The sequence below is a fragment of the Panthera tigris genome, chromosome B2, assembly GCF_018350195.1.
Source record: "Panthera tigris isolate Pti1 chromosome B2, P.tigris_Pti1_mat1.1, whole genome shotgun sequence".
Taxonomy (NCBI): Eukaryota; Metazoa; Chordata; class Mammalia; order Carnivora; family Felidae; genus Panthera; species Panthera tigris.
In genome coordinates this window covers 32322822-32460253 of record NC_056664.1, presented here as the reverse complement: position 1 = coordinate 32460253, position 137432 = coordinate 32322822, and the positions used below count along the sequence as shown (strand labels likewise).

At 54.9% G+C, this 137432-nt stretch overlaps 3 protein-coding genes and 2 long non-coding RNA genes across 7 annotated transcripts; 2 read left to right on the top strand and 3 right to left on the bottom strand.

Annotated features, from left to right (window-relative positions):
- Window positions 1–28750: 28750 nt before the first annotated feature.
- Window positions 28751–40532, top strand: IP6K3 (inositol hexakisphosphate kinase 3). Its single transcript, XM_007093204.3, has 5 exons — window positions 28751–28949; window positions 35275–35488; window positions 36630–36805; window positions 37820–37995; window positions 39920–40532. The coding sequence occupies exons 1-5, from the start codon at window positions 28751–28753 to the stop codon at window positions 40385–40387; spliced, it is 1233 nt and encodes a 410-aa protein (XP_007093266.2). The 3' UTR covers window positions 40388–40532.
- A 617-nt stretch (window positions 40533–41149) lies between these two features.
- LOC122238600 lies at window positions 41150–44597 on the bottom strand. The gene is made up of 2 exons (XR_006217590.1): window positions 44154–44597; window positions 41150–41738 (listed from the first exon to the last, which is right to left on the bottom strand). It is a non-coding gene; the product is annotated as an uncharacterized LOC122238600 (long non-coding RNA).
- An 834-nt stretch (window positions 44598–45431) lies between these two features.
- LOC122238599 lies at window positions 45432–49554 on the bottom strand. The gene is made up of 3 exons (XR_006217589.1): window positions 49105–49554; window positions 46081–46132; window positions 45432–45799 (listed from the first exon to the last, which is right to left on the bottom strand). It is a non-coding gene; the product is annotated as an uncharacterized LOC122238599 (long non-coding RNA).
- On the top strand, window positions 48968–62882 carry LOC102967355 (ubiquinol-cytochrome-c reductase complex assembly factor 2). Its single transcript, XM_007093284.2, has 4 exons — window positions 48968–49152; window positions 58941–59015; window positions 59922–59991; window positions 62703–62882. Exons 1-4 carry the CDS (start codon window positions 49015–49017, stop codon window positions 62828–62830), a joined length of 411 nt encoding a protein of 136 aa, XP_007093346.2. The 5' UTR covers window positions 48968–49014; the 3' UTR covers window positions 62831–62882.
- A 955-nt stretch (window positions 62883–63837) lies between these two features.
- Window positions 63838–130894, bottom strand: ITPR3 (inositol 1,4,5-trisphosphate receptor type 3). Of its 3 annotated transcripts, none has more exons than XM_042986136.1 (58): window positions 130598–130894; window positions 114843–114913; window positions 103526–103647; window positions 101544–101630; window positions 100787–100945; window positions 100497–100595; window positions 100072–100155; window positions 97610–97756; window positions 97305–97400; window positions 96611–96661; window positions 96295–96437; window positions 95187–95286; window positions 94945–95105; window positions 94181–94322; window positions 92528–92689; window positions 91795–91967; window positions 91085–91204; window positions 90548–90730; window positions 89375–89626; window positions 89139–89283; window positions 88448–88589; window positions 87795–87994; window positions 86460–86589; window positions 85865–85922; window positions 84597–84762; window positions 83462–83626; window positions 83304–83378; window positions 82753–82878; window positions 81977–82099; window positions 81700–81900; window positions 80497–80748; window positions 80119–80244; window positions 79857–79982; window positions 78516–78636; window positions 77780–77970; window positions 77028–77176; window positions 76710–76818; window positions 76489–76579; window positions 76204–76373; window positions 74839–75013; window positions 74486–74670; window positions 74105–74305; window positions 73847–73957; window positions 73285–73380; window positions 73067–73168; window positions 72882–72968; window positions 72223–72333; window positions 71930–72122; window positions 71586–71711; window positions 70950–71122; window positions 70092–70256; window positions 69222–69414; window positions 68657–68761; window positions 68443–68570; window positions 67388–67553; window positions 66788–66948; window positions 65412–65573; window positions 63838–64715 (listed from the first exon to the last, which is right to left on the bottom strand). In XM_042986136.1, exons 1-58 carry the CDS (start codon window positions 130684–130686, stop codon window positions 64647–64649), a joined length of 8016 nt encoding a protein of 2671 aa, XP_042842070.1. In that variant the 5' UTR covers window positions 130687–130894; the 3' UTR covers window positions 63838–64646. The 3 variants fall into 3 exon arrangements, with proteins under 3 accessions (XP_042842070.1, XP_042842071.1, XP_042842072.1); XM_042986137.1 differs by having other exon boundaries at window positions 96295–96428; XM_042986138.1 differs by lacking the exons at window positions 84597–84762; window positions 85865–85922; window positions 86460–86589.
- Between the last annotated feature and the right edge of the window lie 6538 nt (window positions 130895–137432).

The window sequence follows — 137432 nt, the reverse complement described above, 5'->3', positions numbered from 1 at the left end:
CCTCTGCTGTGTTTTGTCTTAAGCTGTGAAGGGAGCTAATGCAGGGCTCTATTTCTGTGAGACTGTTTGGAGAGCGGGAGCAAGATCAAAATAAGCCAAATAACAAAAGGCCCCCGCCAGCCGGCCCCTGCCTTTATGGAGCACGGAGCGCCCGAGCGGCACAAAGGCCCGGAGATGCGTCCTCTGCCGCACAGCCTCAGATCCGGCCCTGCAGCCCTCCTCCGCTTTGAAGGGCCACGTCTTTCTTTCAAGCAGCTCTCACTGCACAAGGACAGGGCAGGGTGGTGGGATTTGCCTGAGGAGGGGGTCTGAGGGCATCTTTTTTGGGTGGGAGCCATTACAGAGAAGTTTCCATTGCTCTGCCCACTCCCTTCAAGGCTCCCTGGGCCGCGGACCTGTCTTTCTTCAGTGACAAATAGCCCTCTTGGGCTTGGGTGGCGCCAATAAAGAAGCTTGGGGAGTACAAGAGGGAGAGGCTGTACCCCACAAATCTCGGCCGTGGACGTCCACCCAGGAGCTCCAGGCCATCTTCCGGAGCCTCTGCTCAGGAGAAAGGTAAACACGGCCATTTGTCACTGACTTATCATAAGAACTGCGGTAGCAGCTGTTCCCCTTAATTAATACACCATTGACTTTGAGCCTCACACACACAAAAAAAAAAATCCCTTTGTTGAGGCAGGTGTGCGGACTTCAAATCCATTATCCTGTCGGCCTCCACCAAAGGGAAGGGGCCGGGGAGTGGTTAGGCAGCAACTGGACCCAACTCTTCCAGCAGCCCTCCTCAGGCAGCCAGGCCAGCTTCTCCACCCCTGTCCCCAGAGAAAGCTCTAGACACAAGGAGAGAATCTGGACAGAGGGGCCCATGGTGCACCAGGGAAGAGAGGCAGAGGGGATGAGTGGGGGCAGGGGGGTGGGGGAACGTGCCACCAATGAGCAGTGGGGTGGAGGCAGGCACTCAGCATCTTCAGGACCGGCTCTGTCCTTTATTGGCTGGGACCTTGCTCTCATCAGTCACTTTGTCCCTGTAGCGGGGGAAGTTATTAAGAAAAGGTAAAATCAGCCAATACATGACAGCATTATGACACGCTCATAGGGAGCTTTAGCCCGCTGAATGGCCACAGCACCCCCACGCTGTGGTTATCCCCTTTATATGGGATGGGGGAAACTGAGGCACAGGTTGGTCAGGCAAGTAGTGGAGCTGCGGTTTGAACACCCAGACAGACCAGCTCCAGAGCCTGCGTTGTCAGCCCTGCTCTCTTCCCTTCTCCGAAGAAAGTAAGGGGGGGGGGGGCCACTCAAGATTTGTCGGGCTGCCCTGGGTTCACCAGAACAGTAAAGCCGCCTCGTCCCAGAGAAGAGCCAGGACCTCACACAGGCTCTAGGAGGCTCCTGTGACCTGCCATCGTGCTTGCCCCGCCTCTGCTCAGGCCACACGCCTTGCTGCCCCCACCCTGACCAGACCCGCCGCTGCCTCCGAGCCTCTGAGACCCCACGTGCTCCCCACACCCTCCTCCAGACCACTGTCCCGTTGGGAGTCATAGCTGCGCCCCTCACCCGCACATCTAGGGCCCGCCCACCTTTTTGTCTCTCCTAATGGAGGTGCTTACTCATACACCCGCCCCTGCAACTTACCAGCCTGCTACCTGCTTCCCTGAAGTGTCCATATCCCCCTCCCCAGGGGGACCCTGGCCACAGAGCCAATCAGGCTGGACTGTCCCAGCCGGGGCAGGGCTATCACACAGAGAGGGCTACAGCTCCCTATGAGCATGTCATAAGCTAACATGCCACAGAGCCCCCAGGACCTGCCAGCCCACCGCACCATGTGACAGAAGGCCCCAGGGTGAAGGTGGTCTAGGGGCCAGGCGCCAAAGCAGACCAGCCCAGGATTTGTGTAAGACGCGGCTGGGCCAGGCCCTGCGTCCTAATTGTGACCTCTCCGCGGCCCTGGCGAGTGAGGAGGGCTTGGAGCAGATTCGGTGAGATTTCTCAAAGGAAGACAGATGTTTCCTCCTGCCAAGAGCCGGGGCCGATGCAGGGCTAAGGCCCCCGTGACCTCGAGGACAAACCCCTCAACGTGGTGGCGTGTGGTGAGACTGCAGGCCACCGTGGAGGGGCCACCTCCCGAAGGCTGTGAGCAGGGACGGTCCGGAGCAGGGACTCGGGAGCAGAGGAACAGAACAAACTCTGAGAAGAAAGGAGAGAAGAGGTATCACTGGTGATTACAGCCCAATTTCTGAGCCGTTTCTGTTTAGTAAGGAGACAGGGGAAAGTACAGTAATTTTCTTCAATGAAAACAGGCAACAGAATTCCCTTTGCCTCCTTCCCCTTGCAATTAAGCCCTTCTCTGCAAATGAAATGATTTGGTTTTCATGGGGACTAATTTAAGCACACTTGGAAGGGCCGCTGAACTTTTTGATTGCAAACACCAGCACATGCAAAACAGAACCCCCAGCATCGATGCCAGGCTGGTGAGGGGGGCCCTGCCACGGAGCCCGGGGCTTCGAAGGGGCGAGGCGGGCTGAGCCCTGGGGTGGGAGTCCAGCTCTGGCCCTAAATCTGTGACGCTCTCCCTTCTCCAGCCTCCATCCCTACATCACAGGTGAGGGAGCAGAACTGGAGCCCGGGAGGGGGGGGGGGGGCAAATGGTCTGACACACCTGGGGATGACAATGAGCTGAGGATGTCACACGCTCTCCGCCACCCCTCCCATCAAGCCCTTTGAATCTGGGCTGGCTCTGTGACTGCTTTGACCAGAGAAAGATGGTCAGAGGGACACTGGCCAGCTGCAGCCCGAGGCCACCCCTGCGGCCCAGAGCCACCACGTAAAGTGGCCCAGCTGCCCTGCCGGAGAGACCTTGTGGGGAACAGATGCCCACCTGCCCCCAGCTGGCACACCAGATGCCTCAGTGAAGCTGCTTTTACCAGTTCCCACCCAGCCTGCCCAAATGGCAGGGTCATGAGTAAGTGCACGGTTGTTGTCCGTATTATTATTATTACCACCTTTTAATTTGAAACAGTTTGAGATCCACAAGAAGATGCAAAAGTAGTACAGAGATTTCTCATGTACCCTTCACCCAGCTCCCCCCAGTGACAATATCCCACAAAACTGTGGCACAGTGTCAAAACCAGGAAATTGACCTCGATACAATACTAACTCAGGCATGACTTTATTTAGATTTTACCAGCTCTTTTTTTCAACTTTATTTATTTTGAGAGAGAGAACATGAGCAGGGGAGGGGCATGAGGGGGTGGTGCAGAGAATCCCAAGCAGACTCTACACTGCCAGGGTGGAGTCCAATGCATGGCTCGAACTCATGAACTGAACTGTGAGATCGTGACCTGAGCTGAAACCAAGGGTTGGATGCCACCCAGGCGCCCCAAGATTTTACCAGCTTTACATGCACTTCTTCTGTGTGTGTGTGTGTGTGTGTGTGTGTGTGTGTGTATGTAGTTCTATGGAATTTTGTCACATGAAACCACTAAGTTTTGGGATGGTCTATGACTCATAATGAACAGCTGATCCAGGTATGGACAAAATCCCCCAGAAGTGTGTATCATCACACAGACCCTTGCGTGGAAGTAGAAGAACATTCTACACTAGACTCAGAGAATGAGCGTCCGAGTGGTCTGACGGGAACCCAGGACGGCCCTGAGGGACAGGAGCAGCTAGTCTGCAGAGTAGTCACTAAGACCACTTGCCAGAATTCCTGGCACTAGGAAAGATGAGGCTGCCTTACTCCCTTTGAAATTAGGCACAGCCACGTGACTGGCCTCAACCAATGAAATGCTGAATGGAAGTGACAAGGGGCAAGCGGAGGCAGAAACGTTAAGACCAGCACGCGATCTGTGATCTCTTTTCTTCTGCCCCGGTGTGATGCTGCAGCTGGGGCTGCCGCCTCAGCCTGGGTCCCGGAGCAAGGGTGGCTGGAACCAGAATCCCCAGCTGACCCCCAGTGCAGTAGCGTGAGCAAGACCTCAGTGTAGGTGGGTAGAAGCCGCTGCCAAGAATCGGGGGTGGTTTGTTACTCACATCAGCTACCTGATGCAAGTAACTAGCTTCTGCCACCTTCCCTGAGGGAAGAACAAACAGTTGCATGAGGGGAGCTATAGGAATAGCCTCTGTGTTCCAACATCCAGTGCCTGGAGGCTGGGGAATGGACTAGAAGATTCTGGAAGGTCTGTCTGGGCCCTGGGATCTTGTTCATTCCATTGAGGCAATGTCTGGCAGGCTCTGTAGTGAAGATCTGGATCTTTCCGAGCTGGCTAGCCCTGCTATGCAATTACCGTAAAGAGAAGGCCTGGGGTCCCCTGAAGAGAAGGATCAGAGGAATATCACTCAGTGGGCGCACGGGCAAGAAGGAGATCTCACCCCATGCAGTGGTGCTGACTCCACCATCGGCAGCCACAGCCAAGAGGAGAAAGAGCTGTGCCTTCAGGCAACACGCCTTGTGTGTTTAGCAGCAGAGGGAGGGCCACACAGCTGTCCAGGAGAGCCACGGCCCATGCTGGCTGGACCAGCCTGGCCCCAAGCTCGGTGGAAGAGGCCAGTGGGCATGGCCAGGTCAGAGGCTCTTTAAACAGAGGCCAACGGGAGTGAGGACACGTGGGTGTAGCCAGAGCGTCCCATCCCCCACAGGGACACGTGCACAGCAAGCGGCTGCTGAGTGCTAAACCCCCTGTGGGACACAGGTGCCCAGGATCCCCACCAGGATCCAAGTGACTGAGAAGGGCTGACAAATCTCAGCCGGAGGAAAGTGTGTGTGTGCGTGTGTGTGTGTGTGTGTGTGTGTGCGTGTGTGTGTGCGTACACACACATGCCTGTGCACGCTTGTGCTCCAGCCACCCAACGAGGGGAGGGGGCTTCCTCTGAGATAAACACGCTCCATGTACTTTATCAAATTTGCAGATGCCACACAGCTGGGGGGGATGATGGCAAATACACCAGATGACAGAGCTGGGATCTAAAGAGAAGTTGACAGGCCGGAGCGATGGGGTGGATCTAACGAGATGAAACTTAACAGGGACGAACGTGTTTATTTCGTTTTATTTATCTATTTGTGCCCTGCCTCCATGCGCAGAGGAACGGGGAAGGAACAGTGGCTCACAGGCAGAGGTGAAATTACACTGCACGCAGGACCTCAGACCTGACTGCACAGACCCGGGGTTGGGGAGGGGGTCGGGGGCTGAGCTCCAGGGTGGGCTTGGGGGTCTAGGGATGATGGTCGGTTCTACAGGCAGCAATGTGGGGTTGGTCTGAGGCTGCATCAGTAAAGGTATAGCATCTAGGCTGAGGACGGTAGTGGGGACTGGGGAGCCAGGGCACCTGAATCTGAAGTCCAGGGTGGTCAGGCTGTCCTGCTGGGCAGCAAAGGCCGGCCTCCCTCCATGCCACCCACCTGTAATCCATCTCTCCTTTCCTCCTCGGGCCAGGGAACCGTTAGGGCAGCCTCACCTTTCAAACATGTGCCACCAAGAGTCAGGCCTGGGCCTCTGAGACATTTGCAGGGGACACATGTGGGTTCTGCCCAGAACCCTCTTCACTCTCCACTCAAAGCTGGCAGGACTGGGCTGGGAGTGTCAGCAGCTTGGCTGAGGCTTGGGAATGAGATGCCTCTCCCCTTGATAGGTACCTCCCAGTTTCTCAGAGGGGTCTCTTACTGGCCTATTCTCTTGACTTTGGCTGGGGACAAGATTCAGCAATAAGATGGTCACTTGCTGCAAACATCATAAGGGTGTGGGGGGTTCTGAGGCCTTGTGAGTATAAGCCTCAGGGAGACAAACCGTAGCTCTGTAGGAGAAAGAAGGTCCTCACTATTTTGAGTCTTGGGCTGCCTCGAAAGGTAATGAGTCCCATGTCCCTGGAGGTATGTAAGCAGAAAAACTGAATAGGCACTCAGCAGAGATGCTGGCGCGTAATGGATGGATGGGACTAGATGAGTTTGAAAGTCTTGCCCTACACTGAGATGCTTTTCGTTAAAGCTTGACCGAGTTTTTCATCCATGGGAATCCTTCTAAATGCTGCTCCGTGGGGTTTCAATAGTAAGACTGAAAAATAGAAGGAGCTTAAGGTGGCAGCCAGGGATGAGGGTGTCTGAGTACGAATGAGGGCACTGTGGCCACAGAAGGTGGCCAGAGGTCATCAAAGGAAGGGAAAAGACTCCAAACCCCAGGTAATCAGAGTGTCCCGTGTCCCCACCATGCAACTTCTCACCGTGCAGGGCTGGCCAGAACCCAGGAAGCCTCTCCGTGCCCCCTCTCTGCTCCTTGTCCTTTGAGGGGTAATGAAGTCTGCACCCCCACCCCTGCCCTCAAGCACCGCTAACACCCCACCAGAACCTGGTGGGCCAGGCAGGGCAGGGCCACGGGCCTGCAGAAGGATGCCACCCCCACCGCCACAGGCCCTGCCATCCTGCCGAGGGTCAGTAAGAGACCAGGCCTGGACTGGCCTCCCAAGTGCTGACTACTGGGGTCCTGCCAGCCACCAAGGAGGAGCATCAGGTCCTTGAGCAAAATCTGGTCTGGAGGGAAGAGGAGCAGTAGGAATAGACCCTCCCGTCCGCTGTGTCACCGCAGACTCACCCATATTGCAGACACGGGCCCCCTATCCCCTCCCCTCCTCTCCTCTCTTTGTGAGAAGATACCTGGGGGAGAAGGCTCTTTCCTTACCCCTTAGCTGTCCAGGAGGATTTCCTGGAGGAGGAGTGAATCCACTGCAGGTTCTGGGGAGAAGGTGTAAGCTTATGTGGGGCAGCAGGGCTTCAGGGAAAGGGAAGAACAAGCTGGAGGGGGGAGCCAAGCAGAACGCAGGGATGAGATGGGGATATCCCTAGCTGGCAAGGGCATGGACTCTGGCTTTGAAACCCAGGTTTTGTGAGTACTTAGGCGACACACTTCCTTGGAGCCCGGGCTTCCCATCTATATAACGGGGATGACCCAGGTACCAACCTCACAGGCGTTGAAAGGATTAAATGTCATGTTATACAGCACCTGGTACATAGAACATGGTGATGATAATGATGATGAAACTGTGTGACTCTAGGGGCCCCTGGTGGCTCCGTCGGTTAAGCATTCAACTCTTGATTTGGGCTCAGGTCATGATCTCCGAGTTCATGGACTTGAGCCCCACGTCGTGCTCCTCGCTGACAGTGCAGAGCCTGCTTGGGATTCTCTCTCTCTCTCTCTCTCTCTCTCTCCCCCCCCCCCGCCCCTCCCCTGCTTGTATATGTGCTCGCTCTCTCCCTCAAAAATAAATAAATGGGCATTTTTTTTTTAAATGTGTGACTCTAGGGGCGCCTGGGTGGCTCAGTTGGTTAGGCGACCGACCTTGGCTCAGGTCATGATCTCACAGTTCGTGAGTTCAAGCGCCACGTCGGGCTCTGTGTTGACAGCTCAGAGCCTGGAGCTTGCTTCGGATTCTGTGTCTCCCCTCTCACTACCCCTCCCCTGCTCATGCTCTGTGTCTGTCTCTCAATAATAAATAAACGTTAAAAAAAATTTTTTTAATAAAATGTGTGACTCTAGAGGGTGTGACTATAAACAGTCACCAGTATTCAGACTTCAGCTACTACAAAGAACTTTCCTAAGAAGCAGAGCATCTCTGCCTAGAACAGGCTACTGCATGAGGTGGTGAGCCCCCCGTCCCTGGAAGTATTCAAGCACTGGTGTTCTGGGGAGGGATGCCTGTGCAGGGATGGGTGTGTGTGAAGATGGCCGGCAGGGGTCAGCAATACAGCAGGATGGAAGGGAGGGGTGGTCAGAGCCAACCCCTGCCCCCCCCCCTCCCTGGGCCCAGCTCTGGGGACAGCAGTGACAACTGGATCAGGCTGCCTTGCTTCCAGGCAGACAGGATCCACAGGATCTCGCCCAGGCTGTGGCGTGTCCTGCAAAGTCAGGTCAGAGTCCTGACACCCAGCAGGCTGGGCAGGGGTGATGGGAAAGGAGAACTCTGAGGCTTCCAATGAGGATCCCTGAGGCCGAAAGGCACAGTGCACCTGAGGGGACTCTGGGCAGACTGGAGAGGCCAGAACAGGGTGCTGGCAGCCCAGGATCTGAAGCTCGAGGTACAGGCCTTCAGAAGGGTCATTCGGGTGACCAGAGCTGGGGCCTGCTCGCCAAGCCATCTGTACCCAAGCCTCCTTAGTACTCTGTCTGAGGGCTGAGGCCTTCTTCCCTTCTCTTTTCCACAGTGGGGCTGACAGTGCCTATCACACCCCACCCCCAGTGCTGAGCCCTCCCTCAGCTCCACCGGGGGCCTCCCAGGGCTAGGAGACTGAGGATGAGTAGACAGGGCTGGGGAGGGCCAGGGACTCAGCCATGTCCCCAGACCCTGTCCCAGCTGGTACAACCAGAGATCCCTAAAGACGGTGCTTCTCCCTCTTCCCCCTCCAGGACCAAAGAGTGGGGCCTGTGATTGGGCTGCTCTGGGAGAAAGGCAGTGGAGTGGGGCAAGGAGTGGGCAGGAAGGGGAGAGCCTAATATGTCCCCTGTCCTGGTGCGTAAAGCCCCCAGTTGGCTGTTGGGGGCACCCACCTGGGGCTGAGGGAGGGTGAGGGGTTCATTCCTTCACTTGCCCACTGAGGCCTCCCACTCAGGGAAAGCGGCTGCAGCCTCCACTGAGGCAAGGGGAGCTAGGTCCAGGCAAGAGCTGACATTGCATAACAGTGGTCAACAACACTCGGATGTGGCTGATGTCCTCTGCCCAGCCCCAGATCCACGGAGGAGGTGCAGGTCCCTCCTGGCTCCCAGAGTGCCCCCCACCTCCCTCTGGGGAGGGTATACCAGGACAGAGCAGGACAGGAGGGAGCCTGGGGCTTCAGGATGGCTCCAGGGACACAGGGAAGCTTCCCTGACAAAACCAAACCAAAGCCAAAATAAATAAAACCTCTCCTAAGAGAAAAAGGTCTGAAATTCCACCATTAAAGATTCATTCCTTTAGCTTAACACTTTGTCCTTTTTAAAAATGCAAACCTATCAGAGCCTCACCTACAAGTAGGTTTGTCAAAGGAAAGAGAGAATGCCTAGCATCCGTGAGGAGGCCAATGGAGAGCAGCAGTGGGGGTGGGTTTCCCAGGATTTACTTTACTACAAAGCTACAGAGCTTTGGCCCAGGGCCAGCTCTAAAGACACCTACAGGGGAAGGAAGCTGAGTGTCCCGGTGCTGTTCCTGTGTCCAGGGAGTGAGACTGGACAGAAGAGACTCATACCCCTCCAACCAAAGACACCTTTCACATAGGCACACGCCCCCACGAGTGTGTAAACATGTGTACCTGCGCACATGGGCAATCATGCCCCCCACCCCCCATCACCACACCTACCCTCCAGGTTCAGGAAAACTCTGGGCCCAGACACCTGTTGGGGAGGGTAGGGTGGGGTCTCTGCTATCCCTCCCAACACCTCTCCAGGGCAGTCGCCTTGAGCTACATCCCGCCAAGCAGTTGCTTTCTGGTTTAGGGTCAAAGCTTGCAGCCAGTGAGTATTTATGGAGGTTTTGCAAGAAGGTGCTGACATCTGAGAAGCGGAGAGATTAACCCATTAGATTAACCCATTATCAAGGGTGAATTTTTCACATTAACAGGTGCCTCAGAGCTCCTAGGGCATCCCTCCCGCCCTCCCTGAGTGTTCAGCCCGTTCCACCTGGATGACCCTCCTGCACCAGTTATTTCTTTATAGGCTTCAGCAGGGCAAGGGGAGGGGGGGCCACTTTGGCACATTGGGCCAATATACCTGGTGCCTCTTCCTTCCCTTCTTTTTTCTTTTTTTTAATGTTTATTTATTTTTGAGACAGAGAGAGACAGAGCATGAACGGGGAGGGTCAGAGAGAGGGAGACACAGAATCTGAAACAGGCTCCAGGCTCTGAGCTGTCAGCACAGAGCCCGACGCGGGGCTCGAACTCACGGACCGCGAGATCATGACCTGAGCTGAAGTCGGCCGCTTAACCGACTGAGCCACCCAGGCGCCCCTTCTTTTTTCTTTTTTAATTGTGGGAAAATATCCTCTCCTTTGAAAGTAAGTTTAATTCTTTTTTAAAATTTATTTATTTTGAGAGAGAGCTAGTGCACACGTGCGTGCGTAAGTGGGAGAGGGGCAGAGAGAGAGAGAGAGAGAGAGAGAGAGAGAGAGATCATGACCTGAGCCGAAATTAAGTCGGACCCTTAACCGACTGAGGCACCCAGGTGCCCCTAAGTAAGTTTAATTTTTATAAAAATAACACATGGGCATTATTTTTAAAATCAAATGGTGTTTCATGGTTGGTACATAGCAGGTGTCCCATGAATGAATGAATGAATGAATGAATGAATGAATGAATGAATGAACAAATGAACAAACAAAAGAGGAACCCCTCTTGATGTTTCTCCAGTTCTTCACAACAGGGGCACCTAGTGAGAGAGGCAAGGAGCATTCACATCTTGCCTAACAGGTAAGGAAACTGAGGCCCAGAGCCGTGGTTAGGGGTGTTAGACAAAATACAGGCAGCCCAGGGACTTGACTGAGGTCACCTGCAGTTTGGGTCTAGACCCAAGCCCACCCCTGCTCTGGACTCTCCAGTCAGCTTGGGGCTGCCCTTCCCGGCAGAGCCCTAGGGCCACCGTGTTACCCCAGCCTGGGAAGGTGAACTGGCTTCTCACATAGCAGGCCTAATTTTATCTGCTTCTTCAGAAGGGCTGGAAAGGGTGCCAGAGGAGGCAAGGTCAGAGGGTCAGAGCTTTGGGGGCAAAGCTGGTCCAGGGCTGCAAGGGACTCCTCCAGTCCCAGAACCTAGGGTCCGGGCCTCCAACCTGGTCTTTCCTAGAAGGGCAGGCACCAGGTAGCCAGCTGGGCCAAAGTAAGACCAGAGGTGAGAGGGGAAGTTTGCAGGGCCTTGTGGGATCCATATGGCCAGCTCCTCACTGCATCTCACCTGGATCACTGCTGTACCCCCAGAATCTCAGTGCCTCCCAGGGGCTTCTCAAGGAGAAGTACACTGAGTTGGGAGCCAGTGCCTCAGTCCTCCCATCCATGAAATGGAAATAATAATGGCACTTCCGTTACTCCATTACTCTGGGTGACTGGAGGGTTAACTAAATTGAGAGAATTAGGGTCTGTCTACAACAGTGCCTGGCACATAACAAGGGCTTCATTTGTATCTGCTGATGTTGCTATTCCAAATATGATTTGAGCCCCTACTCTCACCCCCAGGCCACACAAGCCTCCCCCCTCCCCGCACCCCCTGGGGCTCCCAGGTCCTCCCAGCCCCTCCCCTCGCTGTCTGCAGCCTTCTCCTGGGGCAGGGGAGGGGGAAGGGGGAAGCAGCCTGCAGAGAACAAACTCCCTGACCACCAACACCCCCAGGCCCTGCCTGCGTAGGGATGGCTGCCAGGGGACAGGGTGGGGGCAGACCAAGGACGGATGGCCACTCCAGCCCTGCTTGCCCGACTCAGCAGAAACCAGGGCCGGCAGTAATGGGCTGGCGGCCCCCAGCTGCAACCAACTTCATTTTCTGTCACAATTAAATGATCGCTCGAGTTTGCTCACGCTCACTTATTCAATTACCTTCTTGGCCCTGAAGGACTCACAGAGAAACAGCCATAAATAACCCACATCAGCCAACCCCCCAGGCTGTCATCCCTGCACATCACTCACTGGCCCAGGCCGGACTTGTCTGCGAGCCCAGGACCATCGCCACGGGCGTCCCTGTCCCCCAAGTCAATCCTCCCCGGCTCCCATGGCCCACATCCGAAAGTCAATCCCTAGCCCGAGAGCTGGCAGATCTGGGCCCCTCCTGGCAATGCATGCCCACCCATGTATCTCTGGGGGGCCGCTTCCTCCTGCAGGCCTCTCGTTCTAGGCCTCCGTCATTTCTGAAATGACAGAAAATTCTATGTGAGTTGTGAAGTATTACCCTCGTAGGAAGCTGTGGTCCTGGCTTCACAGTCAAAATGTGGGCACGATCAAAGGTGAGACAAGGTGTCCTCTCTACCTGCCTGCACCCCCACCTCCTCTCCAGGCCCCTCCACTCCAGGCTTCCACACATGCCCTGCTCTTCTAGCCGCCATGCCTTTGTGGGTGCTTTTCCCCTTGCTGTTCCCTGCATTCACTTCTCTTCCCTGCATTCGCTTCTCCACCCTTTACGGTCCAGCTTGGATTCCATCGCCCCTGGGAGGCCTGAAGTCTGCCCCCACGGCATGCATATTGACCTCTCCCTCCTTATGCTCCCACAACATCCTTTTTTTTTTTTTTTTAATGTTTTCTTGTTTTTGAAAGAGAGAGCGTGAGCAGGGAAGGGGCAGAGAAAGAGGGAGACACAGAATCTGAAACAGGCTCCAGGCTCTGAGCTGTCAACACAGAGCCCGATGTGGGGCTCGAACCCACGAACTGTGTGATCGTGACCCGAGCCGAAGTCGGACACTTAACACTGAGCCACCCAGGCACCCCACTCCCACAGTATCCTAGGCGCTTGTGTGGTACCTACAGGTTCTGCACAGGGGGGACTATCCCAGGATCAAATATTCTGGGCCGCTGTGCCCATAACCATGTCAGGATACGAATCTCACTTCAGGGTTGGGAAGTGTAGTCACTGTGGTTCCCCTCCCTGAGTCCCATCTGCACAAGGTCTAACCATTTATAATCATAACAGTAGCCAATATCTTGGAGGCCTTGTGTCACACACAGTGCTAATCGGTTTTTACTTGCATTATCTCATTTAAACACTACAATAACCCTAAGAAAATTATCCCGGCTTTGCAGATGGGGAAACGGAGGTTCAGTAAGGTTGAGATGCTTGTCCAAGGTCCCATCACCAGGAAAAGGCTGGGCTGGGACTCAAACCCAGGTGTGTCCACACCCACAGTCCACGGTCTTTGCCTGCCCTCTGCCCGTTCGGCAAGAAGAACTAGCCGTCTCCGGACTTGGGTTCAAGTGTGGCGTGCGACTCTGGGCACCTCTCTGCTGTAGCCTCTCTTTGTCTCTCACCTTCTGTAAAATGAGAAGATTGTAACAGGTGGCCTCTGGGGGACCCTCCAGCACAGATGCTCTGGCATTCCACTTCTTTCTGTGAAGCACGGCTCTGACCAGCCCAGTGGAACCAACAAAGCCGGAATGGGCTGGGGGTTGGGGGGGGTGAGGCGAGCTCATCCTCCAGGAATGTTCTGGGGAGGGGCCCGGGCACGTTCCCGGAAGCAGGTGGCAGGCCGCCTGTTGTCTGGAGGAGGGCAGTTCTTGAGCCTAGCAATGGTGGCAAAGTTCTGTGGGCACTCACACGCCGGTCAGGGTCCTTCCTCTTATGGCCTTTGATGCCCACCCCCAGGGAGGGCTGCTCAGCTCAACTGTGACTACAGTCGTTTAGGAGCAGAGGAGACACGCACCTCAGTGCTGACAGCACTGGGTTCTCCGTGCCACACGTCAGCTCCTTCTCCCGAGAGCTGTCTTGGGAAGGCGTCCTCTCTGAGCCTTGGCCAGATGTGAGCTGGGGAACGCGGCCAGTAACGCCGCGCTGTGGGGAGAGCCAGCCCCAAGCCGGGTTCCCAGCAACACCTCCTCCTTGTCACCTCCCCAGCCCATACCTGGCCCGTGGGCTTGACGGGGAAAGTGGAGGGATCACCCTGTGCTTTCCCCCCTTGGCGTGGGGATGCGGCCTCGCATCGGTGTGTGTCTGTGGGGCTGTCTGGTGAGTCAAAGAGTCGTTAGGAATGGGGGCCCTGAGTTCAAATCCCAGCTCTGCCACTTAATAGCTGTGTGACATGAGGCCTTTCTGAGCCTCTGTTTCTCAGCTGTGAAACAGGAGTAATAGAGGCCCCTCTCTCACAGGGCTGCTGTGAGAATCAAATGAGGTAGAGAGAGAGAGAGAGAGAGAGAGAGTGTGTGTGTGTGTGTGTGTGTGTGTAGAACAGGGAGCCACCATATACCTGAATGTTTGCTGTCCCTGCGGGTGGTTCTGGTGGCTCCCTCAGCACCCCCCACTGCCCTGAGCCAGCGCCCTGACCCCCCGCCCCAGCACCTGGCTGGCATCTTGGGCGTTCCTGATGCCACTCCCAGTCCTGGTTGATGACACCCCGCAGCTTCCTAGTCCAGGAGTCCATCTGACTTACAGAGGGTGTCATGCCTGCTCCACCGTGTCCATCTCCTCAGATTCCAGGCTTCCAGGAGGCAGGTGGAGGTCAGTAAGGGGGAAGTGCTGCCATGGCCTGGTCCCTCCTCTCTGAGGGGTCTTAGCTCATCAGCCTTTTGGGAGCCCAACACGAGCCCAGGCAGGCTCTGGAACGGGATCCCAATGCCCAGGCTAGAAGTTGCCAGGTGGGGCCAGGAGCTGAGCGCCGGGTCGGGCCGGGTCGCACTCGATCCTCTGCGAGCGGCTGGCCACTAGCCGTGAGCCCTCCTCCAACAGCAAGGGGCTGGACAGGGGTCTTACTGTGTGTGCTCTATCCTGGGCTTTCCAGGGAATGGGGTGGCAGCTGATGCAGGAGGCAGCTGACCCCCAGAGGGCCCAGGTCGGTGCCATCCAGGGAGGCTCTGGACGACTGGGGGCAGGGGAGAGCAATGTGTCCATCGTGAAGGAAGCCAAGGCGCTCCATCCCTGAGACCTTGTTCCGGGATTCCCTTCGAGGCACCTGTGACAGGTCCCTCAGTGCCCAAGTCTCTGGGCAGAATCCCGTGCCCCTGTCCGCCCCAGAGCACCCATTGCCAAAGGCCCACTAATGAGGACATACTTGTGCAGCCCAATGCGCTCTGCCATATCAAGGCACTCACACACCCACACATGGCCTGAACACAGCACAGTGAGAACAAGAAGTACCAGTAGAAACAGAAAAGGTGATGAGAGAATGTGAGAGAAAAAAGAAAAACCAGAGACAGAAAAAGCCAGGACAGCGTAGGAAATAACCAACAGGCAGGAAAAGGAGGAGGAAGAAAAGAGTTTGTTGAGAGAATCACAAAACTGAGATGCCTTCCCTCTCTGAGCCTCAACATCCGGTCCCGGAAAATGGGTCTCCTCACAGAGCGGAAGTGGGGGAGGGTTGGGGAGGGGCCAGGGAGCGGAAGAGGAGAAGGAAGGAGAGGGCGGTATGCCAACCTGGGGTGTGGCAAGATGGGCCCGGCACAGGGGAGTAGGGGCTCTTGCTGGAACCCGGGCGGGTCAGCAACAACCCCAGCAGCCACGATGTTGATGCCATGAGAAGGGGGTGATGATATGTCCTGGAACATGTTGGCTCTAGAGCGGGAAAACTGGGTCATGGGGGCAGTAGAGGGAGAGGGGGAGGGTGACTGGGCCAGGGAGAGCAGGCAGGGCCTCCATGCCCAAGGCCAGGAAGAGGAAAGGCACCCCTGATACCAGCTGTGGTGGCTCATGAGCCCACACATCCCCAGTTGTGAAAGCCAGGGCATCGGGAGGCTTGAGAGGGAAGTCGTAGACCCAGAATGAGTTCATTCATTCATTCATTCATTCACCAAACGGGTACTAGGAAGCTGGCACTGTGCTACATGCTGGGGACACAGTGTGAAGCAACACGATTCCCGTCACTGCCCTCGTGGGAGGGAAACATGCGGGGAGCAAATAATCACATAAGTAAGAGTGCAACTGTATCTGGGACGAGCGCTTTGAAAGGAAGGTCTTGGGTAGCAGACCATGTCAGAGGGGTCAGGGAGGGCTGCTTGGAGGAGGTGACACTTGAGCTGGCATTTGAAGGGGGAAGAGGAGTTAACCAGGCAGAGAGGTGAAGAAAGGGCATCCTAGGCAGAAGGGACAGCAGGTACAAAGGCCCCGCACAAGGTGTGGCTAGACCACAGAAGGCGAGGGGGCACCCTGCGAGATGGGGCTGGGGAGGTGGACAGGGCTGTGTCCCCCAGGGGTAGGGGCAGGGCTTTGGACTTTAATCTAAGGACAGGGAGTCACTGAAGTGACAGGACCTGAACTGCCTCAAAGCATCACTCTGGGGAGAATGGATTGTAGGAGCAGGGGTGCAACGAGAAAGGAGGGTACCGTGAGGAACCACCAAAGTCACCATGGGAGATGGCAGGGCAGCGGGCCAGGGTGGTGGCTGTGGAGACACAGAAAAGGAGTCCAGTTTGGGACTTGAAATTTTACAGGATGTGGTGATGGATAAACTGCCAGGGAATGCAGCAATGAAGGAGGAGGTCCTAAAAGGTCAGTCGGGTATGGGGGGTGAAGGGAGAGCACCCTGTGGCCTAGAGCCAGCAGGATGCCTGTGTGCTTATGAGCCCCGGGCATTTCCTGCCTCCAAATGGTGCCATCCAAGAGCTGACCTGGAGTGCTGTGTCCACAGAGGGGCCCCGTGGGTCAGGGCTGATTTCCTAAAGGAGAGGCAGGATCAGGCCCAGAGGGTGGGTGGGGAGTTGTCGTAGGGGCAGAGGTGGTCCCAGACATGGCTGTAGAAGGAGGCTTAGCTGCAAGCATCTTGCAGGCGAAGCTGAGCTTCAGAAAAATGAGCATGAAGAGAATTTGGCCGTAGTCATAAACGGAAATAGAGTGGCTCATTTGATTGCATAACAGAAAGCCCCAGATCACTGGCTCTGTGACCATAGGGCCCTGTGCATTTTGTTTACTGCCATGTGTCTCAGATCACATAGTAGGGGCTCAAGAATGATGTGAAAGAAACGCATGGAAAGGAAGTTGATATGGAACTTTGCTCTTAACAACAACAACAACAGCAACAACAACAGGACAAAACAAGAAAGCAAGTACTGGGACTCAGTCAGACCCTCCCAAGGCCCTGGGTTTGGCCACTCACTGGCCCAATGGCTCAGGTGTGAGGTCCCTTCTCCTCTACCCCCAGGGGCCTACGGGCTCAGCCTTGTGTTGATTCTAGGGTTCCCAGAACAGGGATTTGAGTCCAATAGGTGGGAATGGGGAGGTGCGGGAGAGCTGGGGGGGAAAGGAGGTCATACCCTCTTTCCCAGGGCCAGGTAACCGGAGCCCAGCACATAACTGGGCAGTGTGAGGGACTGAGCGCACAGGAGGCTCGCAGGGCAGCCTGACCATCTGCCTTCCCTGGTGAAATGTGATCTGCTGCCCTGGGGAGCAAGGAGGGGCATGGGATCCACACCCCATTAAACCCAGCCTCAGGGTGCCCAGGAATCCCTGTCATGCCTCCAGGGCGCTGCCCTGTCTGGGTATGGGGGAGGACTCAGGATGGGGATAGGAAAGGAGGTTGGCCACAGGAAGGGCAGCAGAGGGCAGCCCCCAAGCTTGCTATGGCCTTCCCCTGACACTCTGTCCTGTGCTGCTAACCCATCTGTCCAGCAGCTCCTGCATGCCAGGCCCCAGGATGGGCGCACGGCACACCGCTGGAATTGTGACAGAGGGTCCTCTGGGACAGGGGCCAGGAGACCAGCGTTCTAGTCCCGCCTCTTCTCCCATTTTGGCACCTTATCAAAGCCTGTGGCTCACCCGCTCCGTGCGTGAGCAGAGATTGAGGAGATTGAAAAGTCATCGTGGCTCAGCGCTGCAGCAACAAATCTGGGAGAACCCTGTTAGAACCAGGAGACAGGTGAGGGTGCCCGGAGGGAAGCAAGGACCTGGGGGATGTTGCCTGGAGTCAGAGAGAGGCTGGACCAGACCAAGGGGCAAACTGGGCCTGAGGGGTCTGGGCAGAGCCCCCGGCTGGAGAGGAGGCCGAACCCATGGCTGTGGCTGAGCCTCAGGGGCTGAGTGCCCACACTTGGAGAAGCCCAGGCAGGGCCAGCCTAAGGTCCTGGGACAGTGGGGCACCCAGTGCCCCAGACAACGGCAGCCAGAAATCTGGGGTATGAGTCGCCTGAAGGGCAGACTTCAGATCTTCCTAATACTTGGTCCAGAGTCACTCAGACATGAGGCCTGACGCTTAACGAGCCCCTGTCCTTTACCCACACCCCATCTCTCCCCATCCACATGTCACCAGACCTTGTCAAACCTGCCTCAACATCTCACGAACTTACCATTCCCTTCCACTCCACTGCCTCTTCTCCCCACCACGCTGGACTCACCCGGAAGGCAGTATCTGGCAGCCTCATAACCTGTCTGCCCATCTTTGATCCACTCCTCCTCAAATAAGAATGGATGTGCTCAAAACACAAACCTGAGCCTGGCCCTTTCTGATACAAAGCCCTTCTGTTTCTCCTGAGAAGCTCAGATTAGAGGCCTGTGAGACCCACCTCCCTCACTGCAGACTCACCTGTCATCACTCCCCACCTCTCTCATGCTCCAGTGCTCTGAGTGCCTCCACCTCCCTGACCACCCTCTTCCCTGATGCCTCTGGGCCTTTGCACATGCTCCCCTTAGCTAGAGTGCTCTTCCCACCACCCTCTCCCCACCCCAACCTGGATGACCCCATTTGTCCTTCGGGTCTCTGATGGCTACTTCCTCCAGGATGCCTTCCTTGCTCCCCCCAAGGCTGGGTGAGGGGCCCCCCCTAAGCTCCATGTTCTCCCACCAAATGCATTGGGATTGCCCTTCAACTTGCTGAACACCCCTTCCTCCACCCCCACTGTAATCCCCTGTCAAGAGTCATGGTCTGGCAGGTTCCTGGGTCAGCCTAGCGGAGCATCCGGAACAGAAGGGCCTCCAAAACTACTTGACTGACTGTCTTCAAGTTGATTGAGTGTTGATGAGCTGACTGTGTTCCTACATGACTTTCCCTCTCACTGGAGGCCACAGCATGGGACAAACTGGCAGTGGGGGACAGGGTGGAGGAACGGAGAAGAAAGGAAGGGAGAACACGATCCCCTAGCCTAGCCTTACCTCCAGGAGTGAAAAAACAGCCAGGGTCCTTACGCAATTGGCCCTTGATGCACAGGGCCTGCCATCCAGGCAGCGGAGCAAAACACTTCTCTCTCAGACCTCTCCTCTTCTTCCTCCTCTTCATCCCCCCTCCCTCCTAGGCCCTCAGGCCCTGCTCAGAGCAGCCATACACCAGCTGACAGCTGGGCATGCCAGCCCCCGCCAGCCCTCCCCGAGGGTCAGGTGACCTCCCTTCCCCAGGGCCACTGGGCAGACCTGAGTCTAGGCAGACCTCTCCACCAGCGCTAGAGTGGACAGTGAGTTCTCTGTGCTGGACACTGGGAAGGGCCTTTTCTTTGCCCAGGGCCTGCAGTCAGGCAGGCACTGAAAAAAGAGACTATTTTCCACTGGATCTTCCCTTCCAGACACTCCCTGCTGCCCTTCCAGGAAGGAGGCCCTGGTGAGTGCTGCCTCAGGGGTAGGGCAGGGAGGGCCTGGTTGATGGGGCCTCAGGGTCCGTGCAGGACAGGGCAGCCCCCTACATCCCGACAAGGCTCTACCCAGTGGAGGTGCCAGTCTGTCTGTGTGTGTCTGTACATCTGTGCGTACCTGTGTATATGGAGGGGGTGCTGGGTCGGTTCAGGGACATGGAAATTCTGTCGTTTGCTCTTCTCCCATCTCTGTGCCCTTCCCCTAGAGTAATTCCAACCCTTCCTAGGGTGTCCAGAAGTCTCTAACCTTGGCTCCTGTATGAAGGCTGGGAGGGTTCTGGTGCGCTGGGACTGTAGAGGAAGCTGTGTGGCAGGTACAGGGGTTGGAGCCAATGATTCCCACCGTTTAACCCTTAACAGCGGCAGCTGTCCCAGGAGAAGTTGGCAATGCCCCCTGGGCTCCCAGAACGGTGTGTCCTGTCCCAGCAGCCCCACCCTTCCGCAGGGTGGGGGCGGTGCGCGAGGCTGGGATGATGTCAGGGCCTGTGGGCAGTAGCCCGTGGCCTGGGTACGGGGTGCCCCCGTGGAGTGTCGGTAGACCACCGGCACCACCAGGGGCCCCCCTGCCCTGGGTCCTCGTGGCCCTCCAGTAAACCTGAGACCTGAACCTGTCTGGGCCTGTCACAGTCCTCAGGATCTCTGGGGACCTAAAAACATCCACGCTAGGTTCCTTCTCCAGTTTTTAAAAGCTACCAACTTATGTCTAAACCTTTTTTACTATGAAAAACTTTAAGCCTACAGGAAAAAGTTGAGGACATGATATCATGAATGCTTGCATATCCTACACCAGGTTTTTCACGGTTGTTTGACCTTGGCCGTAATTGCTTCATCGACTACTCTAAGGCCAAGGTATTTGAAGTCGTTTATGGACATCACCACAATCCCCTCAAAGTACTTCAGTAAGTTCTTACACAACCCCAATGCCATTATCCCATTAACAAAATTAACAACTCGCAAAGAACGTCCACATCTAGTTCATATTCAAATTTCCCCAATGCCCCCCTAGATGTTTCATATTGCTTTGTTTACACCAGGATCTAATCAAGGTATACGGGGTCACTATGTCTTCTAAGTCCTTTTCAATCTGAAAGCGGCTCCGCCAACCACCTCCCGCCACTCCCCACCCCACCCCCACCCCCAACCCACCTTGCTGACTTGAAGGGCCGGTTGTCCCACAGGAGGGTGAGAATATGGCTGGGTCAGAGAGCTCTCAGTGCAGAAAGGGAAACTGAGGCCCAGAGAGAAAGGGACAGGGAATCTGAGGCAGAACCAGGTCTCCTGGTCCCCTCCTGGGCTGTGCTCCCCCAGAACTCCCTCAGATCTCCTTATCAGAGATCTGAAAAACTCCTCCTCTGCAAAGGGCCTGTGGCCCCTGGGAGCCTCCCAGTGCTCTGTCCCAGGGCATCCTGGGGACGGCAGGCCAGGCTGAGCTATCCCATGGCTCCCCACCCCCCCCACCCCACCACCCCCGCTTTCTCCTGCTGGGAGCAGGGCACCTGAATAAATCCTTGCCGTATGGTTGCTATCTTGTTCACCAGCAGCCACAGGGAACAGCAATCAACTTTACGAGCATTGGGTTGTTCAGGGGAGTAAGATGAGAGGCCGGGAGGAGCTCCAGGAATGGGGGACGCGGGGGCTCACTGAGTGCTGGTTACTCTTCCTCATCGAGCAGGACCGGCGCACTGTAGCTGCAGGGGGAGTGGGGTCCAGCCGCCCCAGGGAGGGACTGGTTGAGCGGAGAGGCCGAGGACCACATTCCCCTCAACTCAAAGGTGCCCTCCAGCTCCTGTGCCCTGTCCCTCTTTGGCAAGCCCTGTGCCTGGCCTCACCCTGTGAATGGAGCCAGGCACGCCACTCCTCAGAACATGCCTCACCAAGGGCGGGAAGCTCCCCCCACTCCTCCGGCCAGATACCCCTTAGAAAAAGTGGGGTGCAGTGAGAGGAGGAGGGAATGTGGAGGGGCATTGACCTTGGTGCCAACTTCTGAATTCTTGAGAAACCGGCCCTGGGTAAGGCAGGCCCTTCAGCCACCGTTCTGGGCTCTGTGAGGACAGGCCTAGCAAACCCAGGTCCGGGATGTGTCCCCCCCTCGGGGGCCGGGGCTGGCTGGCTGTGGAGTGTGGGCTGCAGTGACTCCCTCTCTGGGCGATTCTGGCATGCCTGCTGCTGCCCTCTGCTGGGGAGATGCCAGCTTGCGCTCTCCCTCAACAGGCTCGCTCACCAGAGTTGGCCAGTCCCACTCTGTGGGGACCACACACTCACACACGCGCACTCACACATTCGGCCGCACGCTCACACGTTTGCTCCACCCATTATCGCATTTTGACCTTAAAAGGCCGTTTCTTCTTGCAGCCACAAAGTTGCCATGCTAACCACTGACAAAACCTTCTATCTCTGGCTCAAAGGCCTCTTATGTAAGGCAGGTGGCTGCTGATCGTAGTACTTAAGAGAAAGGTGGGGAGAGGCGGCAAAGGCGGCCAGAGGTTGGGAAATGTGCAGGTCTGGGTGGTGAGCAGTATCCAAGATCCTGGACGCAGCTTCAAGGGGGTGAGGTCCTGAGGGGGTGCAGGGAGTTGGAAGATGCCGTGCAGCCATTACCAGCCAGGCGCAAGGTGGCCGAGGCCCTGTGGTGCTGTCACGAGGTCAAGATGTGTCAGGAGTTGGGGAGGGAGAAGCCTCCCAGCCTCTGCCTCTCCCAGAGCAGGCCTTCCAGGGGCACTTGGATTCTTGAGTCATCTTTGGCCCATGCGTCTCCCGCCCTGACAGCAAGCTCGGAACATTGCTGCTGCTGCTAAGGACATTTGTCAGTGGCTGAAGGGCTTCTAAACTAATAATCGCTGTATTAAAATCGCATTTGGTCCTCAAACTGGAGGAACATTGGGAGATTTTAAATGTTAAGAGAAAAGGAAAGAGAGAGAAAAAAAATCTTCTCTCAAAGGATGAAATCAGCCCCGAAATAAGTCTGTGTGACTGGGGAATATGAAGCATTGCTCTGTGGTTCTGGGTGTCAAGCCTTCCCTGGGGAACAGAGGCTCTGCAAAGCCACATACTTCAGCCACGGCTGGGAAGGTGACATGTGAAGTCCCCCAGTATTCGGTATTGATCCCATCGGGTGGGGGACCACGCAGGCGGGGGGCACACACCATCCTACAGCCCTTGAGTCATTTTTAGAATGGATTTTAAAACACGACTTTTTTTTCCCCAGAAAATAATCTTGTGCTTTCCCGGCTTGGATGGCCCCGGATGATACACAACCCTCTGCCACATGAGAAACTCCAAAATCCTCCTGCCCATTACGACCTAAGCAGTTTTAAACGGTTTTCGGGTCCTCTCATCTCTAATAGATTAAAAAAATGCTCCCTTGGGCATCGCAAAGACATTGAATGGTACTTGTACCAAACCTCTGGCTCCGAGAGACCCGTGAAATGTACGGCAGAGCTTCAGAGGCGAGAGGGCACCCATAAACCATGCTGGTTTTGAGTCCGCAGCCTGACACATCTCATACTGCGGTCTGCTTTTGACACAAGCTGTTTCGTAATTATCTCCTACCCTGAACGCTTCCCCCATCAGACTTATGGGGATGCGGTCTGGAAGGCTTCCACACCTCACGGTCTCAAGCAGCCCCCTCCTCCCTGGCCTGAGCAGGAGCCAGATGGGCACCTCCGGTGCGTGTGGCCAGGCCCTCTCTGTGCCCCCTCTAGGCCAGTGACTAGAGCAGTTCGGAGGGCATTGAGCAGGCCAGGCTTACCGCCACTCAGAGCCCTTCCTCTGGTCTCCTGGCTGGTCCTGGCTCTTCCCTATTGCTCCCTGCACATCCCCTCCCTGAGACTTACCACCACTCAGAGCCCCTCCTCAACCTCCCCCACCGCCCAGCCGGCATCTCTCCCCGTCTCAGACCCCATCCTGGACCCGTGACGCCACCCCTCCTCAGCCGACAGCAGTATCCCTCCTAACCTTTTCAACCAGGGCTCCATCTCAACATTATTTGTTCCCTACGAGTCCCCCTGCGATACTCATTATACTTTTAGTATCCGTTGATTGAGAAAATGGATGCTGATAAAAACTACTAGGAACTCAGTAATGCCTTTAAATGAATTTGTATTTTGGTAATCACCAAAGTGTTTATATACATTTGAGAAGTTATCGTGCTCCAAGGGTATTACTGTTCCAGCCGGAAGACGATGCTGGATGGTGGTGTGGCTTGGGGAAGGTCTAGACTGGCCCACAGGAGGCCCACAGGAGGGGGCCTTCACCCTCGGCACTGCGAATCCACACCGCTGAGCGCCCCGTCGGACCCCGTCCACCAGCAGCACACTGCCCAGCCGGGTGCAAGCTCCTGGAAGGCCCCCATTTCTGGCCACTAAGGCACACAGTGTGGAGAGGGCCTCGGACAGGACCCTGACCCTCAGGCCTTTAGAACTGACAGGCCCCCTATGGCTGAATCCCACCTAGAGTACTCACTAGCTCTGGGCTGTGAGGAAGCTCTTTAACGTCTCAGACCCTCAGTTTCTCCACCTGAAAATGACTCTCTTCAGAAACAGAGATGGGGATGATAAAGCCAGTGATTCGCAGGAGTAGCTACCATCATGTAGGATATATTTGTGCAGTGAAGTATCTGAGGGCCCAATTCAAGTGAGGTCGCTTTCCGTTTCCAGGCTCCATGCTGGGGACTGGACCGTGAGTTGGTCCATTAGTCAGGATGCACCAGGCTGTGTTGTATAACAAACTACCCCCAAATCTCAGGGGCCTACTAGAGCACAGATGTATTTCTCTATTAGGCTGCGTATCCAACATGCAGAGTCACTCAGAGAGTGACCGTGCTTCCAAGATGACCGGGGCCACCATGGAACTGCTTACCGCTCCCACCAGAAATGACGTATGTCACTCCCGTTCCCGTTGTGTTGGTGGAGGCAAATCACGTGGCTGTACTTACCTCCAAAGGGCAAGGGAAGTGCAATCATCCCACATTCCCACAGGAAAGACCGGACTCTTTGTGAACAGCGCTGACAATGACCGCAGTCAGCCAGCTTGTTTCCAGGTATAAGGAACTGACAGGCTTTCATGAGATATAGTTCAGGACTAATTTAGTCCAAGTTTGCACTGGTACAAGTTTGATTTGTGGTTTCGCCTGCCATCTTCCTCTAAAATGGCAGTGGCAAGCTTGAAAAGAGGCCTATCTTCTGTAATTTTTAACGAACTTGGGTTTCGCATGTAGGTAGAGATTACACACACAGACTCTCAGGAAATAAAACGTGCCAACTGGTAGTGATGAGCCATGAGGCACTCATCCACCTCAGCTTGATGGTGGCCTCTGTCACTGTCCCTGGCATCACTTGTATTGTCATCTGTCTCCATTCTGGAAGCCAAATACAACTACAGGCCCTGCTGTCCATGACCCTCCCCCCCGCCCCCCCGCCAGCCCAGGGAGTGTCCTGCAACCCTACAGCTGGCTGACTCAGGACCCTTGGGGCTGCACCTCACACAGGCATTTAACAACCAGCTGGATGGGGGGGCCCATCAGAGAATTTAGCCCTTGAGTCTCCTGGAGTGAGCCCAGAGCTATTTCATTCAGGACATAACCCAGCGACAGGGGAGGAGGACACAGGGACCTGGGGCCATTTGTCCACCACTCCGGGGGGAGGGGGCTTTAAGCTGAGCTCTTCTGGCTGGGGGCATCTGACCCTCTTCCCTCCCTCGGTCTCTCCTCCTCCTCCCTCCCCAAGGAACACGAGGGCAGGATGCTGGGTGAGGGGGGCAGCTGTGGGCCTCTGGGGGCAGGCGTGGGCTGGAGAGAGCGACACTTGTCTCCCTTTGACGCACTAGAGAGAGCCCAACGTTCTCAGCAAGTGTGTCAGAGGGCTGTAAGGTCCTGTCTCAGGCGGCGCCTCACCTGCCTTCCCAGCACCCAAGCTGAGTCAGTCCCGAGAACAACCCACGCAGTGACAAGCCTCGAGTGGTGGAGACGCTTGGGGAGAGGACTCCACAAAGGAATGCTGTGCATTTTGTCATCTGAGCATCGTGACAAGGCTATGGCAGTGGGCGGGAAACCAAGACTCAGACGAATGTTACCGGTTCGTCCTAGGGGCCTCAGCAAGCTAGTGGGAATGCCTGGTACAGATGTGGGCTCTGGACTCCTTGCCCAGTGCTCTGAGGAAACAGAACAGGGCCCAGAGGCACTGATCGAAGGCCAAGGCCCACGCCAATGACAGACGTGCCTGCATGTGGCAAAAGGAAGGTCTGGGTTGAGAAAGATCTGTCAGCTTGAATTACTTATCCGGGACTTTTGAGGGAGGATGGGGAAGAACGGAGGTCTTCCCTCGCTCATTCCCACAGAGCAGGAGGTTGCACGCAAAGACAGTGACACCCTGAGTTTCCTTGGGAATGGAAGGTCAGCATCAGTGTCAAGGGGAAGCCACGGTGTGCCTCCCTGAGCAGCACAAAGCCCACCTGCCCAGCTCAGGCAGGTGCTTTGGTGTGAATGCCACTGCCCTCCAGCCTCCCTCTGCCCCTTCGCACCAACCTGTGTCAGAACCCCAGATCATACTGTACTATGCTATCACCTCCTCTATACCCTAAGAAGACCCTCGAGAGGAAGGATCTCCATCGCCCTGTTGAGTCTAGATTTTTTTTAACTTTTTTTTTTTTTAAGTAATCTCTATGCCTTACATGGGGCTCAAACTCATGACCCCAAGATCAAGAGTCACATGCTCTACCAACTGAGCCAGCCGGGTGTCCCAAGTCTAGATTTTTTTTTTTTTAAGTACAGGCTGACTACCCATCAGACTCCCCATCACTACGACCCACCCTAAGTTTGCACTGCAGTGCCATGGGTTGCCTCAGAGACCCAGGGTCTTCCTGGCTTGCTCTGCGCTCTCTGAGAAAGTTCAGCCAGGGCTCCTGAGAACATCTGGGAATGCCAGTGCTTCTCGGGTCTTGTTGACATCCTTAGCCAGAAAGTACCTCAAGCCCCAGCTCTATAGGTAGACCTCCCCGGACCCCTCATGATGGTTTTTGCAGAGGTACGGAGCCCACCCACCACTAGGACAAGCACTTACTTCATCAGGTTGGAGGAGGAAGGCTAGGGGTGGTCAGGAAAGGAGAGACCAGGCCTGGGGGACAAGAAAACCTGGGTTCCGTCCTAGCACAGCCAGTGACTTGCGGGCGACTTTGGCCAAGTCCCAGCCTCCTTGGGGCTCAGTTTCCTGACTGTCAAAGTGGATCCACAGCAGCCCTCAGCATCCCCGCAGCATGGCGGGTAAATGCGCTATGGGGCTAAGGTGTCTGGGTTCAAATCCCTGCCCCGTCCTTAACGGCGTCGTGCGCATAGGCAAGTTACCTAACCTCTCTGTGCCCCGTTTTCCCCATCCGTGAAACAGACTGCTAACACTACCTCATAGGGTAGTTGTGAAGCTTAACTGGGTTGATCTATATAACAGAGACCTGGCACACAGAAAGCACTCTGGGTTTATCACCATTTATTATTTCCTCCCCACACCACCACAGCAAGGTGACACTGATGTCCTTAGAGCTCCTTAGGGAGACAGGAGCGTGGGGAAGAAGGGCGGTGGGCCGCCCAGCGAGGCTGCATGAGGGCTTGCCTGGGATACCAGATGGACCTGTCGGCGCTTGCTCAGCAAGGCCAGGCCTGGTTGGTGGTCCTGGGCCACTTTGGTTTTTCTCTTCTTTCTTCCTTCTTGCCTTCGCCAAATTTGCAAGCAGAATTGGGTTTGCCAAACAATTGTGCTATCTTGTCATATACCAACTGATCCCCGAGCCAATTTCTGATCTGCCTCTGCATCTAGATGCCTCCTACCACCTTCCCAGCTTGTGGACCAGGCTCCAAATGGGGCTCTGTCTGTGCCGTCTTAGAGCAGACGGGATTAAGGCCTAGGCTGTTGTGTCAGCTCGGCCCCTTGCCATCGGGCCTCAGCTCCCACCCCCACAACACACACACCTGTCGCCTGGCCCCACAGCCCTAACCTCCCCAGTCACGCTCCAGCCACGCAGGCAGCTCTCAGAAGCTTCACCCTGCATCCAGCAAAGCAAAGGCACATACCAGACAAAACGCCTCACCCTTCCTAAAGGGGCACTCACTCTGTGGCCTGAAAGACAGTAGCCAACGTGAAAGAGGCCCTTGTAGGGCTGTGGGGCATATAAATGGGCTGGGCTGAGGCTTTCACTGCCACCTGGTGCCAGAGGTCTAGGTGGGTGGCGGGGGTGTCTCTGGGCTGGGGTCCTGAACAAATCGATAGGTACTCTGTGCATGCAGCCAGCTGGCCGTGCCCGTGGTCTGGACTGAAGGTCATTTAGAATGTTAATCATGTCCAGTCCTGCCTAGCTTGGTGGCATCCGTGGCCAGGAGTCCAGCGGAGAAGAGAATTAATAACTCGGCGGTGATGGGCACCCCTGTGAGAATGTCCTCTCACACAGGACAGGACGTATGTGGCCAGAAGAGCCTCCCCTCACAGTGTCTCCTTGGCACTCTCCTGAGACAAAGTCAGGAAGTCTTTCGGGGCTGCATTTCCAGCCCAGAGTTCCAGCAAGCCCACCCTTCAGGAGGGAAAGGGAACAGCAAGGAACAGAGGACAAGGCCCAGAGACAGGCGGCCCCCACTTTGCTCCTGCCTCGCTCCTGGTCCGCACCAGAGCCCAGGTAGGGCATTTCACGCCTCGCTTCCCTCAAGTGCAAAGCGGCAGTGAGAAAGGCTCCCTTTCTTACAACCCAGAGCTGTTGGGAAAATACGACCGCCACAGCAATAATGCTAGAAATAATAATGATAAATCACATTTATTGAGTAGTTAACTCTGGGCCTTCAGCTAACCTTTTCATGGGCTTTATCTCAATTTTGTCCTAAGTCCATGAGGTAGGTATCCTTACTATTTCTTTCTATAGATGGGGAAAGTGGGGCCCAGAGAGGTTTGGTAACTTCTCAAGGTCACACAGCAATTATGTTGTGGAGCCATGATGCAGACGGATGTGCACAGCTGTGCCGTACAAAACTGAATCTTTCCTGTACCCCCTAAGCCCATCCATGCAAGAGGCCGAGTGCCCCAACAACAGGGACTCTGCTCTATTCTGGACCTGGAACGGACGTTCCCAAAGGCAGGCAGGAACCATGACAGGAGTTAAGACAATCTCTGCATTCTGGAAGGCTGCAGTTGTGTGTATTGTTTGATTTTTTTTTTTTAATTGTTTCAGTATTTAAATTCAAAAGGCACAGAACAGTATTTACAGAAGTCTACCTCTCATCCTGGCTCCCTGGAGGCAATCACTGTTACCAGTTTCTTGCAACAGATTATTCTGGAAGTGATTGATGTCTCTTTACAGTCTTGTTCAACTACCAGTGGGTCGTGGCTGGGAACCGTGGGTCCTTCTGCTTCCCCCAGCACCCCGTCTCCTTCACGTCATTTCTACCTTCCTCCTCTGCTCTCAGGGGTCCCCTCCCAGGCTCACAGAGAGACAGCTGTGCCCTGACGGTGGCGAAGGCCAAGAAGGAGAAAGCTGGGGAACAGTGACAGCCCGCCTCCTGTCCAGGAGCCGCTACCCCTACCCCAGGCCTTCCTCCTGTGGATACATGGTTGTGCAGGACAGCACGGATGCCGGGGATGCCAGAGTGGGCGTGCAGCTAGAGCCCTTCCTGCACCAGGTGGGGGGGCACCTGAGCGTGATGAAGTATGACGAGCACACTGTGTGCAAGCCCCTCGTCTCCCGGGAGCAGAGGTTCTACGAATCCCTGCCTCTGGCCATGAAGCGGTTCACTCCTCAGTACAAAGGTGAGTGTCCAGACACGGCTCTGTGCCTGCCACACTGGGTGAGGCCTAGCCGCGTGCGCCGTGAGGCCGTTTCCTCGTGCCGGGTGGTGTGTGTAAGAGTTGCCATGGAGACACGCCCCCCTCCCACAGCCCGGTTGGCCTTCACTGTCCTAGTTTCTCTGAACCCTTCAGGCCTCTGGGCCTGGAGTCTAATGCCGTTTGGCAACCCTACAAATTAGCGCAAGCCACCAGACTTCGAGGAATTGAGAACGGAATAAAATGATACCCCAGCCCCACCCTGCTCTGCTAGGGTATCCGGTCTGTGCTTCAGGAGTGCCATGGCTGGGTCCCGTGACCAGGGCTGGGAAAGACAGGACGGGCTGAGGCCTCCTTCACCTCTGGAGGCCCAGGCGGGTGAGAGGAGCCTCAGGCCTGGGTCAGGGCATGAAGGAGCTGGGACCTGACAGGTTTAGAAAACCAGAATTCCTGCCCTCAACTTGTGGCAAAGCCAGGGCCATGGGTTGCCTTTGAGGTTTAGCTGGGGAAACTGGGTACAGAGCAGTGTATGTTCTAGATCCGAGCACAAGGTGGGTTCTGGGGAGTGAAGGCGGGGTGGGGAGGGCTGCCGTCTGTGGGACTCCAGGCAGGGGCACTCTTGGCAGCCGGCCAGCATCCATGGGGCAGGCTTTTTGTGCACACCCAGCCTTCAGTAAATGCAGTTCACAGGGCTCTGCCAGCCTCCAGCCCCTCAATGGGATGAGTGCCCAAAAATCTCTTTTAAAGGTGTTTAGATGTTGTGACTACAAGCTTCTGCCCTCATTATCTAAGTATTTGTAGTAAAAGTGATGATAATCTCCAAATAAGTCAGTCAAAAACTCACTTGCATTTCAATGATGAAGATACTTGGGAAGGATGGAGCCTATCTTTATGGGTGTTTCTCAGAGTGTGACCTGGGATTGACCAACTTCACCAGAATTGCTGGTGTGTGGGTTACAATGCAGATTCCCACGCTCCGTTCCAGACCCGTGAACCAGAACCCCTGGGGTCAGGGTCCAGGAATGTGTATTTAGCGTGTTCCAGACTGAGACTGACTGATAGGGGGTCAATGAGCCCTAGGCATTGCTTCAGCCCCAGCCTGTCAAGACCTTCTGAGAGTCTGAGACAAGACCCACGAGCATCATACACTGAGAGACGGGCGGACCGGTGGTGTGCAGCCTGTGTGGGCCTCCCCTGGGGCCTCTGGGGCCGTAGGCCGGTGTTGCCCATCAGTTGTGGGTCACTGCCCATCTTGTCAGAGCACCCACTGGAATGAATGTCTGTCCTTTTGCAACTAAACTCAACCTAGCAAAGCGGTGGCAGGATCTTGCGTGGGGTGGCCTCCTGCCCACAGCATTTCACACTTGTTGGACACAGCCCTGAAGCTGAGACAGACTGCCAGGACGGCCACAGGCAAAGCAGGAAAGTGAAAGAGGCTGGTTGGTCTGCAGGACCCCATCCTGATGCTCTCCCTGTGTCCCATCTACACGTGCCCATTCCTCTGGGCAGGAGAACAATGGCACCACTCTCAGGCACCCTCAGGCACTGGTCTACTGTCCAGACCCCTACTCCACCCTGCCTCCCAGTTCTAGCTGGGCCCATCCCCAGTACTGCCTGCCTTAGGGCCCTGATAACTTGATAGATTAATTTCAGCCAAGGCATCACAGCTACGTGTATCAATGGCCATAGAGCATGCTTCAGTCTCTGCCTTCCCCTAGGAGATGCCGTTTCCACACAAGTCGGGAGGGGACTGGGTCAGGGAAACACATGACACCCTCCGGCGAGACCACACAGCCCTGCTGAAGGTGAGGCAGAGCTTCCACACTGGGGCGACACCCAAACATGAGGTTTCAATGATGCAGAAACATGGATTCACTCAACAGCCAGAACACAATCCACGAGGTGCCACAGGCCAGGCACCACCTAAGGAAACACACATCTAGGGAGACACTAGAGAAAGGCGCCGAACCAGGACCCTCACACTCTCAGATGCCTGGAACAGGTTGCTGAGGTCAGGTTTTAGATGGGAAACAGTCCCTACAAGGGCCCTCGGGCTGCGCAGGCTTCTTGTTTCACCGGAGAAGAAAAGTGGTGTCAGCTTAGTGTTCACTCAGTAGTTTCCACGTGTTAACTCAATCCTCACGACAACCTTCTGACGGAGCTACTACTATTATCCCCGTTTCACAGGTGAGGAAACTGAGGTACAGAGAGGCGACATGACTTGCCTCAGGCCACACAGCCAGTGAGAGGCAGAGCCAGGATTCAAAGCTCCGAGGTCTGGCTCCCAAGCGTGGGCTCTCGGGCACCCAGACCCGCTCCACCAGCACGGTCACCCAAGAGATGGGCTCCTCACATGCCAGTGCTCAGGGGGTCATCTAGCCCAACAAAGGAGGGGATGTGACTTGCCCTGATCCGCTCAGCTAGTGACCTTAGATCAGGGAGGCTCGAAGGCCCACAAGGCTGCCACAGGGGGGTTTCCCTTTTTGTCCCCCATGGGAATGGCCCCAGAGAGAGGGGTTGTTTCTCTAGTGGCCACTGCAATGCCATGGAGCACACCCTCTCCCTTCTCACTGCCCCGTGCTGTGGTGGCATCAGGGAGTGTTAGGCAGGGATATCACTCCCAAGGGTAGCCTCCCCATGCCAGGAGCTTGCCTCGACCTCCTGCTGGGCTCCTTGGCCATGACATCTTAGGGGCTGCATCCCTCTGCCTCCCAGTGTACCTGTCAGCTTTGAGTGAGTAAGGACGTACTTCTAGGTCCAGCTGGTTGACGGATGAGCCAGATTCATATTACAGACACTGGCAAATAAATGCTCTCACGAGCTTAAAAATAAATGCATGACAGTATATTCATGGAGGCTGGGGAAGCTGCTTGGCCAAACCAAAATTGCTGAGATGCTCCGGGCATGGCGGTTGGGCCATAAGCACTCTTGTCTGCCCAGCTGGCAGGGCTGCAGGTTGAGGTGCTTGGGGAGGGCTGGTGAGCAGGCAGGGCTCCCCTGGCCAGGCAGAGGCAGCAGAGTGCCGGGAGCCCATGGCCCTCTGAGGCCTAGTTCCCACGGACACACAAGGCAAGCTGGAAAGCCAGGCCGGGCCCAACATGATTCTTGACTACAAACCAATCCAGGGCCCGAGGAGTCTGGATTCCGTTGACACGCTGCTTCGGTAAAGAGCTGGCATGTTGAGACGGCCAGGCGGCTATCTGCTATGGGTCTCAGGCTTCAGAAGGAAGGTCTGGGCTGAGCTGCAGAGTGATGTGGGAGACGGAGGGAAGGCAGATAGATGGAGACACAGAGCCAGAGGCGTGCAGGAAGCCGAAGCAAGAAGGCACAGACCTGGAGTCTGGCTGTGTAGCTCTGACAACATGAGAAATAGAAATGCCTTTTGGATTTTATTGGTTTTGGGTTCTCTGCACCTCTGCTCGCCTCCATTTATTTAGACACTCAGATCTGATGAGACCAGACAAGAGCTGGAGCCTACGGAAGCGGATGAAGGTCACATTTCTTGTCCTTCCAGGGAAGCCTCCCGGGGTTGAGGCTCCCCGAGACAGCGGTTTCTTGCAGGCTTGGCACCACAGTCCCACAGATGGGAGAGGCCAGACGGTGAGCTGAACTTTACAAGTCCCCAAAGGGTGCTGCCCTTGGCTGGCACACCATCCAGGGCTCCCCCAGGCAGCCAGGAGACTCCAAGCTCCTCAAGGACAAGCACCAAGGCCGGTGCTCTCCTTTCTCCACTGTGGAGTGGTGGCTCTGGGGCCTGGTGCTGGTTTCTAGGTCAGTCCTCCTCCCCAGATCATGCACAGAGACCCTCCTGCCTGAGAAAACAGGAATGGAAATGTAAACACCATGTCCTCAGGCTTCTCGGCACTCCCAACCCTCTGTACTGATGACCCTCTCACACATTGGTGGCCTCATGGCTTCTCTGTCTGTTCCCACGGAACAGAATGGCCAAAACAAATGTGACAGGGACACAGCAGGAGTGTCCCTCGTCTACACACAAGTAAACACAGCATGATGACACCAGAGTCTCCCGATGAAGTCCCTGGCTCCGTGGTACAGCTTGTTCCTTCTTCCGTATCCGCACCTGGTGTGGCCTTCTCAGAGCTCCACTCCTCACAAACTGTGTGACCTCGGGCAAGTTATTCCAGCTGAGTCTTGGTGACCACAGGCAAGCACCTTACAGGCTAACTGTCACTCAGTGGAAACAAAGCAAAAGCACGCAATGCTGGCACCTGGCAGAGATTATCACTACGGTAGCTCTTGCCCTGACCTGCATCAGCCCTTGTTCTCACGAGCGGCACAGCTCAGGCGGGCTCCACCCAGAGATGCGTGCCAGTGTGCAGGTAAACTACAAAATGCCAGGTTCAGGTACAGTATTACTAGCAGTATCATCACTAGTTCACAGGACTCAGGGGCCTGAGAGATGCTGAGGCAGAGCGGAATTTTTTTAAAGGAACTGGAAAAAAACTGCATGTCACTGTCAGGCTGCAAAATTAGGGCACTGGGAATCTGAGATGACAGGACCGGCCCAGAGAGACCGCTGAGCCAGACGCAGATGGCCCTGAAGAGCGACTTGCTGAATTATAGAGCAGCCCTGAAAATGAGCGTCCGCCCTGACCAGCCCGGGCAGGGACGAGAGCAGGGAAATCAGCTGCCTTGAGTGCTGGTTCAGCAGAAATTACCACTTGTGCTGAGAAAGTGACCAAGTGGTCGGGGGAGGAAATGAATACCTGAGAGGACATGATCACATGCAACCCACCTTCTCTCAGTCAGAGTCCCAGCAGAAAATGAGCAGTGTGTTTAAAGGGGTTTAAATGAAGAGAATTTTTAGAGGGACTGCTTGTAGAAGGGCATGCAGGATTAAGGGAACAACTGGGGGTGACGAGGCACCCAGGGACCAGCACCACTGCAAGGCTGTAACCATCCCTAGACCTGAAGGGCCGAAGTCAGGGAGTGGTGTCACTGACCCAGCAAGAGGAAGGCCACAGAGGGACAGGATGACGCTGCAGCAGGGAGGGCGCCGCTGGGATAAGTACCTCGACCTCTCTCCCGCCCCGCCCCATCTCCTGCCAGTGCCAATGTCCTCCAATGGCCAAACCCATGGGAAACTGGGTGGGGGGGGGGCAAGGAAGCCACTGGTGCACCCCACAGGGTCAGCCTCTGAGGCACAAGGCAGGTTGGAGACAGGCAGAGAGAAGCTTGGTGGGAGGAGGAGCAAACTGAATACTCATGGCATCAGCTACAGAAGAACAGGGAACTAAGAACTCCAGAGATCCAGTCCTCACAAAACCATTCACATGGCTGTCTCCTGCCACCACCGAGAATAGGGTTCCACCTCCACCAGAACTCTGGCGAGGCTGAGCACCCATTGATACTGAGCCCCATGGAGGAAGACCTGGGCTGTGCCCTCTAAGAAATCTAAAAGGGGGTGCCCACAGAAGCACTGACATACACGCCAGAGCTAACTACCTGACCTGGCCGACGTCGTGGAGGGGAAGCCCAATTAGCACATTTGTTCACTGGGTCTCCTTACCCTCTTCACTCTCACAAGCAGCGACTGGAGCAGGCTGTCGTGCCTTGATTACAAACACCGATGGTCAGGAGGTACCATAGCTGGAGAAATCCCACCAGTCCTCTGTTTTATATCAAAGAACCATGTTCTGTCAATAATATTCATGTGCTATGTGTCTAACTGAAGGAAATGGTGAGCATCAGTGTTAAAGCCAGAGATGGGGCGGAGACAGGGTATAAATGAAGGCAACAGAGAAGCAGAGCCCCCAGAAGGCTGAGGCGAGCTTCCTGGCAGGAGCTGGTCAGACATAGATTAAAGGAAGGGAGAGCAAGGATGATGAAGGAGGCAAAGGGGAGGCATGGGATGGGCCCCAACTTCCCGCAAAGCCACCCTGGGAGAGGGGGCCCTCTTTGCAGAGGACCGGCTCTGATGACCCAAAGTTGGGCCCCTCTGGAAGAGCGGTGTTGTCACTGGGAAGGTGCCACTGTGCCCAGAGGAACCAGAAGGCGAGAACAAAATGTACAGGACCGGCTTTGCGAGCATGAAAGGGCAGAGAGATGCAATAAAGCAGAGGCTGTGCCCAGATCAGCCCAAGGCTATTTTTTTGCAGGCTCCATGGCCCTGGGCTCATTCTGGAACAGTCCCCATAGCTCTTCCTTGAGAGGAGAGTTAGGGAAGCGGAGAGGTCGATCAGTGCCATTAAAAACTACAATTCAAAAGGATGTCACCCCTTGTCACGCGTCCACCAGGTAAATTCCATCTGGTCTTCCCCTCCTCTCCCTCCCCCCGTGTGCTCTGCAGGCACCATCACGGTGCATCTCCGAAAAGACAGCCGAGGCCATCTCAGCCTGGTAGCGAACCCACTGAAGGAGAACCGGGGGCCCTTCAAGGTCTCCACGGAGTCGGCGGCAGTGGCAATATGGCAGACTCTCCAGCAGACCACCAGCGGCAGCGGTGGCGCCCACACCCTCGCCCAGTGGCAGCACACTCAGCTGGCACACTCATTCAAGGAGAGGTGAGGGCCACTTGGCAGGATGACAGAAACCCACTGGGGATCAGCACCGCTCCCACCTGGGCCAAGCCTAGCAGCTCCCCAATGGGGCCAAGAAAGTGAGAAATTCAGATGAAGGCTCCATCTAGAAACACCAATGTGACCAAAGAAACGAAAGGACTTCCGTTCGTGCCATTTTAGAGGGAGGACTCCAATGCCTTTCTCTCAGAAGCTGCCGCACATGCAGAGTCCTGCACAGAGCAGGCATTTAGTACACACTTGTTTAATTACATACCTGTTTCACTGAGACCATGAAGTGTCTCTGGTGGGGGGAGGGGGTGGAATGCAAAGACCCAGAACAGTTGACACGAAGGAAAAGTGGCTAATGGCAGTCAGAAATCACCTTTCCTTAAGGGCCAGGAAGGGAGGAGGAGAGAGATCAACACAGCCACCCTGTGGGACCTAGGAGACGCAGGCAGCTCGGGGCACCCGAGGTCCTGGAGAGGTCTCCAAAACCTCTGATACTGTTAGCTGACCTTTCTCAGATGGAAAGCACCCCTGGGGACTTATAAACCATTTACGGGGAAACAAAAGGGAGCTAATACAATGAAAATACCTCCCTTCTCCAAGGAGCACAGCGGATGTAATTAAGCCTCTTGGCTCAGCATCAGGAAGCGGGTACACATTATCTCCATTTCACAGATGGGGAAGCCAAGGTGCACAGGACAGGAGAGAGGGTGGACCAAGGATCCCTGATTCCCACCCCTGTTGGCATTTTGAGGTCTCGAGGAAATAACAACACGGCACACAAACAGCCTAAACCCCGAGACTTCTGATTCCAGGCAGGGTCGCCGCCCCCGTGCTATGTTGCCTCAATAGTGTGAGAGTAATCCAGATCACTTACAAGTGAACTGAAACCACCACAGCCCTCTGATGAGGTGACACGCTCTAATGAATTATGGGGTTTAGAGAGACCCCCTGCCAGGGCGGCAGTGTGGCCTGATCTGATGCCCAGGGCCTGAATGCGGCAGGAGGGACTCTCCGAGGCCCCGCAGGCTTCCTGGAGAGTAGCCAGGACAGTGCACTTCAGCGTCCAGCCCAGGAGAGCCCAGTCACAGGGACAGGCACCGGTGCCCTGACTGTCGTGCGCTTCCCTCGCCCACAGCTCAGCCACGTCACTCCTGAGGTCAGAGTTCCACCTCAACGCCCACGTGTCCTCGCTGGTGGAAGATGCTAACGGAAACCAGGCCGAGAGGAGGAGCTTTAACCCGTGGGGTCTGCAGTGCCACCTGGCCCACCTGACCCGCCTGTGCACTGAGTACCCGGAGAACCAGCTGCATCGTATCCTTGCCCGCACTCCCTGCCCCCTAGTGGGGTGGGGGTGGGGATTAAGAACAGCCATGCCAACGGAGGTGGGAGGGGGCCAGGGCCAGGGCCAGGGGAGGGGTGGGTGGTGAGACAGAGACTGACACGTGAGGGAGACTTTGAGGCACAAGCCCTCAAGCCTAGGACCTAGAAGAAATCTCATCTCTCCAAAAAAAAAAATCAGAGCGGATGGGGAAGTCAGACTGGGATCTGGTCAGGCTGCTGGCTCTGCCACCCAGGGAAGCAAGGACGGGCTGGGCCAGGGGTCTCTGAAGGCAGACAGGAATGATGACTGCCACGCCGGGTGGGGGCGGCACACCCCATCCCCTCTTCTATCCCTCCAAATCCTCCCTGCAGACGTCTTCCTGTGGAGCTGATGGCGTGAGGGGGTGTGGCTCCCCCCTTAGGGAAGTGCCCCTAAGTGGACTCTTACAGGAGTCACTCCCCCCTCATCCTCAGGCTGCCATGTTCTCAGCGAGCACATTTAGGCTTGCAATGCCCCTTTGTCAGCGCCGGGCTCCTTCCTGCAAACGAGTGACTGGTTTCACAGTGTTTACTAAGACACATCTGCAACCCTAATCCCTAAGAAGCTTTTGCAGGATAATTACTCCGCTGAAATTAATATTCCTGCAACTCATCTCCAAAGCTAACATCAACCCACTTCTCCCAAAAGGTATTGGCCCATTCAGTGACTTGAGGTTTTAGCCTTATGATTTTCTGCCATAAAATGTAAATTGGGCATGGCCTGCCAGGGATTTCACGCCCGCATTTAAATTTCAACCTCAGAGCAAAAAGGAAAAGGAAAAGCAGCTCACAGGCTCATAAACTCCCCCTAAGTAAATGGACTTATTAAAGCAGCCTGCAAAGCTAATACCTGAATTCTTAAGAGGGACGCCGGACTTGTCTGTAAGGAGAGAAGGGAGAGAAGGACTGGCACTCAGGGTGGGGGCCTTCATGTCCTCGGAGCCTTCCTGAACTTGGCGTGACCAGGGTTTCTGTTGCTGGAAAACGTCGTGTCACAGTACAAGTACCCCTGTATCCTTGACCTGAAGATGGGGACCCGGCAGCACGGGGACGATGTGTCCGAGGAGAAGAAGGCCCGTCACATGAGGAAGTGTGCTCAGAGCACGTCGGCCTGCCTGGGCGTCCGCATCTGCGGCATGCAGGTAGGTGGCAGAGGGCCCGCTGGAGGACGGGGCGTCCTGGCACGTCCACTGTGGGGCAAGGGTGTCTCCCAACTGCCACCCACTGCCCACGGAGCCCTTCGCTTGGGAAGCAACACAGGAGGCAGTCGGGCACAGCCCTTCCGCCCCGGAAATGCATATCCTGGTCTGTGACACGCTGGGATTTTTTTTTTAAGAGACACTTTCAGGATAGTGGTGTCAAAAATCCACCATTTTTTAAACTCCATCTCAGGGTCTCTGGCAGCTGAACTTCCCGGCAGCCACGTGGGTCCTGCCCACAGTGAGAGCAGACCTTTGACTGCAGCGTGTGAGCAGGGGCTGAGGAAAGAGCTGAAAAGGAGTCTCTCCACTCACTCGCTCACTCGGCGCACTCCGCTTCCTCAATTACTTGAATGATAAAGTCGAACCTCTCCTTCTCAGGGGCTGTTGAGGCACTCTGCTCTTTGAATTCTTATTAGCCATTCCTTCTTCCTCCTCCACCTTTTCTGCTTTTCGCTGCCTGTTCTGGTTAGTGAAGTGGGAAGGTGGTAACCTGTTCAGCGGAGGCAAAGGAACGGTTAATTTTTTTATTGCCCAGACTCTACCCTGTTTTTTGCAGCTCTGATGTGGCTTGTGGCAGAGGGGCTGCAGAACGGGAAGAAATAAACTTTCCCCACGCGTTCACTCTTACAGTCTATCTCCTCAAAGCAAAACCAGACACCGATTTGACGGTACACGTTCAAGCTTTCCTTAATTGAAACTGCCACCCCTTGAAGCTGGAAGTTGAGTCTATAAATTTGTTGCACAGATGTCCCTTGGGAGGCTTGGAACGCAGTCCTCAGGAGAATGCAGTGTGATGATTTGGGGTGTAAATGGAATCTCTCTCTGGACCTCAAATCTTCTGAAATTGATCTGATTTATTTAGACAGTGACACCCGTCGTGTATTTATGACGGCTAATTTAGCAGCCGATCTCCAGCCCTCCAAAGCAAGTCTATCATATCTTTCTGATTTTTTTCCACACTGGTAGAAACATATCACATAATCTGAAGGCAGGAAAGACCTGAGAAACTGTCTTGGCCAGGTATGGGCTGCCCTTCCCAGGTGAGCCAGGGAAAGGTGTGCCAAGTCATGGCCATGCCAGCCACTGGCCTTGGTACAGCCTCTGCCATCTGAATGAAATGGGAGAGGTTGCCACTGTCCCCCCAATCAGCATCTCCTCCATCTGCTCCTTTCCTGTGGCCAAGACATGATAGGGGAGGGGAGAGGAGCTGGTGCCAAGGAGGACCCACCAGCCCCACAGACCTGCTGTGAACCACCCCCCACCCACCCAATCCAGGCTCCCCTCAGCTGCACTGGCTGATCCATACCTGATCGAGCCCATCTTTTTATCTTTTTCTCTTCAGTCACCCTGCTCTACCCCAAGAGCTCTGACTATTTCCTTAGAATCTGCAGAGAAAGGACTTTATAAACTTCATTGGGGAAAATTGAATCTAGTTGGCTTTCCAAGGCCATTGGCTGTGATTTCAGATTCCTGCTAAAGCTTACTAGCTTGGGTTTGCTAATATTTGAATTGAAGAGGGCCAGAAGCCAGGGCTTAAATCATGATTTGGAGGATGACATTGGAAATTCACAAGAAAGGCAATCCAAAGCTTTTCCTCATGGGTGGAGGGTCACCTCTGTGGGGTGAAGGATCTTTACACCTTGGATTCCTATTAAAGGCTTGCACAGAAAGCATTTTAAAATGTGAAAGTTCCACTGGTGCTTGATGAAAGATCATCCTTCCATTCATTTCAGCCACTCTTGCCCTGCATCTCCCGGAAATCTGTTTATATATCACGTTAGCTTGTAACACTGCAACCATAGCAGGGACAATATTTTTTTTAAGTTGGCAATTCTTCACATTTTCTTTCTCTTTTTATTGGAAGGTTTATCAAATTGATAAGAAGCACTTTCTCTGCAAAGACAAGTATTATGGAAGAAAACTCTCTGTTGAGGGGTTCAGACAAGCCCTCCATCAGTTCCTGCATGATGGAACCCGCCTCCGGACAGAGCTCCTGGAACCCATCCAACGCCAGCTTCGGGCCCTCCTCTTGGTCATTCGGAACCAGAGCTCGTACCGGTTCTACTCCAGCTCTCTCCTCATCATCTATGATGGGCAGGAGCTGCCAGAAAGGACCTCAGAGGGCCTGCATCCTCCGGAGGCTCTGCAGCCGGACCACGGCAGCTCTTCTGGAAGCCTCTCCAAAGTTGACATCCGGATGATCGACTTTGCTCACACAACATACAAAGGCTCCTGGAATGAGCATACCACTTATGATGGACCAGATCCAGGCTATATTTTTGGCCTGGAAAACCTCATCCAGATCCTGCAGGATATTCAAGAGGGAGAATGAGGCTTGTTGGGCCTATCCAGATTTTTCTGGAGCGCAGATATCAAAAGGGACCTATTGGCAGCCGGGGTACTCTAGACACTGTTAGAGGTCTTTGTAATCATTATATCCATGTTCGAAAGCCATACGTGGCATATTAATGGCTGCTAAAGAAACCAGCTCTGGAGATAATTCCATGTACTCTGGCATCTTATGCTAATGCTGGTCGTCAGAGGCTGGACACGCAGTGTGAAATGGCACCATTTTAGAGTATACTGGAAGGCTGCAGCTTGAGTGAGAAGCCAGCATTACAGTGAGATTCTGGAGAATTCGCATTTAAAAATGCTTTTTGTTGTCATGCTGAAGTCTTGGCAAGCTGTGAGGCAAAAAACTCTACTTGAAGAAGACTCGAAGAGGGCGTTCATGAGTGTATGGCTTGTCTGCTCGCATGGGCTGCCCACTCCAAGGGCAGATACAACATTATAATGAATGACTGTCTCTTACCTTCTTAAGAGGCATTCTCTGTGGGGCAGGAAGAAGTGGAACAGATCTGCCCATCTCACCACCTTCCTGCCCAGGGTCTGAATGGACAAGGTCAATCCAGATACAGCCCAGGCAAATCAAGACCCCACGTTCTCCATTGTTTCCCGTGGAGGTAAGGGTCTCTTTCTAGACTTCCGGGTACCTATTGGAAGTGATGACTCTGCCAGAATCTGGCCACAAAATGGCTCTAACCATGAAATGCAGCTTCCAGGTGGGGGTGGATTGCACAAAAGAATGAGCCACTGATGTTACATTACACTCCCCGCTTTCTATTTATTTATTTTGGGGGTGGGGTGGGGGAGTCAGAAGAGAGAAGCCTGGAGGGCCAAAGAAACCAGGCGCAATGTTTACAAGACTGGTGGACAAGTGTAAATACGGAACAAAGAGCAAACAGTTCTAATTAATTCCTTCTTCTGCAGTGTGGAAACCTATTACAATGCCCTTGAGTCGAGCACTAAGATACATTACCCAATTAGGGAAATAAATTTGTTAATAAAATTGCTGAGGTCACCAGTGATTATTTGGTGCGCCTTATTACCCTTTCTGTTTGTTTATTCTGATCATCACAGTGCACGAAAGTTCCAATTTATGGCTGACTAGAGTATACAGCAAGAACAGTTCACCGATTTCCTGCAATCCTTTGGGGATCCGTGGGTGGGAAATGGTGGCTAATACAATATTTCCATGCATCTACAAGGCAGGTAGCAGGCCTGGGAAGTAGGTGGTCCTTTTATCTGAACTTTAGACAATACAGAGTTAAATAATTTCTGTATTCTCGTGGCTAATTACCATCAACTTTCCAAAATCCACATTTAGAGAAGGAAAGAGTGGCCTGGATAAAAAAACAAAAAACATTGTTTAATTTTAGGATACATTACATAGATTTCAAAGCAAGTTAACTTCCCTAATTAGGTTTGGCTGAGGTAACGATGTGTTAACTTGCATGCTTTGCACCCATGGTGGGAGAAGTGAGTCCAAGTATGTTGGGTAGCAAAAGGAAGTCAGCCGAAAACTAAATATTTGCTAATGACAAAATGGAGCCCTAAATGCTGCTTTTTCTAGGCCACTTCCTTGCTTGAAAATCTGGTTCACCAAGTCCAAAGCTCCCTGCCTTCGCTTCTGATTCCTGCCCCCGTTCTCAGCCCTGGGTGCTGTGGGACCTGCCTGAGGATGAGGGGGATGATCAGCTAGAATACAAGTCTTTTAGGGCTGGCCACCCATGTCATTAACTGTGCTGCCATCGCTGTGCTCGCTCCTGCCCACATGACCCTTCTTCCCTTTAGTCACTCCTTTATCTGACAGTACCCTTCATATGAGGACTTCTTCCTCCTCCACCAATCACTCAAGCCCCAGCCCAAATCCCCACCTGCCCCTGAAGATGTCACCAACAAAAGCGCAGTTTGTCGAAAGGGGCAAAGTTGGCTAGTGGTTTTAGACTGTGCGTCCCAGACCACTGGGCTCACAGGGGTCGCTGCTGTCTGAAATGTATATGAGGCTTTGCTGACCCAGCTGAATGAGTCAACCCAAGCACCGTAAACCCGGACAGAAGGAGAAGAACAGAGAGGCACGGAAAGTAAAGAAGATGGCGGCCATGTATGTATTTGATCTCCAATGGGAGTTTACTTTAAAATGGCAAGAGGGGTGAGGGAGCCCTGAATATCTAGTAACCAGCAAGGGTACACTGACCTGAGAAGCTCTCCCCTGTCCATCTTTTTTGCTAAGCACTGGGGAAGATCCAGCTCTTGGGAGCATAGATTCTAGTTGAGGGGGCAAGAATAAGACACATGAACTGACGACAAACCGCATAAGACAGTACCCAATGATACAGAGGATTCATCTGTGTGGTGCAGATGATCAATCCTAAGAGTTGAAGAGGTCGGCTGACAGACAACACACATCATAGAAACTGTCGGAGGAGGTGAGACTTCATCTGGGCGCTGAAGGGTGACAAGAACAGGGAAGGGGTTGGCTGAGTGGAGGCAAGGAAAAGTCCAGCATGCTCACGAGTCTGCCAAACCATCCAGAATGAGGATTCTGTGGTTGGGAGTAGTACAATGAAGAGTAGAGAAGTGGAGTGAGCCCAGATGGTAGAGACACTTGAAAATCTGGCTGAGTAGCTCATTCGTTTGTGATTTCATTAATCTGTCCTTCCTTCCTTCCATTCATCCATCCAACAAATACTTTCTGAGTGCCTGGTACATACAGCACAGTGCCAGGGCCGATGTAGAAAACAAGGAAGAGTGAGGATCGTGTCGTTATCCTTAAGAACCTTATGACTTCATAAGAAAGTGAAGCCTCTCATATGAAAATACCATGGCGGCTTCGACAAGGCATGGGAGCCGTTTGCTCAGCCATACAGAGTGCTACCCAGGAGAGGAGAGGCAGTTAGGGCTCACTGCCATGTGGGGTGATCATGGAGGTGCTGTGCCTTGAAAGGGAGGCAAGTCTGAGAGGTGATTAAGAAGGCAGGTATTATCGATGAGCGTGGGAATAGGAATCAAGGGTTTTGCTCAGGGAACAGCAGCAGAGGGTGTGGGCCACAGGGGCTGATTTGAAGAGGTACCAAGAGAGATAAAGATAGACCTGGAGAAAGCCCAGCACTTGAGGACTGAGAAGGACCTCCCAACCTTCCACCTCTATTGCTCCCTCTTGCAGGAAGCCCAGAAGGGCCTCCTGGCTGGCTTCCCTTTGCCGGTGCTGGGGAGCGCTCTTCTCCCTTGAACTGAGAAACATACAGGGATTAGTCAGGGTGGGTTAACCGTTATAACAAACGCTCCCCAATAACAGGAGCTTCATGTTACAATCAGGTTTGGTCAGCAGAGAGCCTCCGCTCCACACAGTCATCCAGGGACCTTTCATCTTGTGACACCACCACCTTCAATCAGCCTCAAGGACTAAGAGTGAGACAGCACAGAGAAGGCACGCACACATTCCACAGGCAAGAACCAGCCATGCATGGGCCCTGCCCAGATGCCAGCAGGCTGAGATGTAGTTTGTGTGCCTGGAAACGGGTTTGATGAGACCCCGGTCAGTCTCTATTATAACCTCCAGGATCCTCGTGTCAAATTGATACCTGATTTAAGGAGGGAGAAAGAAAGACACAAAGAGCACATAAGGGGGCACAGGGGGCAACAGGGGCCTGGCAGTGCCAGAGCTGCGGGCCCTGAGCAGATCCTTCCCCTGGCCATGTCCTCATACAGTGAGGGTGAGCCCAGAGCGCTGGTGGACCTGGTTCACGTCTCCCTACCTCAGCTGCCTCATCTGCCCCCAGGAGCTCTCACTGGGTCCTCGAGACAGGTGATGCAGAGGAATAACCTTCTCCTGACCTCCCCACCAAGGGGGGCCAAGGGCAGCCTGGGAGCCAGTCACCCAGCCCTGCCTCCTCCCTCTGTCGTCGCGGTGTGATTGAAGAGGAAGCGACAGTGTTATTACAGCTTTTCCATGACGCAATGTCATCAGGAAGCCCTGGGCCTTTGGACAGCACCCTGGCAGTCCCATCACTCTTCCCAGCTGCCTGGAGTCTTGTAGCCCATGCTGGAAAGCGCAGGAAGCGGTCTAATAAAACAAATGGCCAAGCAAGGCCACTCATCAGCAGCTCTTCAAAATGATCTAAACTTCTGACTTTTGATTTAAATCTGCATCCACTGTGGCCAAAAACAGAAAACAGAAGATGAGGGAAGGAGCTGAAATGAAGGCGTGGGTGCCAAGAACTGGAGGGGAGGGAGGGAGGGAGGGGGAAGCAGCTCTGGGACAATACCAAGTTGAGCACCAGCCAGGCTGGGCTGACTTGTGGCCAGGTTGGGTCCTTTTCATTAGGCATCGCTCAGAACTTCCCTCTTCTGTTCCTAGGCTGCCCTGGAAAGGGACAGGAAGTTTGAGGGCTAATCTGAATCCAGAAATCGATCTGCTCCTGATTTGCCCTTCACCCTTCTCCCTCAGACCTCTCAAGAGAAGAATCTTACAGGGGCGTCAGGTGGGGCCTGGCAGGCCAGGGGACCCGGGTCTGTGCTCTAATGCCGTCTGTTCTCTTCAGATCGTTTACTGAGAGATGACTGTACCGCCAGGGCCTGCTGTTGAATAGTGACTAGTGTTTTGCGGGGGCCAAGAGTGGCAGGGCCACTCCTTGAACTGGAGGCCAGGGAGGACCTCTCTGAGGTGACATCCACTAGAGCAGAGTGAAGGGAGGGAGGCAGGGCCCAGGGCAGAGGACAGACGTCTCCACAGAGCGGAGGGGCTCTAGGTATGCTGGGCTGTGATTTAGGACCCCACCGAGGCCTACCCCAGCACACCTCAAACACCCGCCGATCTTGGTAAACAGCTCATCTCCGGAAAAGGGCCGCAATCTACTGCCAGCCCGACCCTCCCCGGGCTCACCTCTATGCAGGGGCATTAAGTGACTAACTTCTCCCAAGCAAATCCAGACCCACTTTTGGTGGTAACATATCTGCATATTGCAGCCAATCATTTTCTCTGGTTGAATAAGTTGAAGGAAGAAAAATCAGGCGATTGTGCCCCACAATACAGCTAAGTATTTAATTCGTTTTTAATGTTTACATTATTAACACCGGCATTACAAAACGATATTTTTACTTTCAAGCGATTTAAATCTGCAATTCGGTGTCTCAATTACTGGGAACCTGAAAAACTGAAGCAACGCTCGCTCCCTCCTCTCCTCCCCCTGTGGTGCCGGTTTCTATAAGGAGCAACCGGGACTCCATGGAGCCCAAATACCCATTCCAAATGGATCAGGAGGCACAGCCCTGGTAGAGGTTTTCAAGAAGCCAGGGGAGGTCGCATTCGGTGTGGAGTGAGTGACAGCCGGCAGGTGGGTGTTAAAATGGTCATCAACTCTCCGAGGACTGGCACTAACCAAGTGACCTTCCAGGCGGTTGCCTATTAATGTGTCCAGAATGGCGCTGGGTGACTGACAAGCCAATGAGCTCAGACTCTGGCTCCAGCCACCCACAGGCATGAGAAGGTGGAGGGCACAGGTAAAACAAGACTGGAGAGGACCCAAGCCCCTCGGGAAACTACAGTGTGTCCTGAACCACACCACACATGCAGTTCACGGTAACACTGCAGAGAGGCCGGAAGGGGCATCCTGATGGAGGGGGTAAGAGCGGGGGCTCTGGAAGCCACTCAGCTGGGGTGCAAGTCCAGGTTTTGCCACTTACCAGCTAGTGACCTTGGCAAGTCCTCATCCTCTCTGTACCTCAGTCTCCACCTCTGTAAAATGGGGACAATGGTGGTACTTCTGAGCGCCATTATGAGGACGAAATAGCCAATATTGTGTAAGGCGTTTGCTGTGTGCCTGACACACAGCAAATACTCAGTGAGTGTTACTTTATCACTTTAATTCCCATTTTTTAAAGAACTGAAGCTCAGAGAGATTAAATAACCCACCCAAGGTTGGCTGCTCCAAAGACCTCTGCTGCTCCTGTGCCTGGAAGCCACTCCTGCCCCTCGTGTGACTCCGGTCTCTCTCAAATAGAGGCTCCTCCAGACCACCCAGACCCCACCCCTGCCCCAATCGCTGTGGACCCAGCACCCTGCCTCGAATCTCTCCCTAGCACTTACTGTATATGAAATTATCTTGTTCCTTTATTAAATGACTTAACACATTTAAAAGCACTATTTTCATCGTTATAGGACATGTGTTCGGTTTGTTGCCCATCTCGTCTGACTTAAATGTAAAACCCACAGATCCGGGGGGGAGAATGGAGGGAGGCGGAAGCAGCTTTGGGACGATACCAAGCTGAGCGTCAGCCAGGCCGCGCCCTCGCCCGTCTTGTGCACCATGGGGAAGGAACTCAGGACTGGCTTCATGGCTGTGTGAGCTGTGCAGTCACACAGGGCCCTGCGCTCCGAAGAGCCCCACACTTGGTTTAATGCTCTGCTGTTATGGTCTTACAATTCTTAATAATATTTTAACAAGGAACTTTACATTTTCATTTGGTAACGGTCCCCCACAAATCGTGTAGACAGTCCCGAATGAATGAATGAATGAACAAGCCCACATTCCAACCCAGGTCTATAAGACTCCGAGGCCTCACTACTGAACCACCAAGCCCAACAAGATTCCAGTGGGGGTAAGAGAGGTGGGCAGAGCAGTCTGAACCAGGGGCAACCACAGCCTGCCTAGAAGACATTGTGATGGGGAAGGGAGAGCCTTAGAAGCAGACATTGGTTTGAGTTTCCTAGATGTCTAGTTGTTCTCCATCTCTCATTCCACTTGCGCCTCAAGTGGGGTGAAAACCATTTAATGCCACCTAATGCTACTCTTCCTCTCACTGAACGAAACAGGGACCTCAGACCCTGCCTCCTAGGACACTGTCAGCCAGCCATGTGCTCTTCGAAGCCACAGCTGTGGTCAGGCCTCAGGCAGAAGGACAAGGCCTCTGGGCACCCAGCACAGCCCTAGGCGCCTGGAACTTGACAGTAAACAGATACAATCCTTGACCTTTTAGGCCTGGGGTTGGCCATCAAAACTATGTGGCTATAAATACAGCTGATGATGAGAGCAGGGAGGTACTGTTGGACCGGGAACGAGGTGAGGGTGCCCCTGAAAGCCTCATTTTTCCACTCCTCCTGAGTTCTTCTACCCTCAGGTAGGCACCCCCTGAACTCACTTACCTCAAGTGAGCATTGCACACCCCAGGTCCCCAGTGGTTCTCGTTCAATAAGTCTTTACTCTTAAGGCCTTCAGAACAGTTCAAAGCTGATCCTTGCTAAAATCATTCATTGATCTTTCCTCAAATTACACCCCTCCCTCCTCTTCTCTCTCCCATTTCTGCCCCAGGCCTGGCTCTTACTGCTCACGTCCCTCCATTCCCACTTATCCAAATTCTAACCAGCCTTCAAGGTCCAGCCCAAATGCCATCTCCTTCAGAAGCCATCTCCGATCTTTCTCCCCTCACTCCCCCGAACAGCTAGAAGTAGTATTTCTTTCTCCAAACTCCCCAGCATCCTCTAACATTTCAAGTAAGGCCCTTGTGACTTTGAACTTTGGGTTGCATATTCACTACTCCACATTCTACTCCTTGAAGGCAAGAGTCTCCTGGGTTCACCTTCACAAAGTGGGCAGGTAAGAAGAAAGAGGTTCGGAGAAGCTGAGTGTTGTAAGCAGAGGATGGTCTTGGCTAAATGCCAGGACAGTGAAGCTACAGAGCAGGGCTAAGGATTTCTTAAGGAAACTGGTGGGGTTATCTTGGGAAGAAAAATGATGGGTGCACCTGGGTTGCTCAGTCGGTTGAGTGACCGACTGATTCTTGATTTCAGCTCAGGTCATGATCCCAGGGTCCATGGACAGAGCCCCTTGTCAGGCTCGGCGCTGAGCATAAAGCCGGCTTGGGATTCACTTTCTCTCTCCCTCTCTCCCTCTCCCCTGCTCACGCTCTCTCTTAAAAAAAAGAAAAAAGAGAAGAAAAGGAAAAAATGATGACATTCCACATGATGTTGCAGCTGGAGATGTAAAAGAGAAGACTTGGTAAAACAAGTTTCCGAGGCTGAATCAACCCAGCTGACTTCACTCAAGCTGGGAAATCTGTGCCTCCCATGGAAAAGTGCCTTGTGTGGGCAGGGGGGCGCTATGAAGGGATACTAATATGGCTGGGAGAGAGGAACAAAAGCTAAGGAGCAGTACCAAGTGGTAGTGACAGGTACAGGGGCTGTGAGAAGAGAGAAGGGGAGGCGAACAACTTGTGCCTGCTACATGATTAAATTCAAACACATCTTCATCGAATAACAACCCGTATTTACATGTAAATGTATTCGTTTATGCAAATTAGCAGAGGTCTCAGAGGAAGTTTTTTAGTCTGGCTCTTGTGCAGTCATTGAAAAAGAGAAGCAAACCTGTCCCTGGGGTACTCCGCGTCTGACTTGCCCCTGGAAGCTGGGCCGGCTCCAGGAGGAGGAAGGCTGAATTAGCTCCGCGAGCAGAGACAGGAGAGCAGCGCCCCCATCCGGAGAGCGCCAGGGCGCCCGCGAAGTCGCGCATGCTCGTTCCTCCCACCCACCCCATCTCCTCGGGAAGCCGGAGAGCCTAAGTGCGCAAGCGCCACCGGCCGCTCCGACTCCTCCCATGAGGGCGGGGACAAGCGGGGCCCAAAATGGCGGCCAGCCGCTACCGGCGCTTCCTTAAGCTCTGTGAGGAATGGCCAGTGGACGAGACCAAACGGGGCCGGGACTTGGGCGCTTACCTGCGGCAGCGGGTGGCACAGGCCTTTCGGGAGGGAGAGAACACCCAGGTGACCGGACTGTGGGGTCCTCCTGCAGCGGGGAGGCGGTTGGGGCGATGGGAGGAAAGGACGAGGCAGGGACGGGGCCAACGAGCGGCTTGCCGAGGTGTTCACGCATGCGCGCGCCTTCCCACCCCCGGTCGCACGTGCGCGCGGACCCTCCTGTACCCCCGGGAACTGCAGAGAGCGACGACCCAGCCTTTTATTCAATGCTCTCATCTGGCTGCATTTTGGAGTGACTGAAGAAAGCTTTTTAAAAGTCTAGATGCCCGGGACCATCCTGAATCAGAACCACTGGGGGTGGGGCCTTGGCCTCAGTATTTTTTAAAGTTCTCCAGATGATTCAAGGTGCAGCCAGGGTTGAGACACACAGCAGCAGTCGTAGACAGTGACAGTCGCAGGCTTATAGCTCCCCCGACACGGTGCTGGTACCTCGCAGTGTTGTGCACTGACGTTGAGCTGAACCTCCGGGACCTCTGTAGGGCCTGAGCTAAGCCTTTGTGTGCTACCTGGGCCCCTGTTAGCCCGTGCAGCAGGTTTGGGACCTCAACCCATGCCCCTGTGTGTAAGTAGTAGACCTGATTCTTGCTATCCTCCAGGTTGGTGTGACGGCAGCTCTGGGACTCATTCATAAAGCACATCTTCGTTGAGCATCCACCATGTGCTAGGTGCTGGGGAGACGGATGAGGTCCTCTCTGCATCTCAGCGTGAAATTTAAGCTTAAATTCTAGTTCGGGACACAATAAGGAAGTAGACCTATGTAAAGTAGTCCAGATCAGTACTATGCTGGGTGTAAAACAGTAGCATGATAAAGGGGTACTATTAGTTATGGTAGAGGAGGACTTGCTCGGGAGGTGACACATAGATGAGACATAAGGGAAGATGAGCTGAACTGATACTAGGTGGGAAGGGGCATGCCAGGCAAAGGTCCTAGGCGGGAAACAGATTGATGTGTTAGGGAGCCGAAAGAAAGCCAGAGTGGCCGAAGAGGAGTGAGTGGGAAGGAGTTTGCTAAGAGTTGAGGTCAGAGGAGGACAGGAGCCAGGCACAGTAGGGTCTTAATGGCACTGGCTAGGAGTTGGATTTTCTCATAAGGCCAGTGAGAAGCCATTGGCGAAGTTTGTGGAGACTTGAGTGTCCTAATTTAGTTGTTTTAAAAGATCATTCTGGTTGTGTGTGGTGAATGAATTATAGGGGGCAAGGATAGAAACAAGGAGGCCAGGGGTGCCTGGGTGGCTCAGCCGGTTAAGCGTCCAACTTCGGCTCAGGTCATGATCTCACGGTTGGTGAGTTCGGGCCCCTCGTCGGGCTCTGTGCTGACAGCTCAGAGCCTGGAACCTGTTTCAGATTCTGTGTCCCTCTCTTGATCTGCCCCTCCCCCATTCGCATTCTATGTCTTTCTGTCTCTCTCAAAAATAAACGTTTAAAAAAAAAAACAAGGAGGCTAGAGAAAAGGCAAGAAACAGTGGTGGTTTGGATGAAGTTAGCAGCACAGGAGATGGAGTGGCCAGATTCGGCTTGCAGAGTGAAGGTTGCTTCAACAGGACTTGCTAATATAGTGGATGTGACGTAAAGGAAAAAAGAGAAACCAATGATAACACCTAGATTTTTTTGGCGTGAGCAACTGGGTGGGAGGAGGTGCCGTTTATCAAGATGGGAAAGACTAGATGAGGAACAGGTGGGGTGTGGGAAGAACATCTTGAGTTCGGTGTTAGACATGTTAAATTTGAGATGCCAAGTGGACTTACCTCCAAGTGGAAATGTCAAGTAGTCAGTGAGATATTTGAGCCTGGGGCTCAGGCAAGAGGTCAGAGGGAGGAAATGTGATACATAAACACACAACCTGAACTTTTGCCAAACTTGGCCAAGACCTATCAAAGCAAGGACATGTTTTTTTTTTGCAACTTAGCCCAACACAGAGCCAAGCCAGCCCACCTAACGGAGCAGGAACATGGCCAGTGGCATCGTTGAAATCAGATTCCAGATTGGGTAGAGAGCATGGATGGAGTGTCTGGTTCAGGGCTTGTGAGGAGTGGGGCACTACACTGACACGCCTTTTACAGCGGTCTTCACTGGTCTGACGTATAAAGATCTTGAAAGCAAGAACTGTATCTCGCCCCAACTCTGCAAACTCCATAGACTTTCTAGGATTCTGCTCCCTACGTCATTTTAGTGTGAGCTTCCTGAGAAAAGAGATGGTGCCATTTTTATCTTTCTCCCCTGTCTAGCATAGTTCTTGACACATAAAAGACAATCAGTAAGTGTCTGGATAAACAAATAAATGACTGATTGGTTATGGCTCATGAGGTAAAAATCATTTGAATATGGTTCCAGATGTGGCAGAACTAGATGGACAGAAGTAGTGAAGAGACAGAAGGAATAATTCTGTGTCCTGAGTGGTGAGAATTAATTTAAGAGGGACACAGCCTGGTCCTTACCGCCAAGACAGAGCCGGGCAGATATGCAATTTACGCTACTGAAATCCAAGTGGTAAAACCAGCCAGCAGTGAGGCTGACAGAGGCTGGAGCCTTGGGGAGGAAGTGTGATGTTCGCCTACTTGACTTAGTGTAAGAGGAGCCAGAGGAAGAGGGTAGAGCTTTCTCTTTTGGAGTTGTCATCCTTTGTCATCACTTGGGGAGATAGTTCTAATCAGTCGAAGGCGCACACAAATTTGAGTCACGGTTTTAGATGCAAGTCATGGCTCTGTTGATGGTTCTGGAGCAGCTGATGAATGCATCCCTAGTAGAGCAACCCAGTATATCATGATGGCAGCGAGCACATTACTCAGGACCACTGTCATGGTACCTCATCCTGATGTCACCTGAGGATGCTCCTGGGCTTCATAAATCTTGGTGATAATTTTTAGAGGGAGCAGCCCCTTGCCAGAATTGAGAACAGCACTGTGAGTCGCTCCCGCTGACGCCCGCGGGTCATCTATAAACCTTGAGAAAGAGAGGTGGTTCTGGTAGACTTTTCATTAAGCTGGCAGCCGGCAGCAGGCATTAGACCCGGTTGGCTGATTGGTGTGGAGTTTCTCCTTGGTTATGCCAGTTGCCAGAAACACAGGGACTGGAGGGGGAGGGGGAGGCGGCTCTAGTCCACAGCCTCCTTGTTCCTGTAGAGGAGAGAGGCAGGCAGTCCTCTTGGCCTCTTGGCTACCTGCGTCTTAACAATAACACTGAATACATGCCTGGCACATTGTGCATGCATCATCTCATTTAATTTAATCCTTAGTGCAGCTGACTGAGGCAGCCATCGCTTATTCCCATTTTACGGATGAGAAAACAAAACCAGAAAAATAAAACAGCCTCCTCAGGGTCCCATGGGAGTTAGGTGGCAAGACAAGTAAGCAGCAGACCCAGCTGTTCTGGCCCTGATCTTTCCTCAGCTGCCATTTCTCGCAAGTTCTTTCTTGTTAGAAAGTCCCCTTGGTCCACAAACATCAAGCCACTCCTTTTCCCTCGTGCCCTGCTCGAGCCTTTTTGGACCATGGACAGTTTCGCCAAAGAATTAAATACCTCCCTGTGTTTACCCACCTGCTTTTCTTTGCCCCGGCCATGACCTCCCTACTGTGGATGGGAGGAAAGATGACCCTCGGGTGGGACAGCAGTGCAGGAGAGCCAGACTCGCTGGAAGGCAAAAAAAAAAAAAAGCCCTTCAGACTTGAAAGCAGAGTACAGAAAGCACCGCCTCCATTTATTCCACCTCAGGATGCCCTTTGGGGAGTCTCACAGTCCACCCAAAACCCACCAAGAGGGAGGTGTGGTGGGAAGCAGGAACACACTCAACGCCTCTTACACCCTCTGTCCTTTTGTACAGTTTTTTCAAAGTTAATGGTTATGGGCTTTGCCCCCTTTGAATACAGTTTCTTCAAGAAACACGTACCCTGCCGCACCAAGAGCTTAATAAAAGAACCTCAATGTGGGGGAAGGTGGCAAAACAACCGTAATTGTTCACTTAAGTACAGGGAAAGGAGCAAATCCTTCTACTGAGTTCATTAGGTACCCAAGCAGCTTCCTTTAAGCTCCCCAACTGCACACCAGCACCCACTAATCCAGTGTGGGGCACAGCTGTGAGGAACAGCCCGGAGATGCAGCCATCCGGGAAGGGGCTTACCCACCAGTGAGTTCTTGTATTATGTCCAGGTTGATACCATACCCGCCTCGTTTGGAAAAAAGTTGAACTGTGTTCTCAGGCTTGCAGTAATGGGAATGCTAGTTCCAGTTCTCAGAGGAGAATGTGAAAGTGTGTATAGAATTCTGTTTTCTCGGTCATCCAGCGGAGCCCGGGTCTTCGGCATTCCTGTGTGGCCAGGAGCTGGCTCCCAGCTTCCTGGCATGTGCTGGCAGGGGTGACGCTGCCTCAGCGCTGCCTGGCCCATATGTGGGCCCCCCGAAGGCAGGTTTTTGAGGAATGGGCTGAGGACAGATCATGCTGTTTTTAGTTGCAATATTGAACCCATTGCAAAACAGGAGTTACGAGGAGAATCATCTCTGAGGCGGAATGCAGACGTCTCCATCTTTCCTCCTCTCCCAGGTCCAGGTGGAGCTAGAGTGGGGTGAGGTAGTGTTTAGACCTGGGGATGGCAGTCTTCTGTGCTTGGTTAAGGATGCAGGTGCTTCTCGGTGGGGGACAAACTACTGACCACTTTCAGTGGGTCTCCGCTTTACTCAGAGCTCTTTGGCTCTGCCTGTTGCCCTCTGGACAAGTGGCAGGCAGGTTTGTGAGGCCTTCACCGTCCTCTGATCCTTGGCGCCAGCCTGAGTTTTGCCTCGCACCACACCCCAGCACCGTACCCTGGCGTAGGGTGTCTTCTCTTGCCTCCCAAATTGGCTACGACGTAAGTGGTTCTTAACCCTTGAGGATCTTGTGCACTGTGGACCCCGCCCCCCAAACACACAAGGCTTGCCAAGGTTTGCTGCCTTCCCAGGCCCTCCTGTGGTGGCTCAGCTTAAGACCCTGCTTGTCTTTGACCCATGCATCCTTGTCACCCGCGGTGAAACTTGAGACCCCTGCCACACCTGCCCTGTTAGCCAAGCCTGGTGACCCGCTCCCACCTCTGATTTCCCGTTAACTCTGGCTCTCAGTTACACGCTACCCCGGAGCCATGTTTGATTTTTAATGAGCGCATGTCTTGTCTCCTCAGCATGATTGCCAACTTCTCCAAGGCCGAGGCTGGGTCTTTATGTCCCCTCACAGCCCCTAGCAGAGCATTCTGCATAGTAGGTGCTCAAGAAATAGATTTGCAACTGAAGGGAATAGGCTCCCATAACGGAATGAACTCATTTCAGAAGTTCATTACCAAGCCATGAAAACCTTTCTTCATAGATCCTCCTGGACTGAATCCAGCTCTACCTTAATTAGCAAAGCAATTTGCGACACCCTTTCCCAAAAGTGCTTATGCGTCCCTTTGTGTGACTAGAATCAGGGCCGCCGTGTGTACCAATTGCAGTCACCACCCAAAATTCAATTTTGAAAATCGAAATCAGTGCCTGCGGCACTGATGTAGATTTGTATGTATAAAAGTTTAATATGGTAAAGAGAAATACACTGACGACTGAGCAGGGGAAATGCAAAAGGAGCAAAAATAGAGCCATAAAGGACACTGTGTCAGTTGCACATCTATTTTATTCACATTTAGGGAGCAGAGCTGAATTTTTCATAATGTCCCACTGCTGCCTTTCTCAAACCCAGAGCTGCTATTAGTCCTAAAATGTCTGTAATCTCATTAGGTGTGAATGCAAAATCAGGTAATTTAAAGCTTGTCTATAAGAATATTTCTAAAAGTGCACAGTACATTTCATCAGGAAAACTGTATATTTCAAAATTCAGAAATGTTTGTGCTGACATCTGTGAATAAAAGTGTACAATGTACAAGTGTGGCCAGGCTTCTGGAATTAGAAAGATATTTCTCGATAATCTTTTGAGCAGTAACTGAGACTTTTTTAATTGCTGAGCTTGGGTTGGCTGTGCCTGGGACCCAGAGTTGGCCATGGCCACTTCTCTCCTTAAGCAGTAACATCTGGCCAGAAGTTGGCATACCTAGTTCTCATCGCCTCTGTCAAGCCACTTTTACAGCCTGATAGAGACATCTGACTTCAAATCAGAAGTTGGGTGACAAGTTCATTTTTTGGTGGTTATTGTCAGGTGTTTGGTTCCTTCTTGTATTGTTAATGGAGCACTAGGCATTATGTAAAATATCTAGGAGACTGTGTCTTTACTACTGAAGGAATTTTAAGAGATGGAAAAAACTCAGAGGATCCCTTTGTTGTTTGCACTCAGTCCCTGTGTTCTTTGCCCTCCCAGGAGCAGTGCTCTGCAAGGGTGACCTCAGCCTCCTCCTGTGCCCTTCCTCTGCCCTTTCAAAGAAGGGAAAGGACAGGAAGGGAGAGGACACCTGTCACCCACTTGAGGGTGTATGTGGTAGGAGGTAGCTGAGTAGCCCTGTAGCAAATTCTCATGGTTAGAGAAGTTGGAGGAGCAGCAGGAGGGGAGCTTGCGTGGGCAAGATTTTGGAGGGTGAGGATCTGGTCAGAATGGGGGTTTGATCAGGAAGCGCTGTGTTGGTGGCCGAGGAGGGCAAGTCCAAGATGGGAACCCCTTTCCTCCACTTGGGTGGGAAGGTGGTTGGATGGCGGTAAGAGGGGAAGGTCCAGATGGGCGGCCACCAGGTGAAGAATAAGTGTGACAGATGACTGCTCACTTGGCAGAAACCGAGGGTTGGTGTTTCATCCCCGGCGAGCTGACCGCGGAATGCTTGGTGACCGCCAAGAGCCACAGGTCAGAGCCGGTGGTTCGGTCAGGTGCGGCGATTTTCCCTGCCTATGTTACTCCGTCTCTAGCCACGCCCCAGCCATCACACTGGCATCACTGATCCACCAAGAATGCCATCACTGCCTTTTCCCTGGACATGTGCTTAAGCCTGCCCTGGGCCTGGAAAACCCCCACTCCCTTCTGTAGCCATGACCCTCCGGCCAGTCTTCCCCGGCAGTGTCCACGGCACCCTTCATGCCACTGTCACCAGGATTATCTATCTCCAGGCTTGTCCCGAACTGTTCTGCTCTTTCCTCTTGTAGTTTGCAAGCTAGAGGCCTGTGCTTCCTTCTACAACTATTCACTACCAGTAATATTAACAAAAGCTAATCGCTCACATTTATCAGTGTTCCAGGCCCCGAATTCAGAGCAACCCAGGCATTACCTCATTTTTCCTCACACCGCCCTCAGAAATAGGGGCTATTATTATCTTTTCTTTCAAAAGAAAGGTTAAGTTGGCGGGTATGCTTCAAAAATGTCAGTGCTTGAAAGACAAAAGAAAGGCCGAGGCACGAGGAACCATCCCAGCTGAAAGGAGAAAGATACACGACAGATAAATGCAGTAGGAGATCCTGGACCAAAAAGATTTTTTTTTCCTGTAAAGAGTATTACTGAGACAATTGACAGAATTGGAATATGGATGATGAACTAGATAAAAGTGTCATATCAATGTCAGATGTCCCGTATTTGATCACTGAACTGTGGTTATGTAAAAGAACGTCCTTGTTCTTAGGAAACATACTGAAATATTATGGAGTAAAGGAGCATCGTGCTCCAACTTACTATCAAATGGATCAGAAGGAAAATGCATAGAGATGGAGAGACTGATAAAGCAAATGTGGCAAAGGTTTTCTTTATAATTTTTTAAATTTATTTTCAAGAGAGAAAATCTCTCTCGAAGCATGCGTGCACACGTGTGTGAGCAGGGGAGGGGCAGAGAGGGAGACACAGAATCCGAAGCAGGCTCCAGGCTCTGAGCTGTCAGCACAGAGCCCGATGTGGGGCTTGAACCCATTTATTTATTTATTTGTTTGTTTGTTTATTTATTCATTCATTCATTCATACATATTTATTTACTTACGGACTTAGTGGCAAATGTTTTCTAAAGTGTGGGAGGCAGGGGGAATTGCACGATTCGCCCAACATCCTGTAGCTAGCTGATAAGTGAAGGAGCCAAGATTCAAAGCTAGGCAGTGTGACCCTACTGCTCTCCACAGCCATGGAGACCTGCTCATACACAGGGCTGAGCACGCCGCGGGTTCTCGGTGCGCGATCTTTACATGTGTAAGTGAACTCATCCTCCCAAGAACGAAGACAGCAAGCAAAAGATGAAATGCGTGATTTTCTTTTGATAATTGACAGAATATTCTTCAAAACTTTGTGCTGGCATTGTTCTCATTCCTTTTGTGTCATGTACCTTCTGTTCCCCTACCTTCCGTGTTAGCTCTTGGTCGCACGTGCTCTGCTGAAGCCAGGATGTTCCATGTGCTTTCCTCCAAAGTGCATCCTGCAGAATTCTGCTCCAGCTGGACTTTTCCCTGGAAGCGCTGCCCCGCAGGGGTCAGAACGCGATCTCTGGTAGCACATTTCCCCATCCATTCTTTCTGTCCTTCCCTCAGCGCCAATCCACTCAAAGAAAGACTTTGATCATTATTCAGCGAACACTGGCTACCTCCCCAGCCCAGAATCCTCTCTCTTCTGATGTGGCTACCTGGGCATTCTCGTGATGAGTGGCCTGAACCCGGGGTTGGATCAAATTAAACTAAGTGATGGATCGTCTTTTTTGTTGGCAATAAAGTGGAGACCTCATTTGACACGCGCACTCTGCAGAAGCAGAGCTGCCTTATTAAAACGCTTAACTACTGATTTATTTGTGCTTTGCCTTCTTCGAGAAAGGATTTAAGTTGGAAAAATCCATCATTTGAATTCTGGGGAAAAAACATAAAAGTGAAAGTTTTGTTTTTGTTTTGTTTTTCTGGGGAGGTTTCAGAATTCTTGGCAGAGTAATATAAGGAACTGTAGATAAATAATAGCAAGAGCAGAAGGAAGGGAAAACTAAAAAGAGGTATGAAAGGGGAAAAACCACTTCGCATCTGCACGGGCCCGTCTTTCCTGGAATTTCCAGCAGGGGCACCAAGGGTATTTCTTGTTTTTTTCCCCTCTCTATTCACAAGGCCTCAGTGTTCGGGCCCTATCCTTTCCAGCGGCACTTAATTGGACTCTCCCTCTTGGTTCTCCTCAATTCAACTGTCTCATCTTAAAATACTGCCTTCTTCATGTTTCTTTCCTTATAACATTGCAGCGGCTCACCACAGATGAGCGCTCAGACGATTTTCTTTTTTCTTTTTTGCCTTTCCTAAAAGAATATTTAATACATTTCATATTGAAGGTTTAACTCAAAAAGCTCCTTCTCCCACCCAGGTTCTTACTGCATATTCGGGCCCTCAGCCAGATTGGTCTGGTCTGAAGCATAGATAGCATTCCTGCCTCCTCTTGCTCACACCATCCCCCCACCCGGAAGGCCTCTCAGCTCTCCCTTCTGCTCCCCAATTCCTTTGCATCCTCCAGAACCCAGCTTAGTGTCACTTCCACCATACACTGAGCACGGGAACTCCCCCTCCTCTGGTTCCTTGGAGCCCACACTCTCCACCACCACTCCCTGTCATGAGATCCACCCTTCTGATCATCTATTTTGATTGTGGTGCATCCCACGGCAGCCGGTGTGGGGGTACACAGGTCCCAGATGCCAGTTGATGGATGGAGTTTTTCTGCAGGTTGGGGAGTTGGTGAGGTGGAGCCATTACAAAAAGGTGATTTCTAATAGCTTTCTAATAGCTGGAACTGTAGGCCAGGTTTGCCTCCCATGGAGTGAAGAAGCCAGTGCGGAAAGCCTTCTGTAAGGGGGTCCTACCCAGAGGTGCAGACACGGCGTGAGAGGCGGGGCTTATTTGCCTACTTCCTTGGGGGGTTCTTTGTTTTTCAGATCGCTGAGCCTGAGACCTGTGATCAGATGTATGAGAGCTTAGCACGACTCCATTCAAACTATTACAAACACAAGGTGAGTGGGCCAGTCTTTTATATCCCCAGCCCTCGGACTGGAAATGACCAATGAGAGTGAGTGAAAATCTGATTATACAATCCTTTGTAAAGGATCGTGGTTTTGCTACTTTCAGATGTAACCAGTAATTTCAAGCAAGCCAACAAAGGCGCCTGGTAGAGGCTTTTAGGTCACCTAAATAAAAGCTATTTATAATTTCGAATAAAGGCCATGTGTTTTATATGCCAGTGCGTGCCCAGGGTGTATCTGACAACCGTTGGGTCTTACACATATTTTCGCATCTACTCTGTTGGAACTGGTACTTCCCCACACTCCGGTGATAAAGTTGGGTGCTTTGGGAAAGTCCTGTCAGACAAAGCTGGGCTTTTCCTCAGCCCTGACATGATTACTGTCAAATTCCACTTAGTGTGGTTTTTCCCAAGCCTGAAAAATGTGTTCAAGTGACTCCAGAAATATACACAGCCAAATGCCTAGCCTACAGGGAAAAGGGATTTCTTCTAAATCCTCATAACTGAGAGTGTGGTCCGTGAGCAGCAGCACCGGCGCCACCTGGGAGCAGGTTAAAAATGCAGGATCTTATATGCCAAGTAATTTGGATGTAAATTTAAAAAAAATAAAATTAAAACAAAAAAAGAAGAAGAAATGCAGAATCATGGGCCACACCCAGACCTCCTGAATCACAGGCTACCTTTCAAGAGGATTCTTGCGTACGCTCAAGCGAGGCCAAGTCTTTGACCTCTAGGTGGCGCTGCTCTTCTCCCAGCCCGGTTTCTGGCTTCCCAAGGCCCAGGCTGGTGAACTTTGCCGGGAGAGCAAGGCTTCCCCCCAGGATCATCAGGTCTCAGGTTGTGCTGCAAAACTAATCTCTCCCCCACCGTCTCTCTCCTCTCTGGCCCGTATGACCAGTACCCTCGCCCCAGAGACACGAGCTTCAGTGGCCTGTCCGTGGAAGAGTACAAGCTGATCCTGTCCACAGGTATTGACAGCACAGCTGCCCTTTCTGGTTGGTTTGCAAATGATTCTTTGAGTTTGAGCAGCCAAGGGGAATTGTCTACTAAGACCGCTCTGCTTGATGGAAATTCTTGTGGAATAGCCCAGAGGAAATTCTGAAGCTTCGGGGCTCATGCTTTTTGGCCGTAAAATATGGAGAAGGTCAAAGGTATTATTTAAAAAAGAAAATCCATCTTCAGAGCTTTTAAATTCAAAGCGTGCAGCAGGGAACCGGGGAATACGTATTTGCCAAATGGAAGTAGTTGAAATCAAGATGGAAGGAAAATAATTTTATTTTTATGGTCCTAAGGGGGCTTTATAAACAATGAGGGTTTTAATTAAAACAAAAAGCCATTCAATACACTTGTATGGGGATATCCGTCTGAGAGTTATCTGACCCAGGGGACATGGTTTGTGGGTTAGATATGGGTTTAACTAGGTGTGTTTGGGAGTTGTTGACAGACCTCGATTAACAGAAAGGAAATACCCTACCTAGCCCATCCCCTCCTTACTTCCCCACCTCCATTGTCACTGGACAGGGAGATGGGGGGAGTGGCAGGGGGAGCCTGGGTTGATGTAGGCAGGTTCTGGAAAATTACTATTTTTATTGCCAAGGATACCCTATACAAAAATAGGCTAACCTTTTCTGCAAGGGCATGGCCCTGAAACATTTGCCTTTGGGTACTCTAGAAATTTCTCTCTCCTAATCCTCTGGCAGCCTTTCAGCAACCAAGTTTTGGGGATCTGGCCTTCCAGAGAACTCTTACCTTCTGAACAGATAAAACCTGGTGGTATCACCTGCTATTGTGTGTCAACTCTGATCCTATTTTTTGTTACAGTACTCTGGAAAACCGGGGTAAGGATGGTTTGGCCAGGCGGAATTCCTTTATCGACAGTTTTTTCAAATGTACCCATAAAATTATTCCCATGTTTCTGGGCCCATGCAGTTACCAGTATTGGTGCACAGGGTCACTCTGAGGGCTCTAGAGGGTTTGAGCAAACTTTGGACTTGAAACTAGAATGGAAATAAGTTCCAGAGGCCCAGCCTCCACCTTCTTGTTGGCCCCCGGACACCTGTGTGAGTTGGGGGAGAGCAGGCTGCAGCAGACGAGGGGGGCACGGAAGACTCCCCACCACTGGCCTGTGCTGCGGCTTGTTCTGGCCAGAAGTTCAGCTCCAGCAAACCTGCTGATGGTTCGTTTTCACAGTAAGCCTCCTATTTTTGTTGCGACCGTGTGGCACGGGCTTACTGATTGTTTCCTCTGACAGGGCAAGAATACACCTTGCAGTGTTTGAGGGCCTAGCGAGTCTGAAATGTGACCGAGGTCTGGGTCCCAAGCATGTTCACCTGGGCTTGGGGCCATGGGAGACTCTAAAAGAGGCCTCGTGGCTTGTGAGTGGACAGGGACCGCCCAGCATCCCACTTCACGCCCACGAGAAAACCTGGAAAGATTTCAGGGTGGGATGTTGGGCTCGTGGCTGAGGTATAGCATATGTCCTGACTTAGTCAAGAGCACACTGACAATAAACGTAAGCTGCCTTTTTGTTCAGAAGAGCTGTTCTTTTTTCTCTAGAAGTTTTGCTAACTGATGAAAATCTAGGCTATGAAATTTAAACAAGATTATGTGAAAATCTAAATTTAAAATACAGGTAAAATTAGGTGTCATAGAACTTTAGCCCTGGAGAGACTTTAGACCAGTTGTTGGTTCTCCACTGGGGGCAAAACTGCCACAGTCCCGCGTGGACGATGTCTGGAGACATTTTCAGACGTCACAGCTAGGGGCCGGGTATGGGGGCTGCTACTGACATCTAGTGGGTAGAGGCCAGGTTGCTGCTAAACATCCTACAACGCGCAGGTCAGCCCCACAGCAAAGGACTGTCTGGCCCAAAATGTCAATAGTGCCAGGACTGAGAAAGCTGGTTTTGATTCCTTTGGGGCGTGAGCGTGAGTGTGAGCGTGTGTGTGTTTGTGTTCTTACACAAGGGCCTCACCAGCTCTCACTGGCTCCCTGCTGCCTTCATAGCTATGAAGACTGCCGCCTCTTCTTGAGTGTGGGCCAGCTGCCAGGGAAATTCCTCTATTATTTCCTTTAGTCTGGAACTTTTGAGGCAGGCGTTTTTATCTCCACCTTACAGATGAGGAGCCCGAGGCTAAGAGGGTTAAATCACTTGTTTCCCAGAGAGGAAGTGATCGGTGGGGACCCCAGTCCATCTCCTTCCCCAGTGCCTCTTCAGCTCCGCTGGATGTGATGCAGAGCTTCAAATCCCACCTCCACCACTTCCTGGCTGTGCGACCTGAGCAACTTACCTAACCTCCTTCCGCCTTCATTTCTACATCTGAGAAGTGGAGACAGTATGGTCTGTGTGTTACAGACCAAGTTTTGAGAGAAAGTCTAAGGGCCATGGGTCATGTCACTGACAAGGGCAATACCGTTTCTTTGCTGTTCTCTGGCACCGGGTGGAGACCACTGGAAGGGGCAGGATGTTCATGTGGTGCCTGCTGCACAAGTGCTGCATCCACACGAGTTATTTTTCTGTCACCCTGTCTTGATTTGCTTATCAGAAGTTGGGGGCCACGCTTCCCTCTTTCAGGAACATACTGTGTAAAAATCAGGGTGTGCTCGGATGGGGCCAATTTACATATTCATATTGTAGACTTCAGTCTCTTTATTTATTTTTTGTCTTCCCCTTTTGCAGACACCCTAGAAGAATTTAAGGAAATGAATAAAGGCATGTGGAAGAAGCTGCAGGAGAAGTTTGCCTCCAGGAATCCCGAGGAGAAGCAGAAGGCCTGGGCCCGGTCCTTATCTCGCCCGCGCACCTAAGCGTGGAGTCTTGTACATCGCCATCATAAATAAAACTGCCCTGATTTCCCCATCCTCACGGTTCAGGAATCTCACCCAGCCTTCACAGAAAGAAAGCCATTGCTGCTCTAAAGAAAGCTTCTGCCTGAGAAGGGATGCCATGGAGCGTCCACCCCCACCCGCCGGTCAGGGTAGGGAAGTCTCCAGAGGAGAGGAAATGCGGGTCTCCGTCTGGGCCTGAGAAGGGAAGGTGACGGGGCTTCTGGGCAAGGTGCTTCCTGTGCAGCCCCAGGAGCCCCACCTGCCAGGGGGGATCTGCTGGCTCCTGGCAGGATTCTCAGGCTCCCTTTTGTTGGAGTTCCTGGGGGATAGCCAAAAATAGCGGTAAACATTGAAGAAGGCATCCTGTTGCAAACAGAAAGCAGGAGGTGGTGTGGCCGAGAGATGAGAAGAGGCTGCTTGGCCGTCATTCGCACTGACTCAGAAGGATGGATCCGGTCCTCTGCCCCTGACCTTGCAGAAAACCCATGTTCCAAGTTGGTTTGAGGGACAGAGTAGAGACACAGATGGTCTTCGGCCAAGTGGGGCTGCAGACTGCAGGTGGCTTTAGCACCCTAGGCAGGTTCCGTGGGAGGCCACAGGACACTAGCCCCCTGGCCAGGGACACACACACACGGTCACCTCATCCCATGGAACCTTAGCTGTCATAAATGCTCGTGGTCCCCACTTGAGCATTTCCTCTGTCAACAACGGAGCTGAGAGAAGGTAGGGCAGGGGCTGACAGGCACACCTCACCAGGAAGAAGTGGAAGTGAGCTCTTAACCTCCTTTGTCCTTGGACTCCTCAGTATGTTTTGAAATACATACAATAAAATACAGACCAGTTCTACTGCGATACAGTTCTGTCCAGGAATCACTGCGAGACAGGATGTCGCTCAGGGCATCTACCGAGAGCCCAAGGTGAGGCCGGGCCAGTGGGCACAGGAGCCCCCACCGCCCCTGGGGAGTGTAGGAAATAGCATCCCTTTCTCATGGACTAGCGTTCTATTAATTTATTTAAGGCAGTTAACATATTAGTTCTCAGGCCAGAGGGTTTGTAAAACGTTACACCAAAAGGAGATAAAACTAACAGTCGAAACCCAGCCGCTCCGCCATGCCCCAGCCCTGCCCTCTGGGCCAGCGACTCTTCTCAGGAGGCCTAGAAGAGGCAGGTCCCAGGAGCAAGGCTCTTTTCCTCGGGTCACCAGTCCACCTGGGGCCGAGCTGGAGGGGTGGCCTGGATGATGAGGTCTACGCGCGGTCTACAGCAGATCTGCGGCCCGGAGGGAGCCGTGGAGCCGTGGCCTGGGCTGAACACGGCACCCGTGAATAAGTTAAATAAAAAGCCCTAAAATCACTAGCGACAACAGCATTACTGCACCTCCCTCAGGAGCAGGCAGAGACCAAAATGTAGTGCTTAGAATAAAGACGCGACCCCACTCCTAATCCCACGGAGGAACACAAGAGAATGTCAGTTACTGCTTTAAGGAACAAAGCAATTGTCCTTCCGGAAGACTTCTCTCCTCTAAGGCATTAAGGTAAGCTGAGTCCCCGTAAGTTTCTGAGTCGTTTCTAAGGGCTCTAGGCAGGACTGTCAGCTCTGTGGCTCCCCACTCCATGCTGGCCAGAGCCTGGCACGGCTTGGGGGGTGTCTGGCAGAATGGGAGCTGGAAGCCGAGTGGGCACCTGGCCTTGAGAGGCTGGCAGGCTGGCCGGGCCCCCTGACCCACAGGAAGGGGCAGTGTTCCCGGTCACCACTCTCTGCGATGACCATCCCCTGCTGGGGCCTCCGGTGGCTCTCAGCGGCTCATGCAGTTCTGGACGTCCACAAAGCCCAGGCGTTGCCTGCGTTTCCGCTGCTCTGTCATCTGGGATTAAACGGGTGCCCACAGGTCGGGTCAGGCAGCCCAGAGCCCTCTCTCCATGGGCACTGGGGAGGGGCTGGTGCCCACCCCTCACCCCCCCCCCGCCCCCGCCCTGCCCCTCAGACCCAGCTGCTGCTCAGCCCTGGCAGCAGGCCACAGCCCCCCCACCCAGGGTGCCTTGAGGATGTCAGCCCCAAACGCTTGTCCTCAATTAGTGCATCACAAACCCCTGATTTGGTGCAGCTGGGAAACACCCCACCTAAAAGAGGGGCGCCTGAGCTCATTTAGTCACTCCGGACAGAGAGGAGGGTGCTCTGGGCAAGAGGGGATCTTGAGAAGTGGAAGGGTGCCCTGACATCCCCTATCAGCGGTGAGCCCCTCAGAGCCCCCGAGCAGCTGCTGGGAGTAGGGGTGAACGAGGGGGAGGACCCCTCACACCTGTAGCAAAGGTCCACTTGGTCATGTCTTTCGGTGGACTCGGGCTGCCAACCTCAGTCTAACTTCCCATGGGGGGGAGAGCGTATTTGGAACCTGTCTTCCACCCCAGACCCACAAAGGAAAGGAAGGAGCGTGAAGGCCCCAGTCCCCTCCCCCTCTCCCCCATGGCAGGCTGGGCTGTGACCTCCCATGGATGGTCTGGTCTGGAGCTGCTCGGCGTGGGACCCCAAGGGTGGGGCCAGGATAGGCCTGGGTGCACACCTGCTCCTTGAGCTCGTTGAGCTGGGCGGTGAGGTGGGACACCAGCTTCATGGTGGAGTTGAGCTTATCCTGAAGAATCCGGATCTCATTCTGCTCCCCTTCCCCCTCGTTGCTCACTAGGGACATGGCCCTCATCCGGGGGAACCAGTCCAGGTTCTTGTTCTGAAAAAAATCACTGGTGGGATGAGCAAGCTCCGGCCCAGGCTAGGAAGGCCTCATTTAGAAGAGCAGTCATGGAGGGGGAACCCGCCGTCACACCCTGGACACATTCCTCCCCAGGGCTGTGTCATGGGAAAATCTGAACTGACTGGGGTCCTCCCCGGAGCCAGAATGAGCTGGCAGTGAACCCTCGGCGGGCGCGGAGGCCACCACGCTGTGACAGGCTAACTTCCTTCAGCCGGCCTCAAGTCTCGCCAGTATCAGCACCATCTGTTTACACTCAGAACACCCTGCGAGGTGGAGGAGGGCTCTGCAGCAGACCCTGAAGCTCCTTCCTTCCTTCCGCCCCACCCCGCCACGCACGCCCCACGCCCCAGGAAGATGCGAGTCGGACAGATGGCACACTGAGGGAGGGGAGGCGCCGCCGAGGATGGCTGGCATCCGACACGTGTCTCAGAGGCAAGGCCACGTTTCCCACGACCGAGGAGGAGCGGGAGGGGGCCACCAGTTTTCTGGCTCCTCGTCACAAGCTGGGAGTTCTCAGACCAACAGATAAACCTGCACTCCAAGATCAGTTCCAATTATACACTCAAGAAACAAATAGAACTCCCCCCCCCCCCATAGGTCTTTCCTTTTAGCCTGCAATTTATCTGATGTGCAGTAATCTGAAGATGCACTACATTGAATGGAACTGACGGGGCTTCCTTTACCCGAAAAGCTACGAGACCTTTTTGTTTTTTTGGTTCACTGCCTTCACTCCCTTTTAGTCACTACAGAAATTGGACGGAGTAACTTTGATTCCTCCGAAGTCTGATAGTTGAAAGTTTTTCCAGGCTCCCTCTCGGCCTGGACCATCCAAGCTCCGGGAAGCTGCCCTTCCCCTTGCCGAGCTGGAAAAGGCTCCCTCAGAATGGTCCCCCAAGCAGCAGTCCCGGGACAGGGTCTGCCTGCTCCCCCACCTCCTCGGTATCGGGCAGCCACGGGTCCGGGGACACCACGCACGTCCTTTGGGGCTGACAGGTTTGTTGTGGGCTTTTCCCTGACAACAGAGGCCATGCAGAAGAGCTCGAGGACCCTCGGTAGGTAGCACGGGCAGCCGGCGGGGCCCCAGTGAGGGCTGCCCCCAGCTGCTCCTCAGCTGGCCCTCCCACAAGGGTTCGCGACTGTCCCCCCCGCCCCCACCCCCGGCGGCCGCTGCTCCCGGGCGGGGTCCACACCTTGATCATCTGGGCCACGTAGCTCTCAGGCCCCGTGTAGTCCGTCTTGTTTTTGACGCGGACCAGCACGATGAAGTACAGGTAGTTCCACATGTTGTGCTCGAACTTGATGTGTTCCTCAAAGGACACCGTCTTGTTATCAAACTTGTCTCTCTCCAGACCTGACGATGCAGAGGGTGAGGACGAAACCATCAGGCTCCCAAGAGCCACCGTGGGGCCACCTGGCAGAGTAAACACCCGCCTCTTGGGGCAGTGGGGGCATTTGTTCCCCGGGCTAAAAGGACTGGTGAATGCATGTGACAGCCCACCCTGGGCTATTTAGGTCACTTCTATTTAAAGCACCAGCCACTTAGCCTTGGCGATCCCGCCCTGCCACAGCTGTAGCCTCCCACCAGGGCAGCTCAGCACCACGGTGGCCAGAATCCCAAGAGCCCGGCAAGCAGGAGTAGTTGATAAGGGATTTGTCCTGCAGGTGCCACCCGCTCCTTAGCCTGCAGTGGGTGGGGAGGGGACTTCACACCGGGAGTGGGAAAAGCCCTGGACAGAGACCGGGGGGCTTCAGTTTCCTCTGGAAACTGAGAAGGTGTAAGGGGGCCTCACCGCAGATGAAGCACGTGGTCTTAAGAATCTCCTCCTTCTTTTGCTTCTCGCTGCGCAGGTCAGCAAAGGTGTCAATGATCACCCCAAAGATGAGGTTCAGCACGATGATGATGACAATGAAGAAGAACAGGAGGTCGTAGACCACACGGGCTGGGAAGAGGGACTCCTGCAGGGGGGAGGCAGGGAGGCTAGGCCCCGTCACCTAGGCAAGCCAGACTCAGGCAGGGGTCAGGGCTGTGACAGAGGAGGCTCGGCCCTCAGCAGAGGGGGACGAAGGCCCCCGGCTCCCGGGGCCCTGAGGGAGGCAGAGCAGACCCAGCCTCACTGTGGGCAGTGAGAAGTACAATCACAAGCCCTGAGTGTGACTTAGGAGACAGCGGACTCAGAAAAGATACCGGCGAGGCCGGCGCCCTGTGATAGGAGTTTGGCGTGGGGCACTGAGGCTGTAGGTCGAGGCCTGTCTCTGCCCCTAACCTTGGGCTGGGGACAGAGCCAGCTCTGAACGCCTCTGCCCCACCCTCAGGACGCCTGGCCTCACACATTCTAGAAACACTGTCTGACCTTGGAAGCGGCTTTCCCATGTGGCCGAGGACAGACTGAGTACCGGTAACGCCTGGCTGCCTGAGTCAAATCCTGAGGCGTCCTCACGGAGCAGACTCAGCTTCCCCACCCTGCCCTCCCCTGCTGTGGGCCGGGGCTCTGCCTCGAAGATGAAGCCAGCGCAGCCGGGGATCCGCCCGGTGTCTGACTCACGCCTTCCCCAGCCTGGGCAAAGCTCGGCTGCCAAGGTCTTTCCTGAGAGCAACTACAGGGAGCCGGTGGGGAGGCGTGAGCAGACGGGGGTGGGGAAGCTCAACAACCATGTAACCGCGCACTGGACCCGGTGGCCAAGCAGGGAGAGGGGATGCGAAGTGGGGGCTTGCAACATCGGAGAGGGAGGGGGGCCGAGCTGCTCCCCCAGGCCGTGACCGTGACCCGAGAGCAGGACCTCGCAGTGGCTGACGTGGCCAGGGCTCGGGCCACGTGGATTTGGGAGCGGGGCAGGGGATGCTCACGTCTTTGGAGGGCTTGCGGAGAATGTCACCCACGCCACCACCATTGCGCAGCCCGTGGTTCATGACAGTGACGATGCACATGAGCAGCGTGTCGCAGGCCCGCTCCGTGCTCTCCAGCTCTTCGTTCCCTACAAGCGGAGTATGTGCTCACACCCAGGCCAAGCCACCCGCCTCTGCGCCCCTGCCCCAGGCGCCCAAGACACACTGCCCTCACCTTCCAGGACCTCAGGCACTGAGACCCCTGAGACACAGTCCAGCTTGTCCCCACTGCACGTGCCCACAAATGTGGCAGCTCCATGTGGCATCCCCAGGGGGCTGGCTAGAGAGGACGTGGGTGAGGTCACCAGGAAGTCCAATGGCCATCATTCCCCTCGCTGTGCCCCCCGCCCCACATCCTCCACGAAGCCTTCCCTGATCCTGCGAGCTCTCCCCTCTGTCAGGCTACACGTGAAGGGTCCTCATGCCCCTGCTATGCACAAAGGACAGGAAGGGGGGGGTCCACACCCCTGAGCCTGGCACACAGGCAGCCCCTGCAAACACTGAGTTTCAGATGGATGCCAGGTCTGCAAGCAGGTGGCTCCTCAGGGAGCAGAAGACCAAGGCTCTCCCACCCATTCGGTGTGTCCCGGGGCAAAGGGAGTTCACAGATTGCTGTGAACTAGAAACCCCCACCCCAGGACCCGAGAGGAGGAACTGAGGCAGGGCGCCTGGTCCTGACACGGGTCGTCTGTGCAACCCCTCTCAGCCCCCACACCCTCCCAGGAGAGGAGCCGCCAGACCTCCAGAGTGATTGCCGGGCAGCCGGTCAACCTCAAGGATGAAGTCATCCTTGAGGAAGAGGAAGCCAACGATGGAGAAGAGGTAGACCAGGATGAGGGCCAGCAGGGCGGTCAGCAGGATGGAACGGCCATTTCGAGTCACACTCTTGATGACGTTGAACAGCGTCTCCTCCCGGTAGATGAGGTCAAAGAGCTGCAGGGCAGGGACAGGGCCTTGAGGGGCTGCAGACGCCGCTGGATCCAAGGGCTGCCCGGCTCCCAGTGGTTTCCCACAGGCTCCTCCAGGAGGGTCTGTGCTTGGGCAGGTGGAACCAGCCTAGTGGGCCTGGCGGGGAGGGCTGCTCAGAGGCACCTGGAGTTCTAAGGCCAAGGGAAGGGAGTGGCCCGGGAGAAGGTGTGAGGGCTGAATGGGCAGGCAAACACCACACCCGGGGGAAGAATTTTTTGTGTGATTTGTGTGCGTTGGCTCACTTCAGCCTCACAATCACTCTAGGAGGTGGGTGCTATTAATCATCCTCGTTTTATAGATACAGAAGTGAAGGCACGGGGCAGTTAAGAAACTTGCCCCAAATCACAGAGCTTGTAGGGGCCACGCTGGGATGCCAACCCAGGTAGTCTGGTTCGAGTCCAAGCTTAAAACCACTACCAGACAGGGGAGATGAGCCAGATGGGGGCCGGGAGTGGCCATCAGGGCCCCGAAGGCTGGGCTGGGGCCAGGTAGAGGAGGACTCTGCAAATCCAGCCCTCCCAGCCCAGCAGCAAGAGGACTGGACAGAGAGACTGGCACTGGGGAACCACTAGCAACTTGAGGGAAGCCCCGACCGCCCCCACCCCCCCACCCCTGCCAGCCCCAGCCCCCAGAGGGCTCACCAGGATGCTGTAGAAGAGCTCATGGACAAAGAGGCCCAGGACACTCGTCAGGATGTAGCCCACATGGTAGAGGAACTCCATGTCCATAACCATGGCCTTATAGCCCCGGATGAAGGTTCCGCGGTTGCCCACAAAGCTCACCACAAATACAATCTTGTTGGTCAGCTGGGGGCAGGTAGAAGGCATGGGGATCAGTGCCCCATGGCCCACCCTGAATCTCCACTCCCTGCCGCCCTGCCCCCCCAGTGACCAGCTCGGAGGCCAGCCCTTGCCTAGAGTGGATCTGAGCTGGTCCTGCTCAACCTGGCAGGCTCAGCATTAATGAAAATGCCTCCAGAAATGTACCTGGACTCTTGGATAGAACAGGGGAGGAGCCCCGTGGGCCCCTGGCTCCAGGAAGAAAGTGAGATACAGACAGAGTCAGACCAAGCAGACCAACCTTGGCCTCTACAGTGACTTGGTAAGTTCGGAAAAGGGGTCTCCCCCCACCTTGCTCTGGGTACTTTATTTCCAGCTGTCAGGAACTGTCATAACATACAAATCTTTAATGTCTACAGTACACACAGTGCCTCTGGGCAGTGCCCGACTAACACCGTCTACACAGCAGCCCTGAAGCCGGTGCCCCAAAGTGACTCCTGGCTGGCTATCTCTGAGTGCCGGTTGCCCCAGGCTGTCCCGGGAGACAGTGGAGGCACAGACCGGTCCTAACCGTGGAGCTTTAACAAGCTTGATCCCGACACAGGCACAAGGGGGTTAGAGCAGAGCAGTGGCTGCCGGGAGGCAGCAGGCCAGCCCGAGGTCCAATGGCGCCATGAGCCCCAAGGGTGGTCTGGGGTGAGGGCTCCCTCTGGCACTCACGTTGAGGGCGCCCAGGATGTTGAGTGTGGGCCCAATGCCCAGGTAGTAGATGGAGCGCAGGATGAGCGCCACAATGAGGGGGCGGATGCTGTAGCGCTTGGTGAACAGGGCCGCGATGGAGAAACAGATGAGGATCCAGAACAGCAGTGAGATGAGTGGGGAGCCCAGCACGCCTGGGGGCCAGGGTGCAGGGTGAGCACTGGTCTCTGAAGCCCACCACAGCCCCAACAGACCCCGAGAAGCCACCTCCTCCCGGAAACCTTCCCTATTAAGTTCTTGGTCACCTGGTATTAGGGCCTCTCCTGCACCACCACACCTGCATGTCTAGGCTTAAGGCAGGAGAGGCCCTATCCAGCTGCTGCTATCATAGCTGAACTCTGGCTCATGCACGTGTGCCCGTGTGTATGAGAGAGACGTGTACTGTCTCCGGAGGTCAAGGACCCTGTCGTCGCACTGGACCCCATCTGTCTCTCCCCCCATGATGGGGTGCAAAGCCCAGAAAGTAGTGCAGGGGTGCCTTTCCCCCACTCTGCATCTGGTCCCCTCAGAGCCTGGCTGGCCACAAGGCTCTGCCCAAACCCAGGGAGGAGGCACGGTGGTCTCCAGGGCCACAGTCTGCCAGCCTTGTGTCCCCACCTGTGGACGCGCCCTCCATGTAGGGGTAGAAGAAGGCAATGATGATGTTGATAAAAACTGCCAGATTGAAGGAAATACTGCCCCACAGGGTCATTCGGCGGGAGAACCAGTAGATCAGTGGCATGCCTGGGGGAGATGTGGGTGGGTCTCTGGTTAACATTGTCCCCTCATCCCACATGGCCTCCCCCTCCGGGGCCCCCAGCACCTGCTCAAGCTCCAGGCCCCGCTTCAGGGGGAAAACGTGACTGGAGCCCTCCTGGAGTGGGGTGGGGTGAGGCAGCCCCCCCTGACAGGTAAGGGGGTCACCAGGGGGCCTTGCCCTCCCGCCCCGCGGGGGTCCTCACTGCGGAGCTTGCGCTGCCACTCCATTTCGTTGTGCAGGAAGGAGGACTGGTCGAAGAAGTCGCTCACTTTGCTGCCCTGCTCATCCTGCTCCGTGGTGGTGAAGAGCCGGTGCTTGGTCTCCTCCGTCAGGAACTGGCAGATGCCAGGCACCGGGAACACGATCTGCTCCATGCTGCGGTCCTGTCGCACGATCTGGGTGCACACAGGCACGTGGTCACACCCAGGCCACAGCCCTCAAGGGCCAAGTTCACAGGCCCTCACTCACAGCGCCCCTACTGCCCTCGGGCCCCACCTCTATCTGGGATGTGTGGTTCTCGTAGTAGGCCAGAGGGTCCTCCTCCTCCTCTTGTGCGGGCGCGGAGGACTTGAGCATCTGGGACAGCTGCTTGTTGTTGAGGCTGAGCTGGGGGTAGAGGGGCCGCCGAGGTCAGGCCCCGCAACTTTCCACCACTAGACCTCACACCAGAGCCCTACCTGCTCCAGGTGCCCCCCTGCCAGACGAGACCCAGCCTACTCCAACTAGGATGCAGCCCAGAAGAAAGAGGGGATAAGCGGGGAGAGCCTGTCGAAACAATTCTATGGGCCCCTCAGCACCCACGGCTCCAGCTCCAGGCTTCCAGACCTCTCCCACAACCCGGCTCCCACCTCTACCCTTAGGTTTCACCCCGGACCGCCCACCCTCCCGGCTCCTCCCACCCTGAGCCCCGCCTCCCCATTCCAGCCCTTTACTCAGGTTCAGGCCACACCCCCGAGTCGTGCTCCGCCCAGAGTTCCTGGACTTGCCCCCGGGCTCATCCCGTATTCCAACCGGCCCTCCGATCTCGCAGTACCCTCATCCCCTCCCTCAGTTCCTAGCCTCGCCCCCAGATACCAGCCCATCCAATCTCTCGCCCAGCCACGCCCCTAGACCTAAGCCCCGCCCCACACCCAGCCTTGTCCCCGCGCCCCCACCATAGAAGAGATGCCCTCGGCCTCCTCCTCTTGGATGCGCTTCACTGGCTTGAGCAGGTGCTGCAGCTGCTTGTTGTGCCTGGAAAGCTGAGGGAGAGGGCGGCGCAGAGTCACGGGGCGTGGTCGCTGGGGTTGGGGGGGTGGGGCAGGACCGCCGGGGGCGGAGCCAGGGGTGGGGCTGGTACCTGCAGCGCCAGGATGTAGATGTTGTGGCCCACTTCCCGTGGGCTCACCTCCGAGTTTTCCCGCTCCTCCTCCTGCAGGTAGGCTTTCTTGATGACGTCCACCTGGCAGGGCAGGGCCTGTTTGCCGCCTTCCTGGCGCGTAGGGAATGCCCCGATCCCCGTTCCCCTACACCCCAGCCAGGCACGTCTTCCCACCTGACCCCTGGCCCCAGCCTCACCAGCTCCTGGGGCCGCAGGCTGATGAGGATTCGCTCAGCGTTTTCACTGTCGTGCCGGCTCTCCATCAGAGCCAGGAGCAGCTTGGAGGCATTGTCCTGTGGAGAGGTGGGGAGAGGTGGGGAGAGGGGGACAGGCCACAGTCTGAGAGCCCCTACGATGCCCCCCAACAACCTCTTCCACTGTCAACTCCATAATAGCCTCTCCTGGCCTGCAAGATGCGCCGTAACCTTCCCATCCCCGCTGGCCCCCAGGACTTGCTGAGCAGTGTCCTGCAAATCCAGCCCACCCACTAGCTGTCTTCACCGCCACCCCATGGCAAGCAAACGCAATCCCCAGAAAGCAGACATGTACGTGGGAGACCCCCAGATAAACCCAGAACACGTCCGCTCCTAGAGTGTACGTCCAACACGCTTGCTCACACATTCATTTACGTATGCATATTGACACGTACATATTAAACATGCCAACACACCCCGGTACGCACACTCAACACAGGTCGCGTCACGTGCATTTGTGCACACACATCCCATGCACACTCACTTGGAGTGCCACGGGCCCCACCTTAAGCTGCAGCACCAGATCCATACGGTATTTGCACAGGGGACTGATGTCATTAAGAATCAGGGCCGTGATGATGTCTATGCCGTTGGACTCATGAGTCACGATGCAGGTCTGGCAGGAGGCAGTGGGAGACACGGGGCCCAGGCCCCTCAGAACTGTGGCGCTCCGGAGGCCCAGTGTCTCCCCTGCCCAGCCTGCTCCACCCACCCACACCTCCACACTCCCCCTCGGCTGCTCCTGGTTCTCATGGCGACTTACCTGGTTCTCGTGGCAGGGGCCCTGACAGTACTCAGTGAGGGTCTCCAGGGTCTGGATGACAAGGCCCACGTTGTCCTCATTGATGTAAAGCCCCAGCAGCCCCAGGCCACCGGTGGTGCTGCCGCACATGATGTCCAGGAACTGCAGGGTCTCACACACCAGGTTGTAGTTGGTCTTGTTGTTCTGGGAGCGCAGGAAGTTCTGCAGAGCACAGAAGGGTGGACATGGCACCGCTCCCGCAGGGAGGCAGAGGCCTGCACGGGACCACGACGGTGAGCGCCGCAGGGCGTGACCGCCAGCCACAGAGCAGCCAAGGCACCGGCAGACAGGGAGGGCGGGGGCCCACGTGCTGGCTGGGGGAGGGGCGGGGCAGGCGCTCACCTGCAGGTCTCGGTTGTGGTTCTCACACAGCAGCTGCAGAAAGCGCAGGATGGGCTGCATGATGAGCACGGACGTGCCCATCTCGTTGCTCTGCACGCGCTCGCCCACCTCGTGCCCCCGGCGCAGGCTGGGGCCCAGCGAATAGCGGGATGGGGAGCCTGGCATCGAGAAGGAAGCCACGCGGCCTGCAGGGCGAAGCCCGGTAAGGCTGGGGCTGCTGGAAGTAACCGGACCCTGCGTTCCCACCCCCAGGCCCCTGCCTGCAGATCTCGCCCCGTGACCCCCCTCACCCTGAAGCCTCTGACCCTGGCCCAGCACCCAGTACAGCATCCTGTACTGCTGTGACCTCTGACCTTTGGTGGTGGGGTCTGCCGACTCCCGGTCCTCACGCGGCTGGCTGCCCAGGTCATTCATGTTGACGGCCACCGTGGACTTGGTCTCCTGCTGGGCCCGCTTCATGCGGTCATGCAGCACCTTGAAGAAGCGCTCTGACTTCTTGTCACTTGTCATCAGGTTGTAGAAGGATTTCTGGGGGCAGATGGTGAGATGAGGGACAGCCTCAGCACTGGGCCTGGCTCTGAGCAGCCCTTGCTGGGTCCCTGGAGGGCTCTATCCTGTGCTGCAGGGAAAAGCACCTGCAGGACCACAGACAAGCCCCTAGACGTGCCCCAGGACTAAGGCTGGGGCAGGGTCGGTCAGGACTGTGGAGGCGGAGGGGAAGGGTCCGTATCTGCTGTCCATGTGATGCTGGAGGCCCACCCCAGGCTCCTCACCCCCATCTGCATCTGCCCTTGGCCCTCTGTCTGCTCCCCACACAGCAGCAGAGACATCCCTCAGAAGTCTACGTCTCGTATTTCCTCTGCCTGAAACCCTGCAGCCGCCCCATCTCACTCACAGGAAAAGCCACGCCTCACAGCTCGCATGAGGCCACACGATGGCCTGCCACCTCTCTGACCCCAGGGCCCACCACTCTCCACTCCTCTGCCCTCTCCAGCCACATCAGCCACTTCCTCCTCATGGCCTTTGCACCTGCTGCCTGCTCTCCCAGGACAGCGCCCGCCTGTTCACATGCTCACCTCTGGGTCCAACGTTCCCCTTTCCAGGACACGACCCTGATCCCTGCCCCAGCACTCCCTAGGCCCCTCACCTCCATCATCACTGTCCAGCATGCTCTCCGTGTTATGTGGGGATTACGGTTATTGGCTGTTGTCCTCATTAGGATACAGGACCAAGAGAACACGGATTTTGTCTTTTTTGTTCACTACTGAATCCTCAGTGCCTAGAACACTGACAGGCCGTGGAAGGCACTCGGTGCGGACTTACTGAAACAATGCACGAATGAATGAATGAATGAATGAGGATAAAGCAATCAGAGGGGGCTTTTCAGAGGAGGCAAAGGTGTCCTTTAGTTGGGCACCAAAGGCTGAGGAGGATGTGGAAGAGGAGGGAAGCAAGCCTGAGCAGAGGCCAAGAGGCAGGAATGATGGATGTGATGTGGGCAGCATGGTGGGGAGACAGGCTCAGGCCTGGCTTGAACAGGGTGGTCTGCGTGGATAGAAAAGAGGCCACATGACAGGGGGGCAGTTATGGGAGGTGGGACTGCCCACGGGTAGCCAGACTCGTGCCGGCCACCAGCACCTAGCCCTGCGGCCCCAGCTACGGGGCACACTGTACCTCCTCGTAGAAGGCACCACCCAGGACCCCCACCCAGTCCACACCTGGATCTCCGTGTTGCCACCGTCCAGCAGGCGGATGGCCAGGCCAATGCTCTCCTGGAAAATCTTCTCATTCTTGGTGCTGGTGATCAGGTCGCATACCAGCTTGGTGGCCCCCTCCTTGTCCAGCCGGCACTGGGTGGCCGCAATTGCTGACCAGTCTTGGTCCAGGCCTGAAGTTGGGGAATCCGCTTGAGGGGAGCCGGTGGGGCAGGGGAACGGAAGGGGCGCCCAGGGACTAGGCAAAGGGTCACCCAGAGGCACAGCCAGGGGGCAGGTGGTACTGACCAGGGCTCATGGGGTCCGGAAGGTCCCCCCTCGAGCTGGACTTCCGGTTCTGGAGGTAGTTTTGTAGCAGCATCTTGCGCAGCTGATTGCCCTGGAGGACAGGGAGCGAGAGCCCACAGTGGCACTTTTCACCATTTAACTCCTGGCCGGACAGTCCTGGCCCCGAGCCCCTGGCACTTGCGGCCAGGCCTGCATGGTGTCCAGCCCGCCTGGCCACTCACCCGGTCCCCGTACTTGGCCTTCTTGAGCAGCATTTGCTGCAGGGTCCGCAGCACCTTGACACACAGCTTCTCCTCCGACTCCATGAGGTCCTTGGTGTGCTGGATCAGCCTGGCCAGTGAGGAAGGAGGGCACACACGGGGCAGCCCCTGATGCCTCCCTCCAGCCACTTCCCCTGCCCTGTGCCGGGCGGGAACACACCCGGCCCTCTGATCCCGCAGGCTGTCCAGTCCCCGCAGGGCCCTTCCCTGTCCCAAGCTGCCTCGCACCTGCCACCCCCACCCCCACCCCCGCCCCGGCCGGGCTGGCATCGCACTCACTTGGACAGGAAGCCCCCACTCTCACAGCGCTGGTAGGCCTCACTGCCCTCCAGGAAGAGCAGCTCGGGCCAGTGCAGGACGTCCACCAGCACGGACAGTTCGGCCTGTACCAGGGGCCTCAGCCGCTCCTCCAGGGCCGTGATGATGTCCTGGAGCGGGCACGGCACAGTCACTACCGGGCAGGTGCAGGCCATCCAGGCCCAAGAGATGAGTGAGGCTTGACCGCCATTCCTCACACCCCAACACCAAAGGGCCCCACGGATTTCTCTGAGCCTGTCTGAGGGGCCCTGGACCCACGGAACCACCCTGAACAATGCAGGATGTCTGTCTGCCCAGAGCTCCTGGCTGGGAGCCACAAGCCCTGCCCTTTCACCCAGCCCCTCGTCTAGCTGTGTGACCCGGGCAAACCCCTCACCCTCACCCTCTCTGAGCCTCGGTCTCCCGCCACGTGGGGATAGCAAGCCACCACACCCCCCAGAAGTGTGTGTGTCAATAATGTGTTGCAAAAACAGGAAGGGGCTATAAGGACTGAGAGTTGTCCTGACCCCCTCTGTGAGCACCAACCCCACTAGCAGGTGCCTGGGTTCTCCTGGCTTCCCCTGGAAGGATGCCCCTCAGTCCCCGGCCCCTGGCCTGCCCGTAGCAGAGGACTCCTTCCTGGGGAGCGGGGGCAACACAGGAAGGGATGCTTCCCCGGAACATGCCCTTCCAAAGCAGCTCTCGTGGCAGATGCCAGGCAGCCCCACACCCACCTGCAGCTTCTCGATGATGTTCTTGTAGTCCCACTGGTTGGCGGTGGGCGTGACACGGGGGAAGGCCCGCGTGGTCGCCTTGTAGTTGGAGGCGTTGCGCTGGGCTGCAGCTGCACAGCTGGTGCCGCTGCTGAGCAGCGAGCTGATGTGTGCATCCAGGTCCATGGGCAGTGAGATGGCCCGGCCTTTGGCTGGGGGGAGAGAGGAGGGGTGCTGGAGGGCGGGGGGCCGGGGGGCAGGTGGAGGCCTCAGCCAGCCAGAGGGGCCAGGCTCAGGGCTGCTCGACCAGGGCACAGGGTGAACTAACCAAGGTTCTGGGGTACACGCCGGCCCCCTCTTGGGCTGAGGTGCCCTCTTCCCCCTTTTTGGGTAAAAAGAGGGAGTTTCTGCCTCTTTGACTCTACCCTGGCTCCACTCTGACCCCTCCCCTTCCCCAATGCTCCCTAACAATCTTACAGGCTGCCCTTCTGCCTGAAACCATTTGCAAGCACAGGCAACTTCGGTTGGGGAATGTCCCCCAGCATTCTCCTCTGGGGAACCGGCTCAAAGCAGAGAACAGCTTCTCTCAATTGCTAAGATGCTAGTCGGACACCAAGAAGGACCTACTGAGAACTACCTGGAAGCAGACGACGACGAGCGAGCTTAGGAATAACGTGTTTATTTTGAGGGCGGGCGTCCCTGTGGCGAAGGGAGGGGAGGGGTGGTTGGAGCTAGCCAGTGCCCCTGGCGCACTCACCCACCATGGCGAGGGTCCGGATACAGGCCTCCACGGAGCCCTTGTGCTGCTGCTGCAGCCACGGACACTCGAGCAGCCGTGTGGTGGACTGCAGCAGCTGCACCACGATTGTCTGGTGTGTCTGCAAGAGGCAACACGCCTACTGCTACAGCCCGACCCACCCTCCAACCTGGAAAGCCCCAGGCCCAGTGACCAGGGCCCACTGAGAATGGGCACGATAGAGGAAGAAGGCCTCCAACAGATACCATGTGTCTTTGTGCCAATCGGAAAAAGGTACTCCCTTTCCTCTCGGCAGTGCACAACCTGCCCGACTGTACATGGCAGCCCTGTGAGAACTCCCCAAAGTCCAGACCTGGGGCTTCTAGTCCTATTGCTGGCCTTTTCCTTCCTCTAAAAAAAGTTTTTAACAAATTAATATTGTGGAAAGTTGATATATTTACATGGTTCAAAACCCAAACTATGCTATGAAAAGGCACACTTCGAGAAGTGTCAGCCAACCTTGACCCCATCAGCTCCATTCTCCCACACTCTGCCCTGGGGCTCATGAGAGGTGGGGAAAATTGATACAATTACCCATAGTCCCAAAGAGGCCCCAGGGCACAAACATATTTGTGTCAAAACAAACCCACCCATGCTGAGACCAGGACCTGCTCCACCCTCAGTCCATCTATAGGTAGCCCCTTTCTTGGTCACTTGTGTGTCCATCCAGTGTTTCTTTAGGATTTAGGTATTGTCATAGGCTCCCTCCTAAAGGGAACCTGCCTCTCTTTCCTTCAAGAGGCTCTGGGCTATGACATCTGAGAATCTGGGAATCGATTAAGGGGCCATGACTCTTCCAGTGATTTAAGACAAACTCCTGTTGGCTAGCCTAGAACTTTTTTTGCTGATACAGGTAAGTAAGACTTCAAAAGGCTGTCTATTTCAGTCCTAGGGGCACCTGATCAATTAAGCCAAACACCAAAGATCTCTGTACATCAGACCCTCTGGATTACTGCTCTGACTCTGCTGTCCACTGAGGTAGGCATGACCATCTTGTCTTTGGGGAGTAAGTGCTGCCAGCTGCCCCCCGCCACCCTGGGATCCGTCATACCTAGTGAATTTACGAATTCCTGTTCTAGGGTACTGCCCCCACTGCAATTCCTGACCCGCAGAAATTACAGAAGAATAAATGTTTGTTGTTTTAAACTGCTAAGGTCTAGGGTGATTTGTTACACAGCATATGCAATTAACACACTTGTATATGTCCTTCTGCTACGTCTTTATGTGCCAAGAGCAAACAGGAATATATATCCTCTTTTCCCTCTTCGCTACCCAAAAGCTGTGCGGGCAAGAGCGGCTCACCTGCAGGGAGGTGCTGTTCTCCGAGAACGGAGAGCTGAAGAAGGCGTTGATGGTGTCCAGCACGACAGTCAGCACATATTTCTCCAGGGTGGGGTCAGCCAGGCGCTTCTCACGCTTACTGCAGACCTGGGGTGGGAGAGCGAGATGCCTGGGGGGCCCCACCGCTCCTGCCCCCCGCCCCGAAGGCTGCCGGGGCCCCCACCCACGCCCCTGCCCAGCACAGCGCACCCACAAGTCCACGCCCCACCCCCCGGGGACAGACCCGAGCCATGTCCAGGGTGAAGTTCTCAAAGAGTGTCCAGATGTGGTTGCTGGTGTAGATCTCCTTCATCTCCACCTCTGTGTCCACGTAGCAGTGATTCACGAAGTTCACGTAGGCCATTTTCACCTGCACAGCCCGGAGCAAGGTCAGGGGCGCTAGCAAGGCCGCCAGCCCAGGCTCTCCCTCTCTGCACTCGGATTCCCCCCTGACCTCTCCGTTGCTCCTCTCCCCACACCCCTCCTACCAGCCCCCATGTCTGCCACTCCCCCACTTCCCTCACCAACCTCTTCCTGCCCTGCCATGGCAAGACTGAAAGGCTGCCTAGGCCTGGCTCTACCCTTCCCCCACCCCAGCCACCTCTCCCAGTCCCCAGAGGACCTCGGTGATGCAGTCCTCGTGTGTCACCACAGACACCACGTCTTCCAGGGGCAGCAGGGAGGTGCACTTGATCTCAGTGTAGACGTTCTTGCCCTCGGCACAGGCAGCCAGCAGGTCCACCAGGGAGATGTGATACATGAGGGGGCTGTGGTCCTCCACACCATCCCGGGCAGCCTTCATCATGTCCAGCAGGTGGGCCAGTGAGGCCTTGTCATTGTAGAACACGACCACGTCGTCACCTGCATTGGTCAGCTGAAGGCAGGAGGGGTGCCCCATCAGACCCCCTGAGTCCAGCAGGCCCTAGGTTTACCCGAGAGAGATGGGGACTCTGACCTCAGCCCTCACCTGACATTCAGGAAACCCCCCCCCTGCCTGGCCCTCGAGGCCATAGGCTAATGTTTCGGGCCCTCTGCCATCAGGGCCGAACCCTGGACCCAGAAAGTGCCCCCCTCCTCCCCTAAGGAAAGAAGTCCCACCCAGGCATGTTTCAGAGGTGCCTCCTCCAGGAAGCCCTTGCGAATCCCACCCCTGCCTGGCTCACCCCCCCTACCCCCACCAGTGCTCCCACACTGTGTAATTTAAAGGCTCACAGAGCACATGCTGCATCCTCTCGTGTCAGCAATTATGTTATTCACAGTAATATAATAACAGCAACTCATAATTCGCATCGCACAGCACTTCCAGCACAGGGCGTCTCGTTTATTAGGTCCCTCATCTCACTTCACCGGATCCTTTCTCCCCTGCCCCCACACCATGCGGTAAGAGGCTCCAGGGCAGAGTCCACGTCTGTTCCAGATGTAGACTCAGCCCTCGACCCTTCATACCTTCAGGTAACGGGCCTACTGTGTACCCACGATGTGCCCGATGCTGGGGCCCGTGTACGAAGGATGTGGTCCCCCGCCCTGAGCTCACACCCCAGTGCCTTCCCCCATGTGCACAGAACAGGTGCTTCATGATTTTTAAGTACATGATAATAGAAGGATAAACAAAGGAATGCGTGTTTGAGCTCTTTCAGGCCTGTTGTGTGAGTTCTACTAGACCGGCCTCTTTGACCTTAGTTTTCCCTCCTCCTTCCAACACCCTCAGCGTTCCTCTCGTGACCCCACTGCCTGACTCCTCCAACTCCGGGCCCTGCCTCCCGAGCGCTCCCTCTCTGTGGCCACCACCCATGAGTTCCCATGCGCCCCGCGGCCTCGTCCTCACCTCCGTCATGATCATGTCCTGGCACTTCTTGACGTACTTGCCCTCGGCCTTGATGACGGTGTGCAGGAAGTCCAGATACTGAACGTGCCGCCCGTGCGTGGCCAGCAGGTGCACGAAGTGCTGCAACACGGGCTCGCTGATTTCAGAGCACAGCTGGTAGTTGTTCAGGAAGATGTGCTGCATGGTCTCTGCCTCCAGGAGCTAGCGGGGAGGGCATCCATCAGAAAGGGGGATCTGGGCCCCGCTCCACCCAGCCGCCTCCACCTGGCGTCCTTACCCCTGGTGTGAGGAAGAGGTGCAGGTGCTTATGCAGCAGGGCCTGGTTGCCGGGGTTCCCCGCGCAGAACTTCTGCAGGAACTGGTGCGTGTACCGCAGGATCTCCATCATCTTGGCATCACCCTGGGCACGGAGAGGGGAGGAACGAGGTGAGGCCGGGCCTGGTGCCTGAGCTCAACGGGTGTGGGGGCAGATCGGGGCTCGGGATTGGGACCACAAGGAGGCCAGGTTCAAGGTGAAAGCTGGGCCTCCAGGTCAGGACAAGGAAATGTGTGAGGGGCTGAGGGTCAGCGGCTGAGGCGAGGCTGGAGCGGGGAAGCAAGGCTGAGGGGTCAGGGTCAGGTGAACGCTGGGATGGTGTCAGGCTCAAGAGTCAGTGTGAGGCTTGAGACGTATCAAGATCAAGGTCGGTCAAGGGGAGGTGTGGGCGTCAAAGGTTGAAATGAGGCTCAATTTGGAGTCAGGGACCAGGTCGGGGTAGGAGGGCAGAGCGAGGCCAGGGTGTGGAATCCAAGTCAGGGGTCAGTATGAGGGGTCATGGGTCAGGGGTCAGCCTGTGCTGACATCATGGGTCAAGGGGAGGCCGGGGTCACATGGACCAAGGGGAGGCCGGCCAAAGGTTACAGTGAAGCTGAGATTATCAGGACGAAGCCAGAGAGGGAAACAGAAGCTGGGGTCGGGGTCAAGAGTCAGGGTTAGGTTAGCATCAGGGATTAGGGTGCGGTTTGGGTTAGACTGGGGTTCAGGGTGAAGCTGCCCGGGGGATGAGAGGTCACCTTGTCATAGGGGATCTGCAGCAGGTCCAGCATGACCTTGTGGGCGTCCATGTTCTTGAGCAGCCTCTGCTGCTTCTTCCTCATCTGCTCCCCAACACCGCACATCTTGTTCAGCCGCTCCAGGATCTGGGGAGGGTGGGGGGTGAGCCCAGAGCCCCTCCCCTCCTCCTCAAGCTCCCCCTCCACCCAGGGCCCCGCTCAGGCTGGTCGGAGTCCCCGGCCAACCCCAGCCAAGTCCCAGCTCACGCTGGGGACAGGAAGGGGGAAGGAGGCCGTGGTCACGGAGTCAGATCACTGCAACGAGGCAGGGAAGCACTAAAAACCCAATCCCACCCATAAAAGTAAATAGAACAATATGACTATGAAATGGAATTTCATTAAATTCCTTCAGCTTTAAAATAATGCCATCTGGACTTCGGCAGGGCTGTTTTTAATGCACAGGAAAAGCCAGAGGATGTCAATTTTGAGGACCGGTGGCCAGCAGAGTGGGGAGGCGGGAGAGGCCAGGCCCCAGAGCCTCCAGGGGGTCCTCGGGGCCCCAAGCCACTCACGCCCTTGACGATCTGGTAGTTCTCACTGCTCTTCTCCCCAGGTGGGTGCAGAAAGCCCTCCTCGTCTGTGGGCCGCTGCGGACACAGGGAATGGGGGTCAGCCAGGCCCCGCCCTCGCTGGAAGCCCTGTCTCCCCAGCTCCCCACGACCTCGCTCACCTCCTTCTTGTCTTTGGTAGCACCTGCCTCCACCTCCTCGCCCTTGCTGCTGCCCTTCTTGTCGACCCACAGCTCCGATTTCTCGACCATGGTCCGCAGCCGGTCCAGCTCTGACTTGATCACCTTGTAGTTCTCCACATCCTGAGCTGAGATCAGCAGCTGCACCTGCAGGTTGAAGGCAGGCTTGCCTGGTGAGATGGGTGCCCCCAGGTCCACCGCCTTGCAAAGAACCCCAGTGCCTGATGCCCCGGCCTCTGGTCCTGGCATCTCCATTGTGCCTCTGCTCCCACTCAATGTGTATGGCTCTGCCATAGTCCACCACCTCCAGGAAGCCTTCCCTGATGGCCGAAGGCCTCCCTGCACTCCTTGGCATGAGCTGCCCCATCACCTGGCTTCAGCGACTCATTGACTTGTGCTGAGAAGGCCTGTCACTTGGTCACTCGGACCCCAAATGCAGGACAAAGCATCCTGGCATCACTGAATGCTGGCTGAAAGAGGGATCTGAACCTCGGCTCCCACTTCACTCGCTCTGGTCAGTGGGTAAGGAGGGAAAGCTTCCTGGGCCTCAATGTCCCTCTAAAAAAACAGGAGAGTAGCAACCACGTTGCCAGGGCTGCCCCGAGAATTCCATTAACATGAGGCCAAGGCTCAGTGTCTGGCACACCCTCACTAAATGCCAGTCCCGTTTCCCAGGGAGCTGTCAAGACCACACAACATGGCGAGCACACAACCAGTCACCTTAGTGAGGGCTGACTGCATGCCGGGCATGATTTGAAGCACTTAGCAAACGTGCACGTGGTGTAGTTTGTTAAACTATAAAGCGCCATCCACATCATAAAAAGTGACAGGACTTGAGTCAGGCTGAGAGGGAATAAAGATGGCCCAAGACTTGGCCTTCACCTTTAAGGAGCTCAGCAAGGCCAAGAACCCCAGAGAAGCATCTTGAACTTCCCCTGAGCTGTGAGCATCTACGTCACAGTCAACCCCCCGGTGCCCAGCACAGGCCAGCGCCCGGCCAGCGCACCTGCCTGCTCGGTGCCGGGGCCAGGTGGTCCTCTGGCCAGCCCCCCGGGGAAGCCCCCTTGGGCCTCCTTCCCCCTCCCCAAGGGCAAGGGGGCTCAGACAGGAGCAGCACCTGCTTGAAGGTGTGCATGGCCTCCTGGCGCTGGCTGAAATGCTTGAAGAGCAACTGAAGGGCCCCCGAGACCAGCGGTGCGTAGTCGTGCATGCTGAGGTGGATAAGCACCCGTAGGAACATGCGGCCGCCCTCGTCGTCCACCTCCAGCATGCTGCTTGTCTTCCTGCAGCACAGGCGAGGGGAACAGGCGGCCCGTGAGCTCCCTGCCGGCCGAAGGGAAAAGCGTGCTCCCCGCCCCCCCTCGGCAGAGGCAGCGCCCAGTGCAATACTTGCTGAAAGCAGTGATGGTTTCTCACCAGTTTGTAAACAGCCAACGCCCTGAGCTCCCTGAGTGATCCCCGGGTTCCCTTGGATTAAGCAGCCGAAGCGGCGACTCTTCACACGGGACCCACAGACACCCCCCAGGGACTCGCAGAGATCGGCCGGGGCCGTGGACAGAGGGCGGGCAAAATCCACGGCTTTGGTTTTACCAACCTCTAACTAAAAATGCAGCATTTCCTTCAGTGAGAAAAAAATCAGCACTACCTGTGATTCGGTCACCACTACAAATCACAGATGTTTTCACATCACCTTATGGGTGTTACAGAAATCGCGAAATGCCAGGTACGTTCATTGCCACTTGGAAATCGTGGTACTAATTATAGCCCTGGCCCAGTTTGTTACCTAATGTGTTAATAAAAAGGCCCATATCTAACTGGCGTGTCTAATTTGTTTTCTTCAATATTTTGATAGCTGTATCTCAAAGCACTTGCTTTCCTTTGTAATTCACGTGCTTTATTTTATGAATTTAAAAATGCCATGCTGAGCAGGGGTCCAAAGGCTTCGCTAGATCCCAAGAGTGTGGCGTGGAAATGGTTAGGAGCCCCAACCCCCAGAAGGAGCCCTCCCCCTCCAGCCCTCTGTACAGCGGGCTATCCCCCCACCTCCCCCTGCTCCGCTCCAGCTACCTGGTCCAAATCCCAATGCACAAACAGGAGCACAACAGCCCTGGGTGAGGGCAGGGGAATGACCAAGATGACACTAAGGTCCAAGCAGCCCCTGTATCACTGGGGCCGGGGAGGCCTGACAGGGCAAACGCACAAAGCCAAGGAGACCCCTGCCGCAGAGCCCGGCAAGGGGCTGCGGGGAGTATGACCCAGGAGGAGGGGCCAGCCCCAGACCTGGGAAACCCAGCCTTGGAGACCCCAAGAGGGGGGTTCTCACACCGGTGTCAGCATCACCCACCCAACCCCACACACAACCCCCCACCTCAACTCTGGCCTCACCCTACTCCAAACATGGCCTCCGCCTGCTCCCCGATGCGATCCAGGTTCATGTTGGCAGCTGTGGGGAGCAAGAGTGGGCAGATGGGGGCAGGTGGCCGGTCCGTGCCCAGGAAAGATGAGGATCACAGGGGGAGGGAGCAGGCAGGTCCCCAAACCACCTTGTTCCCTGCATTTGTTGGGTAGCAGCCCCACCTGCGTGCTCCTTCTCAGAGCAGCCCCACCGCCCTGCAGGGGTGAGCGGGGTTCTGAGCTGGGCATCTGGAGACCTGGGTCCTGGTCTGGTTCAGCCTCTGACTGGCTGTGACCTGAGGCAAGTCCCCGCCCCTCTATACAGGCCTCAGTTTCTCCATTTGGGAAATAGAGACGATGATCTCTGCCTTTGCCTCTTACCGTGGCAAATAAATGAGATACTAGGGAGGAAAGGCCTTTGCAGGTTGGGAAACAGAGGCAGGGCTGGGGATCCAGCCCCAAGGTCTCCCTCAGCCTCCACCCCACTGATGTGTACCCCTGGGCGAGTCACATAGCCTCAGCCTGAAGGCGGGGGAAGGCAGGGGTGGGGAAGGCAGGGGTGGGGAAGGCAGCGGTGGGGGCTCACTGGTGGAGTCGAAGGCCGGGGCTGTGCCATCGGCCCCGCTGTCCTGCATGGGAAACACCTCCACAAACTCCTTCTTGAAGACGGACAGCAGGTAGGAGATGCGGTAATCCAGGCGGACATTGAGGATGAACTGGAGAAGTGGGGAGGGACGGGGTGGCGATTGGACGGAGGTCGGAGGGCCAATTGTGCCCCGGGGGTGGGGGGAAGGTGGTACCCTGAATGAGCTCTAGCACTTGGGTATCTCAGCATAGACGTTCCAGATGCTCCAGCATTATCACAACCTAAAAAATCGAGACTCCTCTCCCCAGGGAGGTCCAGGGCGCCCTCTCCTCCACTCTTGACCCAGTGATGAGGGATGACACCTCCTCTCCAAATTAGGCAGAGACACCCCCTGCCCCGTCCCAGCCCACTCAGCCCCTCCTTCCCAGGCAAGATACTGACAGGAAAGAGAAGGAAGCTCCCCAGGCCCAGAGGCCGACTCTCATCCTCCAACCTTGCTCTGCCTGGGGCTGGGGGGGGCAGGTGGGTGGAGAATTGAAGACTGAAGGGGAGCAGGAGAGGCCACTGTGGGCCAGGGGGTGAGGACACAAGGTTTGAGGACACCCTTGACTGGCCTCTATCCTTATGGGGCACAGAGAGCTTCTGGCCATACCCCAGAACACAGATCTGGAAGCCCTTAGCCCCTAGATGAATCAGAATCTCCCTCCTCTGACTCCCCTCCTCTGAATCCCCTGACCAGGCCTTGCCCAGACTGGGTCCCCATGCAGGTCATTGTATTACCCTTCCCGTCCTCTGCTGACAATAAGGCAAAAGCAAGCAACCACTCCTTGGGATCCTACCAGCCCCTTCTCCAAGTGTTACTAGGGGATCTCAGACAAGACTCAGAGCAGGAAAGACTATATCTGCCTCACCAGGAAATGGCTCTTAAGACTCTAGCTCTGCTTCAGAATCTCTGTGTGATGGCAGGAAAGTTCCCTCCCCCTTTTCCTTTCCTCATCTGTACAATGGAGGGACAGAGCTAGGCCTTGGTGCACCCCAGAATCACCCGGGGGGCTTGTCACAGCACAGACCGTGGGCCTGCCTCAGAGGCTTCTGGTCCATAGGTCTGGGGCGGGGCCCCAAAACATGCATTTCTGAGTTCCCTGGTGAGGCTGAGGTTGCTGGTCCAAGGACCACACTTTGAGAACCACTGGGCTACACAGCCGATCACTATGGAGCCCTCCAGTACTGGATCTTATAATCTGAGTGGGAGTTCACCCCACCAACCTTCCTGTCCCAGGCTCCCCTCTCCTGCCCTATTCCCAACACCTCCCACCACTGTTCTGGCCCAGCCACCTGCAAGATTTCCAGGATCTTCAGCTTGGTCTCCATCACCACAATGTCTTCATTGTCCTCAAACTTGCTTCGGTCCAGTGGCTCAGTGGCACCAGAGCCAGCAGGCAGGCTGGGGGCGCCAAAGACAGACTGCTTTCGGCTTAGCACCATGGTGGACATCATGTGGCCCACACCCTGGATGGACCGCCGCACGTTCTTGCCTGCGGAGTGGGAAGCACATGGGGATCACAGGGGGCGCACAGCAGGACCCCTCGGTCTGACTCTGTCTCTGTCAGCTGCAGGGCTAACCCAGAAAGCCTTCCTGGGGGAGGTGAGCTTTAAGCCAAATCTGGGCAAAGAAGGGATGGCCAGGGCAAAGGCGGCCATCTGATAATAGATGGCAGGGCTGTTCTCCCCCACCTTCCCCATCTGACAGGGGGCCCCTCAGGCAGGGCCTGTGTGTCTCCCCTCCTCCCTCATCATCTCCCCTCAAGACCAAGATGCCTTGGAAGGCAACGCCCCCAGGCCCCGGGGTCTCCACAGAGCCTGGGCAGGACCCCCTCTGGTCCAGCAGAGGCCAGGAGGCAGGCTGCACAGGGTGTTGATCAGAGGACTTCTGGCACTAGGAGGAGATGGAGAACGCCAGGGGTGGGGGTCTGGCCACAAAGCCTCACCGCCTGAGTCATCGTAGGCCTGTAGCATGGCCGGGGGCCCCTGCACGCAGTCGATGATGCCCAACAGAGTGCGAGTGAGCCGCAGCAGCTCACTGAAGCTGTAGAAGCCGAAGTAGATGAGATTGTGCGCCAGGCTGACCACCTGCGGGAGGAGGAGGCGGGGCCGAGGTGAGTGGGGCGGGACCGAGGTGGGTGGGGCGGGGCCTCGTGAAGGGCGGGGCCAGGGCGGGAAGGTAGGGCTGAGCAGGTGTAATGAGGGTGTGACTAAGTTCTTGGGTAAAGGCAGGATCTCTGGGAGCCTGGACACAGCCACCCTTGTGCCCTAGTGGGCTGATAAGGAAGTGAGGCCTACAAGGAAGAATACTGTGGTGGGGGGGGGTGGCGGCGGGGATAGAGCGGAAATGCAGGAAGGTGGCGGGGAGCTCCTCACAGGCACCTATGAGCCAGGTGGGGCTGAAGGGGTGCGTGGACGAGGGGGAGCCAGCCCTCTCCCAGGTAGCAGGGGGAGAAGCCTCCCACTTGGGGAATCCCACTGGTCCACACAGTCTCCCTGAACTGGCTGGGGCACTGAGGAAAGGTGGGGGTCATGGAGCCCCCAACGCACCCCAGGGGGCAACTGAGGCCTAGTGAGGACCCCCCCGCCAGAGCCCCCCGCCAAGCACCAGCCCCCTCACCCCCCTGCCCAGCCAACCTCAAAGGTGAGCTTGTTCTTCTCCTCATTGGCAAAGGGCACCGCCTCGCTGACCACATTGTTGAGGTAGTCCTCCACGAAGTCCATGGTGCTGGCAAACTTGTTCTTCTTGTCGTCTCGAGAGGCGTTTAGGTTGGAATCATAGCTGGGGGGCGGAGGCAGTGAGGCATGAGGGTCTGAGAGATCCTCCCACCCCAGCCTCGCTCGCCTGGCCCACCCTCCCCTACCCATCTCACTCCTTGATGGTGATGGCTGTGGGGATCTCAGTCCAGAGGCGGGCGAACTTGACAGGCGTGACCAGCTCCTGGGGGTCCCTGTCCACGTGCACGTGCAGCATCAGGTGGCAGAAGGAGGCGCGTAGGTCAAAGGGCAGCATTTCGTCTGCCATACACAGGAAGATCAGGTCAACACCCAGCTGCTGGGAGATCTCGTCGATGGCCAGGTACTGGCGGTCCAGGCACATGCGGGCAAAGAGCTTCAGCTGGTACCTGCAGGGAGAGCAGGGCGGAGGGTGAGGACACGGCAGGCGGGGGCCAGCGAGGGCTACTAGCAGTTGGACCTGAGCAAGTTGAGAATTTGGGAAAGTGGCAATGGGACGTAGGTCAAACCAGGCATCTGCCCACATAATAGGAAGGACACAATTCTGAGTGAGCACGGTGAAAGGGAAAACAGCCTGGTGAAAGGGAAAACAGCCTGGAGTTTTGCGTATTTGCAGCTCTCCCCGCTCCTTGCTGAGGAGGAAAGGAGGAAAGCACTTCCTGGCTCAGCCAGCCCAGGTCTTCACAGGGAAGAGGGCTGGCTGAGTGACGGGCCGGGAGAGGAAGGGGAGGGGAGTGCGGTAGGGGGACCAGCCTGGGCAGAGCGGGGGGTGCAGGGTGTGAGCCCGGGATGTGAGAGCTACAGAAATGGCGGCTGCAGGCGACACTGCTCTGCCCCAGGGTGGCGGCACGCCCTCGGCTTCCTGCTCAGAGCCCTGCGTTACCTGCCGTGGGCCCTGGCGACAGATGGCCCACCACTAAGGATGTGTGAGCTTGGGCAAGTTCTTTTACCTCTCTGTGCTGTCGCTCCAACTTCGAGGGTGACAATATTCACAGGGTTACGGTGGGGCATCAGTGAGTGGCCAGGTCACTTTGAACAGTGCCTGGTACATGGCCCGCATTTGATACGTGTTACCCAGTATCTCATTTTCTAAATCAATACGTTTGGAGACAGGTTTCGGTTTCTTTCAGGCCCAGTCACTGTGCTGAGCTCTTTAGCTACACAGTTGCCCTCACTCGGCCTCCCTGAGGAAGGCTGCAAGGCTGCTGGGGCTCATCCCCCAGCAGGGACTGGCTGAAGGCCTTCTGAGAAGGCCCAAGGGCACAGGTAGCATGGCACGAAGCAGGGGAAGGAGCTGGCCCCGGACGCACCTGTAGTAGCTGAGCACGTTCTCGTCGTGGGCATTGCCGGCCCGCGCCTCCTGGGCCAGCTGCCTCACGCTCTTCTCGTGGTGATCGTTATTCTTGTCGGTCCAAGTGAGCCACACCTCCTCCTCTGAGTACTCGATGCTCAGATACTCGTGGGACTGGGCCATCTCCTTCACCGGCCGCAGCCTGCAAACCAGGGCCACCCATCACAGGGAGCAGGGGGCTGGGGCCGGACTCCGTGCCCACAGCCCTCCCCGAGCATGCCCAGCCACACGGACCCCTCCTGGAGCTTGGCTGAGTGCCAGCTCAGACAAGTTCCTCAGGCCACGCCCTTCTCGAGGACAAAGGATCCGGCTCATTCCCCTAGGCCTCCCTCCTCACGTAGCGCCAGCACAGGGCTGGGCACCCAGCAGGCAAGGGCACATGTCTGCAGACCACGAGGGTGTCAGTTCTAGCGGACGGGGCCCAGGCTCCAAGGCGGCTGAGGAGCAGGGCGAGGCGGAGCCCTGGATGTGGGCGGGAGGCAGCGCAATGGCTCACTCAGTCTGGATGAGAATGTCACTGTTCTTGGGGTCCAGCACACATTTGCAGATGAGCTCTTGGGTGACAGGGATGGCGATGTGGTTGGACACACACAGGTCAGAGAGGTAGTCCAGGAACCTGGGGTGGTGACAGCAAGGAGGGCCAGGGGGCTCAGAGGCTGGTCCCTGGTGGGGATAAAGCCCAACGTCCTCCTTCCCCAGCGGACGGCACCGGCTCCCTAAAACCGGTTTACTGCTTCTGCTCCTACCCCAAAGCTTGGGGTATGGGCACGATGGACTCCCAGCTTCCCAAGGAGAGACAGTCATGGGCATCACCCTGATCACCCTGGGCAGGGGGGGGAGAGTAGCTGGGCGTCCAAGGGGTCAGGGTAAAGGAGGCACAAGGACAGGAGTGATATTCAAAATATTTAACAACTGGTTCAATACGGGCACCGACTTTGTCACCAGAGAAGGGTCTTGGGCCTTCTGCTATACCAGGCATTGACCCTCTTGTTGTTAGATTGGGCCAAATTTGGGAGGGGTCCCAGAGAGGGGCTGCAGAGGCCAGGGCCTCAGAGAGGTGGCAATTTACCAATGGAGGCAATAGTTTTTCACTATTCGTAATGAGCAGCTGCAGCGGACTCTGTGCCCCCGGAGGACTGGGAAGGAGAAGGGCATAGGTGCAGTGAGAGGGTGGAGGGTGGGTGGTGGGGGGGTGGGCGGGCTCACCTGGGCTCCCTGTTCTTCCGTACGAGGCTGACGAAGGTCTCCACCTCGGTCTTGGTGATGTGCTTCTCCAGGAGCTTGCGGTTGTTGTGCAGGAGGGCAGTGATGGTGTCTTCTGCCAGGATGTCATAGCCGATCTGGGACTGCATCATCCCGAACTGCTTGGCGATGTGCTCCTGGGGAACAGACGGGCTGAGTCGTGGGGAGCCCAGCTCTGCTCCAGCACCCCGCCCTAGCCCTGGAGACAGGGGTCCCTCCCACAGGCGGGGGACCCCGACCCTGGCAAGGTGGCAGTCTGGGAGAGGAAACTGGCACCGGGCAGAAGAGTAGGTTTATGTAATCTAGTTCTTCAGCTCCCAGCCTGTCTCCCTACCAGAGTGAAGCCTCCACAGGGGAGGAAATTATCGGGCAGGACCGGCTACATAATTTGTGGGGCCCTGTGCAAAAACGAAATAGCAGGACCCTTCTTCAAAATTTGAGAATTTCAAGATGGCAACCGCAGAGCATTAAAGCCAGCTCGAGGTCCTTCTCTGCACACCCATGAAGCTGGCCGGGTCGCCTGGTTCCCTACGGTATCCCCAGGCCTAAAACGGTGCCTGTCATGCAGCGTGTGCGTGCCTCAGAAAATATTTGCTGAACGAACAAAAGCAGGAGTGAGCAAGAGAGCAAGCCAGTGAGCAGGTGCGTGGGGAGACCCCCGGGGCCAGGAAGGCTCAGGCCAGGGCGAGCAGCACACCTGGTTCTTACGGTAATCCTCCTGGGAATGCCGCAGCACCCGGTAGCAGAGGCGGAACATGTGCTGGTAGGGGGCATTCTTCTGGTCTGACAGCTCCTCCAGCCGCACCAGGGGGCCCTCACCCCCCTTGTCACGGAAAGGGGCCTTCAGAATGCCAAAGATCTGGAAGGGCAGAGAGAATGAGGAGGGATCCCCCTATACCTGCCTGCAACCCTCATTATCCCAGAAACCCTCAGCCCCAAACTCACTGTGCCCCAAAGCCACACCACCATGAACCCCAAAGCTGGTTTGAAGCTGGACTGAGACCTCCAAGCCCCCATCAAGGGCCCCTCTTCCAGCTCTCACCCCCTTCTCCTGGCCAGGATTCCAATGCTGGCCTAAGCCCACCCATCCTCACATGACTAGTCCCAGCTCAGATCCTGGACTAGGCTCAGCGTCTGGGGGAAGAGTTCAGGGCTGCCACAGCTCAGGGGTCTCAGGTTAAGAGAAAAGGCAGGTCAGGCCGGTGTGGCCAGAGGTCTCCACCTCTGGTCTCAGTAATGTGCTTCTCCAGGAGCTTGTGGTTATTGTGGAGGGCGGACACAGCCTGCCTCATCAAAACAATGTTAATGTAATTTAAAAATTTTTAAAGGTAGGGATTGGGTGAGGGTTCTGTTCTAGAACAGAGACCAAAGAAATGCAACCATATGGAATGAGAAAACCTTCATTGGATCCTGCTTCAAAAGAAACAACAACAACAAAAAACCTTTAAAAGAACATTTTGGGTGAAAAGTAGGGAAACTTGATATGGATTGGGCACTATTACCAATTTTCTTAGGTGTGATAACAGTATTGTGTTTATCCCAGGAGATGCACACTGGAAAACTTAGGGGTGAGGTGCGCCCTGTTTGGAAACGCATGGGCGGAGGGACAGATGTATAGATGCATGGTTACGTAAAGCCAAACCGGCAAAATGGTAACAAGTGCATTCAGGCAGTGGTTGTAGTGTGTTCACTGCGCTATTCTTTCAGTACTTTCTCATATTTGAACGTTTTCACAATAAAAATTTAGAAAGAATATTTAAAGTAATCTCCACACCCAATACGGGGCTCAAACCCACAACCTCGAGATCAAGAGTCGTGTGCTCCACTGGGTAAGTCAGGTGCCCCAGAGAAAAAAATATTTTTAAAGCACAAGTTCTGGGGGCACCTGGCTGGCTCAATCAGTACAGCATGGGACTCTTGATCTCAGGGTCATGAGTTAAAGCCCCATGTTGGGCATGGAGCCTACTTAAAAAAAAAAAAAAAAAAAAAAAAAAAAAAGCACAAGTTCTAGACCCAACATCCTGAGTTCAAATCCTGGCCCTGCTGCTTCCTAGCTGCAAACTCTCAGTCAAGTTACTCCACCCTCTATGCCTCAGTCTCCTCACGGGTAACATGGGGATAATAATACTACCTCCCCCAGGTGGAGAAGATCAACTGAGCCAAGGGCACTGGTACGCGGTCAGTGCTCAACAAATACTCATTTTGGAAAAGGGGGTGACGAGAAGCTGCAGACACAGAAGGTCCACTGCAGATGGGAATGGCTCCTGTCCTGGACACCCGGCCCAGTCCCCAAGGCCACTGCAGGTCCCAGACGGGGTCCGCCCCATTCCCCACGCCTGTGCACAGGCACCTGTTTGAGGATGTTCTGTTCACGCATCAGCTTCTGCCGTTCCCGGTTGGGCTTGGTGACCATGATGTCCAGCACATTCTGCCCATTGTTGGGCACATCGCTGACGAAGAACACCAGGTCCTCCAGCAGCTGGATGACAAACCTTCACAAAGGGACGCCAGGGATGACAAGCGTGAGGCACCGACCCTGGGAAACACCCCTGGGACACACCCGTCACATGCCCTTCATGGGCAACCAGCCCTGCCTGAAATACGCTCTCATCGAGTCACCCGCCCACCCTGCTGGCCAAAGCACAGAGCCCATCATCAGCCTTCAACTTCTCTCCCCAGCTTCACGGCTCTCAAAATGGCTCTCAAAACACACTCCTCGCCCCACCCGCCCTGGATTCCAAAGTGCCCCCAAAACAAAGAATCTCGTTACACTTCAGTCTGGAAAGGAACAACTGGGCACAAGGCAGGGTGTTTGATGTGAAGGGCTCCACATTTCTGTCCTGGCCCCACCACTGATTAGCTGTGTGACCATGGACAAGTCTCTTAACCTCTCTGAGCCTCAACCCATCATCAGGGTTAGTTCTGGCAGTACACGAGCAGTGAGGCAAGGGCCCGGGTCCACCAGGGCCTGCAGAAACCAGTCCCCACCTCTGTCTCCCCCACCCCAGCCACGCCTGCCCGGCTTCTGCTTTGTGACTCCTTCGTCCATGAAAAACAGACCCTTGGAGGACAAGGCCTCTCAGGAGACCTCGATGACCCCGCCCTGCAGCCCACCTGCGGTCATTCTGGCTGATGAAACCCTCACTGAGTTTCTCCACGGCACTGGCCAGCATGGAGCTGGCATCGTTGGCAAAGTCCAGGTCCCGGATCTCAGACACCGGAACTGACACGATGGCAAAGGCTTCCTTGTCCTCCTTGGTGGGGCAGGTGCCCAGCTGCAGGGACAGGGGTCAGCAGGGCACCCAGGGACGAGCTAAGGCCCCAGCCCCAGCCCCCCAGCCCTGGGCGCCTCGCACCATGAGCCGAATGGGCCGCTCTTCCTCAATGTCGATGGGTACGTTGGTGCTCTGGATCCACGTGTTGGTGCAGAGGTGCCGCAGCCGGACATAGGAGTTCCTACAGGCGGGGCCAGGGTCAGGGCTCGGGGATGGGGCCTCGGATCGCGTCCCGGCTGTCTGCTCTACCCCCGATGCTCCACATCTCCACCTGACTCCACACCCACGGGACAGGGAAACTGCTCCCCTCCAGGCGAGGAGCCCAAGCCAGAGAAGAGTGACCAGCAGACAGCCCCCAGGCCCCCTGCTGCCCTTACCGAGGCCCACGTGCCTCACCCGCACTCCCCAAAACCGGCTTGTTTGTAAACTTGGAACCAAGACTCATTTGGACAAATGGAACCACTTAGACTATTTATCCCACTTAGTGTCAAGACGTATGTGTTTCATAGCGGAAACACTCTTGTCTCTGATTATGAAATATCATTACCTTTCTGAAATGAAAAACAATCTGAATCTCAAAATGCACCTGGCCCCAAGAGTTTCAGCTAAGGGATCGTGGAGGCCTGTAGCGACTCAATTACTTCTCCCATGAGTCCTGTTGATGGGTAGACTTGATATTCCCACTTCACAGATCAAGAAATCAGGGCAAAGTGATAGAGTAAGCTGCCTGAGGTCAGACAGCTAATAAACACTAAAGCCTGATGGACACCTGGGAAGTTGCTTGATGTTATGGCCCAGAATCTCAGGGTTGGGGGAAGAACTTAAAGATTGGGGAGCCCCGGCCCCACCCAGTGTGCCCTGGACAAACTCGTGCAGCCTGAGCTTGAGTAGGCAGACCAACGGGGGCAGGTGGCTGATAAAGATCCCTGGAGAGAAGGCATTTTGATAAAGCAACTTGCATGAGGCAGCACCCACATGCACAGAGCCCAGGGCCAGGCACACAGCAAGCGTTCAGTGGTGGTTAGCTGCCTACAGCTCTCAGAGCTCCATCCCCAGAGGGACGGGACATGCAGGTCCTGAGCCAAAGGACCTCAGGAGGACAGAGGAGTGTGGGATTCAGGGAGCTCAGAGACAGGATGGCCCAGCCTGGAGACTCCCATCAGCCCCCAGGCACATGGCACCTACTCACCTGGGCACAAAGGAGTCAGTTTTCTGCAAGGTGGTGGGGTCCAGCTCAAAGAGGGAGGCAATGTCGTTGCCATGGGGCACAGCCACCAAGCGGTACTTGATCTTCTCCCCAGCGTTCCGGCGACCTGCACGACCCTGAGCACCCTGGGGTGAGGACCCCCACTCAGGCAGAGGCCCCTCCCTCCTCTCAGGCACCCTGAAACCACCTGGGGTTCCACCTGAGAGGCCTTCTCCCTCCAGCTCACCTCCCAGGGTTTCACGGCCACCCTCCCGTGGTCCCTCTTCCCCAGGCCCCAGAGCCCTACTTTGGTCCTCACCATTCCTGCCGCCTTGGACTCACAGGTATCGCCTTTGTAACTGGGGTTCTCCTGGACAGAGACATGAGATGGGGAAGGCTATCGGACACTGAGCTATGCTCACATGACCCCAAAACAAGGTCCACCCCAAAATAGCCCCCACCCTCCCAGGGGCACCCACCCCAGCACTTAAACCCAAGTCACTCGTGAAGAAGCCACCAATGAGAGCCCCAGGCCTTGCCCTTCATTCCCCTCTCCGTGGACACCCACAGATGAACACACACACACACACACACACACACACACACACACACAAATGCTCCAATATAACCAGCCTGCATATTCTGGACAGACATGAATGTGGAATGTAAGTTATACAAGGGCTGGGGATTTGGCTCACCGTTGTATCCCCAGGGCCTAGACTAGCTCCTGGCACATAGCAGAGGCACAGTAATACTCATTAGTATTACTAATATAATTACTAATAGTAATAATAATTACTAATATAATACGTATATACTCATATAATACTCAATTATATACATTCATGCACTTACTTGATAGTATTTGTTAAATGCAAGAGTGCAGATAAACCAGTGTCCACAGTCACGTGTGTCTGTGTGTGCAGACGTGCAACAGGCACACACGCTCACACATGCCCACATGCACACACACCCTGAGCCCCCAGGATGCCCCCCTCTCCCTCCCCACTCACCTCGGCAGCCAGGTAGTTGCCCGTGGCCAGGTGCTTGAAGCGATACAGGCCATTCCAGTGACCGGCTCCTCCACGGCAGGGGTCATGGTGGACCACCTAAGGGGTGCAGGGGTGAGGCAGGAAGGAGGACTGGCTAGGGAGGGGTGACCCTGGGGAGGCCTGGAGGAGTTTACTCTGGACGCCTGGAGAGCTCTGGGTGAGTGGCACCTGGACACCCCACCCCCACCCCAGCTCTACCCTCCAGGGGGATGGGGGAAGAAGGGGGGAGCCCAGGGCTGGGTCCTGGGTAAGACACAAGCTCTGACCTCCACTTCCCAGAGGGCATTGGAGCTGGTGGCCGAGGTGGCGGACTGGCGCAGCGTGGTGCGCAGGAACACCTGCAGCTTGCCCTTGTACTCGTCACACGTCAGGAACTTCTCCTGCTCCGCATGGAACAGCCGCACCACGTCTCCCTGTAGGTGTGGGTCACGGGCTCAGGACGGCCGGCCCCACCTGCGTCAGATGCAGGAGCGGCTGGCCGGGCCCCCGTGGCTCCTCCCAGAGCCAGCAAGCAGAGGGTGAGATGTGTACTGGGCCCCACCGGCGGGTGGCCGGGGCCAGGGGCTGGCCCCTCAGCCGGGCGCTCTGCCCAGATCCCAAATCCAGGATGTCCAGATGACTGGGGCGGGCCAGGCTCTTATCCAGAGCCTTCCCCAGCTTCCTATGTCAAACCCACCCTTGACTGTCTTCTTCCCAGATTTATATCTCTAGAAACCCCACCTGACCTCTAAAGGCCAATCTCAAGTCACCCCCTCAATGAAGGCAGGAGGGATGTCACCTTCTGGGGCCCTTCTAGGCCCATGGCTGTACCTCCCTAGGGCCCTTTCTGCCCGAACATGGGTAGTTCTTGCCCATTTCTTCTGCTCCCACAGGACTAGAACAGCTGGCTTATTCATCTCCGAAGCTTTGGACACAGACACCAACTTTGGGTCCTGGCTCTGCTTCACAAGCTGTGCGACCTTGGATAAGTTCCCTAACATCTCCAAGCCTCAGTTTCCTCTCGTGTACAACGGGACTACTATGACCTCCTTGCAGAGATTACGAGGATTATAATTTGTATAATGGAGTCACGCTGCGCGCTTAGCACGTGCCAGCCTCTGCGTGCCCACCTCACGTGGACTTTCTCACCTCCTCCTCACACTGACTCCCTGGGTACATACATCGCTATCCCCACCCTACAGGTGGAGGGGCTCAGGCACGGAGAAGGTAAGTGTCCTGCCGAGGGTCACAGAGCTAGTGACAAATGGGACATGAATCCGTGCTGCAGCTCCAGAGCCCTTATCTTTCCACCTCACTTCCTCCGGCAGCGAACCTACAATCAGTGGGTCGTCTATTACCGTCTAGTAATATTATATCTATTACTCCAACCACCAGTTGCGACCACTAACAGCATTATCTGGCTTCCCTACCACTGCGCTGGACACAAAGTTCTCAGCTAACACCTGTGGAGTGAACACACGAGTGAGTAACTAGACACAGATTATGCGAGTTGCTTTGGCGGAACCTTGTGACCCTTGTATCCACGAGGCGCAGGGTTGAGAACAAAACAAAGGGGTGGACTTTGCACACTCAGATCTCACTTCCAGGTTGCCTGGCACTAACATCAAAGCCATGACAGATTCACCGAAACCAGTCCAGGCAGCACCACGGGGTTCGACCTGATGATGGTGCTTCATTTTCTCAGTGTCACACAGATTGGGGGTTGGAATGTATAATCGGAGAAGGCTTCTGGGAGGAGGTGGCACACAGGCTGAGGCTTGACTGATATGTGGATGACGCGCAGGCTTCAGGGAGAGACAGAAAGGCATTTGAACAGAGCGTGGGTGAACTGGAAAGAGCCTGGGAGACGGGAGAGGGAGAGTGATAGGCTGAGGCAGCCTGAGGGGGGCAGGAAAGTCTGATTGAGCAGCCTGGCTGGGAACGGAGGGTCAAGGGAGCCACTGCAGGCTTCTATGCAGGGGAAGATGCAGGGAACACAGGGCAGCCTCCTTAGGGGGCTGCTCTCGGGCCTATCCCCTGTCCCTTTAACAGATATCATGGTCAGATGCCTGCCAACTCCCCTAGCTGAGGAGCCCCACCCTCTTTGCTACCCCCATATCTGCCCCTCCCAACTGCCCCTCCACATACAACCCACACCCCAGTAGGCTGGTTCCATCCCCTGAAGCCCCACCTGAACCTCTGGATGCCTGGTTTTCAGGGCTTGTCTAATGGTGTCTCCAGCCCTCTTTCCCCCTTGCTCTGGTCCCTCCCTAAGTCGTTGCCGCAGTGTTTCCCAGCAGTACTGTGTGCCCTCCGAGCCTGTCTGGAATCGGGGCACAGGCCCTGACTCAGCAGCCTGAGGCCCTTGCCCAAGAGGGCATAGGGCAAAGTGCAGGGCGCCTGGCTTGGATCCATGGAGCAGGCATGGGGGAGGAAACAGTGCTCAAAGGATCTGGCTCTCCAAGGTGAGGGAATGGGGACCCCTATCCACTGACACACTCTTAGCAAGAGGAAAAATCGAGGCTTGCCAGGATCCAGAAAAGATGGAGACTGAGGCTGGGAGGCTAGAAACAAAAGATGGGGTGGTCCGGTTCGTGGCGGTGGGGGGAGGTGGGGGACGGAGGGGAGGGCCTGACAGAGAGCAGGGCTGGGTAAGGGTAGGTGAGGGAAAGCAGAAAGGGGGACCTTCAGGGCCGGTCTGGGCAGCCGGCAGGCAGGTGGCAGTGGGCAGTGGGCTCCCAGTCCTTACCCCTTTCAACACCTCCTCCAGGTGGTCTCGGAACTGCATGAACAGGTTGATCTTCCAGCTGGTGTTGCAGTTCACAGAGTTGACCTGGGGAAGGGCAGAGAGAACCCTGATGCCAGGCGGACCGCCAGCGGTTGGAGAGTGGGGCATGAAAGGCCCAGTGAGGGGGTGGGGGGAGGACCAGCCCAGCTTCCATCAGAGCACAGAGAGGAGGTATCTTCTCGAAGCCAGGGCCCCCAGGCCCCAGCCAGCTGCCCTGGGGCTGCCAGCCTGTGGGGCGAAGAATGGAGCAGATGTAGAGAGACCCAGCTCGCCCAGCTGGCCGGGTGGGACTGGAGGAAAAGACCATGGTGGGGAGGGGCCCTTCTGTGCTCTCAAGGATGTTCAGACGCCCTTCCGCTGCGGGCTGGCCCCACCACCTCACTCACCTCTTTGCAGCCAGCGTTGTCACTAAGCTCATAATTGCTGGCATGCAGAGGCTGCCCGGCGTTGACAGGATTCAGGATCACCTTGTCCCCCACCACCACCTATGGGGACAGGCGGAACAGGGTGAAGGTGGGAAGAGCCAGGCCTCCAGGCCTCTCCCTGGTCTCAGTCTGCCCTTCTGAGAAACGGGCACGACCTCATCCAGTCCCCACATCAAAGACCCTGTCGAAGCCCCTCTGGTGCTGCGGCCCGCACCTCCCACCAGGCCCCTCCAGCAGAGCCCTGTCCTTACATTGTCCCCGTTGCTCCGCAGCTTCCAGAAGGGCTGGATGAAGAGCCAGGAGCCCTCGTTGCCTGTTGCATCCAGTGTCACCCGCATGGCATTCTTCTCCAGCAGGGCCGGCAGCCGCTTGTTCACTGTCAAGTACTTGTTGCTCTTCATGTGCAGGAGCTGGGGGGCAGGCAGGGTGCAAGTGAGGTCACCGGGCCCCAGGGGGCCAGCCCATCGAGGACGGGGACTCTGGGCGGCCCACTGGACCTTGGTCACAGCTGGACACACATACAGTGTCAGATACACAGACATAAACACACGAATTGAGACACGTGCAGTCACTCACGCGCACGCACACACACACACACACACACACACACACACACACACACACTGTCAGGAGCCTAGGTGAACACAAAAACAGCTAGCATTTCTGAATCCTTCCCATGTATTCATTCCCGTAACCTTACAACTACCAAAAGGGAAGTAATATCATTGGCCTGATTTTGCAGATGGGGAAACAAAGGCACCGGGAAGTTAAGTAACTTGCCTGCGGTCACAGAGCCAAGATTTGAACTCAGACCATAAGGCTCCAGTGGCCGGTGACCACTGTGCTGGAAACACATCCACAGACACAGCTACTCAGGCCACACAGAAACAGGCACACCCAGAAGCAGATATGCAGTCACAGGGACACGCCCCAGAGGGCATGTCAGCTGGCACCCCTCTCCCCAACGCCAGCCCAGCCTCTTCAGGGGGGGATGCAGGTGGGTCTCACCTGGATGACACTGCCATACTTCACGACGTCCCCGTGCACCTTCTTGTTCTCCGTGTCATTCTGCTTCTGCTCCATCTGGGCTGCGTGCTGCACAGACACACGCAGAGGTGGAACGCAGGCTCGGAAGCCGGCTCCTGGAGGGCCACATCCCCCCCCCCACGCACAGGTGTGCACACACACACACAGCTTCTGGCACTGTACCCAGTGACCCCCCCCCCCCCAGAGGCCATCTAGCCCATTCCCTCCGCAGGCGATGAGGGACTGAGACTCAGAATGCAGACGGGCAGCCTGCAGCCGAGGGACCCGAACCCCGATCCCCTGCCCCCTCCCCCCATCTGGAGGAGGCATGCCAGCAGGCCCTTGAACTCCCTGTGCCGTCTGACACTGCCAGCAGACAACCTAAGCTGTGCCTCACTACCCCCAACTCAGCCGATTCCTGATGCCCCCATCACGGGACCCCTCCCCCAGCCCAAAAACCTGACAGACGCGCCTGGCGCTACTTCCTCCGCCTCCTTCCCATCCCCCTCCACCCCACTCCTCTATGATCCTCCCTCCCAAAACTGTGTGTGCTCCTAGCCACTGTCTTCACTGGTGGCCCACATCCAACTCTGACAGATCCAACGCCAAGGGCCTTGAGGCTTTGGCTGGCTTCCCATTAAGGACACGTTTTTAGGCACTTCTGTCACATTAGACTGGAGGCTGCTTAAGGATAGGCACTGTCTCCTCCATCAGATTGGGGGGTCCTAGACAGGGCTAGACAGGGTCCTAGACAGGGCTCTGTCTCCTCCATCAGACTGGCACTCCCTGAAAGCACTGGCCCTTCTACCCGGTTCTCCTCCTCAGTCCCTTCAGCCAGGCCTCACAACGGAGGCTGGGGCAAGGGTGGCTGTTAGGGAAACTGGCCGTGTACCACATGATTTCCCATAAACCCACAGTGTGACTACACGTGTGTGTGTGTGTGTCTGTGTACGTGTAAATGCCCGACACCCAGGCCAGATCCCCGGTTCAGCCTCTGCGTGTGTCGCAGCAGCAAGGAAGCCTGTGACAGCCCCCAGCCCAGGAAGAAAGATGGGTTATCTGTAACAGACCTCAGGCAGCCCACCCTCAGCCCCCTCTTTCCAGCCCAGTTCATAGCTATGGGGTGAAGCCCACTCTTCCCCCATTTTACACCCACCTCCTCAAGGAAGGGGACACAGGGAAGCAAGGTCTACGGGACAGGGGCTGGGACACCAGACCTGAGGGAGGGTCTCAGAAACAGAGTGCCAAGCTGCTGACCACAGCCAAAGCCTCGTACTCTCTTTTTCATGGGGACTAGGCCCTGAGGTCTGTCTGGAGGGGACTGCTAGGATGTCAACTGAGCCACTGCCCCCAAGAGGTCCATGAGCAACCACCAGGCCTCTGCACTGTGCACTGTCCCTGTGTCCAACAAAACCAAGGTGAGTCAGAGACCTGAGGGCCGTTCAGACCCTACTACAAACTCACAGGATGAAAGCACGGACTGCCCAGCCCCCTCTAATGGTCCCAGGACCCAGCTCTATAAAATGAGGAAGGAGGTTAAGACTGGTTTTCAAATCAGGTTCCCTGGAGCCACTGTCGCCAGGGGCTACTGGTAACTCCAGATACAGTTGTACAGGTTGTTCACTGCACTATGGCATCCAGCTGAAGGGCTGGGTGGAAGCTGAAATCCAGTCCACCTTTCACTCACTGAGCCATGTGCCCAGGGCATCAGGGCTATGCCAGCCTGGAGGAAGGAGCACCTTCTTCTAACTGGCACAAAGGGTCATATAGACAAGTGGATCACTGGGAAGGCACTCTACTTCCTCTCTCTTACCTCATTCACACCCACACATACCAATCTCTTGCATCCTGGGGTTTCCCACTCAGCCACAGGGCCCCTCTTGGCTCTGATGGGCAGCGGCCCCCGTGTGTGCACCCGGATTCCTGAGGCACATACACAGGTGCATGCCTGTGCGCATACACACCTGTAACTTTTGGAGCAGCACCACGTCAGCGATCTTCTCCTTGTCCTGCTTCGTCTGTTTGGCCTTCCAGTACTGCTTCTGGGCCGAGTAGCGGTTCATGGGACACACCTTGAAGAGGCAGTCTGTGGTGGGGCAGGCCAAGGGAGGGAGATCAGTTCATGGAGGGCTCAGGCTACAGCCCCACCCCCCAAATTCCACCTCCACTCTCCCCACCCTCCTGCCCCACTGGGATGGAGAGGTAGTGGTAAGAAGGACCCAGAAGAAGTTGGGACAGGTGTGAAAGCAGGATCCCAGCTGGGAGGCAGACGCAGGCCCTCTTCCCCACAGGAGATTTATCAGAGGCTCTCAGGCCCGCACCCCATGCCCTGTCTGTGCCAGCTTTTGTGGACATTGGTGGCTGACAGTTCATACCTGCATCCTCCTCTGGCCCACTGCCATCTTGCCCACAGATGCCTGGGAAGTTGCATCCCTCTCCCTCCCCACCCCCAGGAGCAGCTGGCACAGGCACAGGATAGTCTGGCCTCTGGAGATGACTGTCCGCAGTGCTGGTCACTCCCCAGCTCCCTGTACGATCCGGCTGACGCTTCTATTTGGCCTGAAACCACATCCTTGCTTGGCTCTTCCCTTGCCCTGAGTCAGTGAGGTCTCCCCTGAGACCCCTCTTCAATAATTCTTCCTGTCATAGGCTCTGCTTCCAGGGAACTTGACCTAAGACCTGCCCAATCAAAATTCCAGAAACAGGTTCATTTTTACTCTTTTTCTTTTGGAAAGCAGACGAAACACTTATGATTTTCATAAGCCCCCACTCCAGAGAGGGCGTCAGATTTTTCTATTTATCAAAAGGAAGCATGAGTTGAAAAATCCTATTCTAAAGTGTGGTGGGAGGGGATCGGGGATTCTGGGTCATGGTGACGTGCTGGCCCAGGCGGACGGACCCACCTGACAACAGCACAGGCTGTCCTGTGAGGCAGTGGGTGCCCCGTCACAGGAGGGAACCACACCCTGGACAAGGCGCTGGGCTTAGGTCTCTAAGACCCCTCTCACGCTGCAGTACTGGGCCTCTCCAGCCGCTTGGAGCCCAGGACAGGGATGGCTGTGCTGGAGAGCCCCTCAAGCCCTCTCATCTACCCTCCAAAGGAAGGCTAGGTGCCTGCTCTGGTCAAAGCTGGTCATCCAGCCCCCGGCAACTAAAAGCAAAACTGGATTTTCTATCTAGCCCACGAGCAGGCAGAGGTCCCCTGGTGCCATCAGGAAGAGAGACCGAGTGAGTCAAAGACAGAGGGAAGGAAAAAATGGCAATTCTCTTCGTAGATGGAGCCGCCAAGGCCTGCTCTGCCTAGCCCACCTTGGCACCACCAGCATGAGGGGGCATCACTTCTAGAAATAAGCGCTCAGTTTGTCGGAGAGAGTATGTCTTTACAAGGATCTGCTTAGCCCTCCAGAAGAAGCTCATGTGTCACCGCCTCCCAGAAGTCCTCCTGCTTCGTCAGGCTGGGTTGGAGCTCCCAGGGCTCCCCAGGTACCCCGGTTACCACATCGATCGCACTGCCTTGTTAGAGGCCACTGGTGCCCAAGAGAAGTCAGAGAAGTGGAGCATACCAGGAATTGTTTTGGAAAATGGGAGGGTGGTTGTCCTGATAGAGGTAACAGCTGGCATTTAGTGGGCAGGACAGGGACGCTGGACACCTGCACCATAAAGACTGTCCGGCATGACTCCTGCCGAGAGTGTCCTGCCACACGTGTGCAGGTGGACAGCTGAGGACAGCACTCAGCCCAGAGTGGCCCACAGAAACACAAAGTACTTGTTGCACAGTTTTTAGCAAACACTGAATTTTTCAGGAATGCGACTCGTTTCGAAACTGAGGGAATTTGTGTTGTTCTTTGTGTTGCTCAAACTTGACCAGGAGTTTTTTGCTGTTTCAGAGAATGCATCACGCTCATGGCCGTGCCAGATGCCTGCGTTTGTGGCTGCCGTCTTCATGATTCACAGGCAAGCTCTGACTGCTTCCTTGGGTCTTCTAGTTATGCCCAACATCGACTTCTAAAACATGTATTACTATATTATAAATTGTTTTCCTTTTATGTCTCTTTTTTATCACACTTAGGGCATTAGGCTGGCCTCGCTCCCTCCCCCCAGCTCCAAGCTCAGTCAGATCCGGGCCCTGGACCCCCCATTTTATGTTACATAAATATAGACATGCATAGATTGTATTATTTTTGAATTCCACTTAATAATATTAAAGGGGGTTCTGGATCTGACAGGCTCATCTGCAGGTTGGCAGGGCCACGTGTCCTTCCCCGTGTCTCCAGCACCAGGTCAGGTCTCAGAGAATATCTGCCAGATGAACACAGGAATCTAGAAATGAGTCCCTCACGTGGATGAGGTGGGGCCTGAATCTATAGCCTAGAAGGGAGGAAAGGGATGGGGCGCTCAAGTGGAGGGAATGAAAAGAGAGTGCCGGAGGAGGCGGTGAAGTGACAGCAGCCAGTCACACTTGGGGTCAGGCAAACTGAGACAGGAGGGGGCCGGCCAGGGCCCGGAGTCTGAGTGAGCCTGGAGCCCACGGGTCTTGGCGGTCATGAGCTCCCTGGTCTCCCCACCACCCCCTCCCACTCCCAATCCAGAACAGAGAACAGAAGGAAAGACAGATGCTGCCCCAGGTCGCCCTACAGCAGAGGGGCTCAAGCCTTTCTGAACTGACTCGCCTACGAAATACATTCTCCGATCACCACTTTGTGAAACCACATGGGGACTTCTGTCCCTGGTAATAGGGGCAGGCTGTGACAGGGCAGGGCTGAGAACCGTCGTTATCATGTTTTTTGGACCAACCCAACCAGAAAACAACTAAAGCAACCAGGTTTTTCAAATGGATATTATTTTAAGACTTCTTAAAGAACTGACAAAACAGTGAAGAATTATTGGGCCCGATCAAAGGGAAGTTCGAACGAAAGATCAAAGGGAAGTTCGAGAGATACAGAAACACCCAAGCTACTTTCGCCCTGAGGATATTTGTTGATTCCAGAAAACACGGGCTTTTATTTGGATGACTCCATCAGGTGACCTGGACAGAAATCCAAGCCCAGGCCCTTGGAAGATGGGAGTCTAACAGGCGACCCTCCACTCAGGAAGCTAAGACCCCAAAGGGCTACACCCCAGGTGAAAAGAGCTCCTTCCAGCAATGAGAGCCCTGTTGGAATCCCCTGGATGGTGCAAGAAACCCGAAATTCGTGCCTGGCTTTAGGCGGTCTCGGATGGGTGGAGCCCCAGGAGTCCAGTAACAGGATATGCACACCCTCTCTGGAGGAAGGTAACTTCCTCCTGGTCCACAACGACTCATACCAAATCTTTCAATTTTTTTAAGCGTTTATTTATTTTCAAGAGAGAGAGAAACAGAGCGCACATATGGGGGAGGGGCAGAGAGAGAGAGGGACACACAGAATCCAAAGCAAGCTCCAGGCTCTGAGCTGCCAGCACAGAGCCCGACATGGGGCTCAAACCTGAGCCGAAGTTGGATGCTCAACCGACTGAGCCACCGAGGCACTCCGTACCAAATTTTTCAAATGCAATATCCAGTGTACAGTGAAAAACAACCAGGAACTCTTGGGAACTAGATGTCATGAGAGAGAACCAACCCACAAAACAGACAGTAGAAACAGACGTTGAAGAGACTTCAAATGCAGGCATCCGTAGAACAGATACACCTACCCTGCCTAAATCCACAAAAGCCTAAGGGATCCTTAGAAGGGGAAACTGTACAAAGTAACATCACAGGCTGAGAAAGAACCAGACAGAATCTCTAGAAATAAAAAAGCTTCAACAACCACACTTAAAACTCACTTAAGTATTTAACAGGGGAACAGGAGCTTAGGCAGGGCCGAAGGAAGAATTAATGAGACATTAACAACTATTACTACCACGCATTCTATCCAATTCTTTAAAGGATGGTTGAGTCCCATTGAAGGGACTTCACAGCCCACTAATGGGTCAGAGCCCATGGCTGAATGAAGCACACTGCCCCGGAGCATCCCAGGAGTGGGAGGAAGCCAGCACTGATCCCTCCCTGCTCCCAACTCTTTCATCTCTGTCTTGGAAACTGACTACCTAGAACTTGTCAAATGTGCCTTTTTCTCTCACACAGATGGTCCCTTAGAGCCTTGCCCGTAATACACGTCAGAAGATGCTTGTTGAATGAATAAATGACTTGAGTCCTCTAAAATATTTGTGGCTCACCTCTCTGCGCACCTCCATGCTTTTACAATGTTGTGCTTTCTTGCCCAGAGGCAGCCCTGTCAGAACCCCAGAAGAGGCCAGAACCCTTCTTCTCACCAAACCACAGGGCAGAAGGGCAGTGAGGAGGAAGAGTGGGATGGGAGTGGGGAGACCGGGCTCACACGGGAGCTGCAGCCTCAAAGGCCAAGAGATAAGTCTGGGTCCGGGCAGGTTTCCAACAGTAAGGGCTGCGTGTGCTGGGGGACACATGCTCGCAGCGGAGGGGGCACCACTGCCTGTGAGGCTGCAGACAAGAGGATGTTCACCTAGTAAACAAAGTCAACTGACCTTCCCTGAAACTAAGGTATGTAACACTCCAAAAGCCACTGCCACTGGGGGAGCTTTAAAAAATACAAACTCCTTTGGGGCGCCTGGGTGGCTCAGTCAGTTAGGCATCTGACTCCGGGTTTGGGCTCAGGTCATGATCTCGCGGTCTGTGAGTTCGAGCCCTGCGTCAGACTCTGCGCTGACAGTGTGGAGCCTGCTTGGGATTCTCTCTCTCCCTCTCTCTGCCCCTCCCCTGCCCATACTCTCTCTCTCTCTCTCAAAATAGTAAACATTAAAACAAAATTTTTTAAATACAAACTCCCAGGTCCCCTGTAGATTCAGCAGGTTGGGGTGAGGCCTGGGGATATGCATTTGTAAAGGCACCCCAACCCCAAATAGTCCTCCTGTTCCCACCAGGTTGAAAAGCACCAGTGCAGACGACTCGAGATGCGAACACAGCACAGGGAATAAAGTTCTACAGTCACAATAACATCTAAGCCTTGTGTAAATCACGTAAACATCTGCTTTTAATTCTTGTCAACGTTTAGACTCAACCTGTCGAACAAAACACAGAAGACTCCATGGGTGTGTACAGAAGAGAAGGCAAGGTCGTTCAGCCTTGATGTAAAACTGAAAGTGAGCCTGGCAGAGGAGGGAGGGGGCGGGGGGCAGCGCTGGGGTTGCTGGTGGCCGAGAAATGAAGGCGGACCCATGATCATCAGGTTTATGAAGGTGACAGTGGAGAATCGCAACAGGCTACCCTCAGGAGGATAGGGCAGAGGAAGTGGACGAGTGGCCCAGGGGAGCTAAATTCTCCTAGAATAAGCAAAACATTGAAAGACCTGGGAGCGACAGGGGAAACATCGAAGAGTTCAAAGGGACTGCCTTCCGAAGTGGCTGAGGAGGCATAACATGGTACAACCCAGTGGGGGGCAGCTGGCAGACTAGCAGCCCAGATGCCCCTGCCCCCGACTCAGCAGCCTCGCCACTGGTCCAGCCTTCAAAGAGCACACCTGCGTTTGCACAAAATGACAAGAGACAGGGGTCTTCGCTGCAGCACTGGCGGGAAAGCTGGAGATTAGGGATAGCCCAAGTGTCCATCGGAGGGGACTGGTTAAATACTTCCCAACAGAGCCGCATAATGGAATGCTCTGCAGGTGTAAGAGACAGAGGTCAGAACTTCGGACACACGCTACACGCCACACGTGCGTAAACCGTGAGGCCATTATGCTAAGTGAAAGAAGCCAGTCACAAAAGGACAAATACTGGGTAATTCCGCTCATGTGGGTACTTCGAACAGTCAAATTTACAGAGTTGGAAAGCAGCACTGTGGCGGGGTGGGGGGGGGGTGGCAGTGGCGGTGGAGAACGGCTGGTGGTGGTGATTATTTAACAGGTTAGACTTTCAGTGTTCTGGGAAGAAAAGAGTTCTGAGGCCGGAAGGTGGTGATGGCTGTATAACAGTGAGAATGTGCTTAATGACACTTAACTGTACACTTAAAAATGGCTAAAGATGGGGAACTTTATGCTATGGATCTTTACCACGATGTAAAAATAAATACTTTTTTTAACGTTTAAAACTATGTAAGTAGGGGCGCCTGGGTGGCTCAGTCGGTTAAGCGGCCGACTTCGACTCAGGTCATGATCTCGCAGTCCGTGAGTTCGAGCCCCGCGTCGGGCTCTGTGCTGACAGCTCAGAGCCTGGAGCTGGTTTCAGATTCTGTGTCTCCCTCTCTCTGACCCTCCCCCGTTCATGCTCTGTCTCTCTGTCTCAAAAATAAATAAATAAACGTTAAAAAAGATTTTTTTTTAAATATGTAAGTAGTAGAAACACTATTTTCACACAGTTGTGGAGGATACAGAACAAAAATGAGTTGGTTTTTGTTTTGTTTGTTTCTTTTGAGAGTGTGTGTGGGGGCACGTGTGCACGCGCGCGCGCGCACTCGCAAGCACAAGTGGGGGAGGGGCAGAGAGAGCATGAGAAAGAATCTTCAGCAGGCTCTACGCCTAGCTCGGAGCCCGACACAGGGCTCGATCTCACAGCCCTGGGATCAGGAGCGATCTGAGCCAAAATCAAAATTCAGACACTCAACCGAGTCACCCAGGCACCCAAAAATGAGTTTCTAAGTGGAAGAAAAAAACAGAGACATTTCAAGGTTTCTACATACTAATATGAAAAGGTCCCCAGTAGGATCCATAGTAAGATTTATAAAGTAAAAACAAAAAAAACAGAATAGTGTATACAGAATGCTACCTTTATGTAAGAAAAGGGGGGAAATCCGAAGAGTGTATATGTTTGTATTTGACAAAGGAACCCTGGAGGATGCATAAGGAGCTCAGGAAAGTGGTCCCCTGAAGGGACCACAGTAGAGGAGCGAAGCAGGGGGAGAAGGCGGGTGGGAGCAGACTCTCTATGCCTATTTGTACAATGTTTTGATGTTTTCATATATGAATAAATTTCCTAGTCTGTTTTTCTATACCGTTGCCCCCAGAAAAGGGGGCAGAAGGTGAGTGAGGGTGAGGTGGGGGGGCAATGTTGCTTTCATCTTGAACCTGGAGCCTGTATTCGCATTACTTTTATAAAATGGGGGGGGGGAGGGAATAAGAACAAAATTTTAAGTGGCCAATAAACATATGAAAAGATGCTCCATCTCATTGGTAGTCAGAGGAACGCAAATTAAAACCGCAGTGAGATGCCATTTCACACCCAGCAGGCTGGAAGAAATTTAGTGGGACAGAACCAAGTGCAGCGAGAGGGGGGGTGGAAGCAGGGGGGGACGCACCCATAGTCTGGGGGGAGGGGTGTGAGCATGCACAGCCCTGCAGGAAGGCTCAGAAGAGCTCCCTTGCACCAGGTGTCCCCCACCTCGGGACACACCCAAGACACTGCTGCACATGAGCCCCAGGAGACGGGTATGGCAGTGCCCGCCGCAGCATGGCCGGCAGCTGCCAAAAGCCGGAAATGAGCTAAATGTCCATCAACAGGAGAACCGATAAGTGGATTGCAGTTTATTCACCCGATGGAATATTACATAGCAATTAACCAGATGAACTAAAGCCAAATGTGTCAACATGGAGAAACCTCAAAAACCATGCTGAATTAAAAATGTGCGGAAAGATTTTAATACGCGGGGTTATAAAGATGGGAAATCGTACCCTGTATCGTTCATGAATACAGCCCTACATATTAATAGCAAAAGTATAAAAACAGGCTCCTGAATGGTACACACCAATTTCTGATGAGTGTTTGCCTCTGGAGAGAGAGGGAGGAGAAAGGGATCAGGGGAAAAACCCAAAGGGCTTCAGCTACAGGCATAAGATGCTTTAAAAATGACAAAGTCTGAAATAAACGTGGCAAGAAGGATCTGACAGAGCTCTCTTGACTTTTGTGTAGAGTTGAAATATGTCTTAATAATAACAAAAATAACAATAAACTGGGCTTGGAAGGTGGGACAGGGAGAGCAGAGGCATAGCCTTGGGGGAGGTGGGGGGCCCCCAGCTATATAAGCACGGGGAGGTCACTTCATCAGCCTCTCCCCGGCATGGGCTCCCCCCAGTCTGGGTGGGTAAGTGGGTAAGTGGCCACTACATACATTCCTGGGGTTGCCATAGCTACGTATGTGGGCTCTGAGCTTCCCTAAGGTAGACTGGGAGACAAGAGCTCCCCAAGCCCTGTACCGGGTCTCCCCGTGCCCCCAAGTGGAAATGGAGATAGAAAAAGGGCTCACAGGAGAGAATTGCTCAGACCCCAGGCCCAGTCAGCAGTGTGAGACTCAGAGCAGCCATAACCCCAAGACCCCTATGGCAAAGCAAAGGTCAGGGAGGGTGGGCTGGCATGGGGTGCCCTACACATTGGGGCACCAGCAACCTGGGCCTCCCAGGGCCCTGCAGAGTCTGGAAAGAATTCCCAGAACGTGTTAGGGCTTGGAATGGCCTCAGAAGATGGCTAGAGCTGAAACCACAAACAAGAAGCCTATCAGGGACTGGTGGAGGCTGGTCGGGAGCTTCACTGGGCTTTGCCAGCCCGGCCTGGAGGCCTCCAGGGTCAGCATGTGAGGATAACCAAGCTTTTGGGGGAGAGAGGGAGAAACCAGAGTTCCCAGCAACGGTTGGGCCCACCCAGGATGCTGTGACTGCACTTGTGGGGCCTCAGGAAACGGCCATCTCTGATGACATCTAGCCAACTTCTAACATGCCTGCCATGGCCCCCACACCCTTGCTGGGGACCTCCTTCCAGTGCCTTACAGGGTGTTTACAGGAGGGATGTGGAACCATGAGAACTAGGACTCCCAGGTTTGAGGCCAAGCTATGCTTTCCTCTTCTCTGGGCGTTAGTCTCAAAACTGAAGTAGTGGGAGGCCATGTCTCTTGTCCAAGTTCTCACACTCCCAACTACCTGCCAGCTATGGGGTGCACAGAGACCTGGTTCTGTCCCAAAGGTCGGCTCTTCTCAGGTTCAAATGGGGCCACAGGGAGTTCAGAGGGGCCTCTGCCTGCCTCATCAAGATACCCCGGGCCAGGACCTGGGGCAGAGAGGGCACGGAAGAAGCTGGAGGCCGAGTCCCCCCTTCCCCCTCTCTGAGCTGGCTGGGCGCAGTGAGGCCACAGGGACCACAGGGCAACCCCCAGATCTTGGGGAGGGCCCCACTCACAGGCTTTGGGAAAACGGAGAGGAAAAGAAAGGAGGGAGTAGTAGTAGAGGAAAAGAAAGCAGGGAGTTTTTTTGTTGCCAAAAATTGGCCCCAGACTCTGTCCACTGGAACTCTAGAGCAAATCTTCCTCGGCCACACCCACCTGCCTGCCACCACCTGTCACACCACAAAGCTGACTGCGCACACCTTCCCTTTTTGTTTCAGTGCCCTCCCTGCCCTGGCATAGCCCACCCTGGGGACCCTCACCCTTACTAACTTCCTCCCAAGAATTTACCTAAATCCCCCAGCTAGAGTAGAAATCTGCCCCTCCATGAGCCGCTCCAAAGCTCTCCTACTTCTGGCTCCAGGAAAGGCCCAGGCTCCATCACTACCCACTCTCAACCTTCAGGACCCAGGGGCAGGCATGGTCAGAGCTGGGCCTCCAAGCAGGGGGCCCGCACCAGCACCCTGAAACCCCCAAAGCCCAGGCTCAATGCTTTCGAGGTTGGGTTCAACCTAAGGACTTTGGACGGGTCACAGCAATGGGAGCAGCCAGGCCTGAGAGAGGCAGCAGGAGCGGAAGGAAGCCTGAGGAGGGGCTGATGCCTGCATTTATTCTTCAGATGTGTACCAGGCACGCACTATGTGGCAGACGCTGCAGCCAGAACAGAGAACAAAACAACCAGAGATCCCTGCCCTGGCGGAGCTGACATTCTAGCTCCACAGACGATAAACACATAACTAGAATGCAGGGGGCATGTCAGATTCACGCTGTAGAGAAAAGGAAAGCAGGGAAGGGAGATGAGGGGTGCAATTTGATACTGGGTGGTCAACGAATGCCCCACCAAGGATATGAGACCTGAAGCACAAGCCAGGTGAATATGCAGAGTAAGAACCTTCCAGGCAGAGGAACAGCAAGTACAAAGGTACGGGGCGGGGGGGGGGGGGGTTGCTTGGCTGATAAATATGAGGAACAGCAGGGAGGCGGTGTGGCTGGAGGGAATGAGAGGGGGGCAAGGGGTGGGGGATGAGGTGAGAGAGGCAGCGGGCAGAGTCTACGGTGGTGAGGAATGTCCAGTGCCAGAGGCAGTTCCCACATACCAGGGCACGTCCTGGCCTAAGACCCCCAGACTCAGCCCCCACTCAGAGGCCCCCAGTACAAGCAGAAGCAGAACAACAGGTGTGGGGCCCTTCTTCCAGCTGGGAGGGCCCCCCTCTATCTCCTCCACCTTTCAATGGATGGGCAAGGCCCGGGCAGACGGTCAAGGATGCCGCAGGATTATCTTAAACCCCGCTCGTCTCCCAGCATCCCCCTCAAGCACAATCCCAGCTAATCTCTCCCCAGAGGAGCAGCCACGTGGGCAGACCAGGCGGCAGCAGCCCGGCGTGTTCCTACCTGCTCCCACCCTGCCCACCACACCCAGGATCTGTCTGATTGTCGGTCTCAGCCTCACAGGTAATCACAACAATAACACTTTACCCTGGCTGGGCACGGTGACAGCAGGGTGTCATTTCATTCTCTCAGCGCCCTTGGGCCTGTGGGGCGGGCCTGAGGAGCCCACTGACCACGGAGGACACAGAGGTCCCGAGAGCAAAGGCCCTTGCCAAGGTCACTCAGCAGAGCGAGGTCTGGGCTCCACAAGCTCCCCTCGGGCGGGAGTCCTCCACAAGGCCCGGGCCTGGGGACACCGCCAGGGTCAGGAGCAGGGACCCAGAGATCACTGACTCCAATCCCCTCACCACGCGGATAAGGAGACTGCGTGCGGCACCCGGAAGGGCTCTCACCCTGGGCCTCCTAAAGCCGGGGGAAATTCTCTTCCCCTCCCCTGCTCCCTCAGAAAATGCCCAGTCATGCAAACAAAGAAGGCCTTGTGGCCGGTGGGGAGTTCGGGGAGAACGGCTCCCAGCCAGATGTGGGTGTGCCCCTGAGAAGCGGGGTGTGGCCCCCCGGAAACGAAGGCAGAGGCTGTCTGCGCCGAGGTAGCAGCAGCACAGCCTGATGGGGGTTCCGCAGAGAGTAGTAGGAGGGCTGCAGGGCAGCTCCTGGACTAACCCGGCCCGTTGGGGCTGGATGGAGTTGAGTGAGTTCTGTCCCAGGGCCAAGACTCAGCAGCCTGGGAGGGAGGCTGGCGGCGAGAGCGGAGGTCTTACCTCGGAACTTCTTAGGGGGGTTGTCCAGGTCCCCTGCCGCGGGCTCCACCACACAGCGGTCATCCACCAACCTGAGGGACAAGGCAGCTCCATCAGCGGGACAGAAGAGACCATCTCCCCAGGCGTGCCTCCCTCAGGGCAGGGGATTCCAGGGCACTGGGGAGACCTCCAAAAAAACCTCTCCATCGCTGTCAACCGCCCCCCCCCCCACCATCAAGTCTTTCCCTTTCCTGGCACCGCTGTTAAAAGGCAAGGTCTTTTGGGGTGGGGATGGGGGGACCCCAGAAGAAGCACAGAGACACATCCAGCTCCCCGACCCTCCCACCCCCCACCCCTCACTTCACGGGGCTAGAGCTGTCTTGTAGGGGGTCTGTCTCCAGTCTGGGCTGTTGCACACTGCAGATATAAATCCTATGAAAGCCCTGAGTGAGACACTGCTGCCCAGACCTAAGGGACACTGGGCAGTGTAGGAAGGCAAGGGAAAAGGACCAACAGAGACACAAAGTCAGAGAAACTCAGAGAGGGAGGAAGGGAGAGACAGAGAGAGCAGAGCAGAAAAGATAGAGTCAGAAAAATAAGCAGGATACAAACAGAGACAGAGAGAGACTAGAGACAGATGGACAAATGGGAAAAGCTTATGAGACACCAAACTAGGAGGACCATCCTTTGGTCTCAAAGACAGGACAATGAACCTTGCACCTTCTCAACCTCAGTCAGGCCCCATTCCATACCCTCCCTTTTGGCCTATCCTGGGGCCTAAAATCTCTTAAGCCACAGCTGTGATTAATCCGGAATCTCTGGAGGACATCCATCCACCCACTTACTCATCCATCCATCTACCCACCCACTCATCTATCCATCTACCCATCCATCCAACTACCCACTCATCCATCCATCTATCCATCCATCCATCCATCCATCCATCTACCCACCCACTCATCTATCCATCTACCCATCCATCCAACTACCCACTCATCCATCCATCCATCTATCCATCCATCCATCCATCCATCCATCCATCCATCCATCCATCTACCCACACACTCATCTATCCATCTACCCATCCATCCAACTACCCACTCATCCACCCATCCATCTATCCATCCATCCATCTACCCACCCACTCATCTATCCATCTACCCATCCATCCAACTACCCACTCATCCATCCATCCATCCGTCCATCCATCCATCCATCCACCCACCCACTCATCTGTCCATCTACCCATCCATCCAACTACCCACTCATCCATCCATCCATCCATCCATCCATCCATCCATCCATCCACCCACCCTCTCATCCATCCAACTACCCACTCATCCATCCATCCACCCATCCATCCATCCATCCATCCATCTACCCACCCACTCATCTATCCATCTACCCATCCATCCAACTACCCACTTATACATCCATCCATCCATCCATCCATCCACCCACCTGTTCCTACATTTAAAATTATTCAATGCCATCCTAGCCTCTAGGATAAAGTGATGATGATGATCCATCATTTCAGAAGCCAGATCTTATCTCAGCATTTCACAACTGTTACCTCTGAATTCTCACCAACTTCCCCACAAGGGGCTATTCATTAACTCCATTTTACAGAGGAGGAAACTGAGTTTGAATGCAAAATAATTTGCCTGAAGTCACAGAGTTGATTCCAAAACCTCCTTCTCCTCCCCTCCTTAGGTTGGCTAACAAGGCCTTTTGTGGACTGACTCCACCCACTCCCTATCTGGCCTCACAACTTCTGTTCCAACCATGCTAAACCTCCAGTTGATCCCAAGGTCCCTGGAGCTCTCATCTCTACATAGGTGGTCCTGGAAGCCTGCAATGCCCTTCATGCCCAGCCCTCCCTGGCTCCCCACCAAGACCCAGGCCTAGCAGACCTCATTTATTCTTCCACCCTCGGCCCCTCTCTCTACTCTGTGAAACCTTCCTTGGCCAGCGCCCTCCCTCCCCCTGGGCCTCCTTCCCCCGTGTTCCCACAGCACCTGGTCCCGGTCTCTCCTGCTGCCATGCCTCTTCCTACTGCAGCTGGTTGCCGTGTCTACACTACGGGTTCCTTGAGGACAGGACCCCAGTTTTTCCTTTGGCATCACCAGCACTTTGCACAGTGTGATCCATAAGAATAATAAAAGCAAGCAGGATTTTGTTTCTAATGTTTTCATATGTTATTTAATTTTCTAAATCTGCTTTATTATTATTTCCATTTGGTGGGCCGAGAAGCCAGAGCACAGAGAGGTAAACAATCTGGCCAGGAACATAGCAGCCAGCAAGCAGAAGGGCCGAGCTTTGAAGCCAGGCCGCTCAGTGTCAGAGTGGATGCTGTGCAGGACCTCACCATGATGGGGAGGGGAGAAGGCAGCTTGCTCTGTGAGGACCCCTTGGTCTTCTTCCCTCTCCCTAGCTCCCAGACTGGCTCGGGGCTTGGCCCTCTTTCCTCTTCCATCTGCACGCACGCCCTTGGGCATCTCGGCCACATTCGTGGGCTCCAAAGACCACTTAGACACTCACCAATGACTCCCATATCCACCTCGCCCCCAAACTCCAGATCGCGGCTCTAACTGCCCACCCAACACCTCCACTTGGATGCCCATAGCACCTCACACTCAGCATGTTCAAAACTGAGCTCCTGGTCTGCCACCTGAACGTGCTCCTCTTAAAGTCCTCCCCATCTCAGTTGATGGCAACTCCGTCCTTCTGATTGGTTGGGCCAAAAACCTTGGACCAATCTCTGGCTCCTCTTCTACCCACGCTCACACCCAATCTGTGAGGAAACCTTGTGGGCTCCATCTTTAAGATACGTGCAGACTATGACCTCTTCTCATCACTGCCACCACCACCTGACCCAAACCACCACCCGCAGTCATCTGGATGTGGAACTGCGTCCTCACTGATCTCCTGATGTCCCCCCTTAACCCCCTAATTCCTGTTCCCCACACAGCACACACACCTTTACTTGAGAAGGTGAGTCAAATCAGGGCAGTCCTCTGCTCAGAATCCTCCGGAACTACCCATCTCGGAGTAAAAGCCTAGAATTCACACGGGCCTAAACCCACATGACCCAGCCCTCACCTCTCTGACCTCATCTCCTCCCCCTGCCCCTTGCCCACTCTGCTCCAGCCCACGGCCCTCCTCCAGGCTCCTCAAACTTTCCAGGAGATTTGGCACTGGCTCTTTTGTCTGCCCCCAGATGACACCCTCCTGGCTCCCTCCCTCACCTCCTTCAGATGGCGGCTCAAATGACCCATTCCCCTGAACACCCTTCCTCCCTCCCTCCCTATTCTTTTTAAAACTGGAAATTGCTGTTTCTCACACCCGTTATGCACCTCCCTGCCTCACTGTTCCCATAGTACTTCTCACCACCTGGCCTGCTCTATATTTTACTTATTTATTTTGGTCACAACCCCCCCCTCACTTGGAATGGAAGATCCATGAAGACAGGGATGTGTCTGTTTTGCTTCCTGCTGTATCCCCAGAATCTAGACCACTGCCGGGCACAGGGCAGGCACACATGGACTATATAGTGAGCGAATTAATTCGTTTCACTAGCTGTAAGGGAAAGTATACAAGAAGCAAAAGATAAGGTCCCTGCCTCAGGGAGTTTAAACTCTCATTGGGAAGACAAATCACATACTCAGAGGAGTTAATGATATAAAGAATATGTATGAGTGCCAACTGGTGGTACCAACTGTGGATTTTGTCCAAATTCAGGGAAGGAACAGGTCAGAGCTTGGCCAATCAGAGGTGTGAAAGAAGAGGCAGGAACTGTACAGAGCCTTGAATAATTCATAGAATTTCCTGTAAGACATTAGTGAATCAGATTAGCTGGTTGCCTCTTAGCAAAGCCCTGAAGGAGGGGGACACAGGATGGATATGTTTTGATGGGGGAGGGGAGGAAGCACTGGCCAGGACTGGGGGCCTGGCACTACCAGGGGGTGCCGGACAGCCATAGGGCGTCGTAGAAGTCAGTGTGGCTGAGGAGAGGCTGGGGTAGCCCCCAACGGCCCCGATCTTGTCCAGCGCTCAAGGCATTGGGGTGGTCCCCTCCTCAGAGATTCTGTCTGAGGAAAGTCCACCCTCACCCTGACCCCACCATGACTCCCCTGGGGACTCCTTGTCTGGGCCACACGTGCAGGAAAAACACATGTAAATTCGGATGCCTGGCGTGCTTTTCCTAATCCCCCCGGCACAAATCTGCCCTGTCATTACGCGGATGTCCTTCTGTCCCCACCCACTCTGGCACAGCTTCTGAAGCCCTGATATCTCCAACTCAGCCCCTCCCCAGTGCCCCACGGAGTGCGGGAGTGCAGGCTAAAAACACATAGGGAAAGGGAGGGATTGATCAGGAGGGGAGCATGGCCTCCAGGAGGAGAACTTCAACAAGATTGGGAAGGAAAACATCCTCCACCTGCAGCTGAGAGAGGGCAGGAACGGTCTGTAGGAGGGACCAGAGCAGAGAGGCAAGCCATGTGGGAGGATTAAAGAGGCAGGGGTGTTCCCGGGAGGTATCAAGAAAACAAGGTCAGTAGATGGGACTTTCAGAGGTTCCTCCTGGCTCTCACATTCCACCCCCTCCGTCCTCAAAGTGTGGGTCCGGAGCAGCAAAATCAACATCGCCTGGGAACGCTGGGCTACATTCCGACCCCTCCCCAGGAACAACTAAGGGATGGCACCTTGCCCTACTCAGCATTTTATTTCCCATCTGATGCACAGGGGAGCTCCCCGCCTAGCCTGTAAGCAAAGCAGCTGTCAGCAGAATGTTTAGCGTCTCCAATGTCCCCAAGCGCCCCCGCGAAAGCCTCCTTCCATTCCTCTGCGTGTACTCATTAAGACTGAGGCAACCCCTGAACAGGCTATCAGTCGGGAGGGGCGGGAGGGGTGCCTCGAGAAACCATTAACAGATTAAGCAGGAAAGTCCTTATCAGATGGGCTGCAGGTAGACCTGAGGCCAGAAGGAGGCCCGAGGGCCGAGACCCACGACAGGTAAGTTCTGATGGAAGGGGCGCCTCAGGGGGCAGATCGGGCGGGGGCGCCGGCCAGACGGTGGTCGCGAGCGCCCCTCCAGCCCCTCCCCCGGAACCCGCCTACCCGGCGTCTGCAGTGCGCTCCCGGCGCCCCGCCCCCGCCGCCAGGCCCCGCCCCTTCCCCACCGCCCGGCGAAACTCGCCGCCCCACGTGCGGCCGTCACCCGGCCGCGCCGCCTCGCCCGGGCCTGCCTCCGACTGCAGGCGCGCGCGGGGGCGGGAGGGTGACGTGCGCTGCGTCCGCGCTTTCCTCCCTTGCGCTGCCCGGCTGCCCCCGCGGCGGCCCCGGACCCCTCCCCAGCCGGTGGCACCCACGTCCGGGAGCCGTACCCCCGCACTCTCCTCATGGGGGGAATCTGCGTTGATTAAAGGAGCCGGACACCGATCACAGGTGCGCGGCTTCGCGTGCGCACCTGGCGCTGTAAGGAGAGCCCAGCTCTCCAGAGGGAGGTGGCGGCGGCGTCGCTTCACCCCACCCCTGACCTCTCCCGAGCGCGTCTCCGTCTCCGTCTCCGCCTGAGGTCCCGGGAAGGGTTGACTCCCACCCTCCGCCAGCCCGCTGATCTCATCGTCCCACCTCCAGGCGTTTGCACACCAGAATCCCTGTCCCTGTCAGAGTCCTGCCAAGCCCTGCCATTTTCAAGGCTGTGCTTAGACTCCTGCAGAGTTCCCTGCCCATTCCCACCACATCGCTCCTCATCTAAAAGCAGGTGACACCCCAGCCACGACCACGTTAGAAAAACTAGTTTTCCAGTGTGCGGAACAGGTTGTAAATTGTTGTATATTTTATATCCAATACCTAATTCTGTTCTTACCACAGTCCAGTGTGTGGTTCAAGGAGTGAAATTAAACACCACCATCACCCTACCCCCTCCGGTCACACACACACACAGCTGGTCAGTTGGTGGCACATGTACAACCGAGGTCTCCATGGGTTCAACAAAACCTTACAGAGAAGCCATTAGGTGCTGGGTGTCATCTCTACCATCAGGAAGCTCATACCCAACATGCTGAGTGACCTGAAGACAGGAGTCATGTCCTAGACCCCTGCATCTCCCCACCTCAGGGCCAGCCCAGAGGACACTCAGCAGCCCTGAAGACAGTCCCTACTGTGAGCCTTCCATCCGCTGGGAGGCACAAAGCCAGTTTGAGCCTGCACCATGCAGGGCCCAACAGGGCATCCACGAAGTGGGCACAGAGAGATGAGCGCAAGTGGGGAGGGGTCTGGCCGGAGGCCTGTATTCAGGGCTGCCCTGGACCCCCTGAAGAAGAGATGGTTGAAAACTCTGCTCTACACAGTTGTGGCGGAGGTTGCTGTCCCTGAAATGTCCATGGGGTCTGCACCCCCAGACCTCAGTCTAAGGGAAGAGAGGAAGGCAAATGCATCCGGGGACCAGAGTGGCCCCATTCTGCCCTGGCTGGACTTTGAGATCCAGGTGGGAGTCATAGAAAAGGCAGTGGGGCGGGTCAATGCTGTCTGGAAAGATTAGATAAGGAGGAGGAAGAAAGGACCTAGAAGTGGGTCGGGTGACGATCAGAAGAGCCTGAATCAAAACCTGCACCTACCAACATGGCCACTATCACAGAAGCCACAGGAGGGGGAAATCATAGACTGGGAAATGCCTGAGGGACTCTAGTCAGCCCCTCCCAATCTGGCCTGGAAACTGAGGCATGGAGGGGAAACTGAGCAGCAGGTCACACGACAAGTTAAAGGAACAGCCAGTTCCAGACCCCAGATCTCTGACTCCCAGACCAGGGCACTGGCCACCACCCCAAAAATCTAGGCCAGATCCATGGAAGGCCTCTCCCAATGCAGGCCCTGTTGGAATACTGGGATTGGCTGGTGGTGGATAAGGGCCTTAGAATCCCTTTTTCCAAATACCCAAAGTCCCACCCACTAGGTGGGGGTGGGGAGGAATGTTGGAAGAGGAAACCAGGTTCACTGGCTGGGATGGATCTCTGGCTCGGATCTCTGGCTCATCGGAGAAAAGAAATTCATTTCTGCATCCCTACAAAAAGATCCATTTACTTCACCTCTACATATCTTTCTTTATGAAGGATCCACCATGTATCACCAGAGAGCCCAGTATATGGAACTTAAAACAAGCATGAATCAGTAAATGTTTGTTGAATGACTTAATGCAGTCTGATGAAGGCTAAGAGATAGACTCCCTGGAACTAAGGGCAGGCAAGGTAGGCTTCCTCTTCAGAGAGCGTAAGTCTAAAAAGGACAGTAAGCCACACACTCAGTGAACTCCAAGAATATTTCCAGAGATAATGGAGGTGGTAAAAATGACTAAATTTGGTCCAATAGAAATAAAGAGCAGGGCACTTGGGTGGCTCATTCAGTTGTGTCCAACTTTGGCTCAGGTCATGATCTTACAGTCTGTGAGTTCCAGCCCCGCATCGGGCTCTCCGCTATCATCGCGGAGTCTGCTTTGGGGCCTCTTTCCCCCTCTCTCTCTGCCCCTCCCCTGCTCGCTCTCTCTCTCTCTCTCTCTCTCTCTCTCAAAAATAAATAAACACTTTAAAAACAAAAGAAAGAAAGAAAGAACGATCCCGGGCTAATGTGCAAGCCTTCAGGGCGCTGCCTCTGCCCACAGGCCTGGGTTTTTGGCTTTCAGGATTGGTAGACTCTGGTAAGTCCCAGGGTCTCAACAATGCTGCTCGGTACACAGGGGGATGTATCTGTTAGGCTAAGAAGAGGGACGGAGAGCTGGAGAGACAAGAGGGAAAGCTGAGACGAGACAGAAAAGTTTAAACAGGGGCTGCCCTGCTGGTCGGACTTCACCTCACCCACTGGCCTTGCCGGCCCAAGCCTTTCTCCTGCTCTGCATAACCCGGAACTGGACTTGTCCTGTCCTGCTTGACATAGTAACTGAGGCCTTAGGATTCAGGCCCTGAGGCCTGGCCTGCCTGGCTCCAGACTGCCGCAGAGCTCTCTGGGAAACAGAGCCGCAAAATCCAGAAAGTGAGACAGTCTATAGCATAACCCACCCTGTCTTGTCAGGAACTCGGTGTCATCGTGGGAAAGAAAGAGGTGGGGGCATAAGAATCAGATGTAACATGTAGACCTTGATTGGATCCTGAATTAAAGAAACCAGTGGTCAAAGACAGACTGAGGACAATGGGGCACATCTGACTACCGACTGGGCATTGGATGCTATTAGGAAATTATTGAAGGGTGTGGTAACAGTACTATGGTTACACAGGAACATACCCTTATTTCTTAGAGATGTGTAATGAAGTATTTAGAGGTGAAAACATGCAATTATGTAATTTACCATAAAATACTTCAGCAAAAAATAGATGCAGCATATATGGCAAAATGTGGGCAATTATCGTCTAAGTAACGGGCATATGGGTATTCTAAATGGTTCTTTTTACTTTTTTTGAATTATATGTATGCCTCTGGCTGGAGGTGAAGGACCAAAGTGACAGCCTAAGTGAAGGCCAGGGCCACCCACTGTAAAAGCTCTGTAAAGTCTCCCCGTTGCCAGCAGCAGCAGCATCTCTGAGACACTGACTGAATTCTGCCTTCCATGACCTAGATCATTCCCGTCACCGGTTTCTAGACTCCCAGCCTGGAGAGGACAGCTCTCCTACAGGCTGGGGGAAGCGGGTGACGGCTGGCTGGCTGAGTAATGGGAGGGATTTGCGAACCAAATATACTGCCCCAGCACCTGCAGCTGCCCCCAGGGCTGAGGTTCATGTTCACTGCCTCTTCTGGCTCTGCCCACCTGATAGCCAAAAAAATACCTACGTTTACACACCACTGTGATCACTGTGCTCCTCTGCTCTGTCCCCTGAGGAGTCCCTCCTGCCTGTCTCCCCAGGTGGAAACCCCTCTGCAGGGTGTCCCCACCCAGCCCCAGCCCCATCCCCCACCCACACCCTGGGCTCACTGTGTAGTCAAGGCCTAGCCTCGTCTCTGTGCCCACAGTCTCCAGTGTGAAAGGCCCCTGCTACGTGAACCAGGGCAAGTCCTTTAGCCTTGCTAAACCAGGGGCCTTCGTGCAGGGAACTGTGACTGCAGGGGCTCTGTGCTGGGTACCACTGCCAGCATGACCAGCATGACACATTCAGGGGGACTCGGAACTCACACTCAGAGGCCTGAGGTGAACTTCCTGGAGGTCTGGGTTCTGCCCACCTCCCCTCTCCCAGACCTCCTTCCCTCCTCTCTCACAGCCCCCACTTCCAGGGAGGAGCCCCCCAGCTCCACATGGGGTGTTAGCATGGACAACAGGCCCGGGGTGGACTGCAGGGGCTCCATATGCGGGCCCAGGGGCAGTCGAAACCCAGAAACTTCCCCCTGAGCTGAGAGCAGAGCGCTGGTGTGGCCTCACCCTAAAATCCAGCACATCACCCCACCCCCAACCCAAGCCACTGCCCCACCCACCCCATAGCCCCACTGGGCCAAGTCGGGAGGGGATGCAGGGTCAGGAATGTAGGGCAGGGCAGAGCGTGAGCAAGTGTCTACAGCAGGATTCTTTAAGGCCGAGAGTTGGATGCAGCCTGGGTCCCTGGCGTCCCCGCCCCCACCTCCACGTGGAACCCTGGATTCTGCCCTCAGGCAACCCCCACACAGCCCCTCTCTCCAGTTCACCCCTCCTCTCTCCATCACGGTCATCACGCCCAACTCTGAGGGTGGAAGCTGGTCTTTCTCCCCACACCCCCTAGTACAGCACCCCCAAACTTAGGACATGAAGGGGGGATAGAGCCCCTGAGGCACAGGGTCACCTTCTCAGTACCTCTACCACCAGAGAAACAGGCAGAGTTTTGAGAGAGCCTGTGATGTAAAGATGTGCTTTTTCTTTGATCTCAGAATTCCACTTCTGGGAATTTAGCCTGAGAGGAAAACCGGACAAGTGTTAGGGCATGTATGGACTAGGATGTTCAGTGCGGATTGTTTATAAGGGCAAAACTTTAGAAACAACCTGAATGCCCGATACTAGAGTTGCTTGAATAAATGAGGATACATCTTACCGAGGGACACTATGCAGCTATAACAATGGCGTGTGGGCATAAGAAAATACAGCTTGGGGCGCCTGGGTGGCTCAGGCGGTTAGGCGGCCGACTTCAGCTCAGGTCATGATCTCGCGGTCCGTGAGTTCTAGCCCCGCGTCGGGCTCTGTGCTGACAGCTCAGAGCCTGGAGCCTGCTTCATATTCTGTGTCTCCCTCTCTCTGACCCTCCCCTGTTCGTGCTCTGTCTCTCCCTGTCTCAAAAATAAATAAACGTTAAAAAAAAAAAATAAATAAATAAATAAATACAGCTTAACATACCCACCCCCCTTTATGACAGGATACAAAGCCATATGTGCGGTTTGACATCATTTTGTAACTGTTTATTTGTGTAAATAAAAGGCTTGAAGATTCACATGCAGAATGTTAACATAAGTCACAGTGGTATCACAGATCATTTTTTTGAGTTTTTCCAGTTTTCTCTGTAGAACATATATATATTTTTTTAATTTAAATTTATTTATTTATTTTTGAGAGACAGAGGGAGACAGAGCACAAGCAGGGGAGGGACAGAGAGAGGAGACACAGAATCTGAAGCAGACTCCAGGCTCTGGGTTATCAGCACAGAGCCTGACGTGGGGCTCGAATTCACAAACTGTGAGATCATGACCTGAGCTGAAGTCAGACGCTTAACCGACTGAGCCACCCAGGTGCCCCATATATTATTTTTTTAACAAAAATATGTATTTTCAAAAAACGAGTTGCATGAATTAGCCTAGCTGAGGCCCAGACCCTGCCCTGTGCCCCAGGGCATCTCCAGGTGAAAGGAGTCCGGCATCTCCAGTGAAATCACAATTAAATGAAAGCCAAACGCAGGTCTGAAATCTGCTCCAGGAATGTAGTCTGCACGGGAGGGGCAGTGCCCTCCCCCCTGGAATTACATGTGTCTCAGAGACTTAAGGCTCAAAGGGCCCTTATAGACCATCTCACCCAGCTCCCCATTGTATAGACTGGAACAGGCTGGAACTCTATCGTGGTTACTACTGACTCCCCAGTGACTAGAACAGTGCCTGGCACATAGTAGGTGCTCAATAAAGGTTTGTTAAATGGCTTAAAGAAGTCTGATGAAGGCGAAGAGATGGGTCCTCTGGACCAGGTAGGCTTCCCTACAGCCTGTCAGTCTAGGAGGGCCCTTAGATCAGGGATCCCCACCCCAGGTAAAATCACTGGGGAGTTTTTAAAAAATCCAACCCTTAGACCCCAGTTGGTCTGACATGGGACTTGGAAGCTGGAAAAAAAATGTTTTCTTAAAGCTCCCAGGGGAGAGGCGCCGGAGTGGCTCAATCAGTTAAGCAACTGACTTCGGCTCAGGTCATGATCTCACGGTTCATGGGTTTGAGCCCCACATCGGGCTCTGTGCTGACAGCTCGGAGTCTGGAGCCTGCTTCAGATTCTGTGTCTCCCTCTCTCTCTCTGCCCATCCCCCATTTGTGCTCTCTCGTTCTCTCTCTCTCTCTCTGTCTCAAAAATAAATAAGATGTAAAGAAAAAAAAAATTAAAGATACCAGGGGATTCTCAGGTGCAGAGCACCTTAGAGAACATCAGGCTAAGGAAACACACTCTGAGAAGGCAGAGTCTTGCCAAAATCAACCAGAGAGTTGGTGACAAAGCAGGAGAACCCTGCCCCTGGGACTACTGATGTAAGGGTCCTGACCCTGGGGACCTGGGGCTTCCTCCATATTTACCTCCATGTTTTCTGGGTGCTGACCTCCAGTGCCCACCCTTCTGGGGAAGTGAATCAGGCTGGAAGGTGGACAGAGAACCCCAAGGGGGGCGTCTTTTGACCCTATTCCCTGTGATCACCCAGCCCTGGGCAACACAGGTTCGGAGTCCCTGAAAGCCCCCAAATGGAACTCCAAGCAAGGAAGGCACTTTGACAAACGTTGGAAGCTCAGTTTCAAGACCCAGTTCGCCTGCACTCCCCAACTTACTCCTTATGGGCCAAGGCCCACCCCTCTGGCCACTCAGAGAGACCTGCAAGGAACTGGATGTCAGACTCTGAGGGGCCCACCCTGCACACTCAGGGCCAGTTCCCCACAGCCACTGGCCAGGAGTCGCATTAAATCCTCCACCTTTCACTGGCCCTGATCAGTCGCTCCAGCCCTGGCCTCTGCTGCCTTCCACTCAGAGTGAGGTGCAAGGCAGTGGTCCTGGCTGCACTCTCTTGCCAAGAACAGGCATGGGCCTGCTTTCCCTTCCCTGCCAAGGTCCCAACCTGCTCCAGGATCTGCTGCCCAGACCCCTCCCATCCTCTCAACCCGGAGTTAATGTACAATCTTCACCAGGAGCTCTAATTATTCAGGCAGCTCTAATTAGCTTTCTCCACTTTGCCCTGTAGTGCCTGGCCAGAAACTGAAGGCTGCCCCGGACTCCCTCCTCCACCCATGCCCGCCCCCTCCAAATCTCCCAGCTGACCAGCTCCTCTGCCCACCAAGGGGGCCCCTGTCTTCAACAAATTCATTTCATCCAGCCCTTACTGGGCACCTCCTGGATATCAAACATTGGACTAGCCTGGGAACTCACTCAAATCACAGACATGGGCACCCACAGCCAGGGTGAAGGCCAAGGGGCCCCTTTCTGGGGCTACCAGGAAGATTCTGGCGAGGATGGGGCAGAGAGAGAATGACTTAAAGCAGTGCAGCTCACACTTTAAGGCACCAAATCCCATGGGGATCAGCAGGCATATTCCGAGGGACAGGCAGAGGTCAGAGATTCTGTACTTGTAGCAAGCTTCTAGGCGACGCTCCTGCTGCTGTACCAAGGACTATACTTTGAGTAGGGAGGACTTAGCAGTGCTTAGAAATCATTCTCTCATTGACTGAGTTCCAAGAAGGTGAGACACAAGGCTCCCTCCTTCCCCACAGAGGCCCCCGTGCCCAGTACTGTGCCTGCGGACAGCCTGAGCGGATGAATGGTGTAATGAATTAGTTAATCCTGGCAAATTGCCCAGCATTAGATGGCCCTACAGAAAAATCCCCAACTAATCGTGAAGCAACACAATCCCAGAGAGGAGTGTGTGCTAAGCAGTGCAAAGCACAGAGAAAGAAGGGTTAATTCTGCCAGGCTGGGGGAGGAGGAGCTGGATCTCTCAAAAAAGGTCACTTCCCACGAGGTCTTAGAGGGTGGGTCAGATTTACCCAGGTGGAGACTGGCTGAAGGGCGGGGGCAACCCAGGAGCAAAGGTAAAGAGACCTAGAGCGTGGGGTAGGTTCCAGGAATCAGGGTAGTATCGTGCACCTAGAACTTCAGAGGGTGTGAATGGGGGAAAAAAAATAGGAAATTAAGTGAGGGTGCCAGAATGCCAAGCTGGGAGGGGGGCATCCATAGGTGGAAAGTCAGGAGCTGTTGGAGGTGTTTGCATAGGGAACAGGCACCCTGGAGTAGAAGTGCTATTGCAGGTCACCAGGTCCTGCCCCAGGGTCAAAATGGACTGGAGGAAGCGCTCCTGGGGGCAGGAAGGGCCAAGGCAGGAGGGACCTGTGTTGGGAGGTGACGGATCTGTTTTGAGGGGATGAGGGCTGTGTGGAGGGCAGAAGATCCTTCCCCTGATTCTGACAGATCTCATAGATACTTAAAAACCACCCACTTCGGGGGTGCCTGGGTGGCCCAGTCGGTTAAGCATCCGACTCCTGATTTCAGCTCAGGTCAGGATCTCACAGTTTGTGGGATCAAAGCCCTGGGTCAGGCTCTGTGCTGACAGCTTGGAGCCTGCTTGGGATCCTCTCCCTCTCTCCCCCTCTCTCTGCCTTTGCACTCTCTCTCTCAAAATAAATAAACATTTATTAAAAAAAAAAGGGGGGGGGTTCCTTGGTGGCACAGTTGGTTAGGTGGCTGACTTCAGCTCAGGTCATGATATCGCAGTCCGTGAGTTCGAGCCCCACATCCGGCTCTGTGCTGACAGCTCAGAGCCTGGAGCCTGCTTTGGATTCTGTGTCTCTCTCTCTCTGTCTGCTCCTCCCCTGCTTGTGCTCTATCTCTCTCTGTCTCTCAAAAATAAATAAATGTTAAAAAAAATTTTTTTAAACCCCACTCACTTTGTGCTCAGCCCTGAACCAGGCACTAAGCAACAGTGGAGATGATCATTTGCCAAAAGCTCCCAGTGCTGTTCAGACACAAGGTGGGGGGCTTCCATCTGCCCCCGATTCCCCCACATTCTCTCCTCCTTCCCTCAGCATTATGGGAGGTGTTTACTGTGTGCACACTATGTGCAGGCTAGTAGTTTCAAACAGCAGCCCTGGCCAGAGCAGCAGCAAGGGGTCCCCCCGGCCGGTGCTCTCTGGGGGAGGCCTGCACAGATGCTGGCCCAGATGTGGTTCCACCCCCATCCTCTGGGGAAAGGAGCAAGAGAAGTCAAATCTAGTGAGGGCGAGGACATGTGGATGGGGATTCCACATCTGAACGGGGAGGGGAACGAGAGAGGCACCAAGAAGGATAAGGAGAGCAGGTATGCTGGAGTCAGAATCCTCTGCTGGCAGAGCCAGCCCTCCAAGCCCCAGTCCTGTTGGATTCCCCTTCCTACAGGACTAAAGCCAAACTCCCAAATACCCTGGGAGACATCAAGAGAACCCGGTGACTCCCACTTCCCAGCCTCAGGGGTGAGCCAGGCCAGGTCCAGAGCCAGACCTGGGTTGCGGGCTCCAGGGCTGTCCTCCAAAACCCCCAGAGAGGAGGCACCTTGTGGCTGGCGGGTGTCCTGATGAGTAGGGAGAGCAGAGGAGGGTGGGTTTATCCTAAAGGCAGCAGGGGGGGGGGGGGAGGAAGATGAGCCAACTTAACACAAGTCCCCAGACTGAACATAGGACAAGGGCAGCAGGACCTGCCCTGGAGCCTGGCTGGAGAGGTGGAGAAACCACTCTACCTCTTCACTCCCCCCCCCCCCCCGCCACCCCTGCGACTCACCCAACTACTCCTTTGAAGATAAACCTATGGCTCTGCCTAATTCCTTTCCTGCCCTATGCCTGCTTCAGGCCTAGGCCTCTCCAGGGACTTGAATAGATTCCCTGCTTATCCAGACCCTGGGGGGTGATGGCCAGAATTAATTAATGTTTGTAAAGAGCTCGGGAGATCCTGGGACCGGGGACCCAGGGGCGCCAGATGAGCCGCGCAGGAAATTGACCGGGAGAGGCGGAGAGAAGGGGCCAGGACCTAGGATTCTTGGTAGGGGAGGGCTGAGATGGCACTCCTACTTAAGGGGGGCAGGGGAGGACAGAGCTAGAAGGAAAAGATGCGACCCTTCAAAGGTGCGACTGGACCCTAACAAGAGGATTTCGGGCTCCAAGCTGCCCCTGCCTTCCCCCACAGCTCCGCCCCTTCCCCCCCCCCCCCCCCCCAGCCAGTCACGTCCAGGCCCGGATGCCTTCCCCAACTCAGGCCCCAGCCACCCACCTGCCCCGCCCCGGGACCACCTGCAGAGGAAGTCTCAACCTCTCCTCCGGCTCCGAAGAAAGTCGAGCGCGCGAGGGTGGAGGCTTCGCCTAAGGGGCGCCTCCTACCAACTCCCGCAGCGTGCCCGACTTCTACCTGGGCAAACATTTCACTTCCTTTCTCTAAAAGAAGGAGGCGAGCCGTTACCCCGCTCCTTGAAGCTGGGGACTTCCAGGTCCTCTGTCGGGGGGCGGCGGCAGGACGCACGCAACTGGTACCAGGGCCTACGGCGCCCCCTCCCTGCCCGCGCCCCCCTCGTACTCGGCTCACTCACCCCAAAGTGCTGATGAAGCCATTGACGGAGCCCTCGGCGTACAGGGAGACGATGTCCCCGATGTGGAGAAAGCTGGACATCTCGCTCATGGCTGCGGCCCTCCGGGGACCCGGGGCGGTGGGAGCGCCAAGGGGCGCGAGGCCAGGCTCGGTGCAGAGGACGGAGGTGACCGTGGAGGCCGGAGGGGCGCGCCCCCACCCGCGAGCAGGGCGCTCGGCGCGGCCAGGGCGGGCTAGCGGCCACCGGAGCGGAAGGCGGCGCGGCGCGGCCCGGGAGCCGCTGGTGGCGTCCGGGTGAGGAGGTGCCCGCGTCTCGGCGCGCCCGCCGCCCGCCCGCCCGGCCCGGCCCGCGCGTACCTGCAGTGTAGAAGGAGCAGGAAGTCTGGGGCCGCCACACACACATGCAAATCCCGCCCGGGAGGCGGGGAAGCCACACCCCGCCCCCCCCCCCCGCACCCCACCGCCGCCGGCCCGCCTGCACCCATGTGCGCCTGCCCGCCTGCCCGCCTCCCCGCGCCCCGCGCCCCTCGCGCGTCCGGGGCCAGGCCTCCCGGGCGCCGAACCAGCCGCCTGCCCTGCGCTACTCCGAAGAGTCCTGGAGCTCCCGCTGGCTCCCGGGTTCGGAGTTCCAGCTCCAGCGACTCCCTTAGACTCGCGGAACCGCCACCCCTGGGAGGCCCAGCCGTATGGGGGCTCTCTCCCCTTGGGGTTCCCCGGGCTCTCTATTCCTCTGCCCTCGGGTCGGTGAGAGCCAGTGCGGGCGCCGGCGGAAGGGGGTCCAGCGCCCCTGCGGGCGCTACCTTGAACCGCGCGCAGAGGACCCGGGAGCGTCCCAGCTGAGAGCCGTCTCGCACCGAGAGGCGCGCTCATTCCTTTGCAGCGCAAATCGGGATTCATTTTTCTCAACGTGAAAAGCCTTTTCATTGCACAATAGAAAGTGCTTGGGCTTGGAGGGGAAATGAAGCAATGGGGTGGGTTTTGTTTTTTTCTCTCCACATTCCTGTGTACAAAGAGATCCAACTTCCGAATCAGTTCGGCCGCTCCCTCTCCAGGAGTTGGCTCCCAAACTCTTGGCTCCTTCTGTCTTTCTTTTTAAAGGGGGGTGGGGAAGTGGCGAAAGAGAAAGCTACCTTCTCTCGCTAATAGCGCACTGAGTGCCAACAATGACAAGGCCGGTGCTGGCCCTCTGGGAGTGACCCGCTGCGGTGTCGCCGCCGAGCTCTTGCTCACGAAGTCCTGCCCTCAAACCCACGTCCCCAGCTCGCCTACTTTCTGTTCTGTTCCTGGGTGCTTGGGTGTTTGCTTCTTAGTCCTTTTATCTTAACTCCTGGCACAGAGTGCCCACAGCCACCCCCATTGGATCACATTTATTCTTCTGAAATCCCCACCCGGACTTCCTGGGAAGGGGGGCGAAGGGGGGCTTGTCCCTGGGAGAAAGGGAGGAGGGGACTGGATTGAAGCAGGAAGAAGAGAGACCCAGGGAGGGGTGGAGGCAGCTAAGAGCAAAGAGACCAGCTGCTGACCCAGGGGAATGAAGAGAAGAGTCCTGGGTGTGTGGCTTTTTCACAAAGACCCCTAGAATTGGGGGGGTGGGGGGGAATACCTCCAGGATTGCTGAGTTCAGTGTTTTAGTTTCTTATCAGGACCCATAGTAATAAACACATTTTACATCAGAGCAGTCCACCCCCTTACCCCCTATATGTAAGTGAAACAATAGTTTCACAAAACAATACTTACCCTTGTGACCTGTGATGCACTCTGATATTTTCTGTTCTATTTCTGTATTTTGTTTTGTTTTTCAATACTGATTGTGACCCATTTAATTGCTTTTTTTGATGTAACCAAACATTTAACTGCAGTTTGGAAAAACCTCATCCAGACTTCTCTGCCAAAAAGAGATGACAAAAGCCCAGAGAAGGAGCACCAAACCTCAAGGTCACACACGCATATTCATGGCAGCTGGAGCCAGAAGCCCAGCCCCTGACTGGCAGCCCAGTGGTCTCTCCAGTACCCCCACACAGCACTGGAGCTGGAGATGTCCATCCCTGGAGCGAGCCCTGCTGGAACAGCTCTTCTTGCTTCCAGAAGTCAGGCCCCCACTGATGGAGCCCACAGATGCTGGGAGCCCAATGCGGGCCTTGATCCTGAGACCCTGGGATCGTGATCTGAGCAGAAATCAAGAGTCCCACCCTTAACCGACTGAGCTGCCCAGGCATCCCCCCAAAAGGTTTTTTTTTTAAGAACAGATGCTACAGCTGCAGTGAGTTCACTCTGCTGCTCCCCTGCTTGAAATCCTCCTGAATCTCCTCATCCCTGACGGAATAATGCCTACCCATCTTAGCTCAGCACACCAGACCCTGTCTGTCTCCACCCCTCCCCACCCCTGCCCCCGGGGCAGACACAAAGATGGCTCCTCAAGGAGGAACCGTGGTGCAGACTGCTCAAGACCGCAGGCTCTGATTCACAGGCCTGAGTTCGAATCCCAGCTTCTGTTTCCATCTGTTCAATAGGAAGGCCTCTGTTTCCTCATCTGTTAAATGGGAAGAGTGTGGTGCCGACACGTGAGGGAAGTGGGATAAAGCCATCCATCAGCACAGGATCCCCTGTTAGGAAGGACTGGGTGTTCATTCTCATTACCCAGGACCTCATCCACTCCTACCCCTGCGCCTGGGCTCATGCGCTTCCCTCTACACTCCCTCTCTCTATTCCCACAGTCAGAATAAAACTCCTTTCCTGATGTCCTATAAGTATTATCACGGAACATTTTAAGAAATAATAATATTAAATAAAATATTAAAAACAGAGTGAGGGCCGGTACCTTTCCTTCAGCTTTATCAAATGTTAATATTTGGCAAATTTTGGTTCCAATATATTTTTTAAAGAACTGAACCTGAAAAATTGAAGTTCCTTATGCTCCCCCCCACCCCAACTCCATTTCCCCTCCCTCTCCCACCAGAGATAACCACTATCCTGATGTGGGTATCATTTTGTGCAGTTCTTATGCTACATAGGGATGTATTCGTAAATAATGTGGGTATATCATAATCATAAAATAATATGCCATCACTCTGTAGGGTTTTATATTTTATATAGATGGTTTCACCCTGTGTCTATCTTTTGATACATGTAGCTGTGGTGTGACAGTGTGATACTTTCTGACCATGTCACAATTTGTTTATCCATTCGCTCGTGGATCATGAAAGCCCCACTTGAGTTTTTGTTATGACAACAATGTTGCACTGAGCCTTCTTCTGTGCATACACGTGAGAGCATTGTTCAGACTAGGGCTTGAGACCTACTAACGGGTCAAATCAATTTCGTGGCTGAAGGTCAGCATTTTAAAACTCAAAATTGGGGTTGGCTGGCTGGCTCAGTCGGTAGAGCACACAACCCTTAATCTCAGGGTCGTGAGTTCAAGCCCCACGTTGGACATGGAGCCTACTTAAAATAATTAGTAATAAAATAAACAAATAAATAAAACTCAAAATTGATTAGAAAACAACATGCATTAAACTGCAACTATATATTCATAGCAGGAAAAAGAAAATAGTGTGCGTCACACATCAGGTAACTATCAGAGAGTTGAGCATGTGGTCTCTGTGTTCTGGCTCAGTGTATGCTTACTGAGAATAATGTCAAAATTTTCAAAAACTCTACTTTAGAGTGAGAACTTGAAAAGTGGAATTGCTGGGTCACAGGGTACGTCCTTCCTAGAATTGCCAAATTCTTTTTTTTTAATATTTTTTAATGTTTATTTTTGAGAGAGAGAGAGAGAGAGAGAGAGAGAGAGAGAGACTGTGAGCGGGGGAGGGGCAGAGATTGAGGGAGACACAGAATCCAAAGCAGGCTCCAGGCTCCGAGCTGTCAGCACAGAGCCCGACGCGAGGCTCGAACTCACAAACTGTGAGATCATGACCTGAGCCGAAGTCGGACGCTCAACCGTCTGAGCCACCCAGGCGCCCCACCAATGTGGCTGTTCTAACTCACCCTCTCACCAGCCACTGGGAGTGTGCCCGCTGAACCACACCCTCACCAGCACTATGTATTGTCAGACTCTTTAATGTGGAATTTTTAACTTCCCCCACCACTACCATGGAACATATCACGGGCTACCTTGAATTGTAATGATCTCTGTCCTTTCTGGCCTCCCACAGCCGACTATGAGCTCTTCACTTTGTGTCTCCAGGCCAGGGCAGGCACATAGTAGGTGCCTGACAAGTCCGTGTGGATTTTTTTTTAAGTAGGCTTTACGCCCAAGGTGGGACTCGAACTCACAACCCCCAGATCAAGAGTCACATGCTCTGCCAACTGAGCCAGCCAGGCACCCCAAGTCTGTGTAGATTTGAACTGTCAAGGAGGAGGAAGGTGAGGAAAGTATCTAAGTTACACCAGGAGATAAAAGGAGACTGTGGCAGCCCCAGCTCAGGGTGTCAGGTGCCTGGGTCACATGGGTGGAGGGTACAGAGCTTCTGGGGATGCTTTAAGCAGTTGAAAAGGAGAAGCAACAGGCCCCACCCTTCCTGAGTGGCTTGAGCAGGATTCTATTAAGCTGGGGCCAAATTCATGCCCAGGAGGGAGACCACCACGTCCCCAAGGCAAATGGTCTGCCTAGTCCAGGCCCCAACCTCAGTGGAGGTGGGGACCTGCACCCACCTCCTATGGGAGCCTCTCCTAGAGGGAAAACAGGGTGGATGAGAAACTCTAGTCAGAAATCCCAAACTCAGGCTGCACAGGGAGCCAGTGATTGCAGGGACCTCCCAGGGGGACCTGGGGGGCAGGGCTACGTTGGGGGAAATTACCTTTTGCCATCTCTTTTCTTAACTTTGGAATTTCGGACAACGTGGATATATAGCCTATAAGCCAACATAAATAATAATAAAGATGTTTGGGATGCCTGGGTGGCTCAGTCGGTTAAGCATCTGACACTTGATTTTGGCTCAGGTCATGATCTCACGGTTCGTGAGTTCAAGCCCAGAGTCTGAGCTGACAGTGCAGAGCCTGCTTGGGATTCTCTCTCTCTCTCCTTCTCTCTCTGCCCCTCCCCTGCTCATGCATACATGGGTGTTCTCTCTCTCTCTCTGTCTCAAAACAAATAAAACATTTTCTAATATAAGAATAAAGATGCTATTTATTAAAATAAAGCATATTATAATGATAAAATGTAAAGTTATAAAATAAGGCATCACCCCCAAGAGCCAGCAGGAAGACTTCCAGGAGCCTTACCTCCACTGTCTGTCCAACCTGGGCCTGAAGAGGTGAGGGAAGAAAGGATGGTGATGCTCAGATCCTTTCCCTGGACTCAGAAGGAACACTGGAGAGGTGGGCAGGAAGACAATTGGCTACCAGCTGTGAACCCTAGTCCTCCTTCACCCGTATGCCCCCACCTCAACGGCCTCCTGGAGACTCCTTCCCAGCTCTGCTGTGTGACCTTGCATAGGGTACAGACCTCTCTGGGCCTCAGGTTACTTCTTGTAAACAGAGTTTGCAACGCCTTCCCAGATTTCACCCTTGGCTCTGATTGTTCTTTAACTTTGTTCTGGCCCTCCAGGACCGCAGTTGGTGCGGGGGCGGGGTAGGAATGCCACCCCCCATGTTAGTTGTGCCGTCTTGTGGTTTGGAGCAAATAACAGGTAGTTCTTAAGGGGTTCCTCTGCCTCTCACTCCTGTTATGGAGGCAGGGCCAGGAGAGGAGGGGCCAGAAGGACTGACTCAGTGCAGCAACCACCCAGCCCGGTCACCCGCCGTGGGTGGGGTGCCAGCCCAAGCCCTCTGGGGTTCCCAGAGAATTCCTTCCCCATGCCATAAGCTGCCCTGGGCGGGCACCCCGGCCCACAGTAACCGCTCAGCCACCACCGGGGGCCTTCACAGGAGCCTTCACTCACACACTCTCCCTCCCTCGCCTCACAGTCACCCACTCTTCCTCACACTCTCACACTCTCCCTCATATACTCACGTACTCTCCCCCACACATGCTTACACACTCACACGCTCACACCCTCACTCCTACACCCTCATCCACACGCTCACACACACTCATGCACTCACCCTCTCAGGAAGCCTGAAAGGAAACAATACTTGCTCTGTCTGCCTTCACCCCACCCCCACGCCCCAGTCATCGAGGCCATATCTATTTGTCTCAGACCACCTACGACATGCAAGCGACCAGAGAGGAAACCGGCTGTAAGAATGCGGCCAGTTAACCCTAACACGTGGTCCTGGGCTGCTGAAGGGAGAGATAAAAGAATCTGCTCTGGGATTCCTGCGGGTCACAGAAGGAAGCGTGATTCCTTCTAATTTTGACCTCTTGCAAGAGAAGCACCCTGGTTCTGCAGCCCTGAAACTGAGGGGCCCCTATGCCAGGTCTTCCCTCCTCCTCTGCCCCGAGGTGTGCTGGCAGGTAAGGTGTGAGGTGTCCCCGGGCACCTTCACAAACAGCGAAGAGCACAAGTTCCGGAGCAAGGCCGCTGGAACCACTTGCCAGCTGTACAGAGAAGCCGTTGGCCTCTCTGGCCCTCCGTGTTCTTGTGTGTAAAGTAAGAATACAGCACCGTATCAGTAAGATCCTGGCAGGAAACCGCCACCGCATCCCCAACATCCCCAACGAGGGCTAAAAAGAAGTTAATGAATGGATGTGGGACTAGGGTTAAGGGCCCCAAGAAGGGACGCTAACAAAGGCAGAGAGCTGTTACCACTCCACGCCCAAACAGTAGCCGAGGGAACAGACGCCCAGACCTCTCTCTCCCCTCCTGTCCTCCAGTTTTGCTAGTGCCCCTCGTTGCTCCGAGGGAAAGGGAGCCTAAGTAATTCAGGCCACAGAGGTCAGCCTCCTAGGGCAC

Coding starts and splice junctions, on each gene's coding strand:
- IP6K3 (XM_007093204.3), top strand. CDS start 28,751: ATGGTTGTGCAGGACAGCACGGATGCCGGGGATGCCAGAGTGGGCGTG. Junction 28,950..35,274: donor GTTCACTCCTCAGTACAAAG/GTGAGTGTCCAG, acceptor TGTGCTCTGCAG/GCACCATCACGGTGCATCTC. Junction 36,806..37,819: donor CCCGGAGAACCAGCTGCATC/GTATCCTTGCCC, acceptor TGGCGTGACCAG/GGTTTCTGTTGCTGGAAAAC.
- LOC102967355 (XM_007093284.2), top strand. CDS start 49,015: ATGGCGGCCAGCCGCTACCGGCGCTTCCTTAAGCTCTGTGAGGAATGG. Junction 59,016..59,921: donor CAAACTATTACAAACACAAG/GTGAGTGGGCCA, acceptor CCGTATGACCAG/TACCCTCGCCCCAGAGACAC. Junction 59,992..62,702: donor CAAGCTGATCCTGTCCACAG/GTATTGACAGCA, acceptor CCCCTTTTGCAG/ACACCCTAGAAGAATTTAAG.
- ITPR3 (XM_042986136.1), bottom strand. CDS start 130,686: ATGAGCGAGATGTCCAGCTTTCTCCACATCGGGGACATCGTCTCCCTG. Junction 83,379..83,461: donor CTACCAAAGACAAGAAGGAG/GTGAGCGAGGTC, acceptor CTGTGTCCGCAG/CGGCCCACAGACGAGGAGGG. Junction 77,971..78,515: donor CCGGACCCTCGCCATGGTGG/GTGAGTGCGCCA, acceptor CTCTCCCCCCAG/CCAAAGGCCGGGCCATCTCA.